At 48.5% G+C, this 141,432-nt stretch overlaps 3 pseudogenes; 2 read left to right on the top strand and 1 right to left on the bottom strand.

The window, feature by feature from the left end:
• Window positions 1-8,227: 8,227 nt before the first annotated feature.
• LOC149326879 (uncharacterized) lies at window positions 8,228-26,963 on the bottom strand (annotated as a pseudogene).
• A 9,144-nt stretch (window positions 26,964-36,107) lies between these two features.
• Window positions 36,108-115,631, top strand: LOC149326880 (uncharacterized; annotated as a pseudogene).
• Window positions 115,632-128,417: 12,786 nt separating this feature from the next.
• LOC149326881 (uncharacterized) lies at window positions 128,418-129,350 on the top strand (annotated as a pseudogene).
• Window positions 129,351-141,432: the final 12,082 nt, after the last annotated feature.

Consider the following 141,432-nt stretch of genomic DNA (forward strand, 5'->3'; position numbering starts at 1 on the left):
AGTTCGTGGAGAACGACTGTTCGTAAATGCTTCGGGACGACGAGGAGAAGGTCAGGACCAGTTGGTTGAAGATTCCGGCGGTATAAAATACCATCAACGAGAGCAAAACGATTCAGTGAAGGGTCGGTTGGGGCGGACGTTAGGCGATCGATGATGGAGAGAAGCTCCGAATCCCGACGCTGTTCTTCACCGATAGTTGTAAACAGTGATAGAGAGAACAGGTCAATGGCGCTTGCGCTCGTCGCAGTATTAGTGTGGGCAACAGGGTAACGAGAGAGGCAGTCGGCATCTTTGTGCAACCGGCCGGACTTGTAGATCACAGCGCAGTCATATTCTTGGAGTCGTAGCGCCCAACAACCGAGACGACCGATAGGATCCTTCAGAGAAGAAAGCCAGCACAGTGCGTGATGATCTGTGACAACTGTGAATGGCCTGCCATATAGGTAGGGTCGAAATTTGCCAACAGCCCAGACGAGGGCCAAGCGCTCTCTTTCGGTAATGGAGTAGTTCATCTCTGAAGGGGATAGGACGCGGCTAGCATAGGCAATTAGATGATGTGTGCCGGATTGACGCTGGGAAAGGATTGCGCCGATTCCATGGCCACTAGCATCAGTACGGACTTCCGTAGGAGCTGACACATCAAAGTGTGCCAAGACCGGTGCAGTGGTAAGCTTCCTTATAAGGTGGACAAAGGCTTGGTCTTGGGAGGACCCCCAGGAAAAACTAACATCCTTTTTAAGAAGATCGGTGAGTGGCTGAGCAATGTCGACAAAATATTGAATGAATCTACGAAAGTAAGAAGAAAGACCCAAAAAACTTCGGACGTCATTGCTCGAACGGGGTACTGGGAAGTCATTTACTGCTCGGATCTTGTCTGCATCGGGACGAACCCCCGTAGCATCGACGACATGGCCTAATATATTGAGCTGACGACGCGCGAAACGGCATTTTGAAGAGTTGAGCTGTAGCCCGGCATGACGGTAGAGGGAAAGAACTTGTGAGAGGTGGCCCATGTGGGATGAAAACGAGGGAGAAAACACAATTACATTGTCTAAATAGCACAGGCAAGTGGACCACTTAAACCCTTGCAGCCAGGAATCCATCATGCGCTCGAAAGTGGCTGGGGCGTTACATAACCCAAAAGCCATAACCTTAAACTGATATAAACCATCAGGAGTAACAAACGCAGTCTTCTCCCGGTCCTGGTCATCCACAGCAATTTGCCAATAACCAGAGCGTAGGTCTATGGGGGAGAAGAATTGGGCACCGTAGAGGCTGTCTAAGGCATCGTCGATTCGAGGAAGCGGATAGACATCTTTTTCAGTGATCTTATTCAGGTGACGGTAATCCACACAAAATCGCCACGAGCCAAGACGACGGGCGAAGCCCAAGGACTGTGAGAGGGCTCAGGGCAAGAATATGCTCACTGTTCTGTACAGACCCCCTCATGGAAGTGTGGCAGTAATTTTAATTTCTTGGAGGATTTACTGTCTTTTGCAAATACAAATGGATGCGTACTTACTATCGGCGGAGACCTAAATATTGACATATTTAACACTTCAAGCACTGCTAGAGAACTCCTAATGATTTTAGAGTGCAATAATTATCGCAACTGTATAACAACTCCCACTCGTGTTACGCCCGTGTCATGTTCCTTGATTGACATATTTATTACAAATGTATCACACGAAACCATCGTAACTAACGTCCGAAGTTCTGACATCAGTGACCACCTTCCTATCATTTTATTTTCGAAACAACATTTGTCATTTCGGAGATGCAGGAAGCCTGAAATCATGTACCGCGAAATATCTGATCACACGATGGAAACTTTTAGACAGAACATCTTATATCAGGATTGGCAGGCCATATTTTCCCATAGCGATGCTGATAAATCATATGATGCTTTCTTGAACATTTTTAAAAAACACTATGATACATCTTTCCCAGTAAAGACACATCGATCGCTTAAAAAATCGCGCAAGCCGTGGATTACGAAAGACCTCCTAAAACTCATTCGCGTGAAAAATAAGATGTATCAAACTTTCATACGCTCTCGTGATAAACAGAAATTGCGGGAATTTAAAGCATTTAGGAACAAATTAAATAAGTCGATAAAAAATTCTAGAGAAAACTACTTCAGACAAGTGTTTGAGACCTGCTGCCATCATAGAAGCGACATAATGTGGAAGACCCTAAATAAGGCTCTCAATAGACAGAAGGCACCGAGCGGCAACACCTGCATTGTGATCAATGGTACAGAAGTCACTGGCACAAGCCTTTCAAACAAATTCAATTACTTTTTCATTGAGATAGCCAGCTCTAAACCTTCTCCAGAAGCGGCATTGTGCATTTTGCCTTTAGCACATTCTATTTTTTTCCAGCCCACATGCGTCTCTGAAGTTACTTCACTTTTTCGTCTCCTTAAAAACAGCCACAGTCGCGATGCAATAGATATAGAAATCAGACCGGTTAAACACGTCTTGGACGTAATTGCTCCTATATTAACCCACATCTACAACTGCGCACTTTCCACAGGTGTTTTTCCTAGTAATATGAAAATCGCAAGGGTAATCGCAATCCGCAAACATGGTGACAAAAATACTTTTTCCAATTACCGGCCAATTTCCATACTTCCAATTTTCTCTAAGGGCCTAGAGAAGATGATTAAAATACGCATCGATAACTTCTCTCAGAAACATGAACTCATTACTAGGTGCCAGTTCGGCTTTAGAAAGAACCGCACAAAAGAAATTGCGCTTCTAGCGCAGAAAGACATGATATTAAAAAAATTTGAGAACAAACTATTGGTTCTGGGGCTATATCTAGACTTTAGTAAGGCGTTCGATTGCGTGAATCATTCAATTTTGCTAGAAAAACTTGAAAGATATGGCTTCAGAGGAACTGCTCAACAACTGATGCAGTCTTATCTGAAAGTCCGATTCCAATTCACGGACATAAATAATCATAGATCGCGCCTCAGATGTATAGAATCAGGAGTTCCGCAAGGAAGTATCCTTGGGCCTATTTTGTTTCTTTACTACATGAATGATATTGTAAAATTAGAAAATAACTGCAGGTTTTTTATCTACGCTGACGACTGTACTGTGTTTTTTTCTGGGAAGGACATGGCGGAACTAGAAACAAAGGCAAGGGTTTTTTGTTACAAACTGCAAGATTGGTGTAAAAGCAATTCGTTGATTCTAAATGAATCTAAAACAAAATGCGTGCTATTTCGTGCCCGCAGCTCATTAATTGATGTCCCAAAACTGTTAATTTAGGTCCATACATAGTATCTGTAGAAAAATGTGTCAAATCACTTGGGGTGATTTTTTCAGAACACATGTCCTGGAATGATCACATCAACTACCTTTCGTCAAAATTAAGCAAGGCTGTGGGAATGATAAACCGATGCCGCCTTTTCCTTCCAACTGCAGTGAAACGTGTTATTTATTATGCTCTTTTCCATTCCCACTTGTGTTATTGTGTTTTAATATGGGGCAACACCACTACAACGAACATGCAGAAAATTTTTGTTCTTCAGAAACGAGCCCTACGCGCTGTTGCAAATGTGCCATTCTTCGAACACACAGCACCACTTTTTATTGCACATAAGATCATAAAAACACAAGACATATATATGTATAAATTACTTTCCACTTACAAAAGGGCCCTTAAAGGCACCTTAAATTTGTTTTCAGACTTAGCACAACTAAAACCTCCTTTGAGTAATTACTGTCTTCGTAATCAGTCACCTTGGTTTGTTCCAGCATCACGAACTAATTACGGCATAATGATGACTCAACACACGTTACCAACAATACTTAATCACTGTGATACACTACAAATTGATATTGCACAACTACCTCAAAAACGTATTACCGAATTATTCATACAAAAGTCGTTTACTACCATCGTTACATAATGTATTAATGTCTTATCCAAGTTTGTTTTCCAGTTATGGTATTTCTGATGTGTTCATTTTTGTTTGTTTCTCCTGTATTTAGCATGTTTATTTTTCTCACCACTATGTGCCAAACCAGATTTTTGTTTCCGCATGCAAGTGCATCGTTCGTCGCTGCTAATGGGTGTTGGGTGACTGGAGCTCAGTCAAGCCGCAACGAAGCGGCTTTTTCTCCAGTCACCTTTTTTCGCTGTACAATGTATGCGAAAATAAAGACTGACTGATTGATTGATTGATTGATTGATTGATTGATTGATTGATTGATTGATTGATTGATAATGTTCTTCTCCAGCATTTTTGCCACTTCCGCCTGGAAAGAATAAAGAATTACCTGTCGCTCCGCATGGGAGACCCGGTATGGTCGGCGGCGGATAGGAGGAGCGTCGCCAGTGTCGATGCGGTGCGTAACGGTAAGAGCTTGGCCGAGGTCGCTGTTATGGAGATCGAAGATGTCGGAATAAGACTCGAGAAGCGCACGCAGCTGACACGATTGGGCAGGCAGCAAATCGGAGGGCATCATTGCCGTTATCGCGTCAGTCGAAGTAGGATCGTGAGCAGGGTCTGCAGGAGCTGATGCATAAGCAGTGTCCAATGGGGCAACTTGGCAGGAGCCTATAGGAGAGAACGTTGCCACGCATATGCCAGGTGGAAGGACTTGGGCTGAATAGCTGAAATTAACGGTAGTGACACGCTGTTTCCCATGATTGTAGCTACAGTATGGGGCAGTGCAACGTTGCGGTGCAGCAATACATCTGAAATAGGGGCGACTAAGTAGTCACCATCGGCGACTGATGAGGTAGGACATAGGGTAACGAATAAGGCGGCTAGCGAGGGTAGAGAAACTTGGTCGGGCGAATACAGTCGGGGAGAATGCAAGGGTTCAGGATCGATGATTGGGAGATCGAGGTGTAGGACGCCTTGCGAGCAGTCTATCAGGGCGGAGTGTTCTGACAGGAAATCGAGGCCGAGGATGAGGTCATGAGCACAAGTGTTCAAAACAGTGAACTGCACCGGAAGGTCATGGCCAGCAACACTAACACGGGCAGTGCAGAGTCCGTCAACACTAACTGTTCCGCCGTCCGCGACAAGCACTCGAGACCGAGCCGGCGTGAGAACTTTACGTAAACGACGACGAAGTTGTGCACTCATGACCGAGATATGCGCACCAGTGTCGACAAGCGCACGCACGGGAACACCATCAACACAAACGTCTAGTTGGTTCAAGTGGGAGGTCTGTAGAGGATTTGCGGGCCTGGTCGTGGATGCAGCGTCACCTCCTGGAGCTGCATCAGCTAGTTTTCCAAGTCAGAGCGGTCGTATGAGGCTTCAGCCGTGGATCGAAGGTTCTGCGGGGATCGGAAACGACGGCCTCGTGGAGATGGAGAGCGGGAAGTACGACGTGGTCGGGAGCTGGCGAAGTCGTCGGCCGAATCTGATTGGTCATGAGGTGGTCGGGGCGGAAAACGGCGGGGCATATCTGAACCGTTGTCATAGGAAAGCTCGGTGCGAGGAGTCGGAAACCATCTATTGCGGCAGTGCCGGGAACTGTGGCCGACACAGGAAGAGTTGAAACATATTGGACGATCATCAGGCGTCCGCCACTCTGCTGGATTTCGGTAGCGACGAAAGTACGGAGCCCTGGGACGGAAAACATTCCTGGTTGGTGGTCGGACGCTAGAGTTCCCGATGGAACAGATAGCAGGTGAGAGATCTAAATTTGCGAGTTCCTCTCGCACGACGGCTTGAATAAGGGACACATGGGACAAGGGGTTACTTGGGATGGTAGGTTGAGGGGCCGCAGGTGCACAGGCCTCCATTTCGCTGCGAACGATCCGGGTGACTGTGTCGGTGATGTTGAGAGGCGAAGTGGGAGGTGGGCTAGGTGGTGGCTGCTGTAAAACACACGAAGATGTGGCGGCCGTATGGGGAAGTCGCTGAAGCTGTGGAAATATTCGCCGGCTCTTGACTTGCTCGAAGAGACGGCACTCCTTAATAAGGGCATCCACGGTATCACATCCTTTGCAAAGAAGCAAATGGAAAGCGTTGTCCGCGATCCCCTTTAGGATGTGGCCCACTTTTTTGGATTCCGGCATGGAGTTGTCAACCTGGTGGCATAAGGCAAGGACGTCTTGAATGTACGTGAAGTAACTTTCACTGCAGGACTGAGCACGCGACTCGAGGTGTTTTTAGGCTGCGAGCTTCGAAGCATCTGGAGGTCCGAAGAGAGCGCGAAGCTTTTCTTTGAATATGTCCCAACAAGTTAATTCGTCCTCATGGGTGTCGTACCATTGCCTGTGCCAGACAAATAGAAAATTACGTTTGCCAGCATGACGGTGGGGTCCCACCTGTTATGGGTGCTGACACGTTCGTACATCGTTATCCACCTTTCGACGTTTTCAGTTGAGGCACCGGAAAAGATGTCGGGGTCACGGGGATGAGCCATGATCATCAATGTAGTGGCAGTGGGACTTAGCGAGTCGCCGGGCTTCGTCATTGTAGCGGTCCAGGTGTAGCGACCGCTGCGAAGCTCCGCGATGGAATAGGCCAGAACGAGAGGAAGGGGAAAGTCCGAACCTCCACCAAGACGTTACGTGGCAGGAGGCGTTCACACCACGCAGAACACTGGTGCACTCACGCTGGACACAACACAAGCACAGGGCGCAGCAGATGCCAAAACATAGGCCACTGCACAGATGATGATGATGATGATGTCCTCGGGCTGAATGGCACATACCCACGGCGGGGGATTGGCCAGATTCGGAGCCCGAGCACGCGCCAAGCGCCCTCTAACTTCGTCTGCCTCATCTTCTCTGAGTCTACCCGTAGCAATATTGCAAACAGTAGGGGGCCGAGGACGGATCCCCGGGGAATGCCAGAATCGGCAGGAACATGATTGGAGCGTGTTTTATGTTGTTCGACGAGCTGATGGCGTTTAGATAGGTACGATCGTATCTATGTTAATATCTATTTGTTATTTATAACAAAACTGAGTTTATGAAGTAGTTTTTTATGCAAAAATTCAGGGGGCCACCTTGTTGACCGAAAGTGCGTTGAGGCGAAAGCCTCACTGCGCAGTGTTGCTGCTTGTGTCACTGATGTGTGGTTAAAATGTTAGGTGTCGCCTCTAAGAGTGCAATGCGACATCGTCTTGCAACGCTGCGAGGGAGCCCACAGAACACCATCGCCCGTTCGGCCTTGCTCATCGGTAAATTGGTTTTTGAGGAAAGGAAATGTATCTGTCTGGCATATCTCGGTGGACACCTAAACCTCGTGTCCTGAACCTCGTGGTAAGGGAAGGAAGATGGGAGTGAACGAAGACACCGTATTCACTAGACGCGCCTTTGTTCATTCCAAACCATCGAGCTGGCATAGCGGAGTGTTTAGCGTGCTCGTCCTGCGCTCCGGAGACCCTGGTTCCATTCCTCAACTCGACCAATTTCCTACTCACTTTTGTTTATCTCGTCTGATTAGAAAGGTTAATTAAACTAATTGGTTAATTAAGCAGTTAACTAAAGTCAGTCCCTATTACTTGGAGCATCACCATACCATCCCTTTAATTGGTTGCATGGTTACTAGCCAAAGTAAAATTGGCCCAGTTTGAAATTCGCACACTGTGACGTCATGACCATTTCGACCAATTGAAAAGTGTGACATTTCTGTCGACAACTCCTGCTTACAACGATGAGGCATTAAAGGCTTCGGCCTTAAAACCTTATCGAAAGCTTTTCGAAAGTCCATGAAAATAACATCTGTTTGTTTTCCTTCGTTGATTGCTGTTGCAAATTCATGTATCGTCTAGACCAGCTGAGTGCATGTTGAATACCCTCGTCTGAACCCATGTTGAACATCTGCCAGTACATTATGCTCGTCGAGGAAATTAGTTAAATGCTTACAAATGATATGTTCAAATAATTTGCATGTTGTCGAAGTTAATGAAGCAGGGCGATAACTTTCAATACACATCCTCTCTCCACTTTTATACAAAGGCTTAATTCTAGCAGTTTTCCAATCACACGGTAAAACACCTTCTTTCAAAGATCGAGTGAATAGGACGCGCAAATACTTGGAACACCACTCTGCATACTGTTTATGAAAGGTATTCGGAATATCATCTGGTCGAGGTGATTTCTTATTAGCTTTAACAATAGATTTAAAACACCCTCTTCTGAAATTATAACACTGATATAATTTGAGTTGAGGGTGATAAAAGGAATTGTGCTCACAGAGTGCACAGACAAAGAGCTAGAGTGCTCCTCTGCAAAGTCACCTCGGAGGATGCCTGTGCCTGCTGACGTCTGCATGCAACATGTCACCCTGCCATGGCACTGCACCCTGCGCACTGAAGTATCCACACAAAGCATCACTCACTGCACAAGCGGCTGCTCTTGGGCGGCTACCTTGAGCAAGCTGCACAGGGAAAAATGTTTCCTGTGGCACTGGTCCACCGGATTCTGCACTGCACAGCACATCTGTGCCCAAGAAATTGTGCAGGGCACATGCGGCAAAAACATACGTGCTGACGCGTTCAGGTTTGGCTTCTATGGTTGTATGAAGAAACCTGAACCGGTTTGCAAGGATCCCAAAGGCATTCTCTGCCAACCGGCGTGCTCTTGACAGCCTGCACAAGAAAGTCATCATAGCTTAGTTGTAAAGTAGTGCATACAGCTCACTGTTTCAAATATATCTCAATAGAAGTGAGAACAAGTTCTAAAATGCAGAGCCAAGGCACAAAGTAGTATGCAGAATAATTCGATACACAACAGGCTGATTGATTACCTGTAGTTGAAGATTCTCTTCTCCAACGGCAAGGCGTGCCTGGCGTATCGCTTCATTACATGCTCCAAAGCGGGAAAGCATCGTCTCCAACGATGACTGAAGGCATGTTCAGTACTTGAAGTCGCGTCTTTGCTGGCACTGCACCCCGCATCACTGTGTCCTGGCGCTCGATCCTTGGCTGTACACGAGCCAAGAGCTCGTAAAACTGGTCGCTGCTGAGCCGAAGCAGACGCTTGTATTCGTCTGGGTCAGTAGCCAGCAGCTCCTCATAGAGCTGGTTCTGAACGCCTAGCGATTTTCTCGTCAGCCATGGCTTGACCCAGCATGACCTCTTGGAATGTGCAAATGAAGCAGTCTTTTCGTCATCTTCCGTAACATCGAGAATGACAGCCAAGGCGGCCAAACGACGCTTCCGCTCGGTGTCCATGTTGGCAACTACTCTCGAGACCGCGCGCTCGGGCGCGCGTTGTCGGCGCGCCGGGCACTGGGAGTGAGAGTATCCGACTGGCTCGTCCGCGCTGTCGTCTGCTGCTTCCTCCCGTCGTGTGAATGCTCGCCGCGGACGGGGGGACCGCACGTCAGACATCACGTGACCGATTGGTCCGTGGAGCGGTCCGTCGTGTGAATCCACCTTTATGCCGACGACATCACAATATTGACTAACACTGGCTCACTCGGCGAGAAAGAAGATAGGCTACAAGAAGCGGCCACCTGCGTTGAAAACTATGTCAAAGCAAGAGGGCTAGCATGCTCGACCGAAAAATCTGAGCTCTTACGGGTTTGGAGAGGAAAACGGAACCGAACAGTCCCTACCAGTAAAGAACTTCGACTACAAGTTTACCTCGAAGGAGAACCAATACCAGAGAAGACACTCATACGGGTACTAGGGATGTGGATACAGTCAAATCAACGCTGTACTCACACCCTTGCGCTATTAAAGGCATCTACACTCCAAGTGGCCCGCATGATTACGCGCATCTCACACAGACGTCATGGCATGCGAGAAGAAGACACACTCAAGCTGGTCAGGAGCCTAGTGGTCAGCCGGGCGACATACAGTCTCCCGTACTACAATCATATCGAAAGCGAAATACAACAGGCGGACGCGATTTTACGCAAAGCGTATAAAACCGCGCTTCGACTACCCCGTAACACCTCAACTGAAAAGCTCTTAGCCTTGGGACTGCACAACACGTTCGAGGAATTACGGGAAGCACAGCATGTTGCCCAAATGCGCAGACTAATGCAGACCCCCACAGGCAGAGTTCTTTTAAAGAAACTGGGCTACACCGAGCAAATTCGAGAAATATTGAGAACTAAAACGATCCCCGATGAGTACCGCCGCACGCTCAGGGTGGCACCAATACCAAGAAATATGGACCCGAACCTCCACAAAGACCGAAGAGAGGCAAGGGCCGACCGCTCACAGAAAACACAGGCATCCCAGGATACAACAGTGTATGTCGACGCTACCACATATGCCATGACTAGGGGACAAGGCTCCAACAACGCAGTGGCAACTGTAGTCAACTCGGAATTACACGAGATTACCAGCGCCTCCCTGCAAGACTGCACGATAGCTGAAGCTGAAGAAGCGGCAGTCGCTCTAGCAGCAGGGGAGGGCTATCGGACTGGGCGGTCACTGACAATTCTTACTGATTCACAAGCAGCCTGCCGCAACTATCTTTGCGGCAGAGTCGGTAACAGAGCGCTCCGCATACTCCGCTCTGTAGACTGCAAGACTCAACAAACACATGCAAAACCACACAAGCCGATCAAACATAAGATCATCTGGGTACCGGGGCACACGGGGGTGGCAGGAAACCAAGAGGCAGACAGGATAGCTCGAGGATATACTAACTACCGAGCATCCAACGTCAACGACCTTGAGGAATCCCTGCCAGTACCTCAGGAATACTCAACAACTACAAAGGCAGCAGGATGCGGTACCCACCACCGCACAAATCTTTAAACAAAGAAGAGGCTGTCACATGGAGACAACTTCAAACGGGGTCATATCCAAATCTAAACACACTAAGTAAAATTCACCCCACACTTTACGCACACAATTGTCCGTGGTGCCATGAAAAACCTACACTGTATCACACCACATGGGAATGTCAAAATGTCGACATCGTCCCAGTTATACAAAACCCAAGTGTGGAGCAATGGGAGGGTCTGCTCTCCAGCGACTGCCGCGATGACCAGATCGGTTTGATACGGCGAGCTCAGCTGACGGCAGCATCCAGCGGAGCCCTGGAATAGGGGCAACCGACCGTTGCGGATGGACTCATCTGACCACATAAAAAAAAAAAAACACTTGTGCTAGAGCCAAATAAAGTTATCTATCTATCTAGCCGACTGTATGCTTTCATTTCAATAAACTTATCGGATTTGTAGTGCGCTCAAGTCAAAAAGGAAAGGAAATATGAGCTCCAGGTTGTGGCTAACACCGTACGCAGATGGAACGCAATCACGGAGCTGGTTTGGCTGAAGGGGGCTTTTAGGTCTCGAGCGAATGAGGCTATAAGGGACGCTATAGTGAATGGCTCCGGAAAATTCGACCATCTGGAGTTCTTTAACGTGCACTGGCATTGCACACTACTCGGGCCTATAGAATTTTGCCTCTATCGAAATTCGACCACCACAGCAGAAAACGAACGGCGTCTTTCTGTTCAGCAGGCGAGCGCCATAGTCACTCCGGCTTGTCTACCGAGCCGGAGTACCCGGGTTCGAACGCGACCTCGGCGGCCGCGTTTCGATGGAGGCGAAACGCAAAAGGCGTCTGTGTGCTCTTCGATGTCAGTGCACGTTAAAGATCGTCAGGTGGTCGAAATTATTCCGAAGCCTCCACTACGGCACCTCTTTCTCTTTCTTTGTTCACTGAAACCTTCCTCCCTTCCCTTACGGCGCGGTTCAGGTGTCCACTAAGGTATTTGTGACAGATACTGCGACATTTCCTATCCTAAAAACATTACTAAAAACAATTAAAAAGTGTATATGTATGGGAACCTTAAGTTGTACTTGCTGATTGTGAGTTGTTTCTGGACGAGAGTTTGTGGCAGCAGCGAAAGGATAGCCCTCAGCACGTGGGTTTCTACTAAGTGTATATATGTCATCTCCGATTCAATAAAATTCAGTCGTGAGTCCTCGCGCCTGCTATGCACTTCTGTCTGTGTTGTGCGTGTTTTCTGAAGCAATACTCCCATTTTCAAGACAAACAAGCATGAACTAGCCCAGCTTGCCGCTCCAATGCACCGGAGGTGGCAAAAATAATGCTGCAGGCCGTCTCAAGAAAAGCGCGGGAGGGAGCTTTTAGAAGCCTGGATTATTTCCAAGACCAGTAGCTGATACATTAGCTTGCTTTCAATTTTTCTATTAGATATCAATGCTAACACGCCAGAATCATTTTTATACTTTCTAGGGCTCTACCGCCCCTTTTTATTCATTTGAACTTCGCGCGCTCTCACCCAGTCATCTAAGTGCGCGCACAAGGCTGCGCAACTGCGCGTGACCGAATGGTTGCTCGCCAGATGTAGTACATAACGGGAGTACGGGAGAAGTAGAGGAGTACAGAACGGGAGTAGCATCGGCACGCCTGCCACGTAGTGCACGTGTGGTATTCACGTCTTAGGCAGTAGCACCATGCGTTCAGGCGAACATAATAAAAAATTAACGGTGCTTTAGCTTTGGTTAAGCCGAGTGAGAAGGGGTAGCTTCACGATCGTTTAGCCTGGAAAATACCAAAAAAAGGCTCAACAAAGATCCCAACAAGACTTCGCCACTCTAAAACATCGTGAAGCTAGCGCTTCTCACTCCGTTTAACCAAAGCTAAAACACCGCTGGCTTTTACGTAACGCACATCGTTCCAGGCTAGCAGTTCCAATGGTGCCATAGGAATGGTCAAGCTATTTGTGTGCGGCGCGAAGTGCAGTGCTAGCGAAAAAAAAGTAGTCCAGCAGAAGCCTCGGTAGTAGGTGAACGCGATGACACAAGGCGTTCTCGTCGCGCCGGAAGAGAGGTGACCATTGTGCCAGTCTATTCCAGTGACCATAGCACAAGTTATGCCACAGTGCTTATACTATACGCTGTTGCGCTACACGTGTTGCTCCTTCGCCACGGACAAATGTGCAGTCGGGCAACTGAATGCTTTTTCATAGAGCGCCTTGGTGATTTTTTTCTTTCTGACAGTGATCACGCACCTCACTTTAAATGGTGGTGGTGGTGGAACTTTATTTCCAGCGGATATAGAGGAGCGACCCGAAGTCGCCCCCCGCTTAAACGGCGGCCGCTATCCCTTGTGCAGCGGCGGCGTCTTCAGCCAGCTGGAGGAGCTTGATCTGTGTCCCCGGGTCGGGGCTAAGCAATGGAGCCTCCCAATGATCAGAGTCGGTAATGAAGCGACTCGCGGGTAAGGACTGCGGGCAGTTCCAGATCATATGATTTAGATCGGCTTTGGCATCACAATTTTTGCATTTGTCTGAGTACAGTCCATCCGAATAGAAGCTACACAATTGGGGATTTGGATATGTGTTAGTTTGCAGCTTACGCCAGGCTTTCGCCTGTTGCTTGGAAAGCGTTTTATCTGCTGGGGGAAATCTGAGTCTTGCAAGCCTGTAGTGCTGCAGGATTTCTCTGTAAGAAAACAACCTGTCCTTGCCGGAGTATAGGGCGGGTGGACTGCACGACCAAGCTCGGCGGGATAGTTCTCGAGCTAGGTTATGAGCCGCCTCATTACCAGCAAGGGAGGCATGAGCAGCCGTCCAGATTAGGCGAATGCGCCGCGTGGGCTGATAATTTAGCAGAATCCGTGCTGCTTGCGGAGAGATTCTTCCAAACGTGTAGTTACGTATTGCCAATTTTGAGTCGCTGACAATGGTTTCTGCCGAGGATCCCGCAATGGCTAGAGCAATCGCTGTTTCTTCTCCAACATGTGTGTGCTGAGTGCGTATAGTGCCCCCCGTTATGAGTGTACCATATTCCGTTGTGACCACAGCTACCATCTTGTCAGCCGAAGAATCTGCTGCATCAACATATGCAACAGAGGTATCATTAAGGAAGCGTTTACCTAATGTGTTGGCTCTCTCTGCACGACGTTCAGCGTGGAAATCGGGGTGAATGTTCCGAGGTAGCGGAGGAATGACCAGAAGCTGGCGTATATGTTTGGGAAGGTCAGTTGTTGGTCCACCTTGTCGTTCGTATGTTATGCCGAGTGTGGACAGAATGTGTCTGCCAGTTGGGGTGGCCGTTAGTCGTTCGTACTGCGAGACGGTTACCGCTTCAATAATCTCACTTAGGGTGTTATGAAGACCGAGACCTAATACTTTCTCAGTCGCTGTGTGCATGGGTAGCCCAACTGCCTGTTTGACGCATTTTCTGATTGTGGCTTCCACTTTCTCTTCTTCAGCTCACTTGAGATGTAGGTAAGGACATGCGTAAGCGATGCGGCTGATCACAAAGGCTTGTACTAAACGGAGAGTATTGCTTTCCCTCAAGCCCGAGTGGCGGTTACTAATGCGGCGAATGAGTCGCATAATTTGCTGCGAGGTTCCCTGAAGCTTCTGAATTACGTCACCATTGAAGCCGCGTTCTTGTACAATTAGGCCCAAGATTTTAATTTTGGGTACTCGAGGAATGGGGACTCCGCGAATACTGAGTTCGATGGCCGGTGGGGGTTGCGCAAGGGATCTAATTTTGCGGAATATGAGAAATTCAGATTTGGCTGGAGAGCACCGCAGCCCCCTGGGGTCTATATAGCTCCCCACGATATGGATGGCACGCTGGAGTCTCTCTTCGATTTCGGCATCACTGCCCTCGGCGGTCCACAAGGTGATATCGTCAGCATAGAGGCTGTGGTGGAGTTGCGGGATCTGCGCTAATTGGTGTGGAAGTTTCAACATTGCAACGTTGAAGAGAAAGGGTGACAGGGCCGATCCCTGCGGGGTGCCCTTGTTGCCGAGGGGGAAGTCACGCGAGTGGAGACCTCCTACTTGAAAATGCGCCTTTCTACCTGAGAGAAAGTCGCGAATATAGTTGAAGGTGCGGGCTCGCACCCCGAGTTCATGAAGGTTCTCGCATCATGTCTGACATTGTCAAAGGCCTTTTCCAGGTCGAGTCCAAGAATTATTCTAGTGTCCCGCGTGTTTGCCTCAATAATCTGATGTTTGAGCTGAAGCATTACATCCTGCGTAGAAAGTTTTGGTCGAAAGCCAATCATGGTTGGGGGTAAAGCTCGTTCTCTTCCATAAACCGGTTGAGGCGGGTATGAACTACGTGCTCCATGAGCTTACCCACACAAGACGTGAGCGAAATTGGCCTGAGGTTCTCAAACTTTAGATGGTGAAATGAAAACCCATTTGTGGTTATATCGGTTTGCAGGGAGCAAGAAGATGTAAGCGATTCCTGTTTTTTAGTAATATCACTCGGGCTTCGACTGTTCGCTCCATCAGTGCTCTATGATGGATCGAATCGCCAAAATCAGCCAGAGCGGTGGCATGCGAACGAAGTACATGGCTGCGCGCCCGTAGCCTCATAACATGTTGGTTATGCTGCGCTCAGCCAGCGATTTCCGTTATTGAATAATCGCAATGTTTGGCATGTTCAGGGTGAGCCACGCGGCGTTTACTATTTGCAGCATGCTCAGCGTATATAACGAATATCGCAGTCAAGTTTGCGCTTATTGTCTATTAGAGAAGCTTTTTCTATCTTAGCCTGTTCATATGAGAGGGCTCTGTGCACTATGAGAAGCGCCACCTAGCACATCATGCTGGTCTAAATCGGGCGGTACAACATTCGGCTGGCTTTTTCCGAGCGTTCGCTTCTGCTAACAGCGCCTCAGTGCCTTGTTACTTTCCTCTCAGTGCGGTTGCGCACCCTCGGTAACTCGGGCAGTTGCAACATATCGGCTCTGCGCCGGCACGCCAGCGATCAGACGCAGCGGTCGCTGGTGGTGGGCTCTGAAGTGGCGGCGACAGTCTCGTCATGTTCAACTCGTGTTCTGCACAGTCTTTAATCAAAATAATTAAGTCTTCTGGCGTTTTTTCGCCGTGCGCAGCGGCAGATATCACCTGCACTACAACGTCAATGAAAAAGGACTAATGGAAAAGGAAACGTATGGAAAAGAACTAATATAGCGGCCTTCAGTGGTGACTGCCCCTGCCTTTTTGACGACACACCATTGCTACTTCGCCGTTGTGTGTATGTACATCCAGTGCATGTGCACGCTTTCAGACGATTACGGCAGCGGATTAGGCAGACCTGCTTTTGTTCTCACCGGGAATATAAACGGGAATAACAAAGTTCATCTGTAAATGAACGGAAAGAAATGCTTCCGGTAATATTGGGGTAATATCGCGATAGGGAAAGCAATGCGATCGACACTGGAGGGAATTTAGGATGCGCGCAGCGTTAGGAACAACCTTGCAGGTGATTTCCAGCTTTTGCCTGTCCGTTATGCGCATCTATTCACTCTGTCGTAGGACGCTGATGAAGCAAACAGTCGATTCTTACGTGATGTTGCGGAAAACACGCAAGATTTTGCGGACAACGCGCATAGTAATACGCGCATGTTAAAAATGAAATGCAAAAATGTGCATACCGCAACGAAGCACACTCCACATTGAAACAGGAGCACACCTCTACTTCGCATGAGGCATTACTGGGCAGTATATGGGCCGTTCCGTAAAAATATATTTGCGAAAGTATTAAAATCTGCCCTTTAGTGCGCACTATTGTTTCGCTCCACCCCTCACTAAAAACTGGAAACGACATAGCCAGCCACGAATCCCGTGCATTCGTGGCAGAGATGAAGAAATTGGTTTTGAGGAAAGGAACTCGCGCATACCTCGTTCGACACGCGAACCGCAGTGGAAGGCTGTCGAATTTCGATGGAGGCGAAATTTTAGAACCATGTGTACTGTGCGATGTTAAAAAAACCTGAGACGGTCGAAATCTCTGCAGCCCTTCACTAGGGTGTCCCCCATAGCCTGAGTTGATTTAGGATGTTAAACCCCTGAAACGAAACGAAACGGAATTGAGTGAAAGAAGAAAGGATGAAAGAGGTTCGGTTTGGTTTATGTAGGTTTATCGTCCCAGAGCTACTCAGGCTATGAAGGACTCCGCAGTGAAGGGCGCCGGAAATTTAGACCACTTGGGGGTATTTAAGTGCATTGACATTGCATAGTACACGGGCCTCTCGAATTTCGCCTCCATCGAAATTCGACCAACGCGGCCAGGATCAAACCCGCGTTTTTCGGGTCAGCAGCCGAGTGCCATAACCACTGAGCGATCGCGGTGGCAGGATGAAATAGGTGCCGTAGTGAAAGGTTCTGGAAAAATTTTGACCACCTGGGGATCTTTAACGCCTACCGACATCACATAGCACTTGGGCGTCTTTTTGCGGTTCGCCTCTAAAACGCTTCCGCCGCAATCAGGTTGGAACCCAGGAACGTCTGGTCAGGAGCCGAGCGCTCTGATTCACCGCGGCGGGTGTGGCGCAAATGCCAGTGGCACTTGTTGGGCTGTCCGCCTTCTACTGTTGATGACCGGAACCAATCTCTGTGTGCAATGATGATGATCCAATCTCTGCTGGCCGGAAAGATTTGTGCGCCCAATCAGAGCGAAAGATATCAAAGCAGAGACGATCTTCTGACCTTCTGAACTTTGCAAAGGGAATTCCAGTTCGCGCGATTATTGACCGAGTAAATTGCACCATAATTGCTTTGTGAATTGCCGACAGTGATCGACTTTCTTTTGCAAAGTAAATTTAGTTGGTTTACCAAAAGTTTGCGAAAGTTCAATGATTATGACTCGGGAGGGCCTGCAGTTGCTACAGGCATTGCTAGTGACTGGAAGGGTTTAAGCACCGTGACAAATTTAAGGATAACAGTACTTTTTTAAAACGAATCTGCTTGAAGTAGTTTATCTTTGGGGCGGATCGTCATTGTACACTGTTGTCCACTTCCAGCTTGAACATGACTCCCTGCCACCTCTATTCTGCGCAGCGCCTGCTGTTCCGCAAAAGTACGTCACCGCATTTGGTTTGGTCTGAAGCAGCAAATTGAAGCAGCAGAAGACGAGCTCAGTCGCACAATGCCCATTGTTTGGAGCACCGCCACCGCAGGGCCGTGGCGCATCGCTTAAACGCTGCACCACTTCTCCAGGAGGGGAATGAGGACAACCAGGGATCGATGAATGCAAACTAGTGAACGACCTGCGTATACGGCAATTAACCCATTACGCTATCATGTCATACCCTGAAGGCGTAGCTTTGGTGTCGCGTCCATTTTTTTATATACCGGGATAATTTATGCGAACAGTCCCTAAGCAGCTGATAATTGGTACATGGACATTCTATTGTAATTGTTACGCTGATACAAATATATCAAGTATAATGCCAGATTTACAAAAATATTTTAAAGCTTTAAATGTTATCGGGAAGAAAAAATTCCTGAATGGTGGCATATACTTGCTTTCATCAACCGAAGAGGCTGCAGAATTTCCAGTGCGGGAATCCACCATAGAATTACGTAGTTCTTGGAGTGGCAGGCCGGTGCCTGGTTGCGATAGGCACTCGCGCAGGGCACGGCAGGCGAGGCGGTATACGTTCTCGGTGGTGTTCTTATGCACGAAGAGCAACATCCAAGGACAGTATCCTACTGCCGTGCGCAGAGCTACCATCACTCGCTGCTGAATGGTGTTGCCGGAGTAGTCGACGACCAGTAAGGGCTGCCCCGGCCACAGAGCTACATACACGGCACTGTGTGTCTGGGTCGGGTTCTCCGGCTCTTCGGTCAGCAAGCAGGCGGTGACCACAGTCCTCTGCACTGTCCAGCCAAGTGTTGCTTCGCGATGACCAATTCCCAAGGCAGCAGCAATGCACGTCAGCAGTGCGGGACACTCACCATAAGCAGGTGAAATCCCAAGGCAGTGCACCCGCCACACGTATATGCACTGGCGATGCGCCATCCAGCCGCGCAGCCATGCTATCCGCCGCAGACTGAATTCGTCGCTCTCAGCAGCTTGGACGCCTTCGCATACGGCACAGTGAACGTGGGACGGCGGCAGTTCCCGGAGCCGCGGCAGCCACCACAAGTTCTCTTCGTCTAGAAGACAGAGATGCGCTGCATTGAAACTACGCAGCCTAAATTGCAGATTTGACATGTGGAAAGCCGCCATTGAAGAGCCGCTTTTCGATGCTTATGCTCTGTCCCTTAGTCAGCATTCGTCGGTGTATGCAAGTACGCACTCTTCTCGACGAGGTAGGAAACGTAATCAGTTCACTGGCACCATTTTTTTTTCATTACATACGTATAGATGCGAGGCTTCGTGTGCTTCTATTGGAGGAGCGCTCCGAGCGCGCTCTTTAGTGATACTGCTGATAAATCTTATTCATTTGTGTTGCATGCTGGAATGGTTTGATCTGATGACTCACTTCAAACCCTTGGCCTGGCGCTATGTCCTGAAGACCTAACACTGAGATGTTTTATCATTCTGTATCTTGCGATTCTGCGCTAATTTTCTGGAAGACACGAAAATAATCAGCTCATACGAAACATTTCCACGCGCTACCGAAATAAAAGAAAAAACTGCGTTCAGCAACGTTATCAAGTATGATTAATACGCGCGACGCAATTTTTAGAAGCATATCTTAACTCAGGAGACCCTGGAGAAAAAGTTCCTAGCTGGTTGTACGCATATCCCTAAGTGCTTTCATGCTGCCACGCTAAGTAGCTGCTCTATTACGCGATTACGCTTGTCGGCCGTGCACAAAAAGAAAGTAATCGAGGGCTCTAGCTCTTGCTTCTCTGCCAAACGGATAGTAGCGCAAGAAGAGGCGCGTGCTCACGATGGCAGCTACAGGCTTGAGATGCTTTCTTTCAGCGCGGATGCCTTCCCTCGCCGTATCGGTTGATACACGTGTTCCTGTTTTCTAAGGCAATCAATGTGATCTGCGGCTTTCATGAAGGCTAGGAAAATATAGATACCTGTACACAGTGGAAACATGCCCATCATAGAAGACCATTGCGTTCAAAGCATGATGCCTTGTGGAGGGAAATTAGGGAGTTCCCATACGTGAATAGAAAAGCGAGGGCAACAATACTTATGCGCAAATTCTTTGGAGAAGATAGGCTACCACCCCGCAGAGGTCGCGCAGTGGATACGTCACTCGGCTGCTACCCGAAAGGCGCGGCTTGGAGGCGAAATGGAGGCGAAATTCTAGAGGCCCGTGTACTTTGCAATGTCAGTGCTGGTTAAAGAACGCCAGGTGGTCGAAATTTTCAGAGCCCTTAACTGCGGCATCTCTCATAGCCTAATTCGCTTTGGGACGTTAAATTCCCGTAAGCCAAACCAAAAGATGGGCTACCTACAATAACTTTAAAAGACGCAACGAAAAAATGCAAACTTCACAGAATACAGTTCCGTTAAGCTTCATTTCTACCGAATGTTAATAAGGCCGAAACTAGAATAGGCGTGTTCTTTTTGGGATCCTAATCAAATATCTCTAATTAACACTTTAGAGACAGCTCAGAACCACGCCGACCGCTTTATTGTTTCAAAATACTCACGACCAGCAAGCGTATCGGCACTAGAGGCAACTCTTTTGTCTTCCAGCTCTTTCTTTGCGCCGTAAATATTTTCGCTTATATCTTTCCCAACGGATCTATTATACTAACCTTATTCTAAAATATCAGTTACTGCTTCCTCCATCTTAGGTATGCTCGCGCACTGATCATAATTTTAAGGTAAGAATCCCGCTCTGCAGAACCGCCCTTTGCTTGAATTCTTATATTCCTCGAACTGTAAATGACTGAAACCACCGCCATGCCTTCATGGCTGCCATTACCGATGTCGAACATTTCAAGAAAATTACTTCTGATTTTGTATGCCTCCTCTGTAATGCCTCCAGGACCTGAGAGTATTGAAAATAAATTAATAAATAAACAATCAAACAAACAAAGAGCTTAAAGATCCCTGGTCAGGCCTCAACTTGAATACGCGTCAGTCGTGTGGCCACCTCATCTAGTGCATGACAAAGATCAACTTGAGTCGGTACAGCAGAAAAGCAATCAGAATACATTTTAACCGCTATGATCGCAACTTTTGCCCCTTCAAAACATTGCCATGTGTTATCAGCAATTCCCTCGAACATATACAGCAATGTGACCAGCTTGTCAACCTACACAAAACTGCGCACACGTCCGTTTCTTTAGCTGCCCCCCTTTCATTCTGTAGTCACTCTGCACGTGTGACGTGTTTGACCGATCTTATGAGCATTGCACCATTCAGGTCTTCGCTTGGTTGCTATAAATTTTCTTTTTTCCCGCACACAGCATAGATGCGGAATTAACTTCGTGGTTCCTTGCGACAGCTGAAACCTGAGCAGTTTTTGAAACAAATGCCGTCTTATGTATTGTGATTTTCATTTTTTTGTAACCACTTTTGCAATGTCACATATTGAGACAGCAGTATCTGCAAATAATAATACTATCACGAACTAGAAGGAGGGCGGCCACAGAGGCATAGGAGACCTCATAGCGGTCGATTTTAATCCCACAAACCTAGACAGCACGAGGGCTTCTGACACGACTGTGTTCGCATCGTCGTCCTCTCTGCTCAGGGCGGAGGCGGCGCGGCTCAAGCTTTTGGCAGTAGTCTACCCTAGCCTCGTGAAAGAAAAGCGTCATCCCGATGCGGAACGCAGTAATTACAAAAGACGATAGAAGCAAAAAAGGAAACGCATACAGGAAAATTAGAGAGTAAAGCTGACAAACAATTCATAAGGATGAGAAGCTGAGACAAACAAAGGTCAGAATAACATGCAGAAGGCGGGAAAGTTGTTTATATGTAGCCTTAGGAGTCCTGAAGTGATGCGAGAGTTGCGAGATCAAGTGGACCACAAGCAGAATATTTATTCTTAAGCAAAGTTCCGTAAGGAAGGACTTCCTAATTCATGCTGCCTACGCGGACAAAGACTTCGTACAGTGTGAATTAGTTAGTGGTGCAGGAATTTTTCTGACAACCCTTTTTGGCGGACAGGGGTCGACACTCACATGGCGTTAAACAGGATATAGAAACTTCTCTGTGGCAGAGGTTGTAATTTCGGGTCTGTCTTTTCCGGCCTTTTCATGAGTAATCTAGCCAACTGACGCATTTGTTCGGCTTGGGCGACGATCGCCAACGTGTCTGGTGCGACGCCGTCATCCGCGCTCGAGAGCTCCTCGTCCAGCATCATCCACACTTCTCTCCTGTAGACAATACGGAACGCGGTAAAGCAGGATATTTCCTGAATAGCAGTGTTAAGCACAAAGAGTGCAAAGACAAACACGGACAAGTACGGAAACACCACAAAGCGCTGACTTCACCAAAACTATTGCTGCGCGCAGCGTATACAAATACCCTATTGCGCGCATGCGCAGCAACCAAAGAAAAAAGAATATGTCAGGCATTATCTGGCACTGGAATCACATTGCACAAGGGCCCACCCTCCCGCGAACAGGCAAGCAAAACACAGAATATAAAACTATCACGCACGAACCCAAGAGGGCCAGAATTAAATACCCACATTCGTGACTCACTGCAGGTTACATTCTTAAACGTTGGCGGTCTTCTTTAGAAGAACCACGATACTTCACAAATACGCGAACAAATTGGCGAGGGAGATGGCGGAACCTTCTGAAATTGCTGACAGAGTGGACGATTGTGTCAGCACTCCACTGGTGTTTTTGAATGAAAAAGAGCGCCAATTTCGCAGCACAGTGCGAAAATACATGCGCTTTCGAAAGCATGCATGCAAAGCAACCCGTCCAGTGTAGGTAAAAAATCCAAATTTTCTCGAGCCATAGCGCCAAGTGTAATCGTGTTTTCGAAATTGTAATCTCTGTTAGGGCTATTACGAACAACCGCCTAAAAAACGAGCGGCTACAGTTGCGACTAGGTGCCCAATTTTGTTAGTTCAAAAGTTAATTATTAATAATTAGTTAATAAGCTTATTACTTTAGAATATTCCCGATTTTCAGGTGTCCGCAAACTCTGATAATACTACGCCGCAAAAGCGATATTTTACCCCAAAAAGGCTATTTTTGAATTTTGTTTCAAGTGTTCGCTGAAACACCCGCTATATACAAGCCTGGCGTTTGGTCCCACAACCCGGAGCGACGGTTGGCAGCCTGAAACGAGGCAGGCTCCTGACAAACAGACAAGCAAACAAACACTACGCCCACAGCAGGGCAAAGGCCCCTCCCATGTCTCTCCAATTAACCCTGTCCTTTACCAGTTGCTGCCGCCTTATCCCGCCAAACTTCTTTATTTCACTGGCCTTCGTAACTTTCTGACGTCCGCTGCTGCTCCCGCCTTCTCTTGCTATCCAGGTCGTTGCCTGATGACGACGGGTTGTCTCGCCGTCGCATCACATGAGATGATGATGATGTGATCAGGCTTAATGGCACATACGACGGGGCATGACATGAACTGACCAAACCCATTTCTTGTTCTCCACTTCGGCTAGAATACTATTCAGCCCGGTTTGTTTTCGAGCCTCTTCCGGTAGCTTTCTCCGCTCTTCCGCTAGCTGCCTCGGTTGTCCTGAATTAAATTTGAGTCTTATTCGGTAACCAGCATGTTCCTGCCTCGTGGGTTTGTACCGGTAAGAAAAAGCTCTTATATACTTATCTCTCGAGGCCCGTGGTGAACTGCTTTTCGTAATCTGAAGAAACCAGGAAACAAAAACACATCGGCTAAATACAGGGAATGCACACTATAGGTGTTACCGCACTATAGTTGGCATGATCCCAAAAAAAGTAATGACTATCATTTCTTTGTATACCATGGCAAGTTTTTCAACTATACCTCCTGTAACAGGTGTTATATGCGAGGAGTGCAGGCAAACTCGTTGCTTATCGCCCCAGCATTGCGCATGGCTCGGTCCTTCCCAGTTCTACACGTGGTACTGCAGCAGTAGGACATGCAGGAGGCGGTGGTGGTAACGCCGGTTCTGAAGCGCACATCTTTGAAAAGAAAGCGGCTTCTTGACGCTCTGGTGGATTGCTTAGTAAGGCCGGAAGTAACCGCGTGCTTCAGAATCGATGTAGTACGTAAAGTGATCGCAAGCACATCTCGAAAAACTTTTGTGATGTTTATATACGAATTACTGTCACCACCGCAGAAGTTGAAGACACACAAAACCTAGTCTTATTTTCCTTTTTATTTTCAGGGTGCTCTCCATGCTTGAATGAACGGGTGTTATACCAATAATAGAACCTGATAGCTTGTCTCCAGCGTACGTTTGCCAGGTGAGCGGTATTAGAAAAGGAATTATGTCTCATTGATCGAACCAGCTGGTAAAAAATTGCGCGAGCTTCACGGGAAAGGAAGAATTCGCAGTCATAATGTTTTGTTTATTTTTTCACTAGCAGTACTATAAAAAGCAAGACGATCGAGAGACAGAACGCCAGTTTTCCAGAAACATGTGCGGTTATTCATTCATGCGGACTCTCCATGCAGGAAGCGGAAACGCAATTGTTAATTAGCCGCCATTCACGTCTCTTATTTTAGTCCTAGTATTTTAGTCCCTTATTTTAGTACTATAAAAAGCAAGACGATCGAGAGACAGAACGCCAGTTTTCAAGAAACATGTGCGGTTATTCAGGCATGCGGACTCTCCATGCCTGAATGGACATTTTAGTGTGGCAGAGCCTGACAGGTAGGTTATTGCTTACGATGTGATTGGGCTGGCGCTTTATGACAACTGTAATCAGGACTGATACACAATAAGGTTGCGTCATGATAAGGATGCGAAAAATAAACGAAAAAACGTTATTTCCGAAAACATCGACAGCAGAATGTCACCAATATATGGTTCACATTACTTTATAAAGTCGCCTAAAATTTGGCCCTTATCACTGCAGTTCGCTATGAAGGATGCGATAAGACAGATTTAGCTGACCAGTTTTACAGGCCCCTCCGCTTACGCTGGCCCACTCAACATAAGGATAGCGGGCGTGCGGGGAGCATGTTTTATAAAAGGAAATTGTTACGCTGTAAGGCTAAGCGGAGTGGTTTTGACTTGTGACGCCATCTAGCAGTTAGAAATAGAATAGATTTGATGAATAGAATCAAAATTTCAGTGTCTAGTTCCTATCTCTCTGTTGCTGTTTCTCTGGAACTTTATTGGTGTAAAGTCACCAAGCTTACTTGAAGGGCACCTGTTCGGGCAGCTCAGAGAAAGAAAACACGACTTGCATTGGTAGTTGTTTGTTCTATCCAGACCAATGCCCCACTGTTCGTGCGAAGCGCTGCTTTGAACCGCCAATTCAGTGTTTTTCCTGCTTTCTACGCAGCGCACAGCGAGAATTCAGGCTCCGGCAGTCTATGTTCCATTTCTCGCTACTAAACTGGAGATAAATAGACGGTCTCTTCATTTGGACACGTTTGCAGTTGGTCGGGGTGAACACTTCTGCACAGGTTTGAACCAGCGTTTACTCATTAGCAAAATAAATTGAGACAGGAGCGAAGTCAGGGACTACCTCAATTTTGGCCTGCTTTTGCTGGAAGTAGTCCCTAAAGAGGCCTACGTGGTTTTTCGCAGCGCGCAACGTCAAACGCGCTTGGTTGCGACTGCGTCATTTTCAGACATCGGCTTCCACATGCGCTCACAGTCATCCCAGAGTATTCACCACGACTACTTCACAGTGCAAACAGCGATCTCTGTCAATTTTGCAGCGCTTTCAACAACTATAGTATCGAAAATGAGCCATTGAGACAGGGAAACTGGGAAGCGCTCTCAGATGCGACCGTGGAGCCAGAGGCAGACATCTTGAACTAACCGGAAAACCGGAGGCATTTACATACGATACGACGCTGCACTAACCCCGCGCGCCTGCAGAACGGAGACGCCGCTACGCTGACCAGCTAGCGTGTGAGCGTACTGCGCATGCGCACTTGAGCGTCTGCCCCGCTCAGCTCCGTAGCGGACCGCAAAACCGGTCAGCTATAAGTGTCTAATAGAGTCAACTGATAGGCATTAAAGACGTGGCTCGTAGCGTCCAGAAAGTTTTCAGTTGGGAACAGGCTGGAAAAATCGCTGAAGCGCCTTTCTGATAGCTCTTAACATGTTATAACGCGTTTCGTTCTTTTTTCTCGGCGACAGCAACTTTACAGTATGCAGTTTCTTCTTGCAACGTTAATCCACTTGCGCATCATGAAATAACGAAAATATTCTAATGTATGACAAGCATAGTCACCCTTCAAATCATCGCTTCCCCACGCGCTGCGGAAACCGGTCACCATATCGCTTTTTCAGGAAAGGCCACATGAGGTCAGTAGAATCGCTGGAACGATCGCACCGCGTTTCTCAGAGCACTAGCTGCCCCGTGAAGATGTGGACGGTGCGACTGAGTGGTGTTCCAGAGCAAGTCAACCACCGTGCCGTTTCCATCAACGGCAAGGTATACTCGTTCGGCTCTTTTCACGAGGACGGGCCTCACCCCTTAAGGAACCTCGTCGACGTGTCCATCTTCGACCCTGCAACGTCGCGGTGGAATATCGTTCAAACACATTCACCGCTCCATGGCCAGCCGAATAACATTTTCCGTCGCACCGTTGTCGCCTACGGCCACTGCGCGTACCTTTGGGGCTTCCGGAACGGCTGGCAGCTGGACAGCGTCCTTTATCGTTTCGACACCAACACCATGACATGGAGCTGCCCTCAAGTGAATGGTGAGGCGCCGACACCGCATTATGGCGCCTCAGCTTGCATGGTCGGTCAGCGCATGTATATCTTTGGTGACCCCCATGTTTCCCAAGCTGTCAGCGCGCTTGACCTGGATACCATGGAGTGGCATCGTGTCCCCACCAATGGAGAGGTCCCTGCTCCGCGATCCTTACACACGGCCTCTGCAATCGGGACCCGCATGTACGTGTGGGGAGGTGGCTTAGCTGCCACTTTTCTCGCTGGTCGCTTTGAAAGCATCAACACTTTATTCTACCTGGAAACGACCACCTTGACCTGGGTGCGTCCCCACGTACAGGGCGTTTTCCCCGTGGGTCGGCACGGGCATTCAGCGTTTGTCTACAGAGGCGAGCTGTACGTCTTTGGGGGTTTCAACCAACTTCGGGACACTTTCTGTGCAGACATGCACAAGTACGACCCTGAGACATCGTGCTGGACTGAGGTGAGGCCGTGGGGCTTAGGACCGTCTTCCAGGTGGTTTCCAGGCTGCTGCATTTCTCGCGAAAGAGTGTTTTTATTCGGCGGTTATGGTCCGATACAAGACCCGGAGGAAGGAGAGATTTTTGAGTGTACAGTGGCTCTGACTGATCTTCACGTGTTGCACATGAAAACTACTCTACAGAACTTGTGCCTCCTTGCGGTCATCGATGCACGACTGGATGTAAGCGAGAGCCCACTGATTAGAAATCAAATCAATGCTATCCTGTCACCATAATGGAAGCTACAGGCAGATGCTGCACCTGAAGCAAATGGAGTGCCTTCGACGAATCTGGATTTCTGGTGGATGATAAATGAGTTTTCTGCATGTATAAACACTTTTATTTTAAAACAACTTTTCGACTCACCCTTGGTTCCGTCACGCAGTAGTTTATAATGATATAGCCGTTAAGCACTACTTTGTGTAACAGCGCGAAATATTTGGCCGAATGAATAATAACTCCTGTATATCATCGATTTCATTCCATCCTGGCTGCTTCTTCTGGCAATTCAGGATAATGTTATTCCGCTTCAGTCTCGTGCTCGTATCTAGGTGCATATAGCACCTACGTGACATTTTTTTCAAGTCAGACGGCAGTGCGGCCTCCCCTATTGGACAGTAATCCTGCATTCCAGTTGGGCGCCAGGATGGATTCGTCTGCACCTGCAATGCATCAGAAAGCGACACAGTTTTCAACTGTTCCTGCATTTCTTTCCTCAGGTTGATCCAATAGAATGTACTCGGCCGCAATGCTGACGACTATATATTTTTGGATCATATCTATAGTTGCCTAATACCATCTCTCAATGAACCCACAGCTACCATGTCTTACGTTTCCGCGTAGTACTCGTGATAGCTTGTGTATCAGATTGTATTGAAGTTAGCCGATAGCATGCTGCTCGGACCAAGTAATTTCCTTTGATATCTAGGGCGTCGTATCTATACGGATGTGGCGGTGGCACAGGCGTATATGGCATATCAGTAAGATTCGCAACGAACCATCACACTACCCCGATAAATTTGGCGCTGCGCTTAACGAGTAACGTCATGTGGTTGTCTTCTAGGCCTTGCCCAAGACAACCAAGGCCTTGCAAAAAGACGAGTTCAGATTCCTCTTCAGTGCACATTTAAAGGTTTTAAAAACGCGCAGCTCTTGAGAACCCAACTTTCCAGCTCAACATTGTCATGTGACAACAGCCTATTTTAGCATCGGAAACCAAGTTATGTTATTTGGTTGTTACCACAGATGTGGAGTGCTCATGTCATACACACATCTTGCAGCTCAGCTCTGTAGGAAGTTCTTATCTCTACCAAATGCTTCTCATTGTGCCTGTCAAGTAGTTGACTGCACATGAATTCTCGTGCACAACCAGAAGCTATGCAATGAACTGATCCATTCTAATATGAGTCAAACCGTGTTTGATAATTATTACACTCTCATGAGCTATTGCCAAGGTCAAGATAGCCTCCTTTCATATGTTAATGCAATATGACAATATGCACATGTGCTAACCCCAGTAGAATACAATAATTACCAATACTGCAGACTGGGCGAGTTGGTTAACATAGATCTTGAAAAATTTAGCGCGACACACAAGGACCGAAAGAGTAGACGACACGAGCGCTGACTAACAACTGGAAGTTTATTCGAAAACACGTAGAATTATAAAGGAAGAAAGTGCGATAAAATCGTTGGTCAAAAACCAAAAGAAGAAAACTAAACACAACAGTCACCGCCAGCTCCTACTATCAAGACGCAAAGCACTTGTCCAGATAAGCTACCTCTTTTTCCCGTATAGTAACGGACGGTTTGGCCACGCACGTGTTATGAGCCTTGGCGATACTATATGCCTCGTAAATTTCCCTACACAACACGTTGTCATTCTTGTACTCAATCGTAGTGTTGTCAAGGAACGGCGAGCACTGGACAGGAATCTGGAAGCTGATTTGAAGGACGTCACAAGACGAATTTTCAGGTATGTAGACGACTACCTTGTCTTCATCAAAGGGGCCAGTAGCATCCGAACGACGCCTGATATTCTCAAGATCTTCAAGGATAGAGGTCAGGGCCTCAACTTCACTTTTGAAGTGCCAAGAGAGGGTTGTATCCGGTTTTTGGACCTGGAGTTGAAGTTAACCAATCAGCATGTTTGCTGGGTGTATGCTCCAAAGGCGGGGAAGCCCCTTCTAAACTTCCAGTCCCAGCATTCAAGACTTGTCAAGGACGGCATAGCCATGTCCGGTATGACCACAGCCCTGAGGCAGTCGTGTCCCCACCGACTTGAGGAAGGTTTTTTGAGGCAAGGGGCCAGACTACAAGAAGCTGGTTACCCTCAAAAGCATCTTGCCCGGCTTACGGAGCGACTATTGCTAAAACTGAAGCGCGAGGCTTTCCCCTCGGTTCAGGAACCAGCGGACCGGCCACGCCAGAAGGTTGCATGTATGCCATACATACACGGGCTGTCTCATCGACTACGGAAGATTGCAGCTAAGCATGATGTGCAGCTGGTCTTTTCAGCTGATAACAAGGTCGGGAGAGTGTGCGCGGCAGTTCGGAACAGGCTAGACAAGACACTGCCTCGAAAATCCCCGCGGGAGTGTACTGCCAGTCATGCCAGCGATTTCACCGCCTGCGAAAAGGGGGTTGTGTACAAGGTGCCATTGGCCTGCGGGAAGGTGTATTACGGCCAAACGGGCAGGTGCATCAATGTGCGGCTGCAGGAGCACAAGAATTCACTGGACTGCAGGAAACCGGTGTCTTCGAACCTTGTTTTGCACTGCCGTGAGTGCAAGGATCTCGGGACCAGCAAGTGCTCGCCGTTCCTTGACAACACTACGATTGAGTACAAGAATGACAACGTGTTGTGTAGGGAAATTTACGAGGCATATAGTATCGCCAAGGCTCATAACACGTGCGTGGCCAAACCGTCCGTTACTATACGGGAAAAAGAGGTAGCTTATCTGGACAAGTGCTTTGCGTCTTGATAGTAGGAGCTGGCGGTGACTGTTGTGTTTAGTTTTCTTCTTTTGGTTTTTGACCAACGATTTTATCGCACTTTCTTCCTTTATAATTCTACGTGTTTTCGAATAAACTTCCAGTTGTTAGTCAGCGCTCGTGTCGTCTACTCTTTCGGTCCTTGTGTGTCGCGCTAAATTTTTCAAGAAATAATTACCACTTATTGTCTCCTCCTTCAGCGGCGTCAGTGGCTTCACGTGGGAATGCAAAATAAATGAGGCTTTCCATAGAATACAAAATCCGAGTGCGGAACAGTGGGATAGTTTGCTCTCCAGCGGCAACCCGGTTATCCAGAGAGAACTGGTCATCCATACGCCAAGGGCAGCTAAACTCAGCGGTGCCCTGCAATAGGGGCGCCGACCTCTGTCGACCGTAATAACTTGCAAAATAGAGCAAATAAAGTTTATCCTATCCTATCTGCGGGGCCTTGTCCCCACCCTCTACCAGGAATCTGTTGGAGAGCGTTCCTGTGAAGCTGCGCTGAGCCAGCACTTCTGTCGACCACAATGTGGTTGCTGCTCTTTTGACAAACAGTGAATCTTTTGGTAGTGCCATGAGAGCATCGTACGCCTATTTCGATGTTTCGTGGCCATTGGCCAGGTGTACCTGCAGGAAAAAGAAAACAAACGGCATGCCGAACTGGAAGGGACGTACATAATTTACAAATTATCATTGTTTACCGAGTGCATTCTGACTTAAAACTCAGGGTTAGCACTTGCCGCAGTACCAAGGTCGATATCATTTAAAACTTTAAAATAACTGCAGAACATAAACGTGGACAATAACAGTGCGATGGACATTTAGTGGTGCTTCTTAAGAGCAGTGGAATATCAAAGGTAACTGCATGCAGTGCTCGTAACTGGCTGATGCTAATCTCAATTCATGTTTGGAATGCTATCAGCAAATAATTTCAGAAAAATGGCTCTACCTTGCTGTACTTAGCCAATTAGTATGTGCGCACAGTAACAAAAATAAGAACACACAAAAAAATCCGTGCCATTTGTGCTTCATACGATATGGTGCCCCTTGTAAGAGTGGAATGGTCACAAAATTTCTATAGCAACCGGATGCTCTTCTCCAGACATGTCACGATGACTAAGCAATGCGAAAGACCACCCTCAAAGACAAGTTACCCTTCTAACACTGAGCTGGCCTTTTATGCTTCACCCTCATGCCTCCCCTTTTGCTGTCATTGTGGGGCACATGGCTACACCACAAGCTCTTCTACTGCTTAGCCTGCACTGACACCTAACATCTAGTAGATGTCTTAGCTGCCAGTGCTCTTTTTAAAAGTAGCACTAAGCATGATTCAACTTCAAATGGGAAAATTTTAGTGGTCATTAATATATGGGCTACCTTTTTGGACCAAACTGGACCTGTAAAGTAACTGCATGAGCCGCAAGAAATAACCATCCGACTGTTCAAGCCTGACCAAAACACCCCATATACCTGTCATTAAACCACCAACATAAAACGCATATAGCTTTCTGAATTTTAAAAGCACTGGTTAAGCAATTACATGTAGACATGAAATTCGTTTCATGAGCGTCCAGTGAATTTTCGCAGCAGGAAAAATGTTGCTCGATTTGCATGGTGACTTTTTTTCCTGTTTCTTGTTTTCCTTTATAATCTGTTTTTAGAATAAAACTTTACAAATGCAAGTGAATGCCGGTGCCACATTTATTGGTGCTGCTATAGCCAGTATAGACAAGTATCAACTTGCTAAACCTTCTACACTGGTCAATGAATATATGTGCATGCTACCCCGCATTTCAAATTTAATAAGACAGAAAATTTAGGTGCTTTCACCTTCCCACTGTCTGTCAGAGTGCAAACACCCTGGACTGGTCGTAGTTCTGCTGCAGGCGGTCCAGCAGGCACTGCTGGAAGGTGTAATTCTGAAGATGACATAACAGATGTCTCCTCTCCTTGTAAAGCCGGCATGTCTGCACGCATTGACGGCAAAACACAAGCTTAATATTTACCTACTAGAGATTAAAACACAATTCAGACTAGTGCAGTAGGAGCAACATTTCATAGAATTTATGCTGAGATCAATACCCTCAGCCTCGAAGCATATCAAATAAATAATTAGATTATTCTTTTGTTATGCAGACATGAAATATGGAATCAATTTTACAAATATTTATGGCCAGACAGCTAACTACCACTTAGTGCTTGCGTTTAATGTGTAACAAAGAAGAGCAAAAAGCAGTTATTTCTGGCGGTGAACTTCATCATCATGCGTATGCCCACACCAGGTTAAAAGCACTACCCACTGACCCCCAGTTTAGTATTGGGCCAGCTACAGCCATCCTATAGTCCACAGATTTCCTAATCTCGTCTGCAATTTTTACCTTTCTTTTTTGAATCTATTTCATAAGTAGCAATGGACCATTTATCACCTGCCTTCCACACCATAAATACTGCTCATTTCTTCATGATGTAAACCAGAACATCACAGTTGTGTTTGTTCCCCTGACTCGCACTGCTCTCTTTTTGTCTCTAAACGTTACACGCACTGCGCTGTCCCTAGGTTAATTTGAAGCCTTCTCAACATGGCTGCTGCCTGTACCGATGAATTTCCCATTAACATCATCAATAATGATTTAAAAATAACATTCTCGTATGCTTTCTTTGGTTTCAATGACTGTTGGCTGCCTTCCTATTTATGTTGTAACGAGCTCTTCATTTCTGTACCCTTATCTGTTCTTTCCGTCATTAGGTTGTCTTTGCAGCTTGAAAAACGGGCTATAAACTTGCTGCGAACTGAAAAACAATGCGCACGATGGTAGGTTAAGGACTCCGCAACAATGTCACTGACAATTATAGATAGTGGACATGGTTTATTGGTTTACTGGGGTTTACTAAGGGCCCAAGGCAACTCAGACTATGAGGGACACTGTAGTGAACGGCTCTGGAAATTTCAACCACCTGGGGCTCGTTAACGTGACTGACATCGCACAGTACACGGGTTTCACCTCCATTGAGATTCGGTCGCCACGGCCAGGTCAAATCTGCGTCTTTCGGGCCAGCAGCCGAGCGCCGTAACCACTGAGCCGCCACGACGGGGAACAGATAGTAGACATGATTCCGGAGTGCTGCAGATGACTTTCCATACCTTGCTCAGCTGATAAGCACACATTGTGCACTTCAGATGAAGGCAGCGTGGACCCTTCCAGTGTCAGGGTGGGGTGGCACTGCTGTGGTACTGGTGTTACCGCCCTTGGAGGGATGTCTTCAGCGGCATTCTCAACGAGTGCAATGCTAGCCACATTGCTCACTTCAGCAGCTGCTGACAAAAACGTTTGCGGTTTTAGACTTCCCGTTTAGCAAGTTCATTTTTTCTTGTTTCATCATACTTTCTCATCTTTTTGTTTTTGCCTTTTTAGGTAATTTATCTAAGCTCCACTAAGAACATGAACATATGTAACTAAAATTCACATTTCCACTGTGATGAAGACGTTAGGATCATTAAAGACACGGAGTTAGTGTAAAACTGCATTTCTACAACCAACGAGGATTGTAACATAATAATATAATAACATGTAAAATTTTTGACAATTGCTTTCCCAAAATGAAGTTCCTTTTATAATGCACTTGTGTATTTTTGAGACACTGGAGCTTACGAGAAAAAAAGTAATAACTTACAGGCTGTAGCAAGTGGCATCTAGATTAAGAAGTAGGCATACTGCCGTACAGGACTAACCTGGAGCTGAAAGGCATTTCAGAAGCTTCTCCTTCAGCTTCATGTTTAGCTGCCGCAGCTTGGAATTTTCTTTCTTGAGGGCTTCCAGCTGCTCTTTGAGCGCATTGCTTTCTGTGCGTGCCACAATGTCCTCATTGCCACTCCTTTTGGCCGCCATCCTCAACTCTTTCACCTTTCTTTTTGGCTAGAATTGAAGCATAGGCATAACCAATATAAATGCAGGAAATGTGCATCATGCACAAGTCATCATGCACTTCGTATATAATCAGCACACTCGCATTTGTTTGACCCCTGCAAGGAGACTCACCTACTTGCCACAAGTACATTAGGCGTTTCCTCATCCATAACACGGTACTGTTGGCCACAAAAGTTTGCAGGATCTGCGATGCGTGGCGGTGCGAAGCAAAACTACATTGCTGCGTGATATGCCATAACAGAGCATAGTATCCAGACTAACGTGAACCTCAACACCACGCTCTGTGATGGCAGATGGCACAGCAATGCAGTTTCGCTGATCCTGCAAACTTTTGCGCTTGACAGTTCATGCTCCCGATACATGTTAGGAATAATAGCAATGCCAGAAAGAGTGCATATGACTCTATATATGACTGCATTAAGCCAAGAATCTGCAGGTCTACAAATGGCAACAAGTTCCTGTCCAGAGGTTCTCTTGAAAAGATTCAGCAGTGCTTCGATGTGACTGTGAAGCTGGCATAGTCAATGTCAAGTCCTTCACGACTCTGAGCTAAAGCCGCTTCTTACTTGGTCGCTCTTTACAACAGCAACTTAAATGGTCCAAACAGCTATATCATACAATTCTTTGCATATGCATTTCCAAGTATAGATGCATGAAGTAAACAAATACCAGAAAAATGCACTACATCACTCATATAAGGTTTTCCTACAACTGCACGCTCTGTTTACCACGGCTGTGATAAAACAACTAAAATTACATGCACAATGCGTGTTTCTTGAGTGTTTCATATATGATGTCTGGCGAACAAAGTAGAATAACACAGGTCCAAGGAACACCATTCGTCAATACAATCCAATGATTCGTTTGTATAGCGACGAATACCCTACATTTTATACGAAGCAATGTAGGCAGGTTGGTCTGAGCCATAGTCCTAAGGCCTTACCGTTCGTGTACGTGTGCGCAAGCTTGAAATGACGTCACGTGCTACTCATCAATGCACCAGTCCCGGCTCATGTGTATTAAAGATTCGCGCAAAGAAAAAGGAAACAAAAACGAGTAGAATTGCTATCGCTAAAAAGTTCCCATCTTTATTGATCTTTATTGATACAAACTACTCGGTAACATGAGTCGTACAGCGGCCCGCGGCCTCCTAGAGCACATGAACGAATTCTGCGAGAGCTCGCTGTTGCCGAAGAAATGGAAGTCCACTTCATTCCAAAGCTCGGCAAGGCCCTCAGATAGACAACATTGCGGCCCATCTCCCTCACGTCGTGCGTTGGGAAGGTGGTGGAGCGCATTGTCCTTCGCCGGCTGCAGAAGCGAAGCACATCCAAGAAAAAGATCGCATGCTGGAGACGATGTACGGCTTAAGGCAACATCTCAGCACCTAATGCGTAATGATCCAACTCCACGAACTGGTCGACAAGCCAGCAAAGAGGCACACGCCTCACGGGATACCCGCCCTCGACCTAAAGGGAGAGTTTGACAATGTGTCCCATGCGAGCGTGTTGCAGAGTCTGAACAAGACGAGGTGTGACCGAAAGACATTCGGCTACATAGAAAATGTTCTGCGAAACCGAACGGCGACCATCAGGATAGGGGAGAAGTCGGACCCTGTCGAGCTTAGCGATAAGCGCACCCCTCAGGGATCGGTCTTGTCGCCCCTGCTCGTCAATATGGCCCCCCTTCCCCTGCCCGTTCTGCTCATGCAAATCGAAGGCGTGGACCACGTGTTCTACGTAGACGATATTACGGTGTGCACGGCCCTAGCCAGGTCCGATGCCTGGATGGAGGAAGCCTTGCAGTGGGAGGCAACGACCGTGCACGAGTAGGTGAAGTCGTGCGGACTAAGCTGCGCTCCCCAGAAATTACAGCTGCTCATGATCGAACCGTGAAAATCCAAGAAGGAGCTGCCGCCGAACGTGATCATCACCATCGACGGAACGGCTATGAAGCCAACACAGCAGGTTAAGTTTCTTGGCCTACGAATTCAGAGCGACGGGAAGGCGCACGCCGCCGTCACGAAGACCAAGACTACAACCGAACAGATACTTAGTATTCTTCGGAGGGCCGAAACCGAGGCCTAAAAGAGGAGGATGCCTTGCGCCTGGTATGCGTGTTCGTCGTGTCGCGGATTACCCACTCCGCCCCGTATCTCCAGCTGAAGAAGGCAAATAGGAACACCTTCAGCACGATGCTTCGTAAGGCAACGAAGCAAGCATTGGGCATGCCCGTATACTCGTACACGCAGACTGCTAGACACGGGCGCCCACAAAATGGTGGAGGAGCTCATCGAAGCCCACCCTTCTAATCAGAGCATTCGGCTCAGTCACACGGAACACGGACGAGCCATCCTACGCAAAGTAGGATGGCAGGTCAAGCCAGTATCCATCAAGGCGGCCCTTCCGGGAGACTGGAAGACGACCTTTCAGGCCAAACCCCTTCACCGAAACATGACGCTGGGCAAGGACGACGAGAAGCTGCACCGCGTGGGCCAAAGTCATAGCCGGGAAGATGGAAGGGAAGCCCAGACTCAGACGCCCCGCTCCGAAAACCCAGTAACTGTGCAGCGGTGGTGGCTACGTCAAAAGACAGGCTGATCGTCACCGCGTCCCTGAAGACAGCAGACCTTGTAGTTGCCGAAGAAGCGGCCCTGGCAATCGCACTGGCACAGCCGAGCGTGGACATCGTGGTCAACTACTCAAAGACAGGCTATTGAAGCTTCCGGAGGGAGGTAAACTCCTCCTTGTTCACAAGCGATACACTGCGCAGGAGGTCACACTTCCCACAACACCGTCTTTCCCATACACGATGGTTTCAGTGCTGCCCCTAAAGCGGTCTGACCCACCTGTACACATTCTAAATATTTACTGCCCACCGAAACTTAACAACGTCACGTTCAATGAAATTTTCACTCAAGCTATGCAGGTGGCGGGTAGGGATCCCCTCCTAATCGTCGGCGATTTCAACGCCCCGAGCAGGCTATGGGGATACCCCCGGGAGGACAGGCGTGGGAGGAAGCTTGCGGAACTTCTTTCCACACTTGGACTCACCCTGCACACTGACCCCGCCAACCCAACACGTGTCGGCAATTCCATTCAACGAGATACTTGCCCGGACCTCACATTTACACGCAACATACGACATGCCGACTGGCTGAATACAGAGGACACTCTAGGTAGTGATCACTGTATAATCAACACAACCATTTACATGCGTCCCCTGAAACGCCCACTAAAACAAGCTCGTATCCCTGACTGGACGACTTTCCGCACCTCTCTACCTATTGTAGACCCCCTCCAGTCGGGATACGACGCCTGGTCCAGATCGCTCACTTCTACACTTACACAACACGAACAGCAGATACAGCTTACAGAAACACAAACAGACGTGGACAACCACCTTCTCCACCTTTGGGAGGCCCGTCGCAGCCTCACGAAGCGATGGAAGAAACAGAAACATAACAGACGCCTAAAGAACCGCATCCTGGAACTCACACAACAGGCAGCGGAATATGCTACTCAGCTAGCCGACACTAACTGGGTGGACCGGTGCAACGCGGCTGCTCGCCAGATGTCTGGCCGCAACACGTGGCGCCTGTTCCGCGCTCTCATCGATCCAATACAAACACGCACGGAAACCCAACGCCAATTACATAGGGCCTTGCACAACTTTACAGGAACAACAAAACAACTAGCGCACACGCTCAGGGATCGCTACCTGTGCACCACTAAGGACCCCCGGCAGGCGGCGTACTCGTATGCAGGCGAAGAGAACACGGAGCTGGACAAGCCGTTCCAGCTCCACGACCTCCGGGCGGCCTTGAGCAAAATGAAGCGGGGCACTGCACCCGGGCGCGACAAGGTTACGGTCAAGCTCTTGGCCAACCTTCCCGACGCAGCCTACGCCGCGCTCCTCAAATACATCAATAGCATTTGGGACAGAGAGACTCCTCTCCCTCTCGATTGGAAATCGGCTCTCGTGACCTTTATTCCGAAAGCCGGCAAACCTATTGATGTGGAGAACCTTCGCCCCATCTCCCTCACGTCTTGTGTCGGCAAGCTGATGGAGACGATGGTGCGCGACAGACTCTCCGATTTTCTAGAAACACAGCACACTTTCGCGGACACCATGTTCGGTTTTCGCCCTCACAAGTCTGCACAGGATATACTTCTGCAGCTTCACCACGACATCTTAGATCCTGTCGAATGTCCCCACAACGACAAGGTGGTCCTGGCCTTGGATCTTAAAGGCGCATTCGACAACGTCAAACACGAAGTAATCCTGGACCACCTCAGTAACACCAACTGTGGCCACAAAACATTCAACTACATAAAACAATTTCTTACAGACCGTCAAGCCTACATACGCATACAAGATGCGGAACACGGGCCATACACCATCGGCTCGAGGGGAACACCTCAAGGCGCGGTCCTGTCTCCCCTCCTCTTCAATTTGGCAATGCTTCATCTTCCCTCCAAATTGTCCTCTTTGCCCGGGATACATCACGCTCTTTATGCGGATGACATTACAATCTGGGCCACGCAAGGTAACCTGGGCCACATGGAATCCTGCCTGCAAGCAGCGGCGACCCTAGTCGACGACTACGCGGCCTACTGCGGACTCCAGTGCGCCCCGTCGAAATCAGAATTTGTGCACATACGTCCCTCCCCTCGGGACACAACCCCGCTTTGCATCAGTCTCCCCTCGGGACCGATCCGGGAGTCCAAGGAGATCCGCGTCCTTGGTCTCTTCATACACCACCAACGCAGAGTCGACACCACCCTAGCCAAACTTCGCACGGTGGGAGACCAGGTGGGCCGCATGGTCCGCCGGGTCTCCAACAAGCGGGGCGGATTACGAAGCAAGGATGCACTGCGGCTTGCCCATGCTTTCGTAACGAGTAGAATCCTCTACTCAACCCCCTACTTGCACCTGCGCAAACATGATGATGACCAACTGGAGGTCATCCACCGGAAAGTCATCAAGCGGGCTCTCGACCTCCCGGTCACCACGTCCAACCAGCGACTTCTGGCCTTGGGCGTGGTGAACACATTTCGGGAGCTTCGAGAGGCCCACTTAGTCAACCAATACACGCGTCTTGCACAGACCACGTCCGGTCGCCGCCTCTTGGACCGGCTACACATCAAACATGACTACCATATTGAGGAAAGGGAGAGAGTGCCAGCACCCTGGAGACGCGCCCTCCGGGTCCGACCCCTTCCCCGCAACATGTCCAGAGAAGACCATAGCGGTCGTCGCCAGGCGCGCGCGGAAGCGTTGGCGCGATACTATGGTAACCAACAACATGTGTATTACGTGGACGTTGCCGGCCCACACCACGGGGTGTGGTACACGGCCGCAGTCGTACACAACACAAACACAGTCAACGGGCTCACTTTCAAAGCCTACAGCGCAACACACGCGGAGGAGATTGCCATTGCTCTTGCTCTCACTACTCCCAAGTCGAAACACATCATCACCGACTCGCGAGGGGCCTGTCGGAACTACGAGTTGGGCTGGGCTCCCCCGCTTGCCTGGCGCATACTGGAATATAGCTGTCGATCTGAAGATCCAACTCCACGCAACCTGATTTGGGCCCCCGGTCACCAGGGACTCCAGGGAAACGAACAGGCCGATCAGGCCGCCCGCGCACTCTCTCCCCGGGCTATCTCCCTGTCCTTGGGCGCCTACTCCCAATCAGACAATCTGGCCATTACATTCAAACAAATCACCGATTACTACAAGGAGGAGCACCGGCGCTACCCGGCCCCTTGTAAGGGTCTGGATCGCGCTGACGAGCGCCTCCTCATCAAAATTCTTACTAACACTGTACTGTGCCCGGCGGTGCTTAAACATTTCAATACATCCTTTGATGGCGCGTGCCAGTTCTGTGGGGAGGTGGCTGACACCTTCCACATGGTTTGGGCGTGTCAGTCAAACCCATCTATCCCCCCCAACCCCAACCCCACCAGAGAGGACTGGGAGGCGGCCCTGCTCGGCTGTCAGGACCTAAAGACCCAAAAGGCCTTGGTTCACCGGACGCGGGCGGCGTTGCTTGCCAATGGGGCCCCGGAATAGGGGCTCCACCTAGTATTGTTAGGGGAAAGGGCCAATAGGGCCTACCCCAATCACCTCTCTGTAAATATTTATTGTATTATAAATGTTTTTCACCACCACCCGGGAAGAACCATAGAGCTCGTGTGGGTCGCGGCTCACTCGCAGGTAGCAGGCAACACCATTGCCGACTACCATGCCCGAGGAATGACAATCCGAGCCTACCACGAGCCGGAAGAGCTACTGCACCCGGCTAGCAGCTTTTGGGACATTACCGGGATGTGCCGAGAGGAAAGCTGCGGACTGCCAGAACCGCATCCCCATCTCACCAGGCAACAACAGACGATCCTGCGTCGGTGGTGGTTGCGGAAACATTTCTGTACAGATACACTTCAGGAGGTTATGCATGAGCTGACCCATTTGGAGCCAGCCCTTACAAGTACTAGGCCGCGGTCCCTAGTTCGGGACCGCAGTGGCGTCGGCCACAGCCCGGGCTCGCGCGACCAAGGCCCGTTGCGCCTTCAGGTCAGAGCAGCCGAGCAGGGTCGCCTTCCGGTCCTCCCGGGTTGGGTTGGGGTGAGGGGGGATAGCAGGGTTGGAGGGGGAGGCCCACACCATGTGGTAGATGTCCGAAGACTTCTTTGCACAGTGCGCACAGCTTCCCGAGAAAGAAGGGTAGAAGTGCTTGAGAGCTGCCGGGCACATCAAAGTATTAGTATACAGGCGAAGCAGAAGCCACTCCTCCACCTTTCAGAGACATTTACACAGGCGGGGATAAAGACCAAGGCCAGATTGATAAAGTAAAACAATGTATTTTAGCTAGTAATCGGGAGTGAATCCGAGTTCCTGATCGTCGGGGTCGGTGGGGGTTGTGTCCGGTGAGAGAGCGCGCGGATGGCGGCGTCTGCTGCCTGATTTTCCCCAAAGCTGTTTTGGAGAATGCTCTAGGCTAGATACGGTACCCAGACATGCTCGACGTTCCAACAGGCCCCTTGCGAGTAAGAAATAATTGTTTTCGGATCGGGATCCGATGCAGCCAACGCAATGGCGACCTCCACCGCCTGTTTTATGTCACGGGCTCGGAAAGTAAGGCCGTTCACTGTTTTGGATTGGTGGACGACTGCGGCCGTGTACCATCCCCCATGGTGGGGGCCGGAAGCATCCACGTAGAATAGTGGTGGGCCAGGGTTTCCGCCCGCGCCAGGCGCGGGCTGTTATGGCCCTCACGGTTCATGTTCGCGGGAAGAGGACGCACGTGGAGGGCGCATCTCCACTGGGATGGAATGCGTACGCGCTCTTCCATAGGAGTGGTGCATTCGATGTGTAGTCGGGCAAGGAGGCTGCGACCCGACTATGTCTTCGAGAGACGTGTGTATTGGTTGGTCAAGCGGGCTTCCCGGAGCTGCAGAAATGTGTTCACCATGCCCAGCCCCAGGAGGCGCTTGGAGGAGGTGTTCCCAGGCAGGTCCAGAGCGCGCTTAATAATTTTGCAGAGGATGACTTCGAGTAATCATCGAGTCAGGGTTTCTGTAATCTTCAACGGCGGCGACCCAAACTTAGCAACAAACTATCGCCCAATTTGAGTCCTCCCTGTATTTTATAAGGCACTAGAAAAAATCATTTTTGCTCGTATAACTAACTTCTTTGACAAAGAAAACATAATAACAAATGCAGAGTTCGGTTTTAGGAAGGACAGATCGACGGAAACTGCTTTACTAACGTTAAAAAAACTTATTTTAGGAAACATAGAAAGTAATTTGTTCTCATTGGCTGTTTTCATAGATTTCAGCAAGGTTTTTGACTGCCTGGAACATAGCATTCTTCTATCCAAAATAAAAGCTTACTGGATCCGCGGCACGTGTCTAGCTTTGCCTACCTTGTCCTACCTCAGCGACAGGTTTCAGAGAGTGTTTGTGAAAAACTGCAGCTCATCCCTTTTTGCTATAAAAAGTGGCGTACCCTAAGGAAGTGTGTTCGGTCCGCTGTTGTTCAATACATACGTTAATGGCTTGGTGAATGTTGATCACACAGTAAAACTAGTGATATATGCTGATGATAGTACTATTCTTATTTCTGGCCCTAATGCTGATGGTTTAATTATGCAATGTAAGGAATTTTCAGCTAAGCTATCCACATGGTTCAAGTTAAACAGACTTCAAATCAATTGCACTAAAACTAAAGCTATTCCACGCTAAAAACAAATTGGTTGAAATAAATCACACTATAACCTATGACCACCAAGAAATTGAAATCGTTGGCAACCATAAAATATTAGGTGTACATTTTTCCTCGCATCTAACCTGGGATGCTCACATTGATCACCTTCGTAAAGAACTTTCCTCGATTACAGGAGTTATATTGCGCTGTTGTACAGTACGTCCGCCCAAGATAAAACTTCAAGTATATCACGCTTTGTGTAACTCCCATTTAAGATACTGTAGTCTAGTTTGGTGCACAACCACAAAAACAAATTTAAATAAACTCCTGGTTTTACAGAAAAAAATCATCCGTTTCATAGCAAATATTGAGCCCATGGAAACTACACAGGGTTCATTTGAATCATTCAATATCATAAGTGTAGACAAGCTGTATGAATTTCGACTATTACAGTCAATCTACTTTTCCTCCCCTGAAGTTACTAAGCTTCTAACATCCTTGGCATCCTTAGAGCGACGAAATATTAGCGTGGAAACAAGAAATGTTGATGCGTGAGCAGTTCCTCATTTTCGTACATTTTATAAATATCAGTCACTTACCCATAACCTCCCTACAATACTAAACAAACATGGACACACAGAGGGCTGGAACATAAAACAATTACATTCCTATTTCGTGCAGTTTTGATCCATTAATTTTTGTTTGTTGTTTCCGCGTATGTGCCTTTCAGCTGTTTTATTTTGGTTTCAGTTGATTACTGGCTGCTTTATGTGACATCATTATTACTTGTCACAGTAACTGTTTTATTATTTCCTTATTACTGTCTACTTATGTACTTTCCAATCTATTCATTACGCTGCTGCCTTGTAATGGTCTCTTGGGCCTCGTCAAGCTTTTGTGTAGCTTTTAGCCCAAGATACCATCCAGTTGTTTTCTGGAAAATAAAGATGTATTGTATTGTATTGAATCCTCGTCTTGATTCCGCAGGTGGAGGTATGGAGTCGAATATAGAATTCGACCGGTTACAAATGCATGCGCCAGCCGCAAGGCGTCCTTACACCGTAACCTGCCACGCTTGTTAGAAACCCGGCGGATCAAACGGGCCACCTGGTCCCCCAACTGACGGAGTTTGGCCAATGTTGTTTCTGACCGTCTGTCTTGATGTATAAAGAGCCCCAGTACCCGGACTTCGATATTTTCAGTGGCTGGACCTGTATCAAAAGACAATGAAATTTTGGCTGTGCACTTTGGTGAAAGGCGTATATGTGATGTGTATGTGTATGTATGTGTGTGTGTGTGTGTTAGGGGCGTAGTTCAGACTTTTGGGTGGAGCATTGGAGGCCGCAGCGGCGAGCATAACAGTCCACTATGGTCGCCGCTTCCTGCAGGTTGGCCTCAATGACTCCAACCCTGTGTGGCCCACACGGTGATCTCATCGGCTTACAGCGCGCGCATGCTGCACACCGGCGAACGCGCCCAGTTGGGCCGGTAGGCGCATCATAGCCAAATTGAATAACAACCGCGCCCTGGGGTGTACCCCTGGTTCGTGAATGAAAATGGCGATGTTCTTTGTCCTGGATTCGAATTTAAGATTGTCTGTCGGTTAAAAATTGCCGAATGTATTCAAAGGCGTTTCTGGCGCAGTTAGTTTGAGAGAGGTGGCTGAGAATGATCCCGTAGGTACCGTTGTAGAATGCACCCTTCAAATCCAAGGCGAGTAGGATCTTGTCATTCTCAGGGAGTTCGACGGGGTCGAGGACAGCCCGATTGAGTTGTAGCAGGACATCGTGTGCAGATCTGTGTGCGCGAAACTGGAACATGGTGTCTGCGCAAAGATATTTGGATTCCATGAACTTAGACAACCTGTCACGTACCATCGTCTCCATGAGTTTGCCCACGCAGGAAGTCAGTGAGATGGGGCGGAGGTTTTCTGTGTTGATGGCCTTGCCAGCTTTAGGAATGAAGGTGACCAGGGCAGTCTTCCAGTCTATGGGGAGGGGCACTTTCCCAAGCCAGATTGAGTTAATGTAAATAAATAAAGGCAGGCATGCCGGGTCTGGGAGGTTGGCTAACAATCTTTAATTTTGTCCCGACCCGGAGCGGTGCCACGTTTCATTTTTCCCAGGGCCGTCCTCAGGTCGTGGAGCTGGAACAGTTGATCCAGCTCAACGCTCTCAGAACCTGCATCAGAGTACGCCGGCCTTCGGGGGTCCTTGGTGGTGCACAAGCACTGGTCCCGGAGCTTGTGCGCCAATTGAGTTGTGTTGCCCTGAAAGCTGTGTATTGCTCTTTGGAGGTTTTTTTTTTAGTTTCCGTGCGTCTTCGCGTTGGGTCAATTAGGGCGCTAAAGAGTCGCCACGTGCTCCGGCTTGACATCTGCCGCGCGGCCGTTTTGGATCGGGCCACCCAGTTGGAGTCGGTGAGTTGGGCCGCATACTAAGCCGCTCTTTCAGTGAGCTCGGCGATGGAAGCTTTAAGATTCCGGTTTTGCTTTTGCCGGCGCCACCAATGGACGAGGCAATACCGGGACTACCAGAGGTGGAGCAGGTCGTTATCCACATCCGAGACCAGCCCTGAGAGCTGAATTCAAAATCTTCGTCCCCCATTACGATTACTCAATGAAAATGTAGGGGGCTCTGGTCTCGTTCCAAGCCGGCCGACCTCCGACTTTTCCTTTCACCCTTTCGGCATTTGCCAGCCGTGGTTGCCCTCCAAGAGCCAGGAAAAGGCATCGCACTGAAAAATTATACGACATTCCAGCAGGACCCCTCGTCTTGTCTATTAGTCCATAGAAATTATACAGCCAACCAGGTCGACTTAGACATGTAACTTGAATACTCCCATGAAATTGTGACCCTGGTACATTCCAGGGTTAGCATAATTTTAAATTAACAAATGTCTTGCACGTGGTCAGACCATTTCCTAGAACCTCGCATAAGTATATTATCGCTCTTTGCACCCTTCCCACGTCATATCTTCCACCACATTTCCGGCCTTCTCCCCCTCTCCCTTTGTTCACTTTTTTCCCCTAATCCCCTACTATCAGTTGTTGGAAACCATGACATTCCTGTTACCCCCACCGCCCCCATCTTTTGGCTTTCTCTGAACTCGAGCCCCCCCCCCCTGCCTTGTCCTTCCTTAGAAATGCCGCCCTTTCGTTCTCCTTCCAGTGCCAGCCTATTTTGTTTGCCTTGTTCTCATTTTCCTGTGCCACGCTGACTAATCCTCTTATCTGAGTTTTACAGGTCCACCCAGCGCCTCCCCTCTGTCGAAGCCCCTTCAAAGCCTTTGTTCATTACACACCCCCGGGATATAAGTTTTTTCACTATAGAACCTCCCTCCCCTTCCTTACACGCATCCTCTCTCACACCACTTTCCTTCCCCACCCCCGGGGCCTTCCTCCTCGGAGCGAAGGCCCTATTTAATCCCTGCCAATGATGAACGCTTTGCCCAGACGAAGACAAGTACTCTTGTCGAAACGTTGGCTCAAGCAGCCTGAGGTTTTCCCCTCCCTGTTCATTTTGTGACCGCCAAGGACCATCTACCACACCCTCCCTCTACCAAAGATTGTCTAGAGAAATTCTAAATCGTTACATCTTTATATATGTTATCTATCTCTATATATCTTTATATATCTTAGCCTTACTCTCAACTCTTGCATTCATAGTTTCATCTTTGTTTAACGGACCCTCAAGAACGTCGTATTCAATCAAACCCTGGGCAGTATTAGATAGTATGAATTCTAAGAACGGGGAACACTGACATCGCACAGCCCACGGACGCCTGTAAGGTTTCGCCTCCGGCGGCCACGTTTTGATGGTGGAGAAACGGAAAAGACACCCGTATTGTGTGCGTTTTCAGAGCATGTTAAAAATCGCGAGATGGCCGAACCTACCACTACGACTACGGAACCACTTTCTCTCTTCTTTCACGCCCCCCCCCCCCCTCCTCCCTTTCTTTATGGCGTGGTTCGGGTGTTCACCGAGATGTGAGATAGTTTGTTCATCGTTTACTTTCCCCAACTATCGAATTTTAGCAGACAAGTACCATGAGTGCTTCGTAACACCTATAAATCTTTGTTACAGGTCCAAAGTCATCAGTGATGAGCACGGGTGAGTCAGAGCATTATTAGCCGCATTTGGCCTGTATATATTCTTTACTTTTCGTTGCCCGGAGAGATAGAAGTTTTTAGGGCTACCGATGCTCTCTTCTAGACTAATAGGGTGCAAATATGAAAAGGTTTCCTCTGGACTCTCTAAACGCTATGAATTACATGTTGTATCCGCTAAATTGAGTTCAGGGTTGCGATGGTTGCCGCACAGCAGAAGTCAAACACCGGTAGTTCAATGCTCAGTGAGCTGAACCGCACCTGGTACTGACGCTACTAGGTCCGGACTGTGGCACCACAGGCTTGTTGCGAAGCTTAGCGAAGTTTTAATGTAAAATGTACTTGATAATACTGGTCGAAGTCAACTGGGACTCTAAATATTCATGCTCAAGTACTCGAGAGATGAGCACTCGGTCAATATTGCCAGATCGCGCGTTCTGTGCCGTTGAATGAGTGTCGAATAGTAGGATATTTCAGAACTTTATACAGAATTGATTTTTGGTTCGGGGTTCGAGGGTAAAGTTATAAAACATACTTTTGTGCCTGATAGTGCACAGCTAAGAACACGCCGTTAAAAGGACCTGGCGTGAACAAGATAACAGAAACAGCGTCAAGAAGAGGCCCGGAGATAATTATAATTTCACAGTAGTAAATTACCGAAACACTGAAAAAATTGTTGGCAGGAAACGTCACATATTCTGAACTGTCAAGAAAAGTACTTAAATGTTTTAAAGTTCATCTTTTGAACCAGCAGCATGCGAAATCCTTTTTTCACATTTTCAAAGTCGTAGGAGCTTGGAAAGACATCCGGCATTTTCCCAATCATTTTCAAGCCCTGAAGGCGTAAAGCACATGTTGAATTAGAAATAACTAAGAATAATTTAGCTTTGTGCTGTGTTAAATGCAGTAGTAGTTGTGCGGTTCTACCAAGAAGTTTCCTAAAAAGCGCGTTTCGTGCCTAAGGCAAAAAAGTGTGCTGAGATAAATGCCATTGATTTCTTTTGAGCGATATATATCTATTTATATTTTTACTTGCACCACCTCACGGTGCAAGTGACGGCTCAGCATGTCGGCAAAAAATATTGTCGCAAATTAGGAACTTTTTTCTAGGGAAATTTTCAGTTTCCCATCTCAACAACGTGTTTAACAGATTGCTTGCCTTTTGCACGCATTAGTAACATATTTTGTATGACTGCTCTAAGAAAAAAAAATTTAGAAAGTTCTAATCATCGAGTTTTCTACTGACCTTTCCAAAATAAACCAAGCAACAGGGTTTCTTTTTTTGGACGTATATTTTCCCCCACTTAAGCTCTAAAGCTGAATAAATAAAGACATGTCCTCCCGTTTCGAGGAATTTTGAATTTTAGATGCTGTAGAGGCGCCACTATATAGTTGAGAAGCAATCACTCTTCCTTTAAACTTCTGGCGAAGCCGGTACATCTTCCGCGGTTTAAAACTAAAGGAAAACGAAAGGAATTTATTTAAACTTCGTATATATGACAGCGCAATATCCTTTATACACGTAAAAAATTTCATGGTCATGCATGAAGTACTTCGTTTCTAGCAATGTTTTTTGCTAGGCTAGGTTTCTCTGCCGCGTGCAAATTTTATGGACATAAACACCAAAATTTAGCTACATGTCTTCTTCTTTTAGATGATGCTTTGACTTTAACACATTCGAGACCTTTTGGTATTGACCTCCAAGCGCTAAAAAAATTTTAAATGAGTTTTTTTTTGGTGCTGTTTCGGTTTTGATTTTATGTCATGTGAGGCGCAAAAAAACTGCGATGTAACCGCTGGCACGTCAGTTGAAGTCACTGCAATACTTAAGCCACCCTGCTCTAATAGCTAGAATGAAAACTAACGACGCATCATCGCTTATATTGCCTTTAGTCGCATGCCTCATGTCACCTAAACACCAACTACATGCCTCAGAGAGATTGTTTCGTGAATGAGACCGAACATGACGGAAAAAAAAATTTTTTAAAATTATTTTGAGGATGTGGGCGAGTGCTACAGAGTGATTCTTCTATACTAACATATGGCGCACAGTTTGACTCAAGAAAACAGAGAACCACAAAGTCATCTCGCCCCCCCCCCCCCCCCCCACACACACACAGATATACAGAGAGTTTCGCTTTTATCTGGAGGGTTTTAAGACACTCATGTGAGCAAGTTACTGGCTTAATCGAGAGCAACCGTCGCCCACAGGGTAGCATATTATGGTCTACGTTCTTTGAAAAGTAACTAAACGTCGGTACTTCCGTGAATTTTATGAAATTAAGAAAAAAACTTCTGTCAACTTTAAGTAAAGCTGTCGCAGACGCGAGCTAAGCAGCTTGTTTGACAGGGCGCGCCATCTGCCGCAAGGCGAGTATAGCGAGGACTCCTTCTTGTTGCATTCATTTCGACGAGCAAAGGAGCCGCACCTTCGAAGCCTGCGCGCTACCCTCCCGTGAACCCACTGAGCCGGGACGTCGTTTGCCGCGCCTTCCGGCAGATGGCGCGCCCTGACTAACCAGCTCTCTAGCTCCCGTCTGCGACAACTTTACTCGCAGTAGACAGCAGTTTTTTTTTTTAATTTCAGGAAATGCAGGCAAGTACCGACGTTTAATTACGTCTCAAAGAACGTAGACCACAATATGTTATCCCGTGAGCCAAGTTGCTGTCGATTAAACCTCTAGTTTGCTCACAGGAATTTTTTAAAAATATTCCGGATAAAAACGTAACTCTCTGTATATTGGCATCGGGTCTACAAACCAGAGGGCGCTCCCCTATGCCGAAGCAGACTGTGAGTGTGGTCATCTGATTTCACAATGAAGTTATGTTTTCCCGGATTGTGTTCCGGGCGTTTTCCCGAATCGGTCAAGCTTCTCGTGTAGTCCGGCACGCCGCCTCGTGCGGTGCGTTTTCTCGTAAATACTTCTGTTCAGATTAGGTTTGCCTTCAAGGTAGTCCTCAAACAGCGGAATAAAGAATCAACGCGCAGTACCGGACGACAAACACCTTGTTTAGACCAGTAAGGGGCGTTCGCGGCCGCCGGAACCGGCGGCTATGACGTCTGCTCGGTGTGTCTGCTACAGTGCTTGGTTCTCTTTCGCTTCGAGGAAATATAGCACGCGCGGCAGCGTATCGTGTTACATAAAATATTGCGCGAATGAGGTGCACACGCGTTTTACAAGAGGGTCTTTTGAGGGCATGTCGACCTTCACAACGCATTCATCGTGGCAGTTTAAAGCAAGCTTCGAAAGGACGTACTGTACCTTCTCACCCTCTACTTATTCAAAGCACTTGCAAACTGTTAACGTATGGCCAGATGAGAAAATAATGATTTGGAAATTTTTACTTATATGCACTTGAACGGTCGCACTCTCGTCCCATGTCGTTAGCTGGCGGTGCCCTCCACTCACATGTACCGCTGTTTTAATTGAAATATACCTGCGCTTAAAAGACACGGACTGAAAGAAAAGAGACACACACACAAAGCGCTTTGTGTGTGTGTCTCTTTTCTTTCAGTCCGTGTCTTTTAAGCGCAGGTATATTTCAATATGGTAAACCAACTCGCCCAAGAAACCACTCCGCTGTTTTAAAACTAGTCTGCATTTCAAAACACGAGTTAATACTATTACAACTTTTTCTACGATGCAGTTTTTTATTTGTTCACGAAGGAACGACATGATAGGCTGTCAATTAAATCAAGAAACTTGTTCTGAAACTTTTGTTCTAATGTAATCCTTAGCGAGACAATCTACATCCCCTATCGACTCAACACGCGACAGCAGCGCCACCGGACCTTCTGTAGGTGCACATCGGCGTCAATGTGTACGTTTTAAGGTATCGGCCAGAGGAACAAACATCCCCTATCGACTCAACACGCGACAGCATCGCCAACGGACCTTCTGTAGGTGCACATCGGCGTCAATGTGTACGTTTTAAGGTATCGGCCAGAGGAACAAAATATATTTTCTTAAAAAAAAAAGCTGACCAAAGGTTTCTGATAACAACGCCATAAAGCATATGTTTGTTTTGAAAATCGAAGATCGTGGAGCGCGATGTCTGGATCAGTTGCATCTACAATCACCCTACAAGAGTCTAAATGTACTCAGATCTTAGATTGGTACGTGTAATATTATGCCGCAATTTTTGGCAGCTGGCTGACTGAAGTGGAGTTGCATCGGTCCTGATGGGCTCGTTTATGGAGCTTATTCGGCAGGGTTACTGCCTGCGTGCTCGAAGAGGAGCCTAAATCTCCAGTATATGGTCAGCAGTTATGTACATAGGTATGCGCGGATAATTTAAAGCAAAATCGGGTGGCTGTGCGCGTGATTTGAAGCACTGCATTCTCGCTCTATTTATGGTTCATGTTGTAGTGCATGCGTGTTTGCGTTAAGAGCGAGGAATTGTTATCTGCTGCACTCGATGATAATGAATATACTTTCGACTGAGCGTTGTCTCTTGGCAAAAATTATTTTACAGAGAAAATAGAATACGGCACGACAGCTGATCGTAAGAATTTTGCTGATGATCTTATTAACAAGAGCGTAATGTGTCTCCCGCTGCAGCTATAACCGATATTCATGGTATTTTTTGTGTTTCCAGCTGAACGCACTTCGCTGTAAGAATTTGGACCTATACAAGTGTTTTTTTTTGTGTGTCTAAAGAATATAAGGAACTACTTAACGCCAAGTGCTGCGCTGTAGACGATGCTTGCGCTACACACAACCCACATCGTTGTAGCAAGGTGTCATGCAGAGCTTGATGCTGTGTAGCGCTTTTGTACAAATTCTAGAACACTCAAAAAGTGTCCCTCGAAAGGCTTGAAAACGCTTGTTTGAAACAAGCATTTTAAGCTCGTTGTATAAATTTTCCGTTCAATAAAGTGTACACGCAGCTCTCGTCAGACAAAACGCACATGGTGACAAGTACATTCAAACAGAGCTAAACAACAGGACCAGAAAGAGGAGGAGACAAACACGGCGCTGATTGTCTCATCAGCGTCGTGTTTGTCTCCTCCTCTTTCTGGTCCTGTTGTCTAGCGCTGTTTGTATGTACTTGTCAGCATGGAACACCAACTCGCCCAATCAGCCCTTCTTCTACAAAACGCACATTGCTGAGAGTACGCCACGAAACGAGAATTTGGCGGCGTAAACATATAATGAAGAGAAAATCGGAACGAGTGCAAAAAAAAAATTGAATAGCCTGAATAAGAAGAGATGGTAGCCCATGCGTTCTTCGCCAATGGCGGGAATGAGACAATGGACAGCTGTGTTATTTTGACGGTCAGTGCACTGCCCAATTCTTCGAAGTTTGACCTGTCCGAAACATCTGCCCACCTGTAGAACATTATCAACTGTGAAGAAGTCCATACTGACGAGAAGGTTGGATGCATCATCGGCAATGCTTTCTCTATCTGCCCGACTTTATCTGCGTCCTATTTTGTCTTATTAAACTTCCTGCACAGGGCCAAGACATCTTCCATATCGAAAATGTAGGAATTCGTACAAAATCGGCTTCAAGCTGCAAGTTGTTTCTTTGCCGCGAGCTGCCATCTAAAAGGCTTCCCAAACACGTCTTGGGGTTCCTGTTTACAAGCGCCTGAGGGCGTAAGATCTTCGTTGTGGATTTCAAACCATACGCGCGTGGTTCCTTCCAGGTGTAGTATCCCGTTGGCAAGCATGAGCGCAGCGTCCCGCCTGCTATGCTTGTTAATACAATGATAACACAAGAGCCAGTCCTAGATATCCAAGTCGTCCGTACCGCAGAACCTGCTCGAGTCGTGGGGGTGGGTGATTACGGCAGTCGGTGCTGCTGGCGCGAACGGAGCCGCTTCGGTAGTCATCGCGATGGTGCTAATGTGACGACCGCGGCAAAGATCCACCTTGAAGTAGTGCAGCAGTTGATGAGGGGAACCCCGCAACTCCACCAAATATCACGGGGAGGTGATTACAAAATCCTGTAAGGAGCTGCAGGAACTCAGCAATCTTAGGCATGAAGAACACTCATGTACACCCATTGCTGTCGTTTTCTAGAACGCTGCTACTCATTTACTCGTCGACAGGTAATAATATTGTATCCATATGCATCGTCATCTGTCAGCTTGCACATACGGGGAAGTGTATCACGTTATTTGATGCGGTATTTTAGTCCACGACTGATGATTCCAATGCCGATGAGCAATTTCATACCCGCAGTGATATAAATGTGATGAATTGTCGCTACTTAGACATATTCATTTATTTCCATCGAAGATAGGGGAGGTATAGCGATGATTCTCTTAACTTGGTATAATGACTTGCAATTTTCCTCAGACTGATTCGATAATCACCACAGCACCGTCCATACATCCCTAAGGAGTGCCATATAGTTAAGGATTTTTGACTTACTGTTGTAGCGCAGCTTATGACTTAATTAAAAATAAGCCACAGTCTTATTTAATCAAGTTTAATAACCTATAGTGTAGCAAGGACCCAACTCATAGACAAGGTTTTGCAACGTCGCTTTTGGTAGTAGACCTTCAGAATACAAGGATAAATTACGCCCTGTAGCAGTTCTCACTTGGTAATTCAAAAGAAGGCACAGATATTAGCGCTAAGTCTTCTTTCACTGCTGTTATTAGGGGCGCGGAAAGCTCTCAGTGTCAAAGGACACTCTCAGACAGGTAGCCAGGTATTGTTTTCCAACCGGATAACAAAAGACCCAAGTTTCGGGTGACAGGATGCCTTTACCCCCGTCAGCTCTGCTCTCTAATCCAATAATTGCCAATGTTATTTATTTATTTAGCAAATACTGCCGGCCTGTGTTACAGGCCTTAGGCAGGAGTGGGGCACAAACATATTGATAAAAATGACAAGTATATTGCAAAAGAAGCAGATAACAAACAGAGCAAAAACCAGAACATACAAAATAAAATTGAATACAAAGGCAGAGAACATGTAATTACATCGAACCTGGCACTAAACGAAGGCATCGGACTTGGCCCAAAACAAGGATACATAAGAGCCCTATACATCCTTCAGAGCTTGTAAAAATAAATTTACCGATTCGCAATTGACGTCAGCAGGTAAACCATTCCACTTAGTGATAGTATGGGGAAAGAACGAGTACTTAAAAACATTTGTTTTACATGAAAACGCGGCAACTTTCTTAGTATGGTAAGAGCGTGTAGGGCGTCGAGATGTGTGCTCAACTAAAATTCTTTCCTCTATTGTTAGTTTATTGTGATAATACAGATAGAATAACTTTAATTTTTCACGATGACGACGCATGGCCAGCTGCTCAAGTCCTGCGGTTTGCAGTAGAGCTGTTGGGGAAATATTCCAACTGTAAGAATTAAAAATAAACCAAACAAATGTTTTATATGCTAAAAGCTTTATTTCTTGTGTGGATTGTGCCAGCGTTCTTCTCAAGTAGTGCAGTTGTCTTAGAGCTTTTTTTTTCTATATACGATATGTGCTCGTTCCATCGAAGGTCTGAGGCTATCTGAATTCCTAAGTATTTAAAAGCGTTGACAACTAAGATGGGCTCATTGGCTATACGGTATGTAAAACTGAAAGGATTCTTTTTACGTGTCACAGTCATTGCTACTGTCTTGTTGGAATTCAAAGTCATTTGCCACGTGGAGCACCATTTTTCTACTGCAGACAGTGAATCGCTTAAAATGAGTTGATCTTCAGGGCTAGAAATTTCTTGATAAATTATGCAATCGTCTGCGAAAAGCCGTATTTTAACATGTACGTTGTCAACTATGTCATTAATAAATACTAGAAAGAAAAGGGGGCCCGAGACTGAGCCCTGCGAAATACCGGATTCTACTGGGACAGCATCAGAGAGGACACCATCAACAACCACAATTTGATATACCGGATTCTACTGGGACAGCATCAGAGAGGACACCATCAACAACCACAATTTGACGTCTATGCGAAAGATAGGCTTCGATCCATGAGAGTAGGCACTCCTGTTTCGGTATAGGTTTTTACTGCAATAATTTTTGATGAGAAACACGGTCGAATGCTTTCTCAAAATCAAGAAAAACAATATCAACTTGATTATGCCTATCTAGTGCTGCCGCTAAATCGTGAACTGTTGCAATAAGTTGTGTTACTGTGGACAGACCGCGACGGAACCCGTGCTGACGGTTATCAAGGACGTGGTTCGCCTCGAGAAAGTTAGTCAAGTGTTTACAGATGATGTGTTCAAGCAATTTTACTGAAGTGCACAAAAGAGAAATTGTCCGGTAGGAAGAAAGTGCTGATTTGTGTTGTTCTTTGGGAATCGGGCTGATTTTTGCGAGTTCCAATCACTTGGCAATTCAGAGCTGTTTAGTGATTTCCTAAATATTAAAGTTAAATATTTGGCGGACCATTGAACGTACCGTACTAGAAAGGCATTAGGTATTTCGTCAATCCCTGGCGACTTCTTTGTGTCCAAGTTATGCAGAAGAGCTAGCACACCTTTCTCAGTTACGCAAATGTCACTGATTGGTGTCAGATCATCAAAAGAAGAAAAATGTGGCTTGCAGCCGTCATCGTGAGTGAATACTGAGCTGAAGTACTGGTTGAGCGCCTGCGCTGTTTCTAACTTGTCGTGAATACCCGCACTGTCTGCAGAAAGGCCAAGAATCAATTTCTTGCGTGGCGCGTGATGTCGCCACAACTTGCTTGGAGAAGAAACAAGGAAATTTTTCATACGTACAGTATGAAATTGGTGTTTCGCTGTACTGATAGCGTTCCGCAACGACAGGCGTAGCATGGAAATCTTATCTGCAGTGGCCGATGAAGGACGCTTTGAGTGTTGTTGTCTCACTTTCTTAAGCTTACGTCCCAGACGCGCAATATCTTTTGTCATCCAAGGATCGCTAGTGCGCAAAATTTTCCGCTTTCTTGGAACCAAATCGCTTATACATTGATGAACTAAGTTTTTGAAGAAGCACCACATGTGCTCAACGGAGGTACTCTGTGTTTCATACAAGCACGGAAAGGAAGAAAATGAAGTGTCTAGTGCATCTAAGATATCGACATCACTTGCACGTGAGAAGATCGGGATTATTGTCTCTCTCTTCTGGAGCTTTGATATAGAGCCCAACTGCAAAGTTAAACTTGACATTTTATGGTCTGATATTCCCTCTAAGACAGTCACACGTGGTGTTCGGCGTAGCAGGTTGCCAGAAACAAGAAACAGGCCCAGAACTGATTGAGGGTCGTTTTGTACACGGGTGGGCACAGTGACTAGTTGTGTCAGGTTATGACAGAACACTACGTCGAGAAATAGTTGGGAGGCACCAGTGAGAGCCACCGGAGTATCAGGCAACCAATCTATTGACGGAAAGTTGAAATCACCCGTCAATAACAAATTGGCTGAGCGAATTTTGTTTCGGCATAGGAATTTATTAACCTTTTCTAGAAATATGTTATTCGAGTTCGGGGGACGGTAGAATCCTCCAATAATTAGATGACATTCCTCAAGGAATACTTTGAGTATAACACTTTCTAACCCCTCAATGTTTGGCAAGCTTGAGACCCGCAAAGACTCTTTGTATAATATGGCAACGCCACCACCGCGGCCATCTCTGTCTCTTCGGAAAGTGTTATAACCACAGGGTGTTATTTCACAAGCATAAATATCAGGATGCAGCCACGTTTCTGTCACGACTACAACGTGAGGATTTTGTGCCAGGACTCTAAGTCAGTTACTTTATTCAAAATGCTTCGGGCATTGATGTTGATACAACGGAAGGTCTTATTAGAACAATCATCTATTCATTGTGACCATTTGGAACTGCGGCGTTCTCCAATTATAGGAACTCTTTTCTTCAGAGTGCTGTCCCACTGAAACACTTCGCCGTTTATTTTAATCTTATCGTATACTAGATTGACTTTCTTGCCTTCTTTTCTCTCCTCAGCTGTACTATCCCAGAGGTACTTTCGAATAGTTCTTGTGGCAGTGGAAAAGTCGTCAGATACAGAAATTCTCTTTCCTTTCAACTTGTGGCAATTCTTGAATATGTTTACTTTTTCACGGTGGTCGATTAGTTTAATAATTACTGGACGCGATTTGTTTGTTTGTTTGCGCGCTATTCGGTGAATTCTCTCTATCGAAGACACCTCTACACCTAATTTTTCATGAAATAAGTTTACTACTGCCTCCGAAAGTGATTCAGATGTCTCATCGACCATTTCAGTCATGCCATATATGATAACATTGTTGCGCCGACTTCTGTCTTCAAGATCTACCAGTTTTTTTTCCAGGCTCTGAATAGTGCTTTCTAGGTCAGTAATTTTACTGCCTAATTCCTTTATAGTTGACACGGATTCATCTACCTGCTTTAATTTTGCTTCTATGCCATCCAAGCGGTTATGAATAGCTTTATGTCCTTCGAGTAACTGTTGGAGCAGCACTGCTGTATTACCAGGCCCAGGGTTACATTCGACATCTCCGCAAAGCATGAGAAGAGCAACAAAAACATTCCGGATGCGCGAGCATAAAGTACACACACTGTGAAGGCACACCAGCTGGACGAGGCAACGATCACTGGTTCGAATAGAACCATGTTTTTTACTGACCTGCGTAAAAAGCAGAAATGGGTTCATGGCGATGTTGTCGGACGGCCAGCCGATGTGCCCACTAAAGGAATCCCAGATCGGACCGCTACTTATGTAGGGCGAAGACGATGACGTGCGAGGGGGCGGTGTCCAGGCGTTGGTGTCGATACGGCATGACTTTTCGTGTGCGCAGGCTCCGATCAGGTGAGTCTGACAGGTTCGGCACACTGCTTCTTCCGTTGCGCTGTCCGCCAGAGCAGTTCCTAGCGTCAATATCTGCGTAAAAAGCAGAAATGGGTTCATGGCGATGTTGTCGGACGGCCAGCCGATGTGCCCACTGAGCTTATGCTAGTGGGCAAAGAACCCCAGGTGGTCGCAATTTCCGGAGCCCTCCACTACGGCGTCTTTCATAGCCTTAGTCGCTTTGGGACGTTAAACCCCATAAACCAACCAACCAACATCACCTTTATGCAGAATGCCTTTACCGCCGTCAGCTCTGCTCTCTAATCCAATAATTGCCAATGGAGGTTGCAGAGCCACTGAACGGAGAACCAAAGACTAGCTTTCTGTCTAAAGACCAGAATCGTTCCTCTCAAATTCATTGTATTATTAGTTATGCGACCCTATTCCTGATTTTTCTCCGAACGCTATGGAAACAATAAGCCAGATATCTGATCTCCCAGATGTGCATAACTCCTGAATGGTCATAAGGTAATCTTTTTTAGGGTGCAAGAGACGAAATTGTGTACTGGCTGCTCAGTCACCATATTTTGCGTAGAATCTGCAGTGATGTTGTCCAAAGTGATAAAATACTATGCTGAGTGCAAAGACTTATCGGGGAGCGAACCTAGCGAACCGGAACATGAGATGGTAAAAACAGTATGAAAAATGATAAAGTGTTGAGAAATGGCTTCAGAACACCATAGCAACTTACTGTACACTGTAAAAAATTGCGTAACTATAACGGAGATTTCCTACATTTCTGAAACAGGACCACTTATGTTTTGGAAAAACGTAGGGAAAGATCTCTCTTCAATCGAGCAACAACGAAATCGTCCTCACTCTGCAAATTGGTTGCATCTACCGGTTAACCTCCCCGCCTTTCCTGCCCCTTCTTCTTTCTCCTCCACCTGCCATAAATGCTTGAATCGGTCTGTCTCAATGTATCGGTGGACATCTGTGCCATACACAAACACCAACTCGGGAGGGGACTGTCGGAACGTCCAACAAGGCTGCAGTCCCTTCCTAGCCTATGGAATCTACCAAAAGTGAATACGGGACACGGACCCTGCACCCCGTGCATCATATGGGCCCCTGCTTAGTAGGGGTTGGCAGGAAACGAGGCAGCAGACGCAGCCGGCCGCGCGCTCTCTCACCGGGCTGTTTTCCCCTTCCCCACTCGATCAGGAACCGGATTTTAATCCGGTGTATAGCTTCAAAGGTATTACAACATGTTATCAAGATAGTCATCTCCTTTACCCTAGCCCGTGTAAAGGCTTCATGAAGCAGATGAGCGGCGTCTTCTCCGCCTTCTCACCAATGCATTGCCAACATAGCCAGCTACTCCAGGTCATAGAAAAAAAAAATTCGTTGTGAAGAAAGGATATCACGCTGTTATGTCTCACATATCTCGGTGGACACCCGAACCGCGCTGTAAGGAAAAGGATACAGGTGGGAGTGAAAGAAGGAGCGAGAAAAGAGGTGCGGTAGTCCAGGTCTTCCGAATATTTTCGACCCCCTGGGTATCTTTAACGTGCACGGACACCGGACAGGAGACGGGCACGTCTTTCGTTTCGCCTCTATCTAAACGCTGCCGAGCACCTACGACGCTTTCTGTAAAGCGGTTGTTGAGTTACAACATTACAACATGACTATCGGGTTTTAGTTTTGCAAACGCAATACTTCCTCTTAAATCGAGAATTAAAACATTAACATTTTTTAATTGTCAGCCAAATTTTACACAATGAAATGTTTGCAGCAGTTGTCGGGCGCTACGATCTGACAGTTGATGTGAAAATTAGATGATGTAGCACCCATTTCTTTGGAAATTGTTGCCAAAAAGAAGAAACATTGTTACATTCGCGATCTCTGGCGAAGAAAGGAGGCGTACAAGAGGTATATGCGCAGCAGGAAATGCTATGCTGGTGCTCATACACCCCCTCAACTCGGTAGCTGCCTGGGGTCACCGTTATACTCCTACGCCTCTGCGTGCTCTGCTGTGGGGGCGGCTCCACCGTGCTTTTCTGTTCAACGCCTGTTTGCCATCTTCGTCAACGCGGAGGTTCCAAGTACGGTTTGACGTAGGGAAGATCGATGTATGAGAGGTAAGTGCTGCTTCATTGTGCTGCATTAAGTGATTTGTCGTGTGAATGACTTATTTTACATTTATCTGCGAAGACAGGTGCCGTCTCAAGCGCGCACCGCTCGGTGCCCCCAGCGTAAAGAACTTTTCAGGGGCCACGTGTTCAAAAGCGTTGCCACTAGGCCACAAGATTCTCGCGTTCATTTATCGCTTACAGCGGAATGCTCTAATCGGTCGCGTAGACATCCAGCAGAGTGGAGTAGCTTTCGGTGACCTCTCCGACAACGGGGCTGTTCTTTATAGTAAAATACTGTTCGTAACACAAGATGTTTCCTTCGTTTTGAGCTAAATAAAAATCTGGCTTAACTTGACCAAGTGAATTAGCAATCGTATTCGAAAACAAGAGATGTTCTTTGGGGCATTTCGCAGTTCAATGCTACTGTATTGGAGGAAGCACGTCCAGTTCTTCCTTTCTGCTGTTTCTTGGGGTGACGATAAGTTCGCAGGGATAAAGCTGTGGAAAAGGGGCAATAGGCGCATTGTGAAGAGGACGCCGCGATCTTGTGTCGCCGCCGACTCGAGGGCCTGCTGGACGGTGCAGAGTGGGTCGTTCAGGGTGGAGCTGCACAGAGTGGCGGACCACCTCGTCGAGAGGGTTTCGGAGTTAACACCGGTGAGTTGTACGCTACACTCCCAGCATACACGTTTAAGTGCGGTTACGTCAGCCTTTCAGACCTTGTATGTGTTCGTGTTATATACTTGCATGTGTTCGTGTTATATAGTTCGTGTACTGCAGCCGGTCCCCGTTGCCTTATATGAGCTCCTGCTCATCAGGGGTTGGCAGGAAACGAGGCAGCAGACGCAGCCGCCCGCGCGCTCTCCCACCGGGCTGTTTTCTGCTCCCCACCCGATCAGGAACCCTATTTTAGTCCAGTCTATAAGTCAAACATATTACAACCAACTATCAAAATAGTCATCGCCTTTACCCTAGACCATGTAACGACCTGAAGAAGGCGGATGTGCGGCTCCTTGACCGCTTTCTCACCAATACAGTGCTGTGCACAGTAGCACTAAAACATTTCAACCGGTGCCCGAACTGTACGTAGTGCGGTGTCTTCGGACAGCTAGCACATAATGTGGGCTTGCCGCTCGAACCCGGGCATTTCCCGCATCCAAACCACAACCCGAGAGAACAGGGAAGCGACCCTGCTCGACTGCCGTGACTTACAGGCCCAACAAGCCTTAGTAGGTCGCATCCCGGCGGCGAACACCGCCACTGGGGTCCCAAACTAGGAACCTCCACCCAGTGCTTGTAAGGATCGGTCCCTTACGGGGTGATCCAAACATACCTCCTACCCCTTCTTAATACATGTTTTCACCCCCACCACCAGCGGGTTCGGATACGTGTTTGTTTGTATTGTCTCCGGCCGACTGCCTGAGCTTCGCATAGTTTGTTGTTGGGCGGACTGAAGCTCCGGCGGGGTCGGTAGAACTCTTTGGCTGTCATTGAAGTTCGCCAGCCTCTCTGTTCCCCTGTCCTCACCATGGACCTCTCAGGCGCTGTTTGCGAGACCTCGTGCGGCAGAGTTAGCGACCTCGTTGAGGTTGGTGAGGTGCGGTGAGACGGCTCCCATTTGTACGGGGAACCAAAGTAGCTCGAGCTTCTTGTCAGGTTAGCGTTTCAGGTTTTTGATTATTCGGAAGGCTTTCACGGATACCCTACCCTTGGCCTAACTCTTTATGGCAACGCACGAATGACTGACAAGGACTCGGCAGTCGTGATCTGATATGGCGAGCGCGATGGCTACTCTTCAGCCACTTCGGTCTATCGGGACTTTACGCTGGTAAAGTGGACAAGCGTTCCGGCAGTCTCGACGACCGCAAAGGCGTATTACTGATTCCCTTCATATTCGGCTGCTTCCACGAAAGGCACTTCCCTCGAATTTCTGTAGACTCGCAGCAGGGCCGTGGCTTTGAGAGAGAGAGACTTAGGCTTGGTAAGAAAGAGAAATTGGACTGACCCACATAGCTGTTCACTGACCTGAGTGGTATCACTGCAATGCCCTAGTTGCGCTAGACTGGATGGGGAAGGAGAACGACCGGGAACAGAGAGCACGCCAATAGTATCTGCAGTACCCATTCAGGAGAGAGAGTCCTCACACTTCCTCCCACCTAAGTGAGAACATCCCAGTTGTCTTTTATTTGTTTTCTCTTCATAATTTGCCTTTCCCTCTGGGAGAACTGCTCCTGCATTCCAAGGTTGACCGTACCTTATTTCTTCCTCTGTTCGAAGAGCCAAGACTAGGCACTATAAGCGAAGCCTGGCCAGGCACTGTGTGTGTGTGTTGCTGGTAATGGCCGTTGATGTCGTCTCCGGCAGGAAGACGCAAAGGGGAGGCAGTTGTGGGAGGACACGCATAACCTGGGGATGACGTTGCTTACTGTCACGTTACACCCCACGCGGGCGGAGAACAGCATTACCGTCGATACCCCACCGGACCTGACCCTCATTAAAAATGTAGAAACGACGCAATGGATAAATACGGAACTCAACCTGGGGAGCGACCACTCAATACTGGAAACCAGGGTTGAAATCAGGAGCAAAGTAAAAAAAAAGTGTTTCCAGTCGAAAATCACAGACTGGGACCGAATTAGAGACATTAGAAGGAACAGATGCATTACAAAGATAGGAAATATAGAGGTCTGGTGCGAAGCGGTAAAGAAAGACACCAGGAAAACAACTAAGACGCTATCAGGAGAAAAAGCTGCGGAAATAGTGGATGCCCGACTCTTACACATGTGGGAGGCCAAACAGGGCATGGAACGTCGACTTAAAAGTCAAGGTAGAAACAACAAGATCTCAGAAGAAGGCTGGCGCGTCATAACAAAGAAATAAAAGATTACGCCTTTAAATTGTGTGAACAAAATTGGACTAACAAATGCAGCGACATGGAAAGGAATATGAACCTCCACAGACGTGGAATATCCTAAGACCTTTAATAGACACTGAAACATCCAAAACAAAAAGCACGAGTCAAAATGGCTAAGGTTAGACAACGCATGCGAGGAGCTGTACGACGACATATTCATGAAAAAACTCGTCTAGACACAAATAGGCGACACAGAAATTAGACAGCTATCCGACTACTAGGGAATTCAAAATGAGAAGTTAGATGCGCCCATCACGAGAGCTGAAGCAAGGGCGGAGATAGCGAAACTCAAAGCCAAGTCGGCTCCAGGGCCAGATGGAGTCACGAATAGATGCTCAGAAACTTAGATGACAACTTGATAGAGGCCCTTACCAACTACATGCACGACTGCTGGGAAAAAGATGAGATCCCACCGCTGTGGGAAGAGCCTACCGTGATCCTGATCCCAAAACCCGGGAAGCAACCGCAGCTGGGAAACCTCCGGCCTATATCACTCACGTCATGTGTAGGAAAGTTAATGGAACACATCATTCAGGCCAGAATTTCAAATTATATTGTAACGAGGACAGAACTGGCACAGGTCACAGTTTCAGCGAAGTTCAGCGCACAGCCGAGAACTCACAAGATGGCTGTTCGAACTTCTTCTTCTTCATCCTCTTTATAATGGCACATACCCACGTGGGGGGATTGGCCAAGAACAAAACACCCACTTCGTCTTTGTCCACCCATACACGTACACTTCGTCTTCATCGTCGGCGCAGCGGCAGCCCGACGCTGGGACCGAACACGGACGGCAAATTAATGTTCGGTATAGAGGACGGAGGGCAGAGAACACAGAGAGCTGTTAAGCTGGTGAAACGGCGGGTTGCTGCCTGTCATGGTAGGGCTTCATGCGCACCACGTGGACAGTCTCGGTCGGATGGCGCCGACGCGGTAAGGAGGTCGTGTCCCTCGGGACAACTTCGCAAGTGACGTCACTAACACGACGAACCACCTCGTACGGACAGAAGTAGCGTCGGAGTAGCTTTTCCGAGAGTCCGCGGCGGCGCACAGGTGTCCACTCCCACACAGAATCGCCGGGCTCGTACCGAACGTATCGGTGTCGGAGGTTGTAGCGATCGGCGTCGAGTTATTGTTGATGTGGAATCCGACACCTTGCGAGTTGGCGGGCTTCTTCAGCCCGCTGGACGAATGTGTCAACGTCAGCGTAGGGGCCGATGTCTGCGTCGTTGTGACCAGCGGGTAGCATAGCATCCAGCATGGTGGTGACACACCGTCCGTAGACCAGCTGGAAAGGTGTAAGACGGGTAGTCTCCTGTTCTGCCGTATTGTAGGCGAAAGTTGCATAAGGAAGGACTTCGTCCCACGTGCGATGCCCAATGTCGACATATATAGCAAGCATATCTGCAAACGTCCGGTTGAGGCGTTCAGTCAAGCAGTTTTTAAGGCGAAAGCCTTTAATGTCTCATCGTTGTAAGCAGCAGTTGTCGACAGAAATGTCACGCTTTTCAATTCGTCGAGACGGTCGTGACGTCACAGTGCGCGAATTTCAAACGGGGCCAATTGTACTTAGGCTAGTAACACCATGCAACCCATGGAAGGGATCGTATAGTGATGCTCTAAGTAAGTGGGACTGAGCTTAGTTAATTGCCTAATTACTCAATTAGCCTAATTAACTTTCCAAGTCAGGCCATATAAATAAATAAAACCGAGTAGGAAATTGGCCGAGCACGGGAGTCGAACCCCGGTCTTCGGAGTGCGAGATGAGCATGCTATTCACTCTGCCATGCCAGCTCGATGGTTTGAGAAGAACAAAAGTGCGTCTAGTGAATAGGTGTCTTCGCTCACTCCCATTCTCCTCCCTTCCCTTCCGGCGAGGTTTAGGTGTCCACCGAGATATAAAAGACAGATACATTTCCTTTCCTCAAAAACCAAATTACCGACGAGCGATGTAGAACCGAATAGGCGATGGCATTCTATGAACTCCCTGGAAGCGTTGCAAGACGCTGTCCCGTTAACCACATATCAGTGACCGCGCTTTAGGTGAAAAAAGTGCCGCCCTGAATTTTGAAGGGTGTCCACCGAGATATGTGAGACAGTTACTGCGTAATTTCCTTTCCTCAAATACAATTTTCATTTTCGTCATTATGGCTCCTCTTTCTCTTTCTTCTTTCACTCCCACTTCCTCCCTTCCTCTACGGTGCGGTTGAGGTGTCCACCGAGATGACAGAGAATTACTGCGCCATTTCCTTTCCTCAAAAAGCTTCAAAGGGCAAGGCATCGCGCCGAACGGATGGTGGCGTTCCGTGGACTCCCTGGCAACGCTACAACACGCCGTCGCGTTCCACTCCCAAAGGCGAAGCTTAAACGTCATTAATTAGCAGTTAATTAGTATTCAGGCACTAATCAATAATTAACCATTAATTAGTGATTTGTCATCACTTAGCAATTAGTACTCAATTACATGTGACGCCACCAGTGCCACAGAAGCAGTCAAAGTGGCGCGGAAAGCGCTTTCGCCTCTACGCACTTTAGACAGTCAAAGTGCCCCCTGATTTTTTGGGGGGATAATAGGCTGTTGTCTTCCGGTGACTGGTGTGGGTGAGTTCGAAGAGAGATCGCATTAATGCCGCCGTAAAGGCGGTTCCACGGTCCGTGATGACGACTGATGGCGCACCGTGACTCAAGACAATGGATGTCATAAAAAACTGAGCTACTTCTGCAGCACTAGCGTTGGGAAGCGCCTGTCTCTCGGCGTACCGCGTTAAGTAGTCCGTCACCACAACAATCCATTTGTTCCCAGAGGAAGAGAATGGGAATGGGCCCAGCAAGTCCATTCCCACTTGTTGGAAAGATGTTGTAGGCGGTGGGATGGGCTGGAGAAGCCCTGCGGGTTTAATTGGTGGTGTCTTTCGTCGCTGGCAGTATGGAGGAAAACGAAAAATGGCCACACTAGATGTACGGCTTCAGGCCGCATCTGAACACACAGGACGTTATGCTGCGGCCGCCGCAAGACATTATTAATTCCAGAACCAAAGATGCGAAAGCCATTATGGGACTGGACCTGAAAAAGGCTTTCGACAACGTCAAGCATGAAGCCATCCTGGAGGGGCTCCAGCAGGCAGGAATAGGGGTAAAAACCTATCGTTATATCAGAAATTTCTTAACGGACCGCACGGCGGTTATAACTTTCCAGGCAACATAATCCGCAGGGATCAAGCTAGGTAACAGGGGGACACCTCAGGGATCGGTACTGTCACCCACCCTTTTCAGCATGGCCATGAGGGGGCTCCCGAAGGAATTGCGAAAATTTAGGAACTACAACTTAAATTAGAGCTTGTACGCGGACGACATCAACCTCTGGATCAACAGAGGAAGCGACGCAGAGATCAATCAAACGCTGCAAGCGGCAGCAGACGACATCTCTAAGTACGCGGAGGATAGAGGACTTAAATATTCGCCTGAAAGATGTGGGGTTTAAATGGGGGAGATAAACACTTTCTCCCCTTTTAACCGCGGCTGACACAGTTCAAAACCGCCCGGACCCCACCCCGTGGTCGCGAGCGCTGTCGAGCGCACGCCGACCACGGCGGGCCTTGCTCTTCGGGAACAAAGGAATGACACACTGGCTGCCACAGATGAGGCATTTACTTCTATAACAACAATAGCGCCAGCTAGCAACAAAATACAGTGAGGAATCGAGGATGTCCGACTCACCAGCACGGGTACGATCGAACGTTCGCCCACGCTAGGGCGAAGGGAAGCTCCGAGGCCAGACGGGACGGAGTGGAGGGAGCAAGTTCCGACCACGAGGCGCCCGCGGCTAAGAGCGGAGCCGCGAGCTCAACTTCCGCTCGCTATCCCGGTCCCAGGGAGAAGAGAGCCCGTCGCTCCCCGCGAGCGCGCAGAAAAACGCCATCCGTGGCGCTGATGTCGCTGCGACGCGAGCGCCCTCCCCTGTTATTTAAGTAACCAAACTGAGAAGAGCGCGTTTCGGGGGAGCTAACTACAGGGAACTAGTGCGTTGAGGGAAAGCGAACGCAGGGGACGAAGGCGTCCCCATATCCCCCCAACCTTAAATAGACCCCCGCGCCTGCAAGTTATATGCTATGCAGGAATCTCCTGGTCTTCATGCACTTGAGGCAGGTCTTGCAGCGGAGGTCACGCCGACAGCGTGCACGCAGTCTTCCGCGGTATTCCGAAGGCGGTGTGAAGGTCTCCGCTGGGACGGCTCGCATGGCCCGCGGACTACGTGTGCGCAGGCCCGCGAAGAGTAGGGCTGGTTGACCACTGCAGGCCAGGATTCTGCAGTAGTCGCCAGGTCAACAGCAGCCGGAGGTGGCTGCAGTCTGGTCTCGCCCCGGCTGCCCCGGATGGATGCGGCGAACAGGATACAGGCCGCTCCTTCGCAGCAGGCGGCAGCGAGACGATGTGCACAGGGTCTGCAAAATTTCCGAAACACACTCCGCATGCCTTTAACGTAGGTCACGGGAAGGGAAACGGCGTACACAAGGGCCTCGTGGCTCAATGCTCAACTCGCTAGCAAAACGTGTCGGGCGGCTGTCCAACGCAAAGTTCGAGTGAACAAAGCCCTTTCTTGAGTTGAACGAGAATGCTCGGTTCATGCGAGGTTAAAAAAAAGGTGGGCAGCAAAGTGCGCCCCCTTTCAACACCACGGTCCGGTGGTCGTATAACTTTTGACATGGTGCAGGCAGCTATGAAAAGCTTTGGGCCTCACTATCATTGTGACGGTCGACGACCCCCAACAAAAGAAAGACCCGAAACGGGTTTCGTGCGCGCAGCCGCGAGGAGACATCAGCTTCGTGGGATGGTCCTCCCCCGCTCACTGCACGCAGCAGCTTCTGAGTGGCCGGCGCCCACCGTATAGGACGGTGTCGGAGCGCCCGGTACCGAGCTGCAATACCAGCGAGCTCGTAGCGGCACCCGTGGCCTCAGGCCACCCGGCTCCCGAAGCCGCGACTCCCAGAGCCGAAAAAGAGACAGCGAGAAAATACATACAAAAAACTCGGACCACCCACGCGGCGGCCTCGCGCTCCCTCCATGCGGACCAAGTGGTCCTTGAAGAAACTCCAGGAAGAAAAACTTGACCAAAAAACATGCTGAGCATGTCTAAAAGTTCAAACATGCTGCAGCCCAATACACCTCGCACTCAACAAAGCATGCCGCAGGTCCTAGCGATCAAAATTCACACTAGGCCTACCACTTGTCAAGTTCTGACAAAAAGCGTTCCTCGAACTGAACAGACTGTCGTTCAATGTTCCAAGAGCAGGCCCCACGTTGGGCTGCCAGATATGGGGTTTAAAAACGGGGGAGATATATCCGTTCTCCCCGCTGAAGCGCGGCTGAGCAAGTTCAAAACCGCCCGGACCCCACCCCGTGGTCGCGAGCGCTGTCGAGCACACGCCGACCACGGCGGGCCTTGCTCTGCGGGAACAAAGGAACGACACACTGGCTGACACAAACAAGGCATTTATTGCTATAACAACAATAACGCCAACTAGCAACAAAATACACTGAGGAATCGAGGGTGTCCGACTCACCAGCACGGTTACGAGCGAACGTTCGCCCACGCTAGGGCAAAGGGAAGCTCCGAGGCCAGACGGGACGGGGTGGCGGGAGCAAGTTCCGACCAGGAGGCGCCCGCGGCAAAGAGCGGAGCCTCGAGCTAAACGTCCGCTCGTTATCCCGGTCCCAGGGAGAAGAGAGCCGGTCGCTCCCCGCGAGCGCGCAGCAAAACGTCATCCGTGGCGCTGGTGTCGCTGCGACGCGAGCGCCCTCCCCTGTTAGTTAAAGTAACCAAACTGAGAAGAGCGCGTTTCGGGGGAGCTAACTACAGGGAACTAGTGCGTTGAGGGAAAGCGAATGCAGGGGACGAAGGCGTCCAAACAACGATAAGAAATCTTCCTGTATAATGACAAGGCACTCAGGAACGAACCTCCCTTTGACCCAGAGGTGTACGTGGATTGAAAGGAGATACCAAAAGAAGACACAATACGAATATTAGGTCTCCACTTACAAACACACGGAAGAAATACGATCACAATTAAAAAGTTAGAAAACCACTCGACCCAGACATTAAACCTCATCAGGAGGGTCTCACGTAAGGAAGGCGGCCTCATGTAAAAAAACATCCTGAGCTTGGTACAGGCCTTCATCATTAGTAGAGTGGCCTACGTCACGCCTTATCTGAACCTAAAGGCAGATGAGAGGAGGAAGATAGACGCGCTCCTTAGGAAATGCGTAAAAAAGGCTCTAGGGCTCCCGAGAGTACATAGACAGAGAAGCTACTGGCCCTAGGACTGCACAATACGATTGCATAAATCACGGAAGCAGTTAAAACCTCGCAACTTGAAAGACTCAGCACGACGCGAGTTGGAAGAGCTACGCTCAGGAATATTGGAATGCCCACAGACAGGGGGCAAAAGGAAAGGATCGACATTGACAGGGAAATCAGGGCGCACATATGAATCCCTCCCCTACCCAAGAAGATGCACGATGAGATTAATAAGGAAAGGCGACAGAAAAGGACGGAAGCGATAGAAACAATATACCGGGGCAAACCCCGACACAGTCGAAACATGACAATAGCGGCGGTAGATGGGGAGCGGGGGGGGGGCACCCTCTTCACGGCAGCTACCATACTATGGAAAGAAACCGGGATAGCGGAGGAAGCCGCGATAACGATCGCTTGCGCTGGCACCAAAGCTAGATACATTATTAGCGACAGTAAAACTGCAATCCAAAATTTGAGTAGAGGGAGGGTAAACCCCCTCACCACCCAAATTTTAACGCAAGGAGCGATTAATAGGACGATCAACATCATCTGGACCCCGGCGCACGAATCTGTCAGCGGTAACGAGGCGGCCCTTAGTGCAGCTCGAGATTTCTATCTTCGAGCTGTACAGGTCGGGTCGGCTCAGGCCGAGCATGATAGAGAAGGGCGATTAATCTCTTCTCAAGAGATTACAGAACACTACAGGTAATGCCGGAGGTGTTTTCCCCACCAAGCACGGCGTTAAATAGGTGTCAGGCGCCGGCGTGGAGACGCCTGCAGACTGGCGTATACCCAAACCCAGTACTAAATAAACATATCCGATCGGACTGCGAGGACGATAAATGTAAAACGTGTGGGGCGAGAGGAACCCTCGACCATATCATTTGGGAGTGCACTTACTCCTCAGGCAGGGCGCCGAACATTAGCAGTAGGGAAGCCTGGGAAACTTTGTTGCGGAGCTCGGACCCTGAGCTCCAACTCACCGCCGTCAAACTGGCAGACGAGGCCGCCGGCGAAACAAACCCGGCCAACATCGAATGCGACCATCCCGAGCGGCTGGGCCGCTCCTAAGTCCCCTCCTCCGTAAAGGGGGGTGAGACAGAGCGGCCCAGGAGGTGTGGTCATTATCTGTTGGACAATAAAAGTTTTCAACAACCACAAGAACAATTCTGGCAGAGTTGCCAGACTTGGCTACTTTGCGCCAAACTGGCTACTTTCTGAGCCGCTTGACTACTAAAATTTTATGCTGGCTACTTGGCTAGATTTTGGCAACATTTTCAAACATTCTGCTGCAGAGAACTCGTTTGCATGCTGTTTGGCGAGCTAGTTAAAAAGTGTAACGGCCAATATTCTACTGACTGTTGCGTCTGTCAGGGAAAATCGATAGAAATTCTCTCGGCCTAACAGCTTGCTTGTTCGGGCTCCAATTTCGCACAAAATCGGCATGTGGCCGATTTTCATTTGGGTGGGGCACCTGCCTGATTCGGTCAGAATTAATCGAAGATGTCCATCGTCTGCGCAACGTCGTACCGAAACGACAAGCTTTCGCAGAAGCCTTACGTGCAGCGTCATCTGTGCCCGACGGAGGAACGAGCGCTCTACCTGCGGCTGCGGCGAAACCCAAGAGGGCTGCGAGCGGCTGCGGGGTGGCTTGAAATTGTTTTCTTCATTACTTTATCACAATTGTGCGCATAAAACACTATTGCAGGACACTGCACCCCTCCCCGCAACTTGCGCTTCCCAATAAGCTTCTCCGCCGCCTTCCTGCGCGGTACAATGCTCATTCTTCTAGAGGGCGCATGATGGCGCTACTGGCATTATTACTGCGAAAGATCGCAGTTCCGGTTGGCCGTCGCCACAGACGATGAAGGTATAGCACCTGGCGACGCTATAAAGCGCCGGCGCTGAGATCGGCGTTACCAGCGCGCGCTAGAGGAAAATAAAGATGGAAAGCGCGTGCTCGGAGCGCACTAGCGGCACGGGCTGTTCGGAATTAGAAGCCTGCCACGCTGGTCACCTTGCTCTGGTGCTCCGCTGCGACCCCGCAAATCCTCAACAGTGGTGACCCGTCGAACCGTGCCTTCTATCCCAGCGGCGTCCTAGCATTGCATACTGGCAGGGCCCAAGTTTCGACCCGCCGCTCCCAGCGAACCGGCCTGCAGGCGTCGGCGGTTGGTTCGCTCAACTGGAGGCTGCGATGTACCTGAACGGCATTACCATCCAGCCGTTTAAACACGCAGTCCTTTGCGACATCCTCCCGCCCGACCTCCTGCGTCGGCTCACCTACTCTGCCTTCGGCTGCCGGCCATACGATGAGCTGCGTGCGGCCGTCTTGGCTGACTTCGGCGCCTACTATGTTCCGCCGCCGCTCTACGACGCAGCGGAGCCGTTTTCGCCGCCGCCAGCCTCTGGCCCTGCACCGGCCTCGTTTGCGCCCACGCAGCCTTCATCAGAACCCGGCCCGCCTCAACAGCCCCTCGCCGCCTCACCGCCACTCCAGTCCAGCGTCTCCGGCCCACCTTCTTTAGCACCGACTGCACCAGACGCTGCCGCATCGCTTCCGACAGCACATCCTGCTACTCCGGACGCGCTAGCAGCACTGAGCGACGGCTCCACGGCCTCAAGTCTGCAGTCATTCCATCAGCAGCTCGGTGAGGTGCCTGGCCCACCGTGGTTTGCCACGTCAGCGAACTCACCGACAGATGCGCCTCGCACCACCCTGTTCAGCGCCTCCGGCCATACCGCCTCCAATAAGGACGACACAGCGTCTTCGGCACAGCCCGGTGAGCAATTTCTCTCATCTCCAAGAGTGCTGCCGTCAGTCGAGCTCTTCCTAGACGAGTGCCCTATTCGTGAAAGACATGAGAACGCCAAACGGGGACACGGACGAGGAAGGGAACAGGACGAGCGCTGCACTTTCAACTCGTCCTATTCCCTTCCTCGTCCGTGTCCCCGTTTTGTGTTCTCATGTCTTTCACGAATATGCACCAACAAGCCCAGCTTCAAGTACTTCTGAGTGCCCTATTCCGCCAACTTCTGTAACCTACTGCGTAGCATCGCTGCCAGCCGAAAGCTCACCTGCCGCCTCATCGCTCATTCCGCCAAAGCCGTCAGTCACTGACCTGAGCGATCGTGCTAAAGACGAAGTGAGATTGCCGCCACCGCAGCATATGCCACATACCAGCCCCACTACCCCGGCGGCCACATCGCCTGCCCAAGACGCCCCACCCCAACCCCTCAGTACTCAGTCCATTGTTAGCTCGGCACCCTACTTCATTCGCCCGTTGCGCAGCAGCCAGGCTCGTCCACCTGAGCCCGCGCACTCCATCCGACGGCTCTTCCCGGCCCCTGACATGAACTTACCGGACCCTCCGTCTCCATCTCCATCTCTGGCTACTCCATCTCCGCCCCGTTGGCGCGCAAATTTCGCCGTTCCGTCTAGGCGGGGGGCCCTGTAGCGCCCGGCGACGCTGAGATCGGCGTTACCAGCGCGCGCTAGAGGAAAATAAAGATGGACAGCGCGTGCTCCGGGCGCAAGCCCGGCACGGGCTGTTCGAAACTAGAAGCCTGCCACGCTGGTCATCTTTCTCTGGTGCTCCGCTGCGACCCCGTAAATCATCAACAAAGGTTTCCAATGAATTCTGACCGAATCAGGCAAGCAGTCCATGCAAACGCAATATAAAACAAACTGACCGCCAAATGCCTCAAATATACAATTTTGAGACCTAACAACCGGGTGATTAAGCCGAGGGAATTTTTTTTTTATTTTCTTGGATGAACGGAGCACTTGGTATATGCGATGGCGCTGCGGGCGCCAGTCAATGCCTTCATCGAGCGAGTTCAGATGTCATAGGTGATCGGGCAGTCTGACTAGTTCTTCTACTGACTTGTGTTTGCACGTGAGGGAAACCTGTTTCGCGCGCGCTCGTGCTTGGTCCCTCGCGCTGGGAAAAGGTTAAATGGACTGAGAGACGATGCTGGCGTTCCTGTCATCAGTGTTGGTTAAAAATCTTTGGACTCAAGTACCGGTTTTAGAGGGCAGTTCTTTAACGCTCGTTCCTGCGTTTCGCGGCGTCGCCGTTGTCCCTCGTAACCAGCTCCGCAGCCGGGGCAGCGCGCTGCACTAGCTTCTCGCGCTCCTGCCCTCTCCCGCACGCTCTAGCCGAAACGCATTGCTGTCGCCGTTCGCCACTGCGTGTAGCCACCCACCCTCCTCCCCCCGCCCTCTTCCTCCGTGGTGACGACTCCGCGATAGCGCGTGATGTTCTCCAGTTACCGAAGTACATGAGGTTAAAGGAGGGAGGCGAGGAAGGTATGGTGGGAGAGTTAGTGGCGCGGGGCCATATCCAATATGTATGAGTGTTTGAGGGATGCTCTCCGCACACGAGGCAGGCGGGTTTGCACGGTTTGTGAAGGATACAGTGGGAATACAGTTCACAGGGAGGGGAGTATGTCTGTTCCTGTCGAATTAGAGTGGCGTCGGCACGGCAAAGGAAATGGGAGGGTGAGGGAAGGCCTCGTCGCATGTGCCACAAATTGTTAAGGTGTTCGCGGTGGTCCGGTCGGTGTGTAGCGCGATCTGCCTTGGAATTATAATGGGCTGGCCAGGTAGTCGGAGGGCCCGGTCGTAATTTTCACGGGCCAGAGCATGAGCATTCACCGGTATACCTTCATTCTCCGGTATACCTTGATGACCAGGAATCCATTCAAGGCGGACATGGTGCGTAGGTTGGGCGGTTAGGTATGGCAGCAAAGTGTCTAGGATATGGATAGGGAGCTTTTGAGATTCGAATGAGCGTACGGCAGCCTCAGAGTCCGCACATACGAGGTATGTCAGAAAAATATCCGACTTTTTTTTTTTTTTTAGCGAACACCTGATGAATATGAAACAAATGCGCATTCACCAGCCGACCTTGAACCTTCGGGCGAATGCACGAATTTTTTCCCGCCTGCCGATAGCGTCAGTCGCTGGGCCGCAGCGTTTAAGTGAGACAGTGCGCAGTGCTCTCGTCGGTTTTTTATTGCAAGCAGAATGGCGGAGCGACAGGAGCAGCGCTACTGCATCAAATTTCGCCAGAAACTGGGCGACAGCAAGTGGAAACCAATCGGAATATTCAGACGGTTTTCGACGACGACGCTATGACCAGCACACATATTAAGCAGTGGTACAATTGATTTGAAGACGGCCGCTCATCGGTGGAGAGCGAACCACGCTCCGATCGGCCATCAACATGCCGAAATGGCCAGGTCATTGCCGAAGTGAACGCTGTGGTGATGCGGGACCGTTATGTGACTACGCGAGAAATTGCGGAAGAGGTGGACATCAGCAATGTTTCTGGACATTCTATTATCTCCGAAGATTTGGCCATGGAGAGAGTTGCAGCGAAATTCGTGCCGAAGCTGCTCACGGTGGAGCAAAAGCAGCTTCGTGTTGAAGTTTCACAGGACATGCTGGATTCGACAAACAGTGACCCCGACTTCATCAACACCATAACCACTGGTGACGAGTCTTGGGTGTATGGGTACGACCCGGAAAGCAAATCTCAGTCTTCACAGTGGAAGCATTTCACGTCACCAAGACCGAAGAAGGCCCGCCAAGTGCGCAGCAATGTGAAAGTGATGCTGACTGCTTTCTTAGACTCCCTGTGTGTGGCACACCACGAGTACACACCCCACAGGGTCAAACAATGACCAAAGAGTACTACAGGGATGTCCTCCGTCGCCTACGTGGTGCGGTGCGGAGCAAGAGACCGGAGTTGAGGTCAACAGAAAAGTGGCGCATCCATCACGACGATGCTTCTGAACATTTCTCGCACTTGATTCAGACTTTTTTGCGAAAACTAGACTCATGTAATGCTTCCTCCTTCTGTTCGAAAATTAGCATACGAAACATTCACCCGTACCATACTTGATTATGCAGCGGCTATATGGAATCCTCACCAAGCATACTTAATTAACACCTTAGAAGCCGTTCAAAACCGAGCAGCCCGTTTTATATCCTCAAATTACAATAGACACAGCAGTATCACAAGTATTAAATCTTCACTTAACATCCCGCCACTAGAGCTCCGACGGAAAATCGCACGACTCTGCCTCTTTCATAAGTTATATTACAATTTTCCTGATCTTCGTGACACATTATTACTAGCTCCCATCAGAACATCGCGCCGCCTGTTTAACCTCCTCAGCATTCAACGTATACATGGATCGACCTTGGCATTTAATAAATCTTTTCTTCCAACTGCAATAGAAAATTGGAACCTGCTACCCGACTACATTGTTAACGAGCGCGACGCTACTAAATTTCGACAGGCATTAATTAATCACTGTACTGAATAAAAGACACTTCACAAACTTCACCCAGTTACACTTATTCTTTTTCTTGTTGTTGTTGTTGTTACCGCCTAATTCAGCCTTGCGCCCTTCGTTATTGACCAACGTTGTATTGTGATGTATCGTTTTTCATTTTATTGTATTGCATTATGTTTTGTTGTATTAACTTATTATTCTCAGTTGCATTTGCTTTGTCCCCCCCCCCCTTATGTATGCCTCAACAGAGGCCTTTAAGGGTACAATAAATGATGATGATGATGATGATAATGAACAGACACTTCACTCGCCTGATATGGCCCCCTGCAATTTCTGGCTGTTTCACAAAATCAAGTGGCCATTGAAAGGAGCGCGATTTCAGATAAGAGAGGACATTATGGCTGCAACGAGAGCTGAGCTAAACTCCATTCCGAAAGGGGCCTTTTCAGAATACTTCCAACAATGGCAGCACAGCGGGGAGAAGTGTGTGGAGTCAGAAGGAGACTACTTTGAAGGTGATTAGGTTTCCAACGCTTCAGTTATGCCAGTTATTTTTCTTTGGCCAAAGGTCGGATACTTTTCTAACAGACCTCTTATGGTAATTGTGGAGAAAAGATTGTTATGAAGCGTAATCGCCTCTGCTGTGGCCTGGGTCTCTGCGTTGATTCAGGAGGGCACTCCTGTGTGGTGATGTGTGGAGGTGCTTCGAGGGCCGACGACTGCAGTAACAACTTGGTGCTGGAGCATATGGGCATCGGTATAGTAAGTGTCGTGGCTCAGTGCGGGTAAATGGTTCGCCAGTTCTTCACGCCACCCGAGATTGATCGTTGGAGACATGTGGCGTGGAATGGGTTTTAGGGTAAGACGCGGGAGGCTTTTTCACGAAGGAGCAGATGGCTGAAGCGGGGGCAGGTGGGAAATGGTGTGTCCGAAAAGGCTGAGGAGGTTTCGGCCTTGCTCGGAGGTAGAGAGATGGTGTATCTGGGGCTGAGTGGTGTGCTGCTGCACGTTCTTCGAGGGAGTTGAAAATGGCGGCGTCTGCGATCAGAGCATTTACGTAGTAGATGGAAACTCCCATGGCTAATCGTGTAAAGCGATGTAGAGAGGCTTTCAGTTTGCTTACATCCTCTCAAGTACATCTCTTCATCTCTACAGCCTTTTCACGGAGCGCGATTGCCCGACCAGCGCGCCTTATTGCCCGTTGGAAACAGCTTTGAACGCAACGCATTTTTGATCAAAGGAAATGCTCTCTCATCTCGGTAGACGCCCGAACGCCGCCGTAAAGAAAGGGAGGTTGGTGAAGTGCAAGAAGAGGAAGAGAGAGAAACAGCCGCCGTAATAAAGGAAACGAAAATTGGATTTTAGGAAAGGAAGTTTCAGTAATTGTCTCACCGATCTCGATGGACACCCGCAGCCCCGATTATAGGTCACTGGTTCGAATTCCTGCCGCATGCTCCTTAACTTAACTAGTACATTTAGGCTGCTCTAAAGGCTGAATGGTATTACACCAAATGGAATATTCCGCGGCAAACGGTTGGCATGATACGATTTTTTTCCGACGAGCGGTGCTACGACACCGACGGCTTTCCTACCGGACAATCTGTATACGCTGGTGCGCCAATGAGTGTATAAGATACTGAAATGAGCACCATACCTTATAACTACACAGATAGGAGGTCGTGCTCATGCTCTGAGCCACAACATATCCCATTAACATCTGTCACTTATTATCGTGTTGACATGTTGGGACCATCATGTCATTTTTTGTTTTTTTTACCATAACCACAGAGTAAAAGATATGCGGATTGTGAGACATCACACGCGACCGTGGAGTGCTAACCTTCGGTCGCAAGAATGCTGTTGAGCATTGGAACTAGAAATTAAAACATGGCCGGGGATTTACGTGTGTTTTACGTCATGGCGGTGAGGCGCGAATGTGCGAGTGTGCGAAAGCATGGGGTGGTGGAGCGAGCTCGGCTGCGGCCGTTAATCTGGTTTTTCAGCCAGCGTACGTTTCGGCGGACGCGGTTGCTGTGACGCGCGTGTTTTGTGTTCTTTTCTCTTTCCTCTTATTTTTGAACTCTCCTCTGTCTGCACGTGGCAGCGGCGGTGGCTCGGCTTGAGCCACACGGCAGGCTCTTCCACTTTCCTTTTCATCCTTCTCTCAGTCACAACAACAACAACAAGCATATGTTTGACGCAGCAGTGTGTCAAGCTTGTTCGGCTGTGTGCTTGCATCGCCTCCGCCCAATATGCTTGGTAATTTTGAGAGGCACCCGGCGAACGCGGTATCAGCATTTCCCCGCCGACTGAAGCCTGGGCGTCCTGGTAGTCAATACGCTACATCAGTTTTATCCTTGCCGACTAATCCATGCTGCGACCCGAAACATTTTGTTTATTAATGCTTCAGGGATTTTTCACTCACTGCCAACGCCGCCGCCGAAGACACCGGTTTTTCAGCGGCACGGGGCCCTTAACGCTGTCGCGTTAAAATTAATGAAGCTTTTTTCCCTCGTGCAGTCGAAGCCGCATCGCTCCAGGCTCCAAGCACATGCTCTAGATGCACGGGGCCGCGCTGATTGACTCCTAATGCACTTAATAGTGCCTTGAGATAGGTATTAATGATTTCTCAGCGGCAGATCAAGTGTTTAAGATTCTCGCGCACACCACATGCATCACATTTCGGGCACAGAGGGCTTCTGATGCACCAAGTTTATGAAGCTAGAATTTAGTTAAAAGAAGTGTCCAGGCCAATTCGGTGCAGGCAATTACGATCTCCTCCATTTAAATGGCTTGACATGCGGGAGTCACAAGTTGGGTCACTACCACGAAGATGTCGATATGAAGATGTCGACGGAAGTCGCTTGTTGTCAAGCGGCTTTTATCCGCAGTCTCCCCCATCCCCCATCTTTGATAGAAATAAACAACCTATTATTATTATTATTATTATTATTATTATTATTATTATTGACTTTGCGGACCGCACCACAATGAGCGCTGCGTCTGCCAGGATTTAGTAGCCAGAACTGCCGCGCCATCACAATGAGAAAATGTTGTGGGTAGCAGAGAGGAGGTGTCGCCATACGCCGACTTCACTGCACTGTCAGCGTGATTGTTGCCATGGAGGCGCCAGTGAGCAGGTAAACACTGCAGCACATTGCGGTGAAGTAGCTGACAGGCCTCTGTGTATAACATCTTCAAGTTGCCTACGATCTGGTGCTGATGGCTTCCTGATAACTTTGTCGATTGTAGTGCAGCGTGAGGGTCACTGGAGATAGTCCACGCTCTGCGATTGTTGTAGAACGTTAATTAAATGCTGCTCTCAGACCAGCCAGGTTTGCAGCAGTAGTCGCGGTGCGGTGACTGAGCGGCGCAGAAATAGCGGTGCGCGTTAACAGGAACCAGACGCCAATCGGTGAGGAGATGGATGTGGCAGAGCCATAACTGTAAATGTAGCGGTGCGCACTGTAGCAACCATTTCATCTCCGTAGAATGAGATTTCAAATGTAACTGGCAAGTATTTTTCTAATCGAACAAGTGAGATAGTGAAAAGGGTAGGGCTTAAAATCCCCCTGAGGTACTCAGCGAGCTATTTGATGCAGAGCTTTCACCTTCACTTGTCATAAAAATCGAGCTTTCGTTCTAATAGTCACAGAGCCAGTTACACGTTCGTCCACCAATGTCAATTGATTGTAAGGCTAAATGAACTGCCTCTTGTGAGACGTTGTCAAAGGATCCCTTTGACACGATTGCTAAGGGCAATAACGTTGTCGATGCTGCCTGCCTTTCTGCTGTCGATGCTGTCGATGCCTTTTCGGCCACCAAATGCAGTTGGGGCATGAATTCCCCTCTTCCTGGATGAGTGGCCGCACTTATGAGTTCTTTCTTTCTTTCTTTCTTTCTTTATTTAAGACATTCCGTTACAGAAATGCCTTGGGGGACGCGACAAAAGGCAATAGACATGCCTGACGGGGCCGCGCCCCCCTTGGCTGCGGCGGAAACAACATAGCATAAGCACAATAATTACAAAGCAAAAGGAACAACAATACTGCATGATATGAAGGTGCATGAAAAAACACAAAAAAAATACAGGTACATAAAAACAATAAGTTGGGTCAGTGGTACGGTGTTATGAAAAACAGTGATGTATGTGCGCACGTCTTCAATCATCACAGTGAAGGTAAAGATCCGGAGTGAAGGCGAACGAAGTTATCAACACAGCATGGTCTTTAGTTTTCATTTAAGAAAAAATCTCTAAGTGTTCTCCTCAGTCGTTGCACCTTGGTGCCAGTAAACAGTATCTCAGCTAATTCAGGGTGCGCATTGAGGAAATCTGGAATCAAATAACTTAGTTTTTGATCACCGTATGTTGTACGCGAACGGGGCCTTGGTATTAAGTTTTGACGTAGATAATAAGGACCAGGTTGCGCATGATATTTAGTTTGAAATGTTATATCTGTTTGGTGAAGACGTGAAATTTCCAGGGCCAGTTTGTGTTTATGGAGTTTGTGAATGGGCATTATTTTATTACCTTTAAAATGAGGTGCAGTGTCCTCCGAAAGATCCAAATTGCCTATTGCTCTCACTGCTCGCTTTTGCAAAGAGAAAAGACGATCCAAATTTGTCTTAGTCGTTGTAGCCCATACTAGGAAGCAGTAACAGAAGCGTGAATGTAAAAGCGCATAGTAGATTTGCTTTTTTACAGCAGACGGAACATGGTATCTTGTTCAAAATTCCCGCGGCTCGCCCAAGGTCCCTACGCAGTGCGTCAACGTGAGGCGTCCATGAAAGGTTCTCTTGGAATATTACCCCCAAAAATCTAACTGTAGTCGATTGTTCGATAGTAATGTTATGAAATTTTAAGTGCAAGTTCGTGGGTGGATGGGTTCCCCTCGGTCTAAACAGTATGTATTTAGTTTTACTTGTGTTTAATTGGAGTCTGTTCGAATGAAGCCATAAGTTCAGTCCAGTTAACCATTCGTTGGCCTGATGAAACACGTCCACAACGTCAGCGCCTGAGAAAAACACATTCGTGTCATCTGCATATAAAATTAACTTAGTGTTATTTATTATGTTTACAATGTCGTTTATATATAGTAAAAATAATGTCGGACCAAGTAATGACCCTTGAGGTACGCCCTGTTTTAGAAGTCTGCTGTCGGATTTTGCGCCATTTATACATGTGAACTGGGATCTAGATGTTAAGTAGCTTTTTATTAAAGACCATGCGTTGCCACGAAAGCCATACAATGGCAACTTCTTTAAAAGCACGTCGTGGCCGCAACATTCCACTGGGTCTGCAGGTATGGTCCCCTGATTGCAGTCACTTAGCCGGAAGAAATGGCTCCACCGCACACGCTGCTCCGCAATCCCCTGGACACCCCACATGGACCATCAACACCCTTCAGCACGAGCCTCCGACCTTTGCGGGTCTTCTTAGCGACAACGTGAAGGACCGGCTGGAACAGTAGAACCAAGCAAGTGCCAATAATCGTTGGGACTCAGCTGTGCAGCTTCTCAACGTCTCCTTCTACCTGACTGCTGTGGTCAAGGCTTGGTTCGCGAACCACAAAGATGCCATCTCGGGCTAGACCCACTTCTCAGATATTCGTGAAATTTTCGGAACTGTTGCAGCAAGCGCCGACGTCTACAAAAAAGTTACGTACACGTGTCCGGCTATCGTGCGAATCCTACACGTGCTACATTGATGATATACTCGGCCATTGTAAACGTGTCAACAACGTGATGTCTGAGTACAATCGAGCTCGCCATGTTCTTAAAGTAATCCAATCAATTGCTTTTAGTATGCTTGCTGCCCTGAATCCTACCTCATTACAAGATATCCCCACTACTTCTCACCGTCTAGACGACTTCAATCGCTCCGTTTGGAAGGCACCTGGCAGCCCCACCCTACAGCCGAAGTGGCGTAATGCTCCCTCATTTGCTCCATCATCTCAGAAGAGCTGTACAGCGCCAATTTACTGCCAGTGCAAGCCCATTGGCATCCACCTCCGTCCACAACCTTGCATAACCTCATCAAGGACAAGCTCGCTTCCGTCACTCGCCCTTTTGCTCCGGAACCACGTGTACCCCGTTGCGGGCCTACATGTTTATGTTAAGATAATGCCGGGGTAATAACACGTCACATCGTTGCCATTCGAGCCCCCCTCCCTGTAGTTCGTTGTTTCTGCTGGCAGCAAAATTTTAGCGGAAGTCCAAATTAGGCACACTTTTGATGAGATTAGCGGCAATGGTTTATTGTTACTTCGCCGTACTGCGTTCCCACGTTCGTGCACGAGAGCACTTAGACGGCTGTTATACTACTACCAAGAATTTCGCCGCTGTAGCGTCATAGGTCTATTCAGGATTTCAGATCTTGGTTTTGCATCTTTACCAAAGCTTGTCATGTGCCAGTCGCGCCACTATGCTGATGTAATTGTGTCCATTGGAAAAAAATATATTTCATGTGAATATGCTACGCGAACACCTTCATGTGGGAGTAAATATCGTTTTTACTGCAAATGGATGATGGCGCGAAATGAACACATGTCACAAGTACGTGCTACTAAAGCCTTAGCTTCAATAACCAAGTGTGAGGAGAGTGCTAATATGACAGGGAGTCTTGAATTTCAGTTTTAAATGCTTTTTTCTTAAAAAAATTGCGACAGCCTTCACGACCAACATTTCTATTTATTGCCTGCGCAGAGAAAGCGTTTACTGTAAACAAGCAATAGTCGCTATTCTCTATTTTTCACGCCTCATCATTTTAGTCTTGAATGACTGAAGGTGTTTCCAAAGCATTGCCTTCTTTTTTTTTCTTGTTGCTTACTCAGCATGCAATGTAGAGTCTTCAGATTGCACTTTAGCTTGTTTTTGCTTTCTCCTAATCAAATGTCAGGTGAACAAATTCAGAGGCACCTTGTATTCACTTTACGTGCTTGCTATGTTGCAAAAGCATTTACATACCAAGCTGCATATGAAATCTGCATCATTCAAAGCGGAGGTTTCACGCATCTATTTGGTGATAAAAGTGACAGCCTTAACTGATAATGACCGCATTACAGACACGTTCGGCATTCACAGTAAGGCCGGAATGAAATGCGAAGATATACAGGGTCTATTCTGAAAGTAGTAGGACTGCTTTTTTTCTTGGTGAACGGGCGGACGAGAGGTGGTCTGCGCGTGCAGGATCGTTGAAGGGGGATATTGGGAATCCTGGGGAAAATCGGCAGTCAGCTCTCGGCCGTTGAAGAGAGGAGGTCGCTTGTACTGTGAACCCCTGTCGAAACGTCTCGTCAGGCAGAATCATCGAGCGTTTACTGGATCAGCGATACGCGATCAAATTTTGAGTAAATCTTGATAAAACGGGCAAAGAGACTCACAACATGATTAAGGAAGCCTGCGGTGATGCTGCCATGGGTAGATCAGGTGTTTTTGAGTGGCACAAGCTGTTCCGAGAAGGTTGGGAAACAGGGGAAGATGACGACCGCTCCGGACGCCCTTCGACCAGCAAGAGCGACGAAAATGTGTCGCGAGTGAAAAAATTTCTGAAGAATGATTGTAGGATGAGCATAAGAATGATTACTGATGACTTGAGCAGTCTTCAAACCCAAGTTTTTGAGATGGGGACAGAAAACTTAGCCATGAGGAAAGTGTGCGCGAAGCTGGTGCTGCGAGTGTTGTCAGAGGAGCAAAAGTCCAACTGCAAAGCGATCTGCCAGGGTCTTCGTCATGTGAATGAGGACCCCGATTTTTTGGACATGCAGTGACCTGTGACGAGACGTTTTTGTTTGAATACAATCCGGAGACCAAGCGACAGAGCTCATAATGGCACACCCCTTCTTCCCCACGCCCAAAAAAAGCGCGAATGAGCAAATGCAAGCAACAGTCCATGCTCATTTGCTTTTGTGATCGACATGGAGTCATTCACAAAAAGCTCGTACCACCCATACAACAGTTAATGCAGTTTTTTTACGCGGAAATCCTTAAAAGACAGCAAAAGCGCATTGTGCGGGTCCGCCGAGCCATCCCCACCAATTGGCGGCTGCACCGTGACAACGCGCAGACCGACACAGCGTTCCGCGTAGTGGAGTATCTTGCCCAGCACAAGGCGGCAACGCTGCCTCATCCCCCCTACAGCTTCGACTTGGCCCCGCCTGACTTTTTTCTATTCTCGACAATAAAATCGACGCTCAAGAAGAAGCATCACGGATCGGTAGAGGTGGTTCAACAGGCCGTGACGGGGGAGCTAAACAGCATTTCGGTCCAGGCGTTCCTGGAGACGCACTAAAACTGGAAAACTCGTTGGCAGTAGTGTGTAGATGCGGAAGGGTGCTCCATTGAAAAATTCTAAACATTTGTACTGTTCTCATGAATAAATTATTTTAAAAAAATGAGTCCTACTACTTTCAGAACAGACCATGTATATGGCGTACTTTTCTACTTTTCGGCTAGAAAATCATTCAGAAAGGGTTTATATAGGTGTACTTATAGGTAGATTCCTTACACAGAAACAGGAACCAGGCTAGTTGAACACACATGCTGAAAGCACAGAGGTGAAGTATTTTGTTTTCTTTGTAGGCGCAGTTTGGATTTCTTTCTGATCTGACTCCATATTACTGTCATAGCAGGTACCCCAACTAAAGGAGACACTGTCTCGTGGAAATTAATGCATATAAGATGTAGACAGGTGCGTGAAAAAAGGCGCAGCTACAAACGCTGCATACTTGGTCATTCCTGATACCATTTTTCTGCTTCGGGTGTGTGAAACAATGTCCAACTACTAAGGTTCCAAGCTTTCTTGTCACTAATTCCATTTTTCTGTTAATATTGTAATGTTAGTCTCTGACACCTGATGTTCAACTGTATAGTTCGTCTCTCTCCCACTAGGAAGGCTCAAGCATTAGACCTAGGGCTAATTCACCGCCATTCATCCCCCTGTTTTTGTTTCCTTATGACACTTATGCGATTAATCATTTACCAGTTTATGGAACAAGTATATACAGGAACGCATCTTGGTGAATGAGGTTTAGAAGAGTTTTCTACTCTGCAACAATGATATATTACGAGTCCTGTACCTTTACTTGTATTCTTGTGTTTCTTTTGTGCTTACTGTCTAAATAATCTCACCTGCTGATTATATCCAAAGAACGTTTCTGCCTACCTTTCCTCCACCTGGCTCTCTACCTCTACCTCTTCAGTAATCCATCCTGCTTTTTACACTGACTATTCGTCATCTGCCTGCAGCGAGAACGACAGCCAGTACCGGGTCCCTTCCTTTTTTTTTCATAGAGCCTTCACTCCTACTACTAATACTAATCGTACTGCAGCAGTATTTTTGTAATACTGCATTTTTTGCGATGTGTAAAGCAGTTGGCTAAGCCACCAGTAGCTGTGTTGAATATTACAATATCTCACCGATATACCTTGCATGCAATGCATTATATTTTTATTACATTATATATGTATATTACATATTGCATATTATGTTTATATTACATTAGTATATTTACCATTTCACTGGCCTCAATTTCTTCACTTCAGTCCTTTTCCCATAGATACTTTGTGCTCCTTTCCAAGTTCAGTCCACTTAACTAAAAGCTTGCTTTCTGTGCTGCAGGTAGAATTTACATTAAATGTAGCTCTGTGTTTTTAAGCAGGAGGCAGCGTTAATGGAGCCATGATCTTTTCTTGAGAATGAAAAGCCTTTCCCGTAATATGTGCTGGACTTTGAGTGCGGAGGAGGAGGAGGAGGAAAAAACTTTATTTTCGCCGACAAATGTATCTGACGGTGTGGGGTTGCAGCCCCGTCAAGTGGCCATGAGCCCGTGGCGTTCGGCGACTTCTAGGGCTCTTGTCACAACCCGGATCTGTGTGTCCGAGTCGGAACTGAGCAATGCGGCCTCCCACTCGTCTGGATTCGAGAGCTGCAAGCCTCGAGGGGGGGAGTCCCGAGGGCAAGCCCAGAGTATGTGGGATAGAGTGGCATGTTGGCCACACAGTTGACAGGAAGGGGAGTAGACCCCAGGTGTCACAAACTTCGGCGCATTTTAGAAACAAAGAAAAACCGCCGCGCGCACGGCGTCTCGCCGGCGCGCACCGAACGGGAGAGAGGGAAAACCCCCGCTGGACGCGTGTCTCTGTCTCTCCTCCACCACCGCTCCCCGCCACGGCGTGCGCCGAAGGAATGAGTCATCCACGCCGATGTCTCTAGAACGCGCGAGTTGTTTCTACTGTTAACCGGGGAAGAGGGGGAAGCCTTGCGTGCGCTAAGACATGTCCCCTCCTCTGCACTCGGACGTCGGCTACGCCGCCACGGCGCCGCCACGCTAGAACACGCTGGAACCTTCGCGAAACGACTCCTGACTTTAACCAATGAGGACGCGCGGCCGGCGAGAGAAAGGAAGGGAAACTACACGGGAGATGCTGCGTGTATGTGCGCGCCTACTTTGGCGCGTGCAACAAACAGACGGGAGAGCGAGCCTATAAAAGAAGGACGTTGACCGCTGTCAAGTGAGTCCGGACCGCCGTTTAAGCTGCATCGAAGCGCGCCCGTTCGACTCCGGGGAAAACACCACTCGGCCAGCATCGGACCAACGAGGCAACGTTCGCCAGTCTGCGGGACGGCATCGTCGTGGAACTCTGGTCGTCGGACTGCCGCAGTGCCCGGTGAACAAATTGTATTTTGTTTGTTTACCTCTCTCTCTTGTGTTAGTGCACTTTAGGTGAAATATTGCCTTTGTATTGTACTCTCTCTCGAGTTAAACTTTGCACGAGTTGCATTGTTCTGTTAATCACTTTTAATGTGTGTGTACTCGTGATTCTGAAACCCTCTGTATCGTCTCAATTGCTGTATAAACTTTGTTTTGTTGGTGAACCTTTGGCTCCGACCCATTCTCTGGCTTGTGACCGGCGAAAGCTGGGCACCAAACGGCCAAAAACCTCTTGTCACTTGGTGGCTGGTCTCCGCTGAGCTTGCCACGCTGAGTCGAGGGCATCTCCCTTGAGTCCGAGACCGCTACCCCCACACGCTCTAAGGGTGACTGGGAGCTTCCCACGTAAAAGTGCGCGAAGTCTGGGTGACAATATATTCTGGCGTCCGCGACAGGACGTTTGGTGTTTGTAAGCGCAGAGAGCGGAGAAAGAGTCGGAAGGAGTTTACGAAGAGGTCGTAAACGAGTGTTTACCAGCAGAGCAATATTGTGAGGTGCCGCGCCGAAGCGGTTATTGAGGTTCACCGTGTAGAGGTATTCATTACCTTGAATGTAGAGTACGGTCTCCAAATATGAGCTTTAAGGAGCTAAAGGAGCTAATAGAGGTCGGCCTCCAGATGGGGATGACCGGAGCCGAACTGCGAGAGTGGGTGGACCAGGAAAGAGAGAGAGCTCGAGAAGAGAGAGAGAAAGAGAGGAAAAGGCGAGAGGAAGAGGCCGAAAGGGCTTTTGAAAGAGAGATGGCAATCCTTCAGAGGAAGCTTGCTGAAATGCGGCGTTTGAGTAACGTGAGGGAGCCAGTGGAGCTTACACTCGGAGGGGCCGGGTGGAAGACTAACGAGTCTTTGTTGACATCCAAGGAAGAGGTTGTAACTAGCTCCACTAGTCAGAATGAGGTTGTGGAACAGCCTGTTCCTGCAACTGAAACCATCGAGAGTGAAGAACAGACCGAAGTGCCGCTTCCTCTAGGAATTGGTTGTGTAGCTACTACCCAGGTAGTAAGCACTGAGAAAAAGGCCAACCTGACGCTTCAGTCAGAGGACACCTTAGGGCTCTCGCTTGAAGATCAGGAAGAAAGTTTGAACTCTAGCGACAATTCACTGTGCCGCACACCCGAGAGTGGCAGTAGGGACCGTGAGGTAGAGCGGTCAAGTGTCGCAGAGAACGAAAGCTCCGACGGAGTAATAACTGAAGAGAGTGCACTCAGCGAAGACCCGGAAGCCATTCCGAGTGAACCCTCGCGCAGCGAGGAAGGCTTTCCGGAAGAGGAAGGCGAGGAAATTTGTGCGTCGGAGGAAGGAGACAGTGCAGTGCTAGGAATGGAGCACCACTGCACTGAAGGTGACGAGCTCATGAGAGAATCAGAGAGAACAGAATTGGGAAGTACAGAGAATGATTCTCCAACGACTCCTGAGCCGAGCTCTGAGCATTGCGCTCGAAGAGTAGGCAAAAAGAAGAAAAGGAAGAAGGACTTGGAAGATGAAAGCGCAGTCCTCGAAGACCAAAAGAGAGTTGAACCAGTGGCTTCATCGCGAGAGAACACCGCGGATGACGCAATTGACAGTGAACCGGGCTTGACCCGATGGAAAATTCGGAAGAAAGTAAAAAGAAATGAGTCGGACACCACCAAAGCAGGTGAAGCCGAAAAGCCCAAGTCCTGGAGAAAATTCAGGAAGAGAACGGACAGGAAGAGGGCTCAGCCGCATGCAAGCGAGCTGCACGAGCATCGCAAGAAAGCGACAAAGAAATTGACACGAACGAGCCCAGCGTTCAGCAAGGACACTGTCTGGAGGCGCAAACGCAAACAGAAGAGCGAACGCCGAGAAGAAAGAAAGCACCTAAAGCGCAGCTGTCGTAAGCGGACTGGCGTAAAATTTGTTCGCAACAGACGCGCTGGCCTCAGGAAAAGAGAAAGGCTTCGAAGAATGAACCGATGCACAGAAAGCAGTACGAATAGGAAGCTGGACCAAAACAGCGTTCGGAAGCTGGACCAAAACAGCGTTCGGAAGAGAAACCGCTTTAGAGGCAGGAAAAAGAGCAGAGCCCGCGACAGGAAGAAAAGTCAGGGTCGAGTGCGTAAGAGAACTAAAAGCGCGACTAAACCTTGAGCGCAACAATCCTGTTCCGAACCCACTGTGTAGGACGAACGTGGAAGTATAGGCGAAAGTATGCCTTGTACTTGCGTGCTCCATGTTTGTAGTCTTGTATTATTGTACTGCGGAATTGCGGCGTGTTTCTATGTGCATTGTTAACACTGCATTGAGTTACGTATGTGGAAGCATCATTGTATTGATGCATCTACTTTATTATTCGCCATTGACTTTGTGAGCGCATGCATGTGCGCGCGAATTCTACCGCCGAAATGCGGCGTGTTCTTATGTGCAACCTGTCTATTGCACTGAGTTATGTATGTGAAAGCATCAAGGTATTGATGTATGTACTTCGGGATTCACCCTTGACTTTGTGAGCGCATGCATGAGCGCGCGAATTTTGTGATTTGTGAATATTGTTGCACAATATTCTTAAAGGAAGGGGCAGTGTCACAAACTTCGGCGCATTTTAGAAACAAAGAAAAACCGCCGCGCGGACGGCGTCTCGCCGGCGCGCACCGAACGGGAGAGAGGGAAAACCCCCGCTGGGCGCGTGTCTCTCTCTCTCCTCCACCACCGCTCCCCGCCACGGCGTGCGCGGAAGGTATGAGTCATCCACGCCGATGTCTCTAGAACGCGCGAGTTGTTTCTACTGTTAACCGGGGAAGAGGGGGAAGCCTTGCGTGCGCTAAGACATGTCCCCTCCTCTGCACTCGGACGTCGGCTACGCCGCCACGGCGCCGCCACGCTAGAACACGCTGGAACCTTCGCGAAACGACTCCTGACTTTAACCAATGAGGACGCGCGGCCGGCGAGAGAAAGGAAGGGAAACTACACGGGAGATGCTGCGTGTATGTGCGCGCCTACTTTGGCGCGTGCAACAAACAGACGGGAGAGCGAGCCTATAAAAGAAGGACGTTGACCGCTGTCAAGTGAGTCCGGACCGCCGTTTAAGCTGCATCGAAGCGCGCCCGTTCGACTCCGGGGAAAACACCACTCGGCCAGCATCGGACCAACGAGGCAACGTTCGCCAGTCTGCGGGACGGCATCGTCGTGGAACTCTGGTCGTCGGACTGCCGCAGTGCCCGGTGAACAAATTGTATTTTGTTTGTTTACCTCTCTCTCTTGTGTTAGTGCACTTTAGGTGCAATATTGCCTTTGTATTTTATTCTCTCTCGAGTTAAACTTTGCAAGAGTTGCATTGTTCTGTTAATCACTTTCTATGTGTCTGTACTCGTGATTCTGAAACCCTTTGTACCGTCTCAATTGCTGTATCAACTTTGTTTTGTTGGTGAACCTTTGGCTCCGACCCATTCTCTGGCTTGCGACCGGCGAAAGCTGGGCACCAAACGGCCAAAAACCTCTTGTCACTTGGTGGCTGGTCTCCGCTGAGCTTGCACACGCTGAGTCGAGGGCATCTCCCTTGAGTCCGAGACCGCTACCCCCACACGCTCTAAGGGTGTCTGGGAGCTTCCCACGTAAAAGTGCGCGAAGTCTGGGTGACACCAGGGTATATGCGGGCATATATCGCGGGGTTGGGGAAAGTGTTCGTTTGGAGTTGCCTCCACGCAACTTCTTCGGGTTTGGTGAGAGAACTATGTGCGGGGGGATATAGAATTCTACCTAAGCGGTAGTGCATGGTTATGTCATGAAATGTAAACATACGATCTCTCGCCGTCCGCAGGACGGGCGACACCCCATCCCGGTCGACGAATCCTCGGAAATAATTGTGGGCCGCCTCGTTCCCTGGATGCGATGAGTGCGCAGTGACCCAGATCAATTATATCGGGCGGAGTTGAAGTTTGGTAGAGTGGAGGAGAGAGAGAGGGTGACAGGGGAGACCCGGCCTTTGGCGAAATTACGAATCGCAGATTTAGAGTCGCTGAAGATGGTTTCTGCAGAGGTGGAGACCACCGCCAAGGCTATGGCCGCCTCCCCGGCCTCTTCATGCGATCTGACGGGAATTGAGCACGCAACTAGCGGCCGTCCACAGTAGTTTACAACCGCAAGCGAAAAAGCTTCGCGGTCGGGGTATTCGGCGGCGTCGACATAGACTGCTGTCCGATCTGTTAAATACCTTTTGTGCAGAGACTTAGCCCTGTGCTTGCGGCGAGCGACATGATACTCTGGGTGCATATTTTTAGGAAGAGGGGTAACGGAAAAATGAGTGAATGAATGAGTGCGGAAAAATGTCACCTCTCACATTTCTGCATAGGTGAGACATCAGGTTGAATCTTCCAGCTCGAAAGATAGAAAATGAGAAAGGAGACAAAAGAAGCACTCACTCGCAACTCATGTTTATGGATGTGAGCAGCAAATATACAGAAATGCCAAGTAACAGCAAAAACCACACAATTACAGATTGCTGTACACCACAACTTGAGCCAAATTCGACACGAACATTTCCTCATATAGACAGTCCAATTTTATTTCCTTCAAATTCAAGCAGCGCTAACTTTTCAGACGAATACACAGAACATGACAGGACGGGCGCTCCAACTCGTCCAACTCGTTGCGTTGTGTTAACGCGTTGGGCGGTACAACCAAGCATTTGTCACCGAGTCGTAAGATGTGTCTATACTCAAAAATCTTCTGGTTATTCTGCTCCCAATGTACCGCAAAAATGCGCTTTGCCGAAAGGAACGGATAGAATTCTTCACATCCCTTGGAATGTACAGCCAAGTTAACACCACTACCAATATCCAGAGCTCTCAAGCACCCGTGAGCCCTTAATTTTGCATTGATGCACCTTCTAGTTCGATCCACATAAACACTACTACTAGGCAATGGTATCCTATGCACCACATTCATTTTACGAAGCACATATGCATTATGATGTTTCACTCGACACGTGGTGTTTGCCCGAACCACGTTCGCAAAATTATTCTCAACAATTTTGTAGAATCAGACAGCTTATTACGAGCCGAGAACCCCACTTTCATGCCACACTTTATGGCAAGGTTTTTAACTCTGTGCCACAATCTATATATGTACGGTAACACAACCGGTCTTTTGGCATCTCGCTGTCTGGCCCTGGTCTGCTCCAGTGGATCCCTGGCAAAGGGTTTCAGTTGTTTAAGAATTTATCGCACGCTGTTGCAATAGTATGGTTCGGAAATACAGCGTTAGCTAGCCTTAATCTGCTCTTGGAAAGTACTGATCAGGCTGCGAAAGCATGACTGCATCAATACTAAGCGCAGGCTAGACAATGAAGTGCTATCTTTCAATAGCTTGGAATGGTTCGACCTGTAGCCAAGTAGCAGCTTAAGACTCCTGGGTAAACATTGCCAACATACATGGCGCGTGCAAAACATCAAGGTAAGCTCCAGAAACCGCAGCTCTTTTAGAGCGCAGCTCTTTGGCGTCCGTTCCTGGGTTTCGCGTCGTCGTCGGCCTCGTAACCAGCCCCGCCCCCCTTTCATCCCCCCAGCGCTATCGGCGTCAGCGGCATCAGTCAGTCGCTGCTATCTCTTCCCTCCTCCCTTTATCGTGTTGTCCGCTTGCTGCGCGCGCTTCTGCCCCCATCGTTTGCCGCTTGGTGTACACGCCGCCCCCCTCCCCCCTCTTCCTGCGAGTCTCCGGTTGTCAAAGCGCCGGCTCGAACTTAATTCCTTTCTTCGCTCCTCCTCCAATGCAACCCCTGTGCGGTGGCAATCAGAGAGCCAGATCGGTGGCGGCGGATCTGTATATGTGCACCGCCCGAGCCGAAATTGCGAATACGTGTGAAAAATAACAAAAATTCTGTGATAGCGCATACATGTGTTGCTCGATTTCTTTGCCTCAATCTATCGAAAAGGTGAAACAGCTTATTTGCTGCGCTCAAATTTCGCATTAGGAAGTAACGTAATCGTCGGTAATTTTTGTTGGGACATTTGCTCCAAGGTAAACCTAAGACCAAGGTCTTGCTCCTTAATTAACTTGAGAATATGTACACTCCCCAGTCATGAAAACCTTTGTAAAAGACCAGAAAATAACCAACATAGGGAAAGATTTTTCTGCTTAGGCCATGCGAGTCCTTCGCAATCATTCTGTACACGCTGCTGAAGAAAATATCGCTTCGAACAGGGGCAACCTTCGAAGCAATACATATACCAGATTTTTGAACATATACCGTACTTCATACTCTACGGACATGTTCTTCAAATTAATGCGCTCCAAGAACACACTCTCAAAAAAATTTAAGAAAAGGGTTTATGCAAAATTGTGTATATTGGTAACCTGTCTTCTTTGCGTATTGAATATCATTTCTGGTACCGAATTCGAAAAGTGTGGTTGAGTACCCTAAAGAAGACAATCAAGGGGATTTCGTAGCAGTTAGTGGCAATGTAGAACTATTTTGTCTGTCCCGCATGTGGACCGCATGAGAACATTGCGAATGTTTATATTGGAGCACAACGATGAGCTTGCATTCAGAAACAGTAGAATCCGTCTTCTTGGAACTTAGCCGCCGTTATTTGAAGAGCATGTTTGTGGAATATGGCTGTGCGGTATCTGTTCTAAAATCTGGTGTGTGTATATCTCTATCTCTCTCTCTCTCTCTCTCTATATATATATATATATATATATATATATATGTATATATATATATATATATATATATATATATATGGAAGTGACTTCTTAGAAATCTTTTATGCTTTCTCCGACATATCCTTCAGCACTGCATGTGCCCAACGAAAGTACATACTCTTGCTGACGAGTGACAGTGCACTCTCATGGCCCATAACAGCTCACTCAAGTATTCCAATACATCTACAAGGCACATGATGAGCAATTAATTCTTAGGCTTCAAAACACAGAGGGCCCTTTGCAGAAATTATCTCAATGTTTGTGGCCACATAGATCCCTTTGGAATGATAACATAAACAGGCGAGCCTTCCTTTCGTGTCGTTGCTGTGAAAAAAGGCCCAGCACATGGGTCTTTTTATTCTCCGTTAGTGACAAAATGTTTGTAAGGGAGGTCTTTCGCAGGTGCGGAATGATTCCAGAAAATGCTAAAAAAAGTGACTAAAGCTGTGCAAAGCAGCACTGGTAACAAACTTTTCACCATTGATAAAGAAGCGGAAAGACTGATGCCTTCGTCATTTTTTCACACCAGGCTCATGAGGACGCTTTGTATTTCTGGGTCATCGTTTCAAAAAGTTGCACGTGGCAACGACCATCAGTCAAATTTCTGCAAAGAAGGCACACAGCAGACGCATTTCAATACTTTAGTGAGCCGTGACCTGTACCTGTGACTATTTTTTACATAATGTCAGGGATCAACAAGAATTTCTGAGATGACGGAAACTGTGAGTGAAAACATAAGGTCTGGGGAAAGTGCACTTCGAAATAGCTTGTGCGCATGTGTTCGCCCTTTTTCAGACGCTACCATCGTTCCTTCCCTGCTAAGTTGTGCAATGAGTACTATGTACAAAAAGGTCTCTGGGATTTACTGTTTCCGACTATGAACAATGAATTTTGGCTAACGAATCGTAATGGTTCTCAGTAGAAGGCTCTTGCAAGCTTTTACGAAAACCAGTGTTGAGCAGCGGATGGTCTAAAAGTATTTGTGAAATTTATTATTCTTATTATTGGGAGACTAATAATTGTGAATTATTTCTATACTTTTCAGATGAATCCGACAGCAATGCGCAGCGGTACAGTGTGTGCAGTTTGTCGTGAAAATAAAACCTATGTATCTGTACTCACCCAAGCACGTACCACTCTCATTTTAAGCTACATGCATTTTATGTATGCTACACATTACATGCGTAAAGCAAGTTCTTTTACATAATTCTTTGGGCCACGGCACTGCTCACGAAATGCCTCGCCACTCACCGTTCCTGCTGTTCCAGGTGCTTGTGCTCACCGGCTATCACCTGCCTGTTTCACCGACTTGCCGACCGGTTCCGCAATCTTGCGGCGCTAACTGGTTTCTGGACGGCTGCGGCTGCTCATCCGATCATCTGTGCGCACCCCTGCCGATTTTGGACACTTTCCACGGTCGGGCCTGGCAACATGCTACATTATCAGCTGACGAGGACACCTACATAAAGCACTCGGATTTCACAGCCCCCTTGGGCCACGGCACTGCTCACGAAATGCCTCGCCACTCACCGTTCCTGCTGTTCCAGGTGCTGGTGCTCACCGGCTATCACCTGCCTGTTTCACCGACTTGCCGACCGGTTCCGCAATCTTGCGGCGCTAACTGGTTTCTGGACGGCTGCGGCTGCTCATCCGATCATCTGTGCGCACCCCTGCCGATTTTGGACACTTTCCACGGTCGGGCCTGGCAACATGCTACATTATCAGCTGACGAGGACACCTACATAAAGCACTCGGATTTCACCGCCCCCTTGGGCCACGGCACTGCTCACGAAATGCCTCGCCACTCACCGTTCCTGCTGTTCCAGGTTGGTTATTACGAGTGTTCTTGTTACAGTGATGATGATGTCTGTCTTGTAGCAGTGTCGTGGCCACCCCATATTCTGAAACGTTTCCGCTCGGCGGCAGTGTACATTTGGCGCATTTTGGTCCTGGGTGGGGACGTTGAAACAAACCCAGGCCCTATGACGAAGGGCCAAGAAGAAAAGCTCGAACTGGTATATGAAACTGTTCAAAGGCTTGAGATGAACCACACGAATATCCTCGAAAGTGTTAACAAGATTCTTACAATTCATATTGGCTTGCAAAATGAAATGAAGACTTTAAACGATCGTGTGCATGAACTTGAACTTAAAATCGAGTCTATTCCAGTTCTTCAAAGTGACTTACTGTCTTTAGCTACCCGTGTGCAGGAACTGGAACTTAAAAAACAGTCAGTGCCTACCACAGTATCTGCCACGAGTTGTACACACGATGTATCCAACATTCAAGTAAAACTTGACGACCTGGAAAATCGTTCCCGCCGGTCTAACATTCTTTTTTATGGTGTTCAGGACACTGATGAGTCTGAAACTTGGGATGACTCTGAGCGTCTTGTGAACGAATTCTGTTCTAGCAAACTTGGTATCACGTTGTCTTCCTTAGCCCGTGCTCACCGCATAGGCCGTTTTTCTCAGGAAAAAAAGAGACCCATTATTGCAAAGCTGTTCAACGAAAAAGAAGTCGAAACGCTTATGTGTAAGGGCTATAAACTCAAAAATACCGATTTCAGCATTTCGCGAGATTACTCGAAAACGGTTCGTGAGAAACGCAGCCAACTGTGGAAGTATGCCAAATCAGTAAAGAAAGAAGGTGACAAGGTCCGTTTGTCTTTTGATAAACTGCTTATCAATGGTGTCTCGTATTTCTGGGATGATCAAACCAGTAGCGCAGTGCGCGTGTCCCTTGCCTGACGCACCCCTTCCAGTTCTCGTAAAGTGGCTGGCAAACCACCCGGGCGGACAAACGCGCAGCGTTGCTCCAATTACGATGTCAGTTTTCTGTACACTAACATAAGGAGTGTTCTTTCTAAAAACGTAGCTCTTTCTTCTTTAATTGATTCATGCTGCTCCTCGGTCATCGCGCTTACCGAGACTTGGTTAAATGACATGGTTCCTGATGATGTCATTTTCGCCTGTGACTCCGAATTCAACATATTTCGTTGTGACCGCACGGGCCGTAGAGGTGGCGGTGTCCTTCTGGCTGTCAGTAAAGTGCTCACTGCTGTGCCTATCGAGGTCACGTCGTACATAGAATCGGTATGGGTTCGGTTGAGTTGTGGTCCCACGGTCGCCATCATTGGCGTCATTTACCGCCCTCCGGACATGAATTCTTCATTCGCAAGTCAGTTTTCTAATTTACTAAGCGATCTTACTTGTCGTTTTCCGAATTCAAGCTTACTTTTACTTGGTGACTTTAACTTTCCGGCTATTAACTGGTCGTCTTTAACAGCTCCTGCCAATGATCCCGAAGCTCAGGCTTTCCTCCAGTCCTGTCTCGATTTCTCTTTGCAACAACTTATTTCTGAACCTACGCGTCGTTCCGCCACTACAGCCAATATTCTCGATCTTATCTTGACAAGTGATCCTTGCCTTTGCTCCAACATTGCGCTCTTAGAAGGCCTTTCCGACCATTCCATAATCACGGGCAACCTGAATTTTGTGCCCCATAAAAAGGTAACTCGTACTAAACAAATAAGGTGCTACAACCGAGCAAACTTAGGCGAAATAAACGCTCAGTTGTCAGTCTTTGCTGATCATTTTCTTCACGATTTTTCGTCACGCTCCGTGGAAACGAACTGGAACCTGTTCAGCGTGAAACTTGCTACTCTCATTGACAGATTCATACCCGTCATCAGTATCCCCTGCACTAACACAGCACCTTGGTTTAATAGGCATCTACGTCGCCTTAATAACAAGAAAAAGCGCCTTTACAGACAAGCCGACAAGAACAGACACTCCGAATCTTGGCAACGGTACAAATTATGTGATAAGGAATATCAGTCTGAGTTGATATCTGCACGTAGGCACTTCTTCACACACGATCTACCGGCAATGCTAACAAACAATCCACGGAAGTTCTGGCAGATAATAAACCCCGCTAATCATCCTGACATTACTCTTACTAACGCGGAAGGCAGCAGTGTTCCAGTGGCCGAATGCGCCGAACTTTTCAATAACGCATTCACATCCGTTTTTACCCGTGAAGATCTCCCTCTACCTCCTGTTTCTGTCAGCACTTCTAATACATCAATGTCCGAAATATTTATCAGTGAGACCGGTATCTTATCCTTACTAGGGAAGCTTAAAACAACATCAGCATCAGATCACCTTGGCTTTAATAACAAAATACTCAAAAATTCATCTTATGGTATTCATCGCATCTTGTCCGCTATTTTTTCACAATCTCTATCATCAGGCGTGATTCCGCTGGACTGGCGCCTAGCTAAAGTTGTGCCAATTTTCAAGTCTGGCGATCGTTCCTCACCACTAAATTACCGACCCATTTCATTAACTAGCACTGTTTGCAAACTTCTTGAACACGTAATTCACTCGCAGGTAATTAACTATCTTGAAGAACATAACATTATCTTTAAATATCAACATGGGTTCCGTAAAGGCTACTCTTGCGAAACGCAACTTGCCGGATTCATTCAAGACATACATTCATCGATTGATGCTGGCATTCAAGTAGACTCCATATTTCTTGATTTTTCTAAAGCTTTCGACAGAGTACCTCACAACCGGTTATTAATAAAACTAGCACTGCTTAATATTCACCCTCTTGTCATTGCATGGGTTAAAGATTTTCTGTTTTCCAGGTCTCAATTTACAACTGTCAATAACCACAATTCGTCTTTCAGCCAAGTACACTCTGGCGTCCCGCAAGGAAGTGTGCTTGGCCCCTTACTTTTCCTAATATTTATCAACGATTTACCGGATTCCATTTCTTCCCATATCAGACTTTTTGCTGATGACTGTGTAATTTATCGCAAATTTATTCTAACACCGATTGCCAATCCCTTAAATCTGACCTGGATTCAGTAACAGCATGGTGCTCAACCTGGCTTATGCAACTTAATCATTCAAAAACTAAATTGATGTCTTTTACTAACCGAATGTCTCGAATTCAAACAGCATACTCCTTAAATAATAGCTCACTCGAGCTAGTCACCACGTATAAGTACTTAGGACTTCACCTTCATTCAGACTTAGCATGGAACCACCATATTAACCTTATGCTTGCATCTGCTAATCGGTCATTAGGTCTCTTAAAACATAACCTAAAGCATGCTCCTCCTCACCTCCGTGCACATGCCTATACGACTCTAATTCGACCTAAAATTGAATATGCCTCGGCTATTTGGGACCCTTACCAATCTTACCTAATAAATAACATTGAATCATTGCAGAACCGCGCCGTTCGTTTTATTTACTCCGATTATTCACGTAACACCAGCGTCACAGCCTTAAAGAAACGCGCAGGTCTCCAGGATTTATGTCTCCGCCGTAAAATTGCACGACTGTCACTTTTTCATAAACTTTATCATCATCCATCACTTCATAACGACTTTTTTTCTTTGCCTACTTCGATTTTTGACCGCCGCGATCATCCCTTTAAAGTTAGACGTTTCACGTGCAGGACATTTATCTATGCGCATTCATTCTTACCACGCACAATATCTGACTGGAACACTCTGCCTTCACATATCGCAACCACCACTGATCCTGTTAAATATTTTAAACTTATATCTTCAATAACTACTGCTTAACTCTTCGCATACATTGTTATTTTATTTGTTCATGGCTTCCTTTTTTGCAGGGTTTGTTACTAAAAAGATTCATTGTATTAGTGTTTTGTTTGTATAATTTTAATAATGCAGTAATCTTCGTTCTTTGCCGCGCTGCCATTCTTTTGATTCTTTTGCTTACTTATATGTCATGCATAGTGTCTTATTTGTGCTTTTGATTGATTCTTTTGCTTACTTATTTCATCCAGTGTGTCTTATTTGTGCTTTTGTTGTTTGTTTTATATTTGTGGGTTTTTTTTTTATTCTGTTCAATTGCCTGTGCCCCCCCCCCCCTATGTAATACCCTCTCGAGGGCCTTTAGGGGTATTCTGTATAAATAAATAAATAAATACTTATTTCTTCGGCACCTGGGCTGCTGTGAACATTGTGGGCAGAAGCTATACGAAAAGACTTACGTGTGCCTGTACTACAGATGGTACTATCTGGGAAAAAAGTTTGCAGAACGCGAGTTCTTGGAAAAACGTTTAGAGGAGCTCTACCTCGCTACCCAGTCGCCTGATATTGTATGAAGGTAATAGAGACCTAAATGCTCCTTCCTCTAGTAACATTGCGAAGCGACTAGGAAGTGAGGTGGAGTGAAAATAAAATTTTTCCGAGAACTCGCGTCCTGCAAGCTTTAGTGCCCGATAGCACATAATTACAGTGCAAATTATTTTCACTCAAATGACTTTCTAATGAATAGAGGAAATATACATAGAGAATGAAATTCGTTCCCGTGCAGTGTAGGAAGTAATGCATTGAAAGGATAAGGAAATATATCTACTTAGAGTGCCCGCAGACCAAGAGCATGACAGTTATTTGACAAGTAAATAAGAATGGTGTACAGCGCATTCGCCAGATACTCTCAAGTCAGACGGCAAATACACTTTCATGGGAGGAAATCGTACAAATTGTTCAGTCTTTCTATTACTGACCTATCGTGCAGAAACGCATAGGTTTAAAAAAAGATTCAGGTAGAAGACAACCCAGGTAGATTTAAAGAATTAATTGCCATGTGTAATATCAATATTCAGAAAGAAATCACAGTGCGTCTACGAACAAACGCAAGCCGATAGCCTAATTAAAATTAGGAAGATATTCTCATGGGTACGCCATTTAACGCTAATTTAACACAACCGACTGTTCATAATTGTATCGAGTGGATCCCTAAAGATACGAAGCGTAGCAGGCGGCAGCAGAGTTAAGCTGTTGCAAAATATTACGCGGTTTTCGGGAAGATGGTGCATTTGGCACAGGGTAGGATTAAATGGAGGGATACGGGATATGGCTTAGTACTGCCTTGAACACAGTTACGCTAATAATGATTAACTTCTTTCAAAATTTTTACCAGAAACGATTCAACTGTACTGCGGATAAGAGCTTCAAAAATCCAGCAAGCGAGCTGCTCTACAGCTATATTTTTCAGATGAGAATATTTTTCTTTGGCATTCATACCTACTTCAAACCTTTTCAAATTTTCTTTTCATCAAATTGGCCACCCTTTTCATTTTTAAGTAACCTTAAGCTCTGCTGTATATTTTTTTCACAAATGTAGGTTTAGTTGAACTATATTTAAGCCATTGATGCTCGTCTCAACAGAAATTTTATCTTTCATATGTTTCATTAAATCTTCGAATTGAAATTCATGCACCGTTCATGTTGCATGTGGAAAAGTGGCGCAAAAAGCATTTTGCGGCCAGATTAGTGTTACGAACTCCTCTCTGAGTCCAGCTTTATTTTGGTTGGTTGGTTGGTTTATGGGGTTTAACGTCCCAAAGCGACTGAGGCTATGAGAGACGCCGTAGTGAAGGGCTCCGGAAATTTCGACCACCTGGGGTTCTTTAACGTGCACTGACATCGCACAGTACACGGGCCTCTAGAATTTCTCCTCCAAAGAAATTCCAGCCGCCGCGGCCGGGATCGAACCCGCGTCTTTTGGGACAGCAGCCGAGCACCATAGCCACTGAGCCACCGCGGCGGCAACAGCTTTATTTTAATCTGGCGACAAAACAAGCGATAAATTCGAACCTTCGTGGTCTCATAATGATAGTACTCAGGAAGAGTAGATGGCTAAGAAAAGCGAGAACTAAGGAGAAGCAGATGCATAGAGGCAGACTTGGCGCCAGGCCAGAACTTCCCGGGGCTTTGCACCATAACACTCAAGAGGCATTTGATAAGGAAAAAAAAGGGGAATCAGTTTTGCGGGGGCTAGAGTTCGCGTGACACGGCAATCTTCGCACGGCCTCAGACACCAACGGAGAAAGCTGTATTTATGTTTGGGCTATAACCGACGAAGCAGCCCTTGCCCGCTGCCGGGATCACGAGAGTCAGTTATCGTCACCGCTGACGAGAACCTACCTTGCGGGAAATAGTTAAATGAAGCCAATAAAATGCAAAATATTATCTTCGTCTGTGTAGTGTCACAGCTTAGGTCGCCTTTTTTAGCTCCTCTACACTATACTGTAGCTGCCGTGTGCTATGTACACACAAGAAGCAAAGCAGCACAGCATCCAGTAAACCGGCAGTCACGGGGAGTTTATGCGCTCAGCAGGGAAGCTTACCGTGTCAGAAGTAAGTTTTTATAGAAATTATAGAATAGCTCCGCATGGCTGCAGTATACTGAGGGCAATAAATAGTGATAAGCATTTGCTGCAGCGAACATCATTCATATTATTGCTTGAAACTCCTCTGCTGTATGAAAAAAAAATATCATATTGCTTGTCCTGGAACATTGCGTAGAAGTCTCTGAAGGCTGTTCTCAAGCAAATTCACAGATAAGCGCTTTGCATTGAAAAATCGGTCTCGCTAGGACTGCTTGACCAACGGTGGGGAACCTCTAAACGAGCATCTTGACTCAGATAATGTTAGCCCATGCCGAAGATCGCTTTTCGCATTGATGGTTCAAGGCGGCCACTCCTCCGATCTGTATTTAGTTGCGTCCTTGTCGTTGTGCTCGTCTCCTGATTTCGGTGCATATGTAGCTTTGGCTTCTGGTCCTCTTTGGTTGAACTCGCCTACTGGGGAGCAGTCGAGTTCGAAAAGTGTGAGTTTGATGGAGAACAAAGGTCAGCATATAAGGAACTAAACACGATATGAAACATTTTGCTCATACTGGCAACTAGAACGCTTGTGGCGACAATTACAATTGCGTTGATGTCTTTTTACGAAACTGCAAGGCAGGCCAGGCAGAATAGGTATGTCTTCTTGATATTTAGCAGTTCACTAATTTTCCACCTGCAGCGATACTCGACAACAAGAGTTCTGCGCCATCACCTGCTGCTGTGCCCTCGCTGTCGGATTCCTCATCTCGGCAATCGTCGCAGTCGCCCTGCTGACAAAAGGTGGGGTGGAGTTACTACTCATTTCTTTATGAATAAGTAAACTAGCATGTGTTTAACTCCTGCTACGAACCTATTTGAAGCCATCATCCAATTTAGGTTATCTTTAGAAACGAGACTAATAATCAGTACTCTTAGCCCCAAGAAATCACAACGGCTGCCGAAAAAATGTTTCGCTGAGCATCACAAAATAACGTTAAAGGTAGCAGGTTTAATTCAGAATATTTGCGAGAAGTTTTATTCGAACTAATTATTTCGTAAACATGAAGGTGGGTTGCTATGAGTGGAGGTTATACACTACTGGGTTCTTTTGCACTACGTGGCATATCTCATGTTCCTTCCACAATGTTATGTCTATGCTATGTGCGCAGTGAAGACGGAAGTTTTACATTTGGAACTTAATAGACTAAAACACCATGTCCTGTTATTCTCCCACTACTGCTTCATTATAAATCGTTGGGTGAAAACGAGATGTGACATTGGTTGTAACAGATATTCATACGTGGACCCTAGGGCGGGTTAACCTTGCTCAGTGACATTTTTTTAAGCTAGCTTGTTTAAACCTGATGGAATTGCAAAGTTACGGATGATATCTCTGCAGCTTGCGGCTGCGGTGACAACCGTAGTAGCTATGAAGTGGCATAGGTACTGAAAGCAACCCACGTAATTATAAACAGATTTTAAAAGCGGATTTCAGGAAATAATAACTAGGCTTTTGCCGTTGTATAATATTATTGCTCGGTGCTTCTCCGCGTTCTCCTTTTTTATATGTGTATGTGTATTCTAGAATGCTCTTGAATTACTGCATTGTTGTAATCTCTTGCATTTGTTGTCGGTTATTTCTATACCAAGTGCACATTATGCTGGTCGACTGTTCCTTTTTTTGCTTGGATTGAAACATCATAAACTACTTTTTGTCTTTGTGCATGCTTGCTCTCTAGCATGTCACATAATATTCACGAATCCAAATTTTACGGGTGGATGTGTAAAGAGGAGTCGCCACGAGAGACTCTAATGCAAGTGTTTACTCTCGAGCAATGGAGGTCGTGTTGGTCAGATCAGACCTTGGCGTACAAACCCGGGCTTTTATAATGGGCCACTCAGGTTGCTGTCAGCCATGGGCTGGTAGCCACCTGGCACGTATCACCTGTGTATTGCGTTAAGACGAAATAAATATTTTGTAATCCTATCCCCAACCAATGTTATGTATGCCCCAACCTTAAGGCATTTAACGGTGAATAAATGACTGAGATGGTATTGTCACGAATATTTCATGGCAGCTGATCGCCGGACAGAGGAAGTACGCCAGATGGCGGAGCGGGAGTGTGCAACATGGCGAACCATTTCTGCTACCTACACTTATCATCTAGGTGTCATTGTTCCGTCCTATGCAGCATTGACTCTATGCAGTCTGCTTCCGCCAGATGGAAAAGCTGAAAGGGCACGCGAGGGTTAGTCACGAGCATCAAAACACGAACCAGGCGAAATTCGGCCCCAAGTACGTTCCTTATAGGCGGTTGTGGTAGGGGTTCATCCGAAAGACATGCTCCTCGTGGTGGTCTGCGCGATGAGAAGGTTGGGGTTGGTGATGAAACTTCGTAAGTCACGTCGCTAACGCAGTGGAGAACATGGTAAGGGCTGAACTGTCGGCCCAGTATCTTTTCAAACAGTTTGTGGCCACGAACCGGTGTCCAAACAAACACATGATCGCCTGGCTCGTATTAACAACTCGCCGTCCTAGGTTGTAGCGGCTTGCGTCTATGTTTGTCGACAGTGTATTAATCACGTCCCCAGTTTAAGTGCTCCTAAGCGCGCGGAAAAAAACAGCGACGTCGAGGTCCGACTAACTGCCACAGAGAGGGTGGATGGGCAACATGGCGCCCAGTGAAGATTTAGCTAGGCGACCGAAGACGAGCTTGAAGAGAGTGAGCCGCGTCGTCTCCTGGCGGGCCGTATTTGAGCAAAGAGAGTACCGTCTCTTTGGCGCTCTTAGAGTTTCACTAGAAGAGAACGCCACTTGGCGGAGTGAAGGATTGCGCACCACAAATGAAGACACTCTCAACCTGAGCATTGAAACCTTACGGGTACGCGCGAACTCCTTATCTTTTCCTTTGAAGCGGTGCTCAAACGGTTGCACTCAAAGCACCAATAAAACGTAAATCTTTGACAGTTTCCCGGGAAGCGGCTTCATCGAAATGTGTGTCTATCGGTGGATTTTGTAGGTGGCGGTGGAGCCCCATGAAAGCATCTTCTCGGTCACTTGCCCGCGAGATGGGTGTGCCGTCTGTATTCATCGCTGTTAAAGACTGAGCTGTTCTCGAGAAAGTGTCGTTAAAAAGTCGGTAGTAAGAGCATAGGCCCAAAAACCCTAAAAGCGGCAGTGGTCTTCTCGGAATCTGGGAGAATGACATGAGCGCTGGCAACATATCCGAGGAAGCGAAATTCCTAATGGCTAAAATGTCATTTCTCAGGATTGATCGTAATAACCGCACATTTGAGCGCTTGGAGCCCTGTGCACAGCAGCTCTAATTGCTGCTACAGGGTAGGCGAGAAAAAGACGACGTCGTCGAAGTACACGAGGCTCCACTGGCACTTCAGGCCAGATAAAACGGTGTCCATCAAGTGTTCGAACGTGTTCGCCATTGAGCAAAGACCAAACAGGAAGGCGTTAAAATAGTATAGACCATGCCTTGCGAAGCGTAGCAGCTCGTTGGCAAAATAGAAAACGAATAAACTAGCACAACCACGTTATAGTTTGGCGAGTCACCGAGTAACGGCTACTTCGCGAGCAGGAGCGTTAGGTGGCCATCCGCGATACCCTCCTAGTCATGAAATAAAGCATTCCTCACGAGAAACTCCACACTGGACAAGGGTTGTCGTCAACAAGTCTCAGGGCGTCGATTAGCGGATCGCCTCTGTCACTGCGTGCCACGGCCTATTTTGTCCAGAACGTGACCTGTCCTTCGTGCAAGTCAGTGACACCATCGTTTGTCTACATAAAGTCAGGGCCCGGGATCAAATCCCTTTCGTACTAACGGAGGAGTGCAATTTCACTGATGTACACAAAACCACGGATGTGGACCTCGATAGTGCACCTGCCGGTAGGGGTGATAAAGTAACCACTAGCAGAGAAAATTGTGAGCCCTGTCCACCGCTTCAAAACTTCCTCCAATTCTAGAGTGACGGAAAAGGCTCATCACGGAATAATCGGCACTAGTATCCATTAAGGCGGCCGCGTCGATTCCTTGAATAGCTATGCACAAATCAAAGGTAGCGCGTCAGTTAGCGTTGCTACTTGCCCCCAGAGAAATAAATACGTATCTTCATGTTGTCGTAGTGGTGTTGGAGGCTCTTTACAAGTCCAGACGTCAGCGGCCTTGCCTCCAGAGGCGGTTGAAATTAGTATTCCCTGCGTGGCCTGGGAGAGCGACAGCCGCTGTAGTTTGAGGTTATGTGGGGGGCTTGGAAAATCGCACCGTATCGGCGACGGAGAAGGTGCCTCTCGGTGGCCGACGGTGATATGAGTTTTTTGCGCACGCAGGTAGAACACTACATCAAGAGGTCGTTCGCTGTCCTGAGGGCGGGGGGGTGGGGGGAAATCCGACTGTGCAGCCTTCCCGTTCCTGCTCCCCCTCCCGCCACCGGATAGGGGCCGATGTAGTTTCAGCTACTAGGCTTTGTTCCGGTGCAACGCCAGCGGTAGGGATTGGACGGCCGGGACCCATCCTCTGGAGATGCAAAACCCCGTGTAAATGGCAGCGACTCCCAGACGACTGTGAGGGCCATTCGCGCGCGTGAGGTCCGATGCCTGAGCGGAGGCTGGCCTGGGTTTATACTCCCGTTGGACCCATGAAATCCGGCACGGAAGGCATGTACAAAGTCGAAAAGGTTTTCAAATACATGCTACTTCACACCGCACGCGGGGCATGCAAGTCTGGCTACCGACGCACCGGTTTCTGGTTACGGAGCCAAGTCCGCGGCGGTGTTTACAGTGGCCAGGCTCTAAAGCCAGAATTCCTCGGGGAAGCGGCTTCACAGCCGGCCGCGGGGCCGTAATGGTCATTGCGGGATGCAGAGGAAGGGGGGTGGGGTGTACGGCAATGAAACGTCCAGTCTGCGCCGTAGAGGTGGTGTAGTACCTGTGGAGTAGGCCCGGGTCATCTCACCCTAAGCCAAGTTCTCGGTTTGTGGTCCGGTTGACCAGCCATGAACACTTCCTTCTCCGTAGGAGAGGAGCGAGCTAGGGGAGGAAATAAGTGCATGGTTGGTTGGTTGGAAGCACAGGTGGGTCCCCATGGATGTTGGGTCATGGTGCCGAGGGCCGAAGGGTCGATAGGCTGACGACTTTAATGTCTATTGGCAGGAGAGAGAGAGAGAAACTTTCTTATGGCAAGTGTGTTTCCTAGTGGTGTGCAGGATCACACCACACATACTTCCGAAGTCTCAAAAATCGCGAAAAGCCCTCGACGGACTGTGCTGGCTGGTCGGAAAGAAACCCTGTCGTGCAGGTGCCCCAAGTAGCCCTGACCCCGTGTAAGGTTCTGTCTCCGGCGGTCGAAGCCCCTTGCGTTTGGTAAATGGTCGGGCATCCCGTGTGCGGGGCCGCACCATTGGGCAATGTCGATGCTCGCCCTTCGAGGGCCTGGCAGGCCAGCAATGGGGTCGAGATAATCGAAGGATCAGATCAAACCACTCGCTCTCCCAATTCCAACCGTAAATTCCATAACCCACTTTCTGACACACATTCATCCCATCCATTTTTCCCATCCTTCCCGCTACTTCCCAGGGGAGATCAGGCGAGTCGCCCCGGGCCCGCTCCCCCGGCTGTGGGTCGCTATAGTAGCTTTCCCATTTATTCTTCCCTCCACCTTCGGGTTGCAAAACCTCAATCGCCCACGGACCATTTCTTTTATATTACCATTGGGTTTATACCCACGATACTTTTATACTCCCGATACCCACGATACTTAAGTGGTGCGGGAGAGGCTTATTTTCTTATTCAGTTATTACGCCTCGATCTGCTACATGTCCTGAGGGCAGCAGTCGTCCGGTGTGAATATACGCAGGCCCACTAGGTTGCACCGGCACGCCCTGTAAATCGGATCCGCCTCGCCACTGTGATGTCAGAAGGCCGGTTATCCGGGGCATGCCACTCTTCACTCCGTTAGGCGCAGTGCTGGGGTCGCGGCAGTGATGTGGTATGCCCACGCAGAGTGCAGGGCAGACGCGTAGGTGGGCCCTTCATCATTAAGCTTAGAAAGCTCGGCTAGTTGGTTGCTAGTACAATTGTGAGACCTTCCAGCGGCCAAAAAGACACCGACGAAGGTAAACGTTCGTCCTGTCTGGTCTACCTTCGTGTGTCTTTTTTAGCTGCTGGAATGTCTCACGATTGTGCCTTCCTTCAACCCGGCGGGGAACCTCAAAGACCTGGTGTTGATGCGCTGCTAGCCGCACCTGGTCCCGAACGAACTTACTGAGGGACGAAAAAGATGGCACGTCGGAAGGCATCCGGAGAGCCAGAGCCTGGAGCTCCTACTTGACGACGGACCGGATATGCTCGCATAAAACGGTGCTGCTGCTCCTCAAAGGCATAGAGAAGGCGTCAGGCGATTGTACTGGCGGGCTCTTTGCTCACGCGCCTTATTCATAGTGAGCGCCTCGATCACACTCTCTGCCAATATGCACGGTGTGCTGCGCACGAGTCCAGAAAAAAGCTATGGCTTGACACCACGCACCAAATAGTGAAACTTCTTGTCTTCCGCAATACTGATGTCCGTGCGCTTCAAAAACTGGTCATAAGCTCGCGATGTGTGCCCGCATATTTGTTTTGTCACTGGCTGCGCCAGTGTAACACACCATCTGCTCTCTCTCGGCGGTCCGCATTAGGAAAAGAGGCCAGCAGGTTGCGACAGAATACCTCCCAAGATGCAAATGAAGCCTCACGGTTTTCGCACCATGTCCGGGTCAACTCTTCAAGCGTGCAATAGATTTTATGGAGCTTACTGTCGTTCTAAGGGCAACACGCTCGAATACCTCCATCCAGTCCTCAATATCCTGAAAGACTTTGCCACGATCAGGCGGGGGTGCTAGCGGCTGATGGTAAAATATTTGCACCGGGAATATTCTCTCAGAAATCATAGCAGCTAATTCCTCGGATCAACAAGGCTGCGTCGCCCTTGTGGGAGCTGTAATTGGTCCGAATTCGGGGAACGCTCGGCGGAGGCCGCGGCGCTCGTGGACCGGGGTGTAATCCGTGCTCCTTGGTAGCCCATGCGGGTGTGTAAGCGTACCCAAGTCCTCCATCAGATTTGTCATGCATTACATTGAGCCAATCGAGGCAGAACTACGCCAGCTGATCCAGCGGGCGTAAGCAAAATGGCGAATCACATCTCCTTCATCCACTTCTGAGCGGCATTTATGTGAATGTAATATTCATGCTTTTTGAACGTACCGCAACTCACCGGTGCATGATCTAGTGTAATAGTAGCCGTGAATATATTCAATGGTCATTATTTTCATAGGTTAATTGCACATTCTGCTACATTACTGAACTACAGAGTATAAAGAATGCTGTATTATGGGCTGCGTATGAGAGAGAGAGAGAGACGACCCTCTCAGTTTAAGCGCAGGGTGCTGTCACAAACACGAAATTTTTAAAATTCTATTTCTCTTTGCATACACCACGTTGCAGGGTTTCCTGGGAAGAAGATATAAGCACAGGCTGATGAGGTCAGGAGAGAGACAAAGGAAGATAGCAATTTTATGCGACTATATGATGTTAATAAAGCAGTTTAATGTGTTTTGTGCTTTTAGAAAAAAAATGAAGTAATAGCAATATCAGTCTACCATGCATTTTAAAAAAGAAAGCTCCGCTTGGAACACATTGAGCATCTAAAAGAAGGGATGACGGACCTATTATGAAATTCAAAAGAAGAGCGCCAAGAATCACCAGAACCGACGAGCACATTTCATTATTCTCTGTTCTTTTTAAATCGTGGTGTTGATCAATTGTAAGTTAATAGTGTAACAACATTAATGCTGACAGATAATTGATTGGAAAACACGAGAATTATAGGGGCAGGCTTTAAATGTAGCAAATCAAAGTAGACGTGCGAAAGCATGTATTGTTGAGAGAAAACTGACGCGAACCAATATTTTAATTTTGCCCTAAGTTTCGGGACAAACTCGGTCCCTTCTTCTGGGGTGACTACAGTGTGCCAGCAGCAGCGCGGTGCTTCATTCACTCTTCCTTTATTACCACGTGTCGCAGTCCACTAATGTATGCGGAGGTGAGCGTTCCTGGAGTCCTATTCAACGCCGCCTGTGTGAGCCGGATGTGCCATGACTCCTCATGTTGCCTCTTGAACAGGTTTGGCTCCACGGCCAAGAAGCCCATCTCCTAGAAGGCTATTCGGTGGTCGGCTCGCTCGCAGTATTCCGTGGTTGCCATCTGAATTGATTAGCCGGATGTCATTTTTGTGTTGCTTATTCTTTGGCGGACATTTTTGTTTCGTCGACGCTTACAGCCGGGCACTCGGAGCATGAGGTTTTGCAAACGACGCACGGCTTTTTTTTCTCTGGGGACGCGGTCTTTCGATCGTGGTAAGAAGCGGCTTATTGTTAAAAAAGGTTTGTGAGCCACGTAGATTCTATGTTTTCGCAGAATGCGTGCAAGTGCCTCACTGGTTCCCTTCACGTATGGAAGCACCATGAGCACGCGTTTCGTTGTTTCATTGTTGGCTGTTCCTCTTTTCCTCCGGGCCTTACAATGAACAACGCCTAGAATGAAGCCACGTGTGTAACCATTCTTCTTTAGGTCGGCAAAAACAGTGGCTTCTGCTTTTCTCTCCGCTTCGCAGGAGCAGACTGACTTTGCTCCTCTCAGATGAGAGGAGGCGACGGATCCCTTGTGGCTAGTAGGGTGGTTGGAATCACAAGTAGCAGCCGGTATGGGCTCGCTTCCTATCTCAACTATCTCAAAAACCGTACCGGATGGACTTCCGTCGAAGTTGTTTGCGTTGAAAGCATGTATTTATCATAGTTGGCTACAGATTTTGTTTTACAGTGTTGGTGGCATATCTGACAACGATTTTGAACTGAGGATAAGCTCTGATTGCGGCTAGGCTGCCCTGGTCTTTTTTGTGCTGCAGGCAGAAGTTGATGATGATGACAATTTGCAATCCATAACTTGAGAATGTGTTAAGAGTTTAATACGAGGCCTTATTGGCTGCGGTAATTGCATAGTGCGGTGGCCAGCGAAGCTGATCTTTAGGCGCTGCCGTGGTTTGGAATCTCTCTCGCGGTAGTATATATTTGTTCAACATCAAGGTGAAGGGTTCAGTAATGCAGCTGTGGTTGCGAATCAGAGCTTCTCCTTCAAACCACATGCCGACGGTGGGATCCAAACCTACTACCTCCGTTCGAATCATATGTCTGGGGCTCTACCAATTGAGCTATGGAGGCGGCTATGCAATTTCTACTTTCCCGGGTATTTATTTTTTTGTCTAACATAACCTGGATATGGTTCACCATCACCACCTACGTCTATAGTCTATAGAGGCGGACATAGTACTCCCTGCATTACCTTGAGTTTCACGTGGGACGAGACAGAACGGGTAGGGCGGAACCAGCGTGAGAACTGTCTTACGCTACCTATGGCACTAAGACTGCCTGAACCTGGGCCCTCGCTAAGCCACTGAGAAAACAAGGAAAGGGAAATAAGAGGCTTGTTTTCCATGCGAAGAAGCTTAGTCACCGAAGCCAAGCAGCACAATGGAATGCTTCTTTATTAAGTTCTGGTGTTGGTCAATGATAAATTATAGCAAAACAGGACAGACACGAGGGTGGTACTGGTGAGCACCCTCAAGGTTACGTTACGCGCAGATTTTAATGCCCCTGTAAAGAGAAGATCGCACAGTCGCCGCCGTAGCTAAGGTGGTTGGTCACCGGAAGCAAAATTCGGGGAATGTGGGTCCGATTTGTGATTTTTTTCTCGTGCTTTCAAACCACTTATCTTCCAGTGATAATATACTTACCGCATGCGGAAACATGCAATCAAAGAAAGGCCACAACAGGAAAATTGAACTGAAAAAATTACCGAATAGTGTTGGAATGCTAAGGATATAATTGTGCCTCTTATTTATCTGAAGCAGTACATTGGAAACTAAACACTACAAAAGGCAATTTGTTTGGAGACTGTAGAATTGTTTATTCAGGCACTTGTTACAGATACTAAAACATAATGGCTGAAATACTTATATTAAAGTCTGTTTACATTATCATTAACTAGGTTTGAAATTTAGAGAGGGTAGATGTAAAAATACTGCAATTAATAGTTGCAGAACAGCCGTTTGTTGCTCTTTTCTCCCAGAGTAAAGTATACTAATAGAGGTGGAATAGAGAAAAGTCAGGATAGATTCGCAGCCTAATGGAGATAGGGTAGCGATCCAGGATAAGAAATAGGTGCCCAGGGCTGAACACATTTTCAGTTATTGGCTCAATACATCTATCCCACGTCGTCTTGCCTAAGAAGAAAAAATCTGTGAATAGGATGACGGGAAACACCGCCAGCGCAGGACGCAAGATCGGTGTGATGACAGCCGGAACTCGGAGGGCCATTCTGACTACCTATGCTTCGGCTGTCTTCCCTGTAATTCCCGTTGCAACCTGGTGGAGCTGTGCTGGGTACAGCCTTTGGCTTACGTTCTGCTGCTTCGAAGCAGAACCATAGCGTCAGCTATGTCCACCGACGCGAGGCAGTATGTGCCCATTCACCTAAGCCTGAAGTTTGCCGTGGTGATCTCCGACAGCCGGACCCAGTCATCTTTAGCGGATCCGATCACCACGACGTACAAGATAGGCTCCAGTGAGCAGGTAATAGCCACAACCTCTTGGACGATGCCATGAAGCTGAACAACGTGATGTTTTATGTGTCAGATGTGGTAGCGAAATCACTAAGCAGGCTTCATAGCCTTGTCGGCCTTTTGTGATATATTCTCGTGCCCTGCCGTACGCAAGCTACGCGCCGTACAGCGCCGGTGATTAGGAGCCCAGCTGCACGGTGAATCATTCACCAGTTATATCGAGGTTGTGAGCACCACTGTACATGGGTGGACTCGTCTACGTCCACGGCGGACCTCATCAAGCACATCCTGAATGATACCGAAGCTCAGCCGTTTCAAATGTTTATCACCCGGAATGCTACCACAGTTGCCGACATATTCATCCTGTGGCAGAGCTACGATGAGCTCCGCAAGCAGCGCTTTCTAGCCTTACTGTGCCGACGTCTAACAGCTCGCTGCTTGAGCAGATCAGACTGTGCTTGTGGAGGTATATCGACTGCTCTCAGTTCTTCACAGCGTTCAAGGACCTCCCTACAACCTGGTTCCGATCCTTCGAACTGTGATTCGCAAGCAAGTGTTCAAAGCCCGCCATCTGTTCATCCGCAGGCTCCTGCTCTGGCGCCGCTCATATGCGCCGACGCCGTCCGACGAGTAAGAGCCGGCGCTTTTCTCTCCTTCTATCCTCCGACGCAGCAGACTGCTTTTGCAACCCGGCTGCCCACTGGTCGCGTGTACCCTTTACGCACGCGTGACAACCTTCCGATTTGTTATGCATGGGGCGTTCAGGTCCCATTGCGCGTCTCTATCGTCGCCGTGCGCAGCCATCCACGGATGACCCACGAACATATTCCTACGCGGCGCCACAGTCCCCGCACGGCCGTCGTTTCCCGAACAGCGCCATGCATCCAATCGCCGCACGTATGCTCGCCGCCGTTCGCCATCACCATTGCTTTGCTCGGTTTCTCCACTGGATCCTCATTCCCTTATGCCCCAGGAAAACCAGTTGCCGCAGTTCCCTAGGCAAGAACTGCGCAATCGGCGGCAAGTTGAAGGCCTCGTTTGGCCCTTACGAATGTGCTCAACGTTTCTGTGGTTGGCCTCACCGCCTTGGGCCTGGTCGATAACGGTGCTGCTGTATGTGATGAATGAGAAACTGTGCCGCAAATTGCGAAAAGTTACGACGCTGGTATCAGGGTTTTCACTTCATACAGCTATGCGCATTGAAACATGTCTTTGGCTGCCTCTACCGCCAGGGCCACTGTTCACGGTTCTTTATATACTATGGAGTTCGTCGTACTCTCATCGTGCTCGCGTGACATCATAATAGGTTGGGACATTCCGTCACACCATGAAGCACTTATCGATTGCCCTCGTGCCGAGCTTGAACTTCTCCTGAGCAGTGCCTGGCGACAAGATTCCTCCATGCTCCTCGGTCCCCATGCCTATCTCCTGCCTCACAGCACCTGACGACGCCGTCGTCTTTAAACCATCCTACGTCTCTTTCCTTTCCTTTTCCTTTCGCGGTGCTCACTTTCCGAGACGGCTGTAACATGATCCCGGTCACCGACCCTTTCCTGAGTCCCGGCATACACCTCCGTGGCGACTGCCTTGGCCATCGACTCAATGCTCGAATCCGACCGTTGCACCGACTGCTGTTCTCTTCCTCACCAATCTATTACATTTCCCGCATCTCACACTCCGGCCACAGTTGACACCTTTGCTGTCGACGCCGCTCTTGCGACACTGCAACGCGCCCAACTTCTTGACTTGGTGGGCAAGTTTCGCCTTTGTTTCGACGTAGCTCAAAGCCGACGGGGTAGCACGTCTACTGTGACACACTAGGTCGACACCGGAGTCGACACGCCGCTGCGTCAACGCGCTTACCGTTTCACACTGCAGCTGGCAACCGCTGGGTTATTATAGCGGACGACCACCTCAGGCATTACGCCGAAACTGTGGCCCCATTTCTGCTGCGGCGCCATACGTTGCAACTTTCATCTTGCGTCAATTCATTTTTTGCCGTGGAGCCCCCCGGAAACTACTGAGTGACCGCGGGCGTGTCTTTCTGCTCGAGGTCCTGAAACCTCTTCTAAAACACTGTAAGACTACTCTCCATACCCAAACGGCCTACCATCAACAGACCAACGGTTTGACTGAACGGTTTAACAACTCCTTCGGCTTTATGCTGTCCCTCTACATTTCTTCCGACCGTTGTGTCTGGGACAAGATCCTGCCCTTCATCACCTACGTGTACAACAACGCCACACAGAGCCCTATTTCTCACCGTTTTTTCTTCTCTGTGGTCGAGGACCTTCCTCACCAACCCACACTGTACTTCCTTACCGGCCTGACGAGTCTCAGTACACCAACATTTCAGAAGCTTCCAAGCATGCCGAGAAGTACCGTCAGCGGGCTCGGTGGTTAACGTCCAACTAGCAGGGCCGTCGAAAATTCCGCCTCGACACCACCAACACTGCTCACAGTTTTCTACCAACTCTCTTTTATGGCTTCACTTGCCGTCTGCCGCACCCGGCCTCTCTTCAGAACTTGTCCCCAGTATTACGGACCATTCCCCGTCGTAGAGCGCATATTCCCGGTCAACAACATTGTAGACAGGTGACACCCGCGACAGATCAAAGCCTACGTAAGCTTAAAACTGTCCATGTGTCCCGCCTAAAGCCGTACTATGACCCGTGTGTGCTGTAGGCGCCCTGGCTCACCAGGATTGCTTCTCCTGCAGCCGGGGGTGATAGTAGAGAGGCAAGTGGGCATCGGCGGCAGCGGCGGCAGCCGACCGCCAGGGTACGGCTCTGGATCATTGTGTTGTGCGCAGCTCGTACTGCCAATCGGGCTGGTTCTCCTTAGGACGTTTTCTCTTTAAATCTCATAACAGATCAAAATATTTTGTTCTCTTTTAAAATTTTGAGGCGCTGAAGAGGCGATTCGATCTAGCGATGAAGAGACACATGTTTGTTTTAGATCCAAGTAAAAGAATCTTTTTTCATTTGTATTTAATTTTGCTCTAGTCACTCGACGCCTATTTGTTTGTTCGGGCAGCATGCTAGCGGTCGTTGTAAAGATATGATCATTGTCTGAACTAGTAACTGGAGCATACCATTCGAGTAAAATTTATTCACGACCTTCTTTTGACTGTGCAAGAGAAATTTTCGAAGCACTCTTTTGGCAGGAAAAACATATCCTGGTGCACGTTATATTTAAAGGTTTGTTTTTAAAGAGTTTTTGGTGCATTTAGAAATGGAACGCGAAAATTCGGGCAGAACACTGACTGGCGTGGAGGCGAGTTAAATATCTCATGTTTTAAACACAAGCTGAGGCAGCAGACAGTAAGGCGTGGTAGCATTTTCAATATTTCTGGCACTGAAACATTACGAAGCTCACTTGAAACAAGGCAGGAAACATAGATTAGCATTCACATTATACCGCCATACAGTTTCGCTGCAATGCTATAAAACTTTCTGTAAAGCTTCAAAGCTGAACAAAATCTCCGTCGGGTTGATCCTAGAACCATTGCCTTACCAGGGGAGTTTCTCTTCCAGCTAGAATCGCAGCAAGAGGCTAGCATATGACATTACTGTGCCTACCAGGTCAGGTACTTGAGTTGGGATTTGTGTTACTACAGGGATTAGCTGCATGAGTTGAACGGTGGATCTCTCTTTCGTGCCCTGTTGTTTTCGCCGAAGTGGAATAAATGCTTCATTTCCTTTTTTTGCAGGTCGTCCTGATGGCGACGATGGAAGCACAAGCTTCAGTAGGACAGGGAACGGTATTGAGAGCGAACCTACTGCTGACCAGGTTCTACGGACTGTGGGAAGTGTTGCCTCTACTAGCACATCTCAAACAGAGCTGGAAACTGTGGGCACAACACCACTTAGAACAGATATTCCAGCAACGATGACAATAACCCCTCGTCGTACAACCCAAACAACGCTCACAGTGTCCGCAACGAGCAGCACAGTGACGCGAATTTCCAGCACGCTGCATCCAACCAAGGCGACGACGACGACGACGACGTCTCCAAATCTCCCGAAACGTAAGCCCCATAGGTATAGTGTAAAAACTCAGCACAAAAGCCTGCCGGCCCAGAGTAGAGGATTTGTAGATCATTACCGTCATCATCATTTTTCTTCTTAGAGTAGCCGGACGGATTCCAGATTACAATTGATCAAAGAAACATGACGAATTACCAGTCTGAATAAAGAAAAACGAGTAAATGAAGTATAAAGCCTGTAAACCTACACAGAAATGCGTGTAGTTTAATGTAAATGCTTCCATTTTAATCAAAGTATAGCATCAGAAGAGCTTTCAGGGTAACTGTCGAAGATACTATGGAGGCAGTGTTACTACAACCTACTTCCATTTTAATCAAAGCATAGCATCAGAAGAGCTTTCAGGTTAACTGTCCAAGTTAGTACGGAGGCAGTATTACTACAACCTGCTGCTATTTCATAGATTCAGTGGTTGCAGCATTGGCACATGAAAGAATTCATTCACCGAGTTACACACTACAGCAGCGTGACGGTACAGTCTCCTAGCTTCCAGCTACCACTTGTTTGCTAGCAGGCGCTGAGTTGCTCGGGATGCTGCAGAGGGAAATACGCTGTGTTCTTATTTTGCATTCTGGTGCACAGGATTGCGAGGAGCGCTGAGCTACATTTATTGTGGCAGATTCTGTGGCGTCGACGAGGACGGTTTGGCAAGTGCCGAGGAGATCGAGGGGTTAGCTGCCGTTCTGGTGCGGGCGCCGGACCTGTTCCTGATGAGGTCTCTCTCAAAGTTCTTGAACCTCGCCGCGCTTGCCGAAGCAGTGGCGCTACAGGTTCCCGCACCCAGTGTGAAAAATGAGTTTCTGCGAGATGAGACGCTCTGAAGGAAGAGCTCACAAGAGTCAATACTCATTAAGTGAAAATGGAAAAAAAAGACGGGTATCTAAGTCCGGTCCAGTTCAGATCACTACGTCCATCCGGGGCCCTCGGGCAGGCGATGGGAATTCAGGATAGTAGCCTGGCTGCTTCGCAGCGGGCGAGCGTTGCCGCAACGTTTGAATGTAGGCAGGGAGACAAAGTAGGAAACTTCCCAAGGGAAATCCGGGTTGCGCGTCCACCGCGTGCAAGCGTGGCTCCTTACTGGCTTGGCGATAGGGTCTCTGGGATGTCGTTCAAAAGCGGCGTTGAAATCTGGTTGAAAGACGGCGAAGGTAAGGACGGCAATCTTGCGCTGAAGTGCTTCGTATACGGCGCTAAGTTGGGATGGGATGCGGCTGGCAGCGATGTCTTCACGTATGCATGAGCTGGCTGCGGAAACCGGAGACGCAAAAACAGAGGCGGATGTTGCTGGGTGTGCTGTTTGCCGCTACTCTCACTGGCTATCAGGCACTTAAGTGTTGCAAGGAGCGGAGAGGCAGCTGGAGTAAGCGATTTATCAGGGAAGGCCCCAAAGATGAGAGCTGATGCTGTGCTGACTGCAGCGCAGCCAATGAAGGCAAAGCAGGAGTCGGGGATGGCTTGATTGCAATCAGCTGCGAAGGATGGTGCAGACGCCAGCAGATGCTGTATATGCGACGCAATGTGGTTTTTCGATGCCTTGCGGAGAACAAGGCTGCCGTGTTTTCGCGGCTATTACGGTGGCAGCGCTATGGTATGCGGCGTCCGATGTACAACCAGTGCTCTGGCGTGATCGAAGCAGTTTGTGGGCTCAACTAGACAGCGTTGGTGCGCGTGTGGCTGGCGGCAGAACGCAGAGTGGGCCACGGAGGAGGCCAGGATGGAAGTGCGACGAACTGTGCGTGGAAGGTAATGGGGATCCGGAAGTAAAAGAACCAGTCGAAGAGATGGGGCGTTGGGTGAATGGCATCTCAGCCGGTTATTAATAACGCGAGAGGACTCAAGCAAGTGTGCGAGGAAGGCTTTGCTGGAGCCGCTATCGAACAGGTGCTTGCATCCGTACCAGCGTCCGTTGCCCAACTATGTTGCGCAATGCTGGCAGCCACGCGGTGGAGTGGAGCGCCGTAAAAAAGAAAAATGCTTCCTTCAGTACAACTCACATGTGGTCGTCCGCCTATGGAAGGTTGGTTGAAAATTTTGGCGATCTGTTTCCAATTGACTAAGAGGAACCGCCAAATTCGGTCGACACGCTGTTGACTTATAAACGAGCGTCCACCTGCGAGAACGATGCAGTGGGGCTGTGCGGGCGGAATAGCTACAGCTAGACTTTGGACTGGTCCTGGGACGCGGTCGGGCGCCACTCGTTTTGCGGTAGGTCCATGTCAAAGCAGATACTCGAATGTACAGCTGCAGTGTGCGGGTGGTGAGGGCGTTCGCTCTATCCTCGATCACTGTATGGTGCACAGAGGTACGGCGTGTCGTGAGGCCATATTTATTGCTCCAGATGCTGCGCCATGGAAAAAGACGGCTTGTGAATGGTCGAGTAGCTCAAGGTGATGGCCGCCTTTCGATTCTGGCGTGTGCGCTGTTCTGATGGGCTCGCGGTCAAGGATCTTCTTTCTCTTCAAGCTTGCCGAATCGGTGGTTGCATGTTCAGGCAACATCAAGGATCTGCCGTGAAAGCGTCCAACAAAGAATCACCAGTATACCTATGTGACCATGGTGGTATCCCGCCTAAAAGAGTCATCTTAAACTCCCTGGGTGATGGTGGCGAGGTCAGAGAGGCACGTCATCCTTTTGCGATTCACAGGGATTTGTCCCTGCTAGTACGAGTCACTCTAATATTGAGCACTTAGTCGGCAACGGTGTACATGAGGTCAGCAACACGCAGTTCAAAGACAAGAGGCTTGGTAATATATACAAATACTCTACTGGACTGTCTGCTTGAAAATGTTGGCTGTTGCTCACAGTGGCCTCAAGCGCTCGACCTTAGTGTGCACCCTTGTGTTTGTGAGTACGCCTTCAATGTCACCGCCAGAACACCTATAAGCCTTCAGCATAGACTACTCGCGACAAACGCCCTACATATGCCACAACACTGCAGTAGTGTTCGCGTAAGGCAGCGCCTCAGAAGCTGTGACGAAGACATTTCCTACATCTCGACTGCTAAGCTATTCGCAGCCCTAAAGGATCGTGCCTGTCTATCCATTCTTTAAGAACTTCCGCATAAGTGAATGTTTCCAGGCATTTTACAAGTTAATATTTGTCTGATACGCTGCACAGCATGCGGGATTCGTCAGAGCAAGAATCATGACATCACCGACAAATAATGTGATTAAGGGTTGCGGCGCACCGCACCGGCCTACGGCACCTGCACGGAATGAACACAGTGAGACTGAGTTTGAGTTGAGTTTGAGTTTATTAACATTTTAGTTAGAAGTACAGAAAACTAAGGGCCGGGAACAAAAGGTACAAACCCTGTACCTGGCTGGGTCTCCTGACCCCATAACAAAGTTGGTAGCGATGCACTCCGAATAAACAAATCATAAACTAACGAAGAAAAACGAACAAAGCACTTTGAGCGAAAACAATTTAACACGATATTTGAAATTGTGCACAACACTCGTGCCAATATTTAAACAAAATAAAAACTGTTTTAGCAAAACCCTGTGCAGAAACCATCAGAAAAATACAGAATCCATCAGGAGAGACACTTATAATCAATAATGTACGACAAATAAGTATGATGAACATAAATCAAATATAGTCCATTCCACTCAAAAGCAGTCACTGGAAAAGAAAGTACACATTATAGAAATTCACAAAAACCGTGAAACCAACCACAACCATACACACAATGAGAGGCAGGGCTCTCCTCGCCTCTGGCAGACAGAAGGAATGCAGCTATGCCGGTCCCAAATGATACAGCAGCCACCAAGTTGGCACCCCGCCATGCTTCCCCCTTTCGGGATAGGCCAACCTTCTGCCCGAGGGTTCTCCGCGGAACACCAGTGCCTCGAGTGACGTGATGGATGTAACCACCGGTCCGCCTACTTGTGGCGGCTAGACAGGCGGCTGATTATGGCTCCATAATCGAATTACATCTGTTTGTTCTATTTCCGCCACACCACATCGAAGCATATTTTTTTTGTTTCAGTGGAAGTGTAAAGGGCTACTTAACAATTACAGTCACATAACACATATAATATGGTCAATGTAACCTGTAGCTTTATCTTCTGGAAGGTAACTTTAGTACGCAGCATAATATTCTGAAACGTTACAAAACCTTTCGATGCGACAGCGAGCGTACAAGTTTGCAACATTCACCAGAGCTGCAACAGGGGACAGGGAACAAGAGACGGAAGGAGGACAAGCGCTTGCCATTCCGTCTCTTCTTGCTTCCTGTCCCTGTTACAAAGCTGATAAAAGTTTTGAATATAAACCAACTAGCTCAAACTTCCGTGTTAAAGCATGCAAGTACTCTGTCTTAGGTGTTGCGATTCTCCCGTCAAACGGGTTTCCTGCTGAAGGAATAGAACGCAAGGAAAATTTTGAGGCGGTTAAGGACAGCATCGCCAGCTACACAACAAGAACAGTGTGTTCTGTGTATCTTGCCCCATGCAAGATCTAGAAGACCTGATCGCTGAACTGCCGGAGCCATATCTGGTAGTCGAGCATTTTGATGCTCACTTCTCTTTCAGTGATGCGAACGCTGTTACTCTAGGGGCGAAATTGAGAGTTTTTCGTCACAAATAATGTATGGATTTTAAATACGAAAATGAACATATTTCCCCTGTAGCACAAACGGCGCTTTGAATTGAGGGCCCGGCATGAGGTGCCCATTAGGGCCCGGCATGGTTTATGGGCGGGATTTGCAACTCAGCATCGCGCGGGACCCACAAGGGCAGCCCAGCGGGCTGAGCACATAGGGCCGACAGGGGACGCCTATGGTCTGCATGCACAAAAACGATAAAGGGGGCTTTCCACGGTCTCTTGTGGGACCCATAGGGGCAGTAATGGGCTTCTCAAGGGGGACCTGCAGGGAGGCTAAGGTGGCAGTACAGCACAGACCCATATAGGCTCCATCATGCCAGGCCCACGTGGGCTAAACCATGGAGGCCACAGGGAACACCGTCCACTTTCGCTTGTGAGACATTCCAGCAGCTAAAAACACAGCGATGAAGGTAGATGAGACAGGACGAACGCCGGACTTTCTACGCTTAATGACACACTTTCGCTTCTCAACCGGTGTTGCTTGGGACGATGGCTTCCCCACCTCATTTCTTCTCCCGATTAGAAACGGCAATTTCTACTCGTCGCATTCATTCTTCTCCCGATTATAGCCGGCTCGGTGCGCACTATCTTTTTCCCATCGGATCAGGAACAGAGCTCTGATGCAGTCCGGGAGAGGTCTATTCGCAGAGAGTCGCAGGTATTAAGGAACAGTGTAATGAACTCTTTTTGCTAAAATCCGGGTGTCGTCCGTCAGAAAAAATGCCATAACTCCTCTAAACAGACAATAGAAAAAGAAAATTGCGGACATTTAGGTTCAACCTCAGCCCCACTGCTTCAGATTGGCACGCAAAGCATATGCCACGAAAGATTTTACCACGGCTTAGGTGAAAATATGCACGTAAAAATATGCTAGCTGTTCCCCACACACAGCAGCCTTGGCTTTGTCAGAATGCTGCACGGGAATCGCCTATTGCGGTTGCCCGCATTCACCGTCATGCATCCCGCGTCTTTTATGCACGCACTGCATATTTCCCCAGTGCGCAGCCCACGCTTAGCCCTTTTCTACTAGATATGAAGGTTACAGGCGGGGAAGATGTGGGAATGGCCAATGTGCCCGTGCCCAGCCGAAGTATTTTCTACTCAGGACCCCTGCAGGCTACAAGCGGCAATACTGGTGTTCGCTCACGCGGAGCCTTAAGGCGCGGTTATACTCCGACGTAGCGCGCGCGCGCGTGCGCGCGCGGCACGGCGACGTCACGTCGGCGAAACGCGACCCTCTATACTCCAGCGGCGCCCGATCTCCGGCGTGTTCGGCGGCTTCCGGCGCGGTCTGACGGCGCCCGGCGCGGAATGCAACCGGCTGCATTTCGCGCGGGCCGCGCCGAGAACGCGCCGAAGCCGCCCACCCAGAATGCACCGCGCGCGCCTCCCACGCCACTCCTCCCCTCTACCCCCTTCGCCACTCGCCTCCTCTCCCAGCCGGTTTTCGAACGAAGAACGTTCTGCGCATGCGCTGCCTCGCGTCGGAGCGGCTTGAGTGTAGAGCTCCCGAACTGAGCCTGGCGTACCGTCGCCGATCTGACGTATCCGACCACAACCGGCTCTCGCCCGCGCGCGCGCTACGTCGGAGTATAACCGCGCCTTTATTGCCTCCAAGGCGTCAAGGTCCTGCACGGGCAGCCTCTATTGGTGGTGCCTGCACTGCACTATCAAGTAGCCTCGTACTATATGCACACAAACTGCATTCATGGGAATGACATTGATTGCTGATTTCCCGAAGCCCACATCTCTGAAAGAACTCGGAAGCTTTCTTCGACTTTGCTCCTACTTTCGCCGGTTCGTCAAGAATTTTGCTGCCATTATCGCCCCACTGACACAACTTCTCGCTGGAACACACGACCTGTGGGCTTGGTCCGCAGCATGCGACGAAGCTATTGCAAAGCTGCGCCAGCTCCTCACCTCTCCTCCGATCTTGCGCAATTTCGACCCTTCCGCGCCTACAAAACGCCACACGGACACCAGCGCCATCGGTCTCGATGCCGTTGTAGCTCAGCGGAAACCAGGTTTCAATGACTTCGTCGTTGCCTACGTCAGCCGTGCGCTCACAAAAGCGGAGACTAATTATTCCGTCACGGAAAAAGAATTTGGCGATTATTTGGGCGATCACAAAATTTTGTCCTTACTTATATGGGCGCCTGTTCGATGCCATTACAGATCACCATGCCCTTGTCTGGCTGTCGTCACTCAAAGATCCGTCTGGCCGCCTCGCCCTTTGGGCTCTCCGTTTAAAAGATTATGACATCGGATCATTTATAGCTCCGGTCATAAACAATCCGATGCCGACGCTCTCTCGCGCACCCTCTGACTTGTAATACCGACCCACGATCTATTTCCGGCCTCGCACCTTCTCTTGACACAAATAATATGGCTTCTGAGCAGCGCAAGGATCCTTGGATTACCTTTCTTCTGGGTTTCTTAGCCAACCGCTCAGCGCACCTCCCTTCCAGACCACTCCGTCGCCAAGCTCATCAATTTGTTGTGTGTGCCCAGCTGCTGTGCCCTCAGAACTACTTCCCCGATGGTCGCAAATGGCTGGTAGTGTTTCCAAGGCATCTCTGCTCCGCATTTGTGCCAGTTATCACGACGACCCGCAATGTGCTGAGGCCGGTCTGCAAGAAAACTTTTACCGGCCTGCGCCTTCGATATTATTGACGGGGTATGTACCTTTTTGCCCGCCAGTACATACTCTCTTGACTGGAATGTCAGCGTCGCAAGAATCCACCACCGCACTCATCTGCTCCTCTGAAACCGTTGGCGTGTCCAGCCCGGCCATTAGACCGTGTTGGAATTGAACTTTATGGCCCTCTTCCCAGCACTGCCGCAGGGTACCGCTGGATCATCGTCGCCATTGATCATCTCACGCGCTATGCGGAAACTTCCCTGTTACCAGCTGCGAAGGCCTCTGACGTAGCCGGCTTCATTCTTCAGAACACCATTCTTCGTCACGGTGAGCCTCAGGAATTGCTCAACGATCGGGGTCGCGTCTCCTTGTCCGGCGTCGTCGAAGCCCTTCTTCGGGACTGTCATATCGTTCATCGCATGAAGTCTTCGTACCATCCGCAGACAAACGGCATGACCGACCGCTTTAACCGGACCCTCGGCGGCATGATGGCCAAGTACGTTTCTGCCGATCACTCCGACTCGGACCGTGTTCTGCCTTTCGTTATCTACGCTTACATCTCTGCAACGCAAGACACTACCAGTTTTTCCCCGTATTTTCATCTCTACGGCCACGAGCCGTCCTCCATCATGGACTTCATACTCCCTTACCGCACCGATTCGTCCGAATTTACAACCGTCTCTCAGGCCACTGCGCATGCCGAAGAATGCCGTCAACTCGCCCTTTCCTTCAAGAAAAAAATGGCATCAAAGTCATCCTTAAACCGAAGAATGAACTCAACATCAGCGAACTGAGCACGCATCAGATGGCCTGGGCTATAACCAAAGCATGCAGAAAACCAGACATCTGCAACGAAGACAGCTTCCTTATATGGCTGCGCAACGGCTCCAACATTGCTATACTCAGCACGCCAAGCATAGACACTGCCAGTGCTGAGCAGTGTATTTCGAGTCTACGCTTTGGTGCAAAGGATGCAGAGACGGCTTACTTGGCAGCGCCAGACAATTCGTGCAAAGGTGTCATTCATAGACTGGACGCCGGGACCACGCCAACTGAATTACTATCACATTTTCGGGTACGTACCCAAGGAGTCAAAATACTTTATGCAAAAATGCTTGTTATTTCCAAAGCGCGGTCATTACTTTCGAAGGAAAGATCGTTCCACGCTACGTCTACTATTACGGCGGTGAAATACGTTGCTCCCTCTATCGATCATCGCGGCAAGTTTGCTATACATGCTTCAAGGCCGTGCATAGGGTGGACGTATGCCCGAGCCTCACGTCGTCGTCGCCTCTAAATGCACCATGCCAGTGATCGAGGACAGACACTCCTGCAAGCCCAGGTGTGCGCTATCCACGGAAGCGCATCCTACAGCCGCAAATGAGTGCAAAACAACCCCTCATGAAACCGTGACCACGGAGGAGAAAAAAAAGAGGAACCAGGCGGCGGAGACAACGGCGATAGTGGCACTGGCGGACGCGACGGGGCCCGGAAACGCTGGTCCAGCAAGGACTCCAGTTCAAAATCCCAGTTCACATCGGCATCAATATCAGGACCAAAGTCGAGATCAGCGTCCAGGATCGGGAGGCTCCGGAAACCAAAAAGAAGCAGCAGCAGAAGAAGACCACACCAAAAAAGGATAATGAAGCCAGTGTGAGCTGGAAAGAGCATCTTTTCCCTGCCTCTCCCACTGCTCCAAAAAACACGAACACACCGAAAACAGTGATAGGTAATAACGCTAATGGGCAATCAACTTCAAGTGCTAAGACAAATAATTCAGACGCTCAGGGCAGAAAACGCCGAGCTCAGACAGAAACTAAACGATCTCATAGACGAACTAAATGCCAAAAGAACAAGGCAGAACAACACAAACCCGCAAACAGACGAGGATCAGGCGACAAGTATAGGGCGGCAGGAGTTTACAACTGCCAAGACGGCTGTTAATAATGCAGTGGCAAGCCTTATCAACCTCATCTGCAACATCCAAGACGAGACGTCCAAAGATAGAGAGCGCCTAGTACAATTCAGAGCCACGAAATCCAGAGGAAAACCCAATAACAGGCCATCTCAGTATGGCAATCAAACGTAAACACTGGAAACACTGGAACAGCTGGAAATCCTCGAAATATGTCAGTGGAACTGTCGTGAGATCTGCCGAAAGCAGGGTCTTCCTAAACAACACATCATAAATTGCACCTCTCCGCCAGACACCAGACAAAATCGCCCTACAGGAAACCGGCTGATCACTCACTCTCGCGGAGTACTCCGTCTACTAGGTGCAGGCGCAAAGCAGGGTAGCCACGCTGGCTGCTAAAACAGTCACCGCAATCAAACACGACATGGACGGAACGGTCATTGACCACGTCCTTATAGAAATAATTATACAAAAAAGAATCTAAGACAACACCTTCCTAAACGTGTACAGCTCGCCAAGCCAGAGGAAAGCCAGTTTTAGCTACCTGCTAGGTAAGGCAGAAGAATCAGCAGGCAAGTACGGTCTCGTGTTGTCATCCTGGGGGCCTTAAAGCCTCGCATAAAAGCTGGGGCTACGTTCGGGAAACCCAGAAAGGCAGGGATCTAGCCAGAGGAGCTGTTCGTAGAAGGCTCTCCCATATCACTGACCACACCCAACCCACGTGAGTGGGGAACAGCATCAACCGAGATTCGTGTCCAGACATCATTCGTCAGAGGGGTAAGGCACGCAAGATGGGAAAACGACAGCTAAACTCTTGGCAGTGACCACTGCATCTTGCGCATCCATATAGAAACCCTCCCGATCAGGAGACAACAAGGCCAGGCTAGAGCGACAAACTCGCAAGCCTATAGGAAATCCAGGGCACAGTCTGAAGGCGCTGAGATCACAATATTAAAGGCTGGAAAAAACTAACCCGAACTTTCGCCCTCACTACCATCACACCCGAGGTGGGCAAACATCTCTTACAGCTTTGGGACGCCAGATGGGGCCTACTAAGAAGGTGGAAAAGGCAAAAGCATAATGGGCGGCTAAAGCGTAAGATCGCTGAGGTCACCATACAAGCCAAAGAATATGCGACGGATCTCTCGAGGCGCGACTTGGACCAAAAATACAACGAACTGCAGGGGACTCTAGGTTGGGTCAAGACATGGGCCTTGCAAAGGGCTCTCATATACCCAAACACGACAAAATCCGAAACTCGTGTGACGACCAGAAGGAAATGCTATAGAACATCAAGCAGCGTTACATGGGCAATGCAACACACGCCGACAACAGCTTGGCAAAGACGGGCGAAGCGAATCCCGCTCTGGACGAACCCCTTACCATAGAAGATGTCAGACACGCTGTGATGTCCGCCACAAAGAACACAACACCAGGGAAGGATGGCATCACCAATGTCATGATAAGGAATCTGGATGACAATTCAATCAAAAGATTCACGGGATTTGTCAATAAACACTGGGAACAGGGGACCCTCCCGGACGACTGGCGACAAGCGGAAATAGCAATGATTCCGAAGTCCGGAAAGACTCCATACCTGGAAAATCTTAGACCCATTTCGTTAAAATCATGCTTGGGAAAAGTGTACGAGAGAGTTGTGCATCACAGGTTGCAGACTAATCTCGAGGACAACGAACTCATGCAGCACACTATGTTTGGATTCCGAAAATACCTATCAACACAAGACGTTCTCCTGCAGATCAAGGAGGAGGTTATTACTACCGTCCAAAAATATGGATGAAACAACTTTCTCCCTCTCGATCTTAAAGCCGCCTTCGACAACATCAGTCTCAGGGCTGTGCTGGAGAGGGTCAGCGAACTGTGTTGCAGGCATAAAATATTCAACTATGTGAGAGCCTTCCTGACTAACAGAACCGCTACCACTGGAATAGCGGGCATCAGGACTGACAGCTTTAACACCCCAAAAAAGGAACACCGCAAGGCCCTGTGCTATTCCCTATGCTTTTTAACATTGAAATGATTGCCATAGCAAGGACGCTCGAAGAAATTGAAGGAATCAGGCATGCCATCTACGCAGATGATATCACAATCTGGGTTGCAAGGGGATCCTTAGGAGAAAAACAAGGGTTTCTTCAGCAAGCAGCAGACACGCTCAACGCATAAGCCCGACACTGAGGACTTGCACGCTCCCCTGAAAATTCCGAGTTGCTGAGAGTCTACAGAAAGGAATATGATCTGCAAACCTACATAGATATCTACTTAGGCGAAACGAAGAATCCGGAAGTATCGAAAGTTGGGAACTTTGGCATGTGGATCCAAAGCAACCGTCGTATTGATCACACGATCAGACAGCTAGCAAATACCACAGCACAGATCATGAGGATGATTGCAAGAATTTCGAACAGAAGAAGAGGTATGAAGGAGGAAGACACATGTAGGTTAGTACAGACCCTAGTGGTCAGTAGGATCTTATACGGCGTCTCCTACCAAACACCACTCGAACAAGAAAAGGAGCAGTTGGAGGCAATTGTTAGAAAAATTCAGGGGGCGCTGTGTTGACCTAAATTGCGTCTTAGGGCAAAAGGACGAAGAGACGCCGGGATAATGAAACATAGGGCATTATGGGGGTACAACAAATATGAAGTACTAAGAGGTATTTGGAAAGGAATAATGGTGCCGGGACTTATTTTCGGCAATGCGGTTCTGTGCTTAAGGGCAGAAGTTCAGTCGAGATTAGACGTAAATCAGAGAGCGGTTGGAAGATTAGCACTAGGTGCCCACGGCAAAACCACAAACGAGGCAGTACAAGGGGATATGGGCTGGGCATCGTTCGAGGCACGGGAAGCTAAGAGTAAAATACTATATGAAGAACGCCTGAGGAAATTGGACGATAACAGATGGGCAGCTAAGGTATTTAAATATTTATACAGAAAGAACGTTGACTCACAGTGGCGGAAAAGAACTAGAAAACTAACCAGTAAGTATGCCGGTCATGAGGACGGAGAAAGAAAGAGCATTAAACGACAGGTTAAAAACGCGGAAGTTAAAAATTGGATGAATTCAATGGAAAAGAAACATAGTGTAGAACTATATCGATTCTGGAAAAGGCAGATCAGGAAAGAATTTTTCTATGATAACTCAAGAGGCAGTGCCCTACTTTTTGAAGCTAGATCAGGGTGTCTTAGAACACGCAGCTACAAAAAGAAATTTAACGAAGAAGATGACACATGTGCAGTGTGTGGTAGATCTGTGGAAACAATTGAACACCTCATAATCAAATGTGATGGTATCCATCCGGATGTCGATGCAGGCACAGTCACTCTTTCTGAGGCCCTAGGGTTTAAAGATAACAATGGTCATGTAAATAAATCTGCAGTGGAAGTCAGCAAAAAGCGATTGGAGGATTGGTGGCTGAAAAGCAGAGATGTGGCATAAGGTTAGAATAGTAGGAAACCGTAGGCAAAGTTGATGGAGAATCTTAATGAGAATTGCCAACACAGTAAACAAAAAAAATAAAGAAAAGCTGAGCATGGTGGCAATTGCCACCACCCCGTTTCAAAGGGGGCGCTCCTATCCATCCATCCATCCATCCATCCATTGCGGTGAGGCGGAAATCTTATGCGCGGAGTTGCTGCTTGTCAATGATTTGTGGTTAAGATGTTAGGCTTCGCCTCTAAGAGTGGAATGCAACAGCGTCTTGCAACGCTGCCAGGGAGTCCACAGACGGCATCGCCCGTTCGGCTCTACGCCTTGCTCCTCGGTAAATTGGTTTTCGAGGAAAGGAAATGTATCTCTCTCGCATATCTCGGTGGACGCCAGAATCTCGCCGTAAGAGAAGGGAGGAAGATGGCAGTGAACGTAAGGACCGTATTCACTAGACGAGCCTTTGTTCATTCGAAACCATCGAGCAGGCATGGCAGAGTGGTTAGCGTGCTTGTCTCACACTCCGGCGATCCTGGTTCGATTCCCTAACACAACGAATTTTCTGCTCGATTTTATTATATATCTGGTCTGACTAGAAAGGTTAACTAGGCTAATTGGTTAGTGGCGAAATTAACTAAACTCAGTCCCACTTATTGGAGCATCACTATACAATCCCTTTAATTGGTTGCACGGTTGCTAGCCAAAGTACAATTGGCCCGGTGTGAAGTTCGTGCACTGTGACGTCATGACGATTTCGACCAATTGAAAAGCGTGACTTTTCTGTCGACAACTCCTGTTTACAACGATGAAGCATTAAAGGCTTCCGCCGTAAAAGCATACAAATGTGCTCTCGGACTGCCGGTCAACACTTCGACGAAGTAATTCCTAAAACTGGGAATAAACAATAGAGTACATGAACATATCTAGGACCACCTTCTCGCGCAGAAAACAAGACTGACGCTGTAAGAAACGGGCAGAAACACATTGCGGTTGCTGGGCATGAGGGACGCTTTGAATGAAATCAACGGCACAGCGAGCGTACCAAATGAAATCAGGAGAATCATTGAGATTAGTCCGGTTCCCAAAAACGTGCATCCATAAATACATAAGGCGAGAAGAAATGCAAGATACGAATTCCACGAAAGAAGCTTCGCCGAGGCAAAAGACGTATTATACGTTGATGCAGCCACATACAGACACCAATATGGCTCGGTAGCCAGTGTGGTGGATCACCGGCTCAGGGAAATCAACTGCGCTTTGATAAAAGCCAACAACATCCTCGAGGCTGAGGAAGCAGCAACTGCACTCGCCATCACCCAGCAAGGTGACGAGCGCCATGAACACATCATTACATACTCGCAAGAGACGAGCAGAAGGTACAGCAGTGGATGCATATCCACTCCAGCCATTCAGATACTCAAGGCGAGGGTAATCACCGTTACGAGATGCTTCATCACGTGAGCAAGAGGCCATGAGGCTGTCAAAGGAAGCCAACGTGCGGACACCAACGCCCAAGCATACGCCAACCGGGAGGCGTGCACCGAAGGGGAACTGGACGCAGTCACTAGAGGGTATGGAGCCATTTTAGAACACCAACCAGCCCTCTGGAGGACCTAACCCCATCCGCAAAAAGAGCTTAGTGGTGAGCAGTTGCTTGCCTGGAGACAACTGCAGGCTAATACATACCCCAATCTGAGTATACTAAGCAAAATGCATCCTTCCACATATGACAAGAGATGTGCGGTATGCGGTGAACACCCACCGCTTTACCACGTTGCATGGGCCAGTCAGAAAATGCAAGCAGCGCCGATAAACAACACACATACACAGGAGGAGTGGGAGGCTGTGCTGTCCAGCTCGAAGCCGGAAGAGCAGCTCAAACTGATCGACAGGGCTCGCAAGACCGCAAAGGCTACTGGGGCCCTGAACTGAGGGCTCCACCTACGCTCAGAGAACCCTTGTAACAATAAACTTTTATTGCGAAAGCAATACTAATTGCACTTTCAGCCCATCGCGTAGCGAGGCCGGTAGCTACCATATTAGCATATTGGATTGGATTGTATAACCGATGCATCACCACAAGTCTAACCACAAGCACCACCACCAGCTACACTACCAGCTGAACCATTGCGTAGCTACGGATATTGCTTTCGCAATTACCGAGCTTAACAAAGCTAAGCCACAACCATTTTTTCATTCATTCATTCATTCATTCATTCATTCATTCATTCATTCATTCATTCATTCATTCATTCATTCATTCATTCATTCATTCATTCGCCCGTTCCTTTACGTTCCTTTACGTCAAAAAAGCGCCCGCGCCGCTTCTCCCGGTCTGCCGCCATCCTACCTTCCTTAATCCTTGGTTTGGCTTTGGGTGCCCTCCTCCAGCTGAGGACAGTCTACAAAACAGCTGAGGAAATACCAAATCTCCTATCGCGCTGTTCAGCAGACATCCCCAGTAAATTATCTCGTCGAGCCCATCGCGTATTCGTCTGGTCATCGCCGCCGCGGCCGTGAAATTGTGCACTTAGAACGCCTGAAGCCCTTTTTCCACCCAGCTACTGTCTCGTGCCCTTAGGCCGCCAGGATGGCGCATTTTCACCCCGGGTGCAATGCAAGAAACAGAGGTGGGGTTTGATGCCCCAGCAGATAGCGCCTACGGAGGAGAGAAAGAAGAAGGAAGTTGAAGCTGACGAAGTTCGGGTTTGTGCTTCCGAATGCTGGCCTGCTGAGCAGCACCGCTGGAACAAGAACAGCGGCCCTCCATACTAACTGTGCGAGTCGCCTCATTACAAATTTTTTTGACCCTTTATCAAGAAATGAACCGCAGTTCTTACGGAAACAAAAAGTATAGTACACCGACTAGCGTCGCTCGATAACACAGGACGCCAAAAAGGAAAATACACTAAAGCGACTACTGTCACCCAACGCAGACACTGGCCGCTAGGGGGCCGTATAGTACAGACGCACCCCACATCGGCTCCGCTCAAGGACAGCGGAATTCGCCAATCGCCAGCACCACCGTCCCCCCACCATCCAATATGGCGGGGCGGGGGGACACTACTTATCTTCCCATTTGAACTTGGAACTGCCGCGGCTTCCGGGAACAGCGTGCGCCTCTGCAAGTTCTCCTTCCCACCATCACACCCACGCCCCACATACTACTTCTACAGGAGACTGCACACCAGGCAACCCTCCCCTGTTACAGATCTACACACTCGGATACCACTAACACACCCAGGGCGTCCACACTCATCCACCGCAGCCTCACCTACAAAACTCATCACATTACGTCTGAGACGCCCTGCGTGATCACGGAAATTATACATCACACACATTCACTTCCTTCTATATTTATAGCAAACATATACCACCCCCCGTCCCTGCCGATGGCCCCGCTAGAATCACTTCTGCGAAAGCTACACCATCTAGCAGGGAAACATCCCCTACTCATCGGTGGGGACTTCAACAGTCAGCATACTGACTGGGGATACACAACCACGACACATCGAGGTCGCAGGCTCTCGCTGCTCCTGCAGAACCTCTAACTCACTGTGCACAAGACGTTTCAGACGCCTACGCGGATCGGCAACAGTGTCAGCATGAACACCAGTCCGGACCTGACGCTGAGCCGCTGTATCCGCGGCGCTACCTGGAACAGAACACAACATACACTGGGCATTGATCATTACATTATGCAAATCACTGTCCTGTACAAACCACCCCGTCACGCAAATACAATACACAAACTGATTAACTAGCCGCCGCGGTGGCTCAGCGGTTATGGTGCTCGGTTGCTCACCCAAAAGACGCGGGTTCGATGTCGGCCGCGGCGGCTAGAATTTCTTTGGAGGATAAATTCTATAGGCCCGTGTACTGTGCGATGTAAGTGCACGTTAAAGAACCCCAGGTGGTCAAAATTTCCGCAGCCCTCCACTACGGCGTCTCTTATAGCCTTAGTCGCTTTGGGATGTTAAACCCCATAAACCAGACCAAACAAACTGATTAATTGGGATGTATTTCGCACGGCACGCACCGCTCTCCCAGACGCTCCCATAGCAGACATCGACGCATGGGTGCAGTCACTAAAGCAGGACCACAACACGCGACACATTGAAACTACAACCGAAACACCGACCCTTGACACACGCCTAGCCCACCTCCGGGAGGCTTAACACAGCATCCTGGAACGCTGGAAAGGCAACGAACACAACAGAACGCTTAAAAAGCGGCTGGGCGCGCTGCAGACACAAATCCAACAGCACTCTGAGGAGCTCTGCCGATCCAACTGGGGACAAATATGTGACGGCATCGCCGGAAACCTGTCCCCCAAACGCGCATGGTAACTCCTCAGACACCTTATTGACCCCACACGCACCAAATGAGCAACACAGCACCTCGTGACAGGCATCACACATGAACACATTGACGATCCCGACACCCTTCTAGACACACTTCAAACCATGTACACATCTCCAGGCGGCCCCATACCTCTACCCCACTACACAGGGCAAGCAAATCCCACACTCGACACCGACATCACCGAGACGGAAGTCAGAGCCGCCCTCCTGATTCTCCGCGCCAACTCCGCACCTGGTGCAGACCAAATCACAAACTCCAAGCTCCGTAATCTGGATGACCAATCGATCACCCACATTACGAAATACTTCAACCAGTGCTGGAGGGAGGGTAACCTCCACCTCCACTGTATCCTGTAATCTTTATGTATCCTGATCTTTGTGTACTCTGTAATCTTTATATAATCTGCATGTAATCCGCCCATCCCTCATGTAATGCCCCACAACCGGGGCCTTTGAGGTAATTAATAAATTAAATTAAAAAACCTCCTGCAGTCCTGGCGCCAAGCGATGGTAATATTCATACCTAAACCCAACAAACCACTTACACTTCAAAACCTTCGCCCGATTTCCCTAACCTCATGCCTCGGGAAGCTCCTTGAGCATGTTGTGTTAGCGACACTCACAAGTCACATGGCGGACAACAATCTTTACCCGCATAGCATGGTGGGATTTCGCCCCCATCTATGCGCACAGGACGCCACGCGGCCACTCACACACGACATTTTCGACCCGCTTCTTCCAGGTCACACCAAGGCAGTCTTAGTTTTGGATCTCTCCAAAGCTTTTGATCGCATTGAACATCAGGCGATCATGACTGCTCTATCCCCATTGAGTATGGGGGCGCGCACGTATGCCTACATTCCATCATTCCTCACTGATCGCACGGCTGACATACACTTCGGCCCTGTGTTTTCCCCCTCCTATACGCTTCAGAGTATCGGCACCCTTCAAGCGTCCGTCCTTTCCCCATTTCTCTTTAACATTACTCTGGCCCCCTCGTCCGAAAATTGGCAACGCTTCCCCACCTGAAGCACACTCTTTATGCCGAAGATATCACCCTGTGGACCACCCACGGCAGTGACGGCGACATAGAGAACACCTTACAGGAAGCAGCCACCCTCACCCAAAATTACGCACGGGCCAGCGGACTGTCTTGCTCCCCAGAGAAGTTCGAACTGCTCGTCATCCGGCCTAAGAACCACAGCTATCCCCGCTCCCCTATTGCCATTGAACTGAATGGTGACCGGGTACCCGAGGTTCGCACCCTCCGTATATTGGGCCTGCACATCCATAACGATAGCAAAAACACCACTAACCTCACGAAACTCAAGCAGCTTGTAGGCGCTATATCGTACCTCATCCGTATGCTTTCGGGACATCATAGAGTCATGAAGGAGCGCTACCTATGTTGCCTAATTCATGTCTTTGTCCTCAGCCATGTGCTGTACACTACCCCATACTTACAGCTATCCAAACATGACATAAACGCTTTGGGTGATTTGATTCGCAAGGCATTCAAGGTAGCACTTCATCTTCCCCTCAACACAGCCACAGACAGATTACTAGGCCTGGGCCCCCACAACACGATCGGAGAACTGATGGAGGCGCACCGACAGGCCCAGTACATCAGGTTCACACAAAACTCCACAGGTCGGTATACCCTGGACTCTCTCGGAATCTAAATGCCGGCCAACGACCCAACCTCCCTCGCCATCCCACGACCCCTTCACCGGGAGCTCCTTATCAGGCCGCTCCCGAGGAATATGCACCCGTCCCACCATGAGCAGCGCCGCAGAGCCCGTGCGAAGGCACTCCATCGAGCGTACGGCTCTCGGCCGGACGCCGTATGGGTGGACGCTGACTGCACGGGTGATGAAGCGACAGCAGCTGTGATGGACTCCTCTTTATCCACCCTCCTCAAACTACCTCTCCCAGCAGACACCTCCCCAGACGCTGCAGAGGAAGCCCCCATAGCACTTGCTATCACCCGCACTTAAGCCCGGTACATTTTAAGTGACTCTAAAATTGTGATTCTAAATTTTGCTCGAGGCGGGCTCCACGTCCCTGCTTGTGGCATACTGGACTCGACCGATGCACCCCCACCCCGCCATCTGGAGCTGATATGAGTGCCTGCGCACTCCGGGAATCCCGGAAACGAGGCCGCCAACCTTTTAGCCCGAGGTTCTTTAAACCGAGCTCAGGTGGCCTCGGATCGGGGATTCACGAAGGAGCGCATGCACTATTTCAGCGAGCTGACCCAGGCATACAGAGCCTCACGCCAGCTCTACACTCCGCCCCACCCCTGCTTAGATAACAAACACGTAACACTGGCGCAGACTGCAGACACACACTCTCCCCTCACTCCTTAACCTAGCCCACTATCATCCATCCTTTCCCACTGTCGCATGCGCCCTATGCCCAGAACCCTTCGCTTCTTCCCTCCACATCCTTTCCCTCTGCCCGGCGGACCTTCCCCCGCGGGATCTAGAGAACCTCAAGACCTAGGAGCACTGGGAGACGCTGCTACGCTCGGAGGGCCCGACCGTGCAGATCATCGCCACCGGCCGTGCTTCCAGTGTTATGGACCTTAGGAACATAAACGCTTGAGTCAGTGGGGTCGTGCGGTTACCCTGGGGCGTGCCCCGAATGCCTGTTGATATAAAGTTTTTTCTTTCTCTCTCTCTCACCCGACACACAAAAACGTAAAACACAAGGTGTCGAGAGTGTCTAGAGAAGTCATAACTTCGCTGGAAAAGCACGCACTATAATAAAGCGCACCTACACCGCTCACAACACTCAGTATGTCAGGAGGCGCGCCGTGACATGGCTCCCGCTGGCGATGATGAAGTAGGCGCTCCACCGTTGCAGGAAGTCGTCTTCTGGTTGTGTAACCCAGTTTAAGCATGCCTGCTCAAACACTGTAGTAGAATGGAAAGTTGGGCCAGTTGGTATACGTTCATTTTGGGTGGAAAAAACAGCGCGAAAGGGACGGAAGACAAAGATGAAGGAAACCACACGGACGAGCGCTGCAGCGCTCGTCCGTGTGGTTTCCTTCATCTTTGTCTTCCGTCCCTTTCGCGCTGTTTTTTCCGCCTGCTCAAACAGGCGCGCTCGCACGCGCAGTTCTATAGCGCTCTGTTCAGTATTCCACGCAGAGTTGTTTACGCACCAGCAATACAGCTCGTTCGGTCGAAAAGCCGTCGGCGTCGTAGTTGTAGTTGCCGGTACCGCGCGTCGGAAAAAATTGTATGATGCCAACGGTTTGCCGCTCAATATTCCAGAAGGTGTGATACCACTCAGCCTTTCCAGCAGCATAAATACAGTAGTTAAATTAGACAGCTTGCGGCAGGAATTATAACTGGCGACCTATAGTCGGGGCTACGGCTTCCGCTTTTCAATTTGGCTTAACCAGGTCTAAACCAGAGCCAAATTTTTTTAACGATTATGGTCGACAAAATTCTGAGGGCATTTGTCTGGTTAGTTGAGCATGTTTTTTGATGAAAGCTAGAACGGTCATTGAGGAAAGGAAAGTGTGTAGTAGCTCTCCAATCTCGACATCTCGGTGGAGGCAACCACGCCTTAAAGCATATAACTGAAGGTGCAGGTATATGTCATTGGTCCGAACCCCTGTAGCAAGCTAGACTTCTTGATTAAAACATGTAATCTATATGCAAAGAGAAATGCTACGACACCGCCCGAAATGCTGCAGTATGAGCGATTGCAAAACTTTTTGGTGAATATATTCAAGAATACTGCGTCACTTTGAGGTCAACTAGTGATGACATCGCTGGAATTTTGTTCTTTCAGCCAGCGGCCGCTTCGGCGGACGCGGTTGTTGCTGCGACGCGCGTGTTTGTTCTCTTTCTTCTGGTCTCTCACTCCTCTCTCTGCACGTGGCAGCGGTGGTGGCTCGGCTCGAGCCAGTAGGCAGGCCCATGCAGTTTGCTTTTGATCCTTCTCTCAGTCGCAACAACAACTACACTTGCGATATGTGTTCCTCGAACCAGCGTCTCTCTCTCTCTCTCTTTCTGCGATATTTCATTATAGCAATCAATATATCCACAGACAGCCGAGAGCAGTCTACTCCTCTTTCGGGTACGAATATCCATTACTTATATCTTAACGTTATCGGTTAATTATAAGCAAACAAATATAAGCATAACCATAACTAGAAATTAACTTCATTAGTTAATTTTCGTGTCTAGCCTGTTCTACATATTTAGAGGATTCCGAATATCTGATTCGTTTCGTCCTCATTAGTTACTGAGTTAAAAGCGAATAAACATAGTGATGTGACTTCTTTATTATGACGTCAAAAATCAGTGACGTCACCAATCACCAGTTTGATATAATAATGATGTCTCACAAATCACAAATCATAAATTGTGTTAATATATAGATTTCCTATGGAGGCCGCCATCTTGAATTGCTCGCAAAAAAAATTTCATGCCTTCAGACCCCAAAACATCGAGAAACGTAATAAAGAATAATAGGCATATAAAGCTTCACATTGAAAACAACAAACACTAACCTTGGGTTTGGCGCTTCATAGCCTGTGCTGTCGGGCCATTAATTTCAATGCAACTAAATATGAAAACCGTACCGCATTTTTCGTTTATGTTCAGCTGCACGACAGCAAAGAGTGTTGCTGCAATGCTGCAGTCATTGGTAACCAACAATTCACTATCATAGAATTCCATGCTCGGTGTTTCCAGCAAAAAAAGCTTACTATTGTCAAGGCCTTCACCGCATATCATATACTGGGATTTCAGTGGCAATAATGAGACTTCGGACAGCTTATAAACACGCGTGCTACGAACCAAACGTTCATTGCCAATTGAAGAGTTTGTTGTTCAGTTGCCTAACAATTTGACCCGTTGATCTGTTTTTAATATTTCTGTGTTATCTATTTCTATGCTACCCATGTTATTTGTTTTTACTCATGTATTCACCCACTCCTGCTGTGTCTCTCCTCAGAGACAGCAGTATTTATAAATAAATAAATAAATAAGTAAATAAAAACTCGCAGAGCTCCTTTTCAAGCACTCCATGAACCCGCTGAATGATGACAGTGGAACCGGCCTGCGAAGCCCGAGGACTAGTGGCTGTATCTAAGTGGATTTTGTTAGAAGACTTGTTGAAGAACACTTCAACTAGTGAACTGCTTTGGAAAAGCTTGGAAGTGATCATTACCGGATTCTCATATCAGATATCTGGGCATCATTTCCGCCAGATAAAATTTTCAAAATGTACGACCTAAAATGCTTGCAACGACATTGCATTCAAGACATTGCCGTGAATTCCTGAGTGCTGAACCTGCCTCCGCAAAAGTTAATTTCCAGAGCACCAAACGCAGGTTTCAGCGGAAAGTAGCAAGTTACGATGGAAATAGGAGGCATCTAAAAACCTTGATGCTGCTATGAAGCGAGGAAAAGGTAAGCTGCACGGGCAAAAAATCACATCAAAGATTTCCGCGGCTAATCAACGAAGGTGGTGGCAGGTATGTGCCTCACTGAAAGCGCGTAACCCGCTAACCAAGCCTGGATGATTATTACTATAACCCGCAAGCAGCCCCAACAGCTGCATTATTTTGCTGTGCTTTATAGTCAGGGTGTAAGACGCTGAAAGAAGTCGCTGAAGGGTACTATGGTTGTCTGTCCGAAGGTTCGGACTCATACCTTCGCAAATAGCAAAACTAGGATTCAACGGGGCGCGTGGCAGCGTCATATCTGCCCATCATAATCGAAGAGCCCCGTGCACCTTTTGCCTGGTCGAGCAAGCGCACGCAACTAGGGCAGAACGAGGTGAGCTACTAGGATATCGCTCGATTACCCGCAACCCTGGGTTTCGTTTCTCTGAATTCATCACTACTTTCTGGATGTATGCAAAATGATGTCATGTAGGAGTTACAGAACAATAATACGGTTTGCTGAAAGCAGATATGTGCATCGTCAAGAAAGTAATCGCTTTTAAACAAAAATCTCGGCGACTGAAAAAGTCACTGCCCTCGTCTCATCCCTTGAAGAGGACATTCATGCTGATAATACTCCGATCGCATTCTTCCTCGGCGTCAGTGCCACCTTCGACTTTGTCGTCGATGGTGCCGTACAGGCGTCTTTGAGGAGTTGGTCTGAGAAGGAAGCTGGACTGGAGGATTAGAATGTGTTTAAAGGCGCGGAACTACTCATGGGTAACCCAAACCGTGTAACGTAATTTCGTGTGCGGAGAGTGATGTGCCACAGTATGTTGTGGTTTCCCTGTTCTCTTCAAAATCTCTTTTCACAAAAAAAAAACAGTCTGCCACGAAGAATAGAGGTTACGATATATGCGGAAAACATCTGCACTAGGCGCTCGTCAGATACGCGCATTGTTAGCGCTGCAGCTTGTTTACACAGCATTATTCAACATCAGGGATGCACCAAGTAAATTTGACGGGTTCCCTATCTTCCTTGCACCAGAGGTGCCCCGCCAGAGACGGTTTGTTCACTTGAAGGCTTAAGCTTTCCTTCGCACCAAGGGTGCCCCGTCAGAGACGGTCTTGTGATCAGTTGAGATGCAGGGGTAAGGCGAATACTTGAAATTTATGTACAGCTATTTACATTGCATATACAAGTTTAGGCACTCGAGACGGCAAAGAGGTACAGTCAGGGACAAAAGTCTCCGGACCACGTGTTCCTCTAACGAAGCCGATAGCTCTGGTATTAGTCTGCGGCTGGAGACCACCTTTGTGGAGGTAAAAGCTAATTTTTTGTTCTTTCATCTCCACAAGTGCGGTCTCCAGCCGCTGTCTGATAGTAGAGCTATAAGCTTCTTTTGAGGAACACGTGGTCCGGAGACTTTTGTCCCCGACTGTACACAACAACAAAAAGGTGGAACTGGCTAATACTAGAGGAGGCCCCTACTCCGCGTAGCCGAAGATGCATAGCATCTCACCTTAGCCCAGAACCCCGCTTCCAGCTCCGGGGAACGGTTTTAAAGCCCTAAAGGTCCGGACCACATTTGTTAGCTTTCAATCATGTTGCCCTCTTAACATGATTGGCTCTTCAAGGGCATGGCTAGCCCTCCGGCTTCTACAAGGTAAACCATCCTCTCTACCACAAAATAAAAATAAAAACAAACACAAATACACATTCGTGCCAGCACGTGCGCGAATCCGTAACGCGGGGCGGGGGGACACCCGTAGTTCCCGGCGCGTTCGCGAGCGGCCGCGTTCCAAGAAAGGAGACGCTTCGCTTTGAGCGCCCCCAATCGCGTTCCAATGACCCCGCGTACACTACTGATCCCTTACACGCCCTTCCCAAGATTCTACAAAGGGTTCAAATGCCACTTTTAGAATTACAGCAACAAGGGATCGGTACAACTCATGAAATCGCCGCGAGGGCGACGTACAGTCTTTGTCAAAAGTTTAGAGCCCAGGGGGCTCACTTCTAAGCTTTATACTGGGACTCCAGGAGCATTCATGGAAGTCCTACTTATTGCAGGAGGCAGTACCAGAAATATTCTCGTGTCCAGGAAATTTGGAGCGCTAGAGATCCTTTAAGGACCACACAGTGTGGTTCAAAAGAAAACCCCCGGGGCTTCAAGCTTTTGACAAAGGATGTACATAGAGCAGTCACATATCGTGGCATCACAGGCAAACAAAACCTGACGGAAAATGCACACGCGCACCAACAAAACAAGCGAAATGCACAAATTCAAGTACGCGTTTCACAGAAACAAATACAGCGCCTTGACTGAAGACCAAGTTGTCGTACTGCGACCAGTTGCACCGGCATGCACACACTCGTCCTCGCGAATGAGCACACATGCACACAGACACTCGCAACCGGAGCGTTCATTGGCACTTATGTGGGGTCCGTAAGCAGCCGCCTGAGCCTCCTTAGTCGCACCGAGTGTCCCTGTGTGCGTTCGAGCCAACACGTGTCTCAAACGACACGATTAACGCCTAATGGCCGCTATGCTCATTAGACTGGTGCCACAGCATGGCAAGAACTCAACAGCTGGTGCCCTCCAGGATCAAACACGTTCCGGTCCTCGATGGGTCCAAACCCCTGACCACACGACACACCTGAGGGCCCTCTCTCTCTGGCGCGCCGGTACGAACCGCGTGCTGCGTAAGGAGCATAGCCATTGACCCGTCTAACCATACCATTGCGGCCGGTCTCGCTACACTTGATTTGGCGACCTGCAGCACGGAACGTAATGTTCCACGTACCCACTTTCAACATGAAAGCCTCGCACCTGCCTCCTGGTATTTCACCTCGCTTAGAGGCATTTTCCCCGTTCCTGCACAGGCAAGCATTGAAATCGCCGCTTCCTGCTTGATAGGCGCTGGCCGGCCTCGTGGCATCGTCAGCTGCACGAGCTGACTCGCCGTCGCTTGACCCGAGCTTGCCTTCTGGCAAGTCGTCACGCATGTCCTTCTCCTCGAAGCACATCGTCGGACGCCCACCGGGTGCGTTCGACAACTGCGCAGCGCTCTGCCCGGTCGGCGCAACAGGCCCACCTCCGTTCTCTGGCTCGGATGGAACGCTCCTGCCATCACTAACGCTACGAGGCACTTCCTGCCACCTGCACGACACCGTCTGCCGTTGCGGCAACGTTAGACTTCCTCCTGACACTAGCTCCGTGTCGGAGGTCACACTTTCATTCATAGAGCCTGCAGGAATTATATCGCTGCCGTGATTGCTATCAGACAGCTTGGTCTCGATTGCCCCCGGAACATCGGAATTTGGTTGTTCCTTTTCGTTGCTAGCCACTCGCGGTGGCGGAGGAGCTGTGACATTTTCGCGCCCTTTAGGAATCTTATTTTCACTTCCTGCGGTTTTCGCCGCCTTTCCTAGCGAAGAGGCGTTCTTGCATATCGGCTCCTTGTTTAGAGCCACCTGGCTGCTGCTTCCTTCACCTGTGCTTGACGAGCACAAGCCTTTGCCTACCAGCGCCGGCTGTCTCGACTCGGAGCAGTTCCCCCTGGCTAGTTCACTAGCTCTCCTAGACTCTTTCAGCTTAGCCAGCTCGAGCTCTAGCTGCTGGCGCCTTGCTTCTAACACCTGCAAATCCGGAGGTATTTCCTCACATAGCGGCGCCTTTCCTCCATTCAGTTTTGCAAGTTCAGCCTGGAATTAAGCTAAGCGCGCCTTCGCCAATTCTACTCGGTACCTCACATCGAGTGAGGGCCGGCATGGATAGCTCTCCATACCGCCGTCTGTACCCCTCAACTGTCCTACCGGCTCGAACACATGCACAGGGACGCTAACAATGCAACGAAGGAAACTCACAGTTTCGATGCGTCGATCCGCATTGCCAGCTCCGTGGCGTCGGAGTCCACCGCCACTTTCACCGGACGCTGTGATGAGCTGTCGCACGCCGCTGGTCCTGTGCACGTTGTCGTCCCTTGCTGTGACTCGCCGGTGACCGTCAAGTTCTCGACGCGCTGCTTTTCTTGACCGGATGCAGTCTCGCGTCGATGGACTACTACCGTGGTCCTTGCCGCTGTCTCTCCCTGCAGGCCCGTTCTCGAACGCTGACCTGCTTCCTTGTCGTGGCCTTTTTCCCTGCCTTCAGTCTTCTTCCTGCGTCGTCTTCCGATGGCCGCAGGATCCTGTCGACTGCGCCAGTAAATTTCACAGGTTCCCTATCTTCCTTGCACC

The sequence above is a fragment of the Amblyomma mixtum genome, chromosome 10 (genome assembly GCF_055824585.1).
Source record: "Amblyomma mixtum isolate Tamu chromosome 10, ASM5582458v1, whole genome shotgun sequence".
NCBI lineage: Eukaryota > Metazoa > Arthropoda > Arachnida > Ixodida > Ixodidae > Amblyomma > Amblyomma mixtum.